At 36.6% G+C, this 144,179-nt stretch overlaps 6 protein-coding genes and 1 long non-coding RNA gene across 12 annotated transcripts; 6 read left to right on the top strand and 1 right to left on the bottom strand.

Annotated features, from left to right (window-relative positions):
• The first annotated feature begins 39,292 nt into the window (after positions 1–39,292).
• LOC121294449 (carbohydrate sulfotransferase 1-like) lies at positions 39,293–45,286 on the top strand. Its single transcript, XM_041218138.1, has 2 exons — positions 39,293–39,686; positions 42,501–45,286. The coding sequence occupies exon 2, from the start codon at positions 42,545–42,547 to the stop codon at positions 43,805–43,807; it is 1,263 nt and encodes a 420-aa protein (XP_041074072.1). The 5' UTR covers positions 39,293–39,686; positions 42,501–42,544; the 3' UTR covers positions 43,808–45,286.
• Positions 45,287–48,703: 3,417 nt separating this feature from the next.
• On the bottom strand, positions 48,704–97,380 carry LOC121295045 (transmembrane protein 263-like). 2 transcript variants are annotated; one of them, XM_041219338.1, is made up of 4 exons: positions 97,186–97,380; positions 95,564–95,635; positions 95,166–95,268; positions 48,704–50,778 (listed from the first exon to the last, which is right to left on the bottom strand). In XM_041219338.1, exons 2-4 carry the CDS (start codon positions 95,567–95,569, stop codon positions 50,492–50,494), a joined length of 396 nt encoding a protein of 131 aa, XP_041075272.1. In that variant the 5' UTR covers positions 95,570–95,635; positions 97,186–97,380; the 3' UTR covers positions 48,704–50,491. The 2 variants fall into 2 exon arrangements, with proteins under 2 accessions (XP_041075272.1, XP_041075271.1); XM_041219337.1 differs by lacking the exon at positions 95,564–95,635.
• LOC121295046 lies at positions 93,874–99,855 on the top strand. Its single transcript, XR_005946845.1, has 3 exons — positions 93,874–94,093; positions 99,240–99,371; positions 99,771–99,855. It is a non-coding gene; the product is annotated as an uncharacterized LOC121295046 (long non-coding RNA).
• A 2,138-nt stretch (positions 99,856–101,993) lies between these two features.
• LOC121295025 (guanylyl cyclase-activating protein 2-like) lies at positions 101,994–104,242 on the top strand. Its single transcript, XM_041219302.1, has 4 exons — positions 101,994–102,338; positions 102,659–102,808; positions 103,772–103,880; positions 103,960–104,242. The coding sequence occupies exons 1-4, from the start codon at positions 102,138–102,140 to the stop codon at positions 104,085–104,087; spliced, it is 588 nt and encodes a 195-aa protein (XP_041075236.1). The 5' UTR covers positions 101,994–102,137; the 3' UTR covers positions 104,088–104,242.
• Positions 104,243–107,928: 3,686 nt separating this feature from the next.
• On the top strand, positions 107,929–109,363 carry LOC121294988 (guanylyl cyclase-activating protein 2-like). Its single transcript, XM_041219252.1, has 4 exons — positions 107,929–108,161; positions 108,384–108,533; positions 108,986–109,076; positions 109,215–109,363. The coding sequence occupies exons 1-4, from the start codon at positions 107,967–107,969 to the stop codon at positions 109,361–109,363; spliced, it is 585 nt and encodes a 194-aa protein (XP_041075186.1). The 5' UTR covers positions 107,929–107,966.
• A 958-nt stretch (positions 109,364–110,321) lies between these two features.
• Positions 110,322–135,365, top strand: LOC121295040 (golgin subfamily B member 1-like). Of its 4 annotated transcripts, none has more exons than XM_041219329.1 (30): positions 110,322–110,476; positions 111,265–111,325; positions 111,550–111,696; positions 111,898–112,044; positions 112,441–112,563; positions 113,343–113,522; positions 113,782–113,967; positions 114,152–114,274; positions 114,577–114,690; positions 115,088–115,358; positions 115,639–115,754; positions 116,166–116,283; positions 116,390–116,481; positions 117,099–117,249; positions 121,188–121,300; positions 121,819–121,909; positions 122,774–122,904; positions 123,250–123,297; positions 123,899–124,008; positions 124,260–124,428; positions 124,604–124,708; positions 125,010–128,780; positions 131,346–131,503; positions 132,598–132,745; positions 132,870–133,019; positions 133,171–133,332; positions 133,658–133,755; positions 133,896–134,030; positions 134,177–134,276; positions 134,574–135,365. In XM_041219329.1, exons 2-30 carry the CDS (start codon positions 111,281–111,283, stop codon positions 134,730–134,732), a joined length of 7,461 nt encoding a protein of 2,486 aa, XP_041075263.1. In that variant the 5' UTR covers positions 110,322–110,476; positions 111,265–111,280; the 3' UTR covers positions 134,733–135,365. The 4 variants fall into 4 exon arrangements, 3 of the variants coding, with proteins under 3 accessions (XP_041075263.1, XP_041075262.1, XP_041075264.1); XM_041219328.1 differs by having other exon boundaries at positions 121,819–121,942; XM_041219330.1 differs by lacking the exon at positions 123,250–123,297 and having other exon boundaries at positions 121,819–121,942.
• An 823-nt stretch (positions 135,366–136,188) lies between these two features.
• LOC121295041 (actin, aortic smooth muscle-like) lies at positions 136,189–143,710 on the top strand. 2 transcript variants are annotated; one of them, XM_041219331.1, is made up of 9 exons: positions 136,189–136,287; positions 137,491–137,639; positions 138,137–138,265; positions 138,349–138,459; positions 138,564–138,648; positions 139,708–139,869; positions 141,938–142,129; positions 142,535–142,716; positions 143,339–143,710. In XM_041219331.1, the coding sequence occupies exons 2-9, from the start codon at positions 137,511–137,513 to the stop codon at positions 143,480–143,482; spliced, it is 1,134 nt and encodes a 377-aa protein (XP_041075265.1). In that variant the 5' UTR covers positions 136,189–136,287; positions 137,491–137,510; the 3' UTR covers positions 143,483–143,710. The 2 variants fall into 2 exon arrangements, with proteins under 2 accessions (XP_041075265.1, XP_041075266.1); XM_041219332.1 differs by lacking the exon at positions 136,189–136,287 and having other exon boundaries at positions 137,479–137,639.
• The last annotated feature ends 469 nt before the right edge of the window (positions 143,711–144,179 follow it).

Raw genomic sequence — 144,179 nt, 5'->3', positions numbered from 1 at the left:
TTCATTTGAACTAGAAATGCAGTTGAATCTCCCAGGGGTTATTGACTCATACATAAAATACTTGCATGTAGGTATTTTATTTATTTATTTTTTTTTTAATTAACTACAGAATCGAAACTTCATTTAAGCATGACACATACAATAAAAGGTCTGCAAGGAAAGTCATTTTATATTGTTGACATGTACTTCTTAAACTTTTAATAAAAAAAAAATAAACTTATCGCATTCTGTTTATCTATTTCAGTGAAAAATGCACTTTTTTAAGTGGGTATTAAAATCATTCTACTTTGGGTATTAAATTCATTCTATAGAACTATAGAACCAATTCAAAAGATTGTTTTTGGTGGAAAAAAACCCACTACCATCAAATAGTTTATTTGCAGTATATAGTTGCTAGGATAGCTTGCCACAAGCTAAATGTTTTCTGGTTTACTCCAAGATAAATTAAGAGAAGAAGTCAAATGCTGGAACAGAACTCACTAGGTGAGTAGTTATGGGTTGTACTCCTGACAAAGTGATTGACAGTGCTGACCAAAAATTGTCAAGGTCTCTACACAATTTCTGAAAAGGAAAAATGAAACTGTTAAACTATAAAATCAAGGGACTTTCTTTTTTTTTTTTTTTACCATACTATACAAACGGTTCAACAAAGCTACTTTCTAGCATTAAAAAAAAATCTATTATTAGAAGAACATTAGGTTCCATTGCAGATGCCATTATCAGATCATGACCATTTGTTCCCTTACCTTTAGCCCAGACATTTAGCTACATTATATAGCGTCTCATTAGAACAGATTATATATAGCCGAACTATATAAAACGTGCATGTCGTCCTACAGCTAAAGAGATATCGATTTCCTTTATATCTGTATTGTGCTTTCTTTACCATCCAAAAATAAGTGAATACTTTTTGTTTTGTCTTTTTTTCCCATTCATCGCACACTAATTAAAAGCACAATGAGCCTAATCATTAGAGAAAGCACACTGGTTTAGTTGGTTCTATCAATTAAGAATGATAGGGAGGTCTTGTAGGTTATCCTTTTATCCAGCTGCACTCCTTTAAAGCTGTTTGTGTGGTTTCAGGACGATATTTCCAAAGCCAACTTAATACCTAAACTGACACCCTGGGGTTGCTTTCTGTTTGTTCATGACTTCAGTTGCTAGACAGGTTAAACCTCCTGTGACCTTAGTTATGATTGACAACAGGCAATAAGGTAATCAATCAAATCATACTAACCGCTCTTTTTGGACAACTGTACTTATAACCAAATTCCCTGCAGCAACAATCCTCAAATGGTGTTTGATTACTTGATTAAACCATTTGAAAATAAGCTTTGGCCTAATGGAATTGAGAAATAAATCAAAAGCTTCTAAGAAGACCAAACAGAAACTGTGAAATTAACAAGAAGGAAAAAAAGTAGATACAATTAAAATATTACATTTCCTGAACTTTCGAATCAAAATGAAATACCAATAATGTAAAAGGAATCCAAGAAATGTATTGTTTCAGCCAGTCAGGGTCAGAGTTCAGCAGCCATTATCCCACAGGTCATCGGACATTAATGCTAAAATAAAGTACTAAAAGACATATTCATGAAACATTCGTTTTGAATCAGTGCAAAGGCACTGATTCATTTCAAAGAGAAATACACTTATTTTAACAGCATAAAACTAGCAAGAAACTACTGCAGCAAAGCTGTTATTTGCAATTTATATACCACAGTAATGGTTTTATTCCTCTTTGGACAAAGAAAAGCTCAAACCGATAGATTGAAATGATCACAAGATGGTAAAGGGACCATCAAAATGTAATTTTCTCATGATGTAATATACTTTTGTATCATGATGCTATTATTGTCACAGACTCCCCAGGAGTTAAGCCTTATCCTTTTATCATGGGTAATCATCATCACTGTCTTTTTTCCCTCAGTGCAGATTATTGTCTGGATTTTTCAACAGAGGGGCATCGCTATGCTTGACTTACAGCAGTCTTCCTGCAGCTTCTTCAGCTGATACAGAATAACAGTGGACCACTTGATACCAAATGGAAGCTGCATGTGTAATTGTCATTTTATTTGTATTTATTGAAGTCTTAGCCCTGTTCTCAGAAACTGGGTATCGACGCTTCTTCGAATAAATTATCTTCCCTTTTGTCCCCTAGTCAACTCTTTCTGTCTGCTCCTCCAACTCCCCTGTGCTACATGTGTAATAGTATGTTCCTCTGAGGGTAGGTGGCTCTAAAGGCGCCTCTCTGCTGGGACACGGGGGTGGGGGGTATTAAATATAAATTCTAATTAGCTAAATGTAATGATGTTAATGCTTCTGTCTGATGACTATAATACTGCAATGTATTACTTATCTTATATTAGTTAAAAGTGCCATTAGTCAATTTCATCCCCTAAAAATGTGTCATACATTATGCTAAAAATATATTGGCGTGTGCCTGGCTAAAGGGAATCCAATACCTTCTTCAGAGCCACAACTCTAATGAATTACTACTGCAATGCAAAGCAAAGACGTTATGAGGTACTGCTTTTGGGTAATGTTGTATGTGATGTCTAATAATTATGATGCATATGTCTCACAAGTGCCAGTGGCATTGAAGTAAAGGTCTATCCCATCAAATTGCCCCATGATCCCTAACCCTTTTAGGGACTCCAGATAAGTCTCCCTCAAAAAACATTTTGAAAATAAAAAAATAATAATGGTCAGAAAATTGTACTTTCAGTACAGCCTTTTACTGGATTCAGACCAGTGTTTACCATACAGGGATATATAATACAGAAATCTGAATAGGCGGGGGGGACAAGTATTTCACCTTTTATGAGAACACTGATTGAAAACACACTGAAACTAGTTGGCATATCTACCTAGATCTATACCCATCAGCTGACTGTAGGGCTGACAGGCAAAAAAATACATTTTATTCCAGAATGGGTTAACTGTAAGGCTAAGTACATTAATTTAGCTTTTGATGAATGGGAAAACGTTGATAGCATCAAGAATATAATTAAGCTACTGAGTTGCTGTCATAAGGAAGCAGTAGTTCTGTGACAGTAACTTTGTGAAGTACTTTTTTTTCAAGCGAAACATATATCACTGTATCACTAATGAATAATACAGTGGCCTCGGGGTCCTAGACACATAACAAATTATCACGTTGACCCTTGTTACTGGAAAATGCATAGAATGGGTTTGAATCTCATAAATAAAAGCAACATATTGTTGATACATAAAATATGTTTTCCCTTTTTTATGTACCATTTAAATTTATTGATTCAATTTAACTGGACGATAACTTCAAGGAATATTATTTACAGCATAGTTATACAGCAAATTGATACATTTTCAATTCACTGTGCGAGCTTTCTTTTTTCCCCCCATGTCATATCACATGCAGTTACTTTGAAAATTCCTAGCATTTGCCTTGATAATAGCAAGTTACTTTCTGTCAAGCAGATAGAGAAAACTGCCAGCATAAATATGTTTGAATAAGCAGGTTTAGAAAACAGTCTATGGGGGGCTCTCGAGTGGCACATCCAGCAAAGGCGCTCCGCATGGAGTGCAGGATTCACCCAACAGCCTGGAGATTGCAGGTTGCAGATAGCAGCGGTGAAACAGGATAAAAATAATAATTGGGCATTCCAAATTGGGGAGAAAACCAGGGGGGAAAAACCACTGGGCTAAACAGTCTATGGCAACAGAATTAATAATATTTCTGACAGTGAAAGTTAATTTAATCAATGCCATTGCTTTTGATGTTCATCAACTGCATTTCATAAGAGGCAGATGCAGGATACATTTAAACAGACCAACCTCCACGTGCAAAACTACAGAACAATGTAAATAACTATTCTTTGATTTTCTTTGAAGAAAATAAACATTTTAAAAGAAATTGAATATTAAATAATGTTCCCTAAGGAATCTATTTTTTTTTCCCCTAAGAAACATAACAAAGCAATTTCGAAACTTCCAGGAATAAAAATATACACTTTAATGATCTCATTGCAGAACTCTGGCAAATCTTGAACTATGAAAAAACAGCCCATAGCCACAGCATTTATTTTCATTTGTTCTGACATTATAAATATTCAAATTTAAATGCTTATGGCAGAATTGTTCTCACACAACCTATTAAAGTAACTTGCCACTGCAATGCTCAGCATATTAATAAAGTAAAATTGTATATTTCAGGCGAAATTTATAAGGTTGAACATTTTCATCAATGTTTTTCAAGACTGAGACCAGATATTTATATTTATTTATTAAAATTGAATTAGGAAATAATGACTGAGATCTCATTTTCAGAGTTCCCAAGACAAGAGACAGTACTGTACAAGAAAACATAGACACTGAAGAAATACAAAAACATCAACAGTAATCAATGCACACAATTTGACAATTTGATTAAAACATTGGACATTATATGCATGGTGGCCTCATATGGAGACATATAGAACATGCAAATGTATGATGGCCTTATATGAGGATGACATTTTTTCCCTGTGTAAAGCAATGGAATGTACATGTATGTATTTATTATGTATCCAAAACTATGTTTTCAGCTATTTTCAACATGTCATGCATGAAAGTGTTATTCTAATACCCTGAGTTAGCTTATTTTACTTAAGAAGTGGCAGAAAGTAATTGAATTCAACATTTCTCAAAGCAATTTATTGTATCATCAGCAGGTGGAGAATTGTTCAATAATTTTGCCTTTTTTTTAGACTAAACACCATGGTTAAATAATAATAAAAAAACAATACAACAAATGCAAATTCAAATAATAATAATAATAATAATAATAATAATAATAATAATAATAATAATAATAATAATAATAAAACAAAGACCTAGTGGAAATATAGTCAAACACCAAGTACTGTATGTTTGGTATAAAATAATAATAAGTCAGAAGGATAATACAACATTGTGACAGTGTGCCCAGCCCCTGTGCGGATTTTGTGTTGTGTGTTATGTTGCATGTGGTGGTTGATGTTGGTGTATAGGTATGGGTGCACGGGATATAAATGGGTCTGTGTAGCCCGAGTGATTTAAAGTGCATCGTTGTATTTAGGCATGGGAATTGCATAATCACTTCACATGCAGATAAAGTATGTGAGCAAGGGACTGCACACATTAGTAATTGAATCCAGCAACAACAGTATATATAGATGCACAGATCACTCACTCAGGGTTGGGAGTTCAGTGTGGAGAGAACGCCGGGAGTAAGCTTTGAGTAATAATTACAATTGCTAGACATGCTGAATTAAATACTTGGTTGTATAGTGTTCGTCCACCCTGTTTGTTAGTGTCTGATCGTTTTGTTTATCTGTCTTGTTTTGGCCAACGCGCCGTTTTCTTTTTCAAAGTGTTTTTGTCTGTTTAAACTTTTTATTTTACAATAAATGCACTGAGAGCCACAGCGTCTCAGTTTCACCTGCCAGTACTGCCCGTCTGCGTACTCCTTTCAGGCCTGACGTCCCCCCTACAGCCACAAACACCCATTAAAAAAAAAAAAGTGCTACTGGCTTTTCCTTGCTGAAAATTTCCAATTGATTTCTGGTGGCCAGATAACTGATTTCTGGTAACACATCACCTTTTTTTTGCTAATTCCAGTACCGGGGGCAGTGTGGTCCAGTGGTTAAAGTCCAGGTCACCAATTCAAATCCCACCCCTGCCACTGATGGTCACCAGTTCAAATTCCACCTCTGCCACTGACACACACACTCACTGTGTGACCCTGAGCAAGTCACTTAACTTCATTGTGCTCTATCCTGCAGATGAGATGTTAAATCAATGTCCTACTTTAAGTGACTCTGAATATAAATCACAGTTCACAGCCTACCTCTGTAAAGCAATTGGTGATGGAGTCATTATTATCATAAGATATTATACTGCTTTGGCACCCTAAGAGACAAAACAGGAGTGGTACTCATCAGTTGTTCAATAGCATTGTGCCTGCCTTTCATTAATTTTAATGATATTGTCACTCTTCCAATCTCACATAGGCTATTATCAAAAATGAGTGAATGGCATTTTCTAATGAACGTAAGACACATTTGTGCACAAAAAACAAAACCAGACAAGTAATGGATTCATACCCACAGATACAGATACCTGGAGGTTCTTTTTTAAACATAAACTGTTGTTCATGTGGGATTTGGTGCCTTTCAGCTTCTAAACTCTGGTAATATTAATGTTCTTTCCCTCGAGGGTGTTTCTTTCATAGTACTGAAACCGCATCACTGAAATAAGCATTTCCATTAAATCATTGTTGTATGCAATATTTAAAAAGATGAAAACCACATCACTGGCAGAGAATCTTCCAATGTGTATTACTCAAAGAGAGGGATACATTCTCTATTAAAGCCCCAAAGATCTCTCTCTTCCAGGTCGGCTTGGTGGTCCAGTGTTTAAAGAAAAGGGTTTGCTACCAGGGGCTTCCCAGTTCAGCCACTGATTTGCTGTGTGTGAGACCCTGAGCAAGTCACTTAAACTCCTTGTGCTCAAGCCTTTGGATGAGATGTAAAACCAAGGTCCATTTGTAAGTGAGCAGCAGCAGTTGCTGATGCATAGTTTGCTAAATGTCTGCTAAATGATTAATTAATGAATGAATAATAAATGGGAACCTGCCGTTATAATTTTGTAGCTGTTCCGTTTTGATAATGGTTGTATCTTTCCTCTTAAACCTGGGAATATTCCCATTGGAATTAAGAGATATCACTGCAGGGGCTTAATGTCTTTTCTAAAATGTAATTATTTGCATTAATTTATTGTATTATTTTTATTTTTTTATCATACTCTGCATTTAAACATTATCGCTCTATTGGCTAGATTCTCAAAGCCATTTTCTCCAACCTGTCATGAGTACGTTTTTTTCAGACAAAAACATTTGCTGCTAATTATTTGAGATAAATAGCTTTGAGAATGTAGCCTAATGTGTTCCAAAATCCACTGTTTATAACAAAGACTATTCCAATCACAGAAGTGTCCAATGATGGGTATAAGGGTATGTAACTTGTGATGTATTCTTTCAGATTTAATAAACCCAAACCACAGCACTGCTGTTAATGTCTACACGTTATGCGATGTTTATAACATTCTCATACCTTATTGTTGTAGTCATCTGTGCACAAGCACGTTTCTTATTTTACATAAACACAATGGTTTTGGTACAGATCTTTCCATTTCTTTTTTAGTGCATTATAAGCTCATAAAAAAAAAAAATGACAGATTCCAGTAATTAATATTTAAAATCAGAATGCCTTGATTACAAAATGGTTAGTTACACTGGAATTTCGAAGTGTGGTTATTTCATTGTGTGAGTGTCATTTGAAACCATTTGCAGTTTGCCTTAAAGAAATACAGCTATGGCTCAGCCATTAAGACCACCATGTCAACTTACAATCCTCACCAAGGATCCCAAGTGCAAGATCCAGATTTGAAAGAAAGCTGAGCATAAAGCTATGCATGAAAGAGATAAGCCCCCAGCTTAGACTGATTTACGTGTTAAAGCAATTCCATTTAAATGAGACGCTTAATGCATTTGTTGACAGTGTTTATTGTATGAAATTACCTGTGCTTGTAAACTACAGAAATGTATGTATTGTCATATATTTAAAACGCATGGTTAACCTGTATTGGCTATTTTCCACTTCATGCTTTTGCCAAGGTAATAAGCTAAGTGTTAATACAAGTAGTTTGTTTCATAGTCAAGGACAACAATAGTATGTGTCGTTGCAGCTATACATTTGTTATGGATGGCCAGGTGACGTCAGACCAGGAAATACAGGCAACACAAGGACTGCGGGGTGAGATGCAAATACGCTCTTTCTTTAAACAGAAACAAAATTCTAAACACAAAACAAAATGGCATGATGGCCAAACAAACAAAATAAAACACAGAAACTAAAACAAGTACCGTGCTGGGGCAAATCCAGCGCTCGTAGCAACCTTCCCTGGTCAGCAAAAGCTGCTGGTTTATATAGTAATTGAGGGATTGACTGGTTATCAATGACCTTGTTTATCCATCGACCACATTCTGCACCAGTTTTCTAAAACGCCTGTTCGGTGGCCAATAGCTGCCGACTACGCATTCTCACCGAGATGAGAAGCAAATATTATCCCTGACAACTACATTTAACTGTAATAATAACAATAATAATAATAATAATAATAATAATAATAATAATAATAATAATAATAATAATAATAATAATAATAATAATAATAACAATAATAATAATAATAATAATAATAATAATCTTCATTTTATAAAGCGCCTTTCATGACAAGTCATCACAGAGTGCTATACATAAGAACACAAAATAAAAACAAACAATAAGAAAAATAGATAAGCTTTAAGGCAAGATTTAAAAACACCCAATGATTCAGAGTCCCTAATTCATTAAACAATAACATAATAATACAAAAATACAAATATAAAATAGGGGCAGGGGTATTTTCAGTAATAAAAGGCTTGTAAGGACTGATGCCATGGGAATTGATGTTACAAATACTATTACTATTGAATACAAAACTCATTAAGCAAGTCTCTGAGTGGTTTTACATAGGCCTTTTTAGTCCCGTTAAGGTCTGATATCAATCCAATTGATAAATGCTACAGCTGTGCAACTTAATGAGGCATTAAATAAGTGAATCTCTCATGGATTAGGTCCAGGGTTAAGCTGCAATTTTTTGATGTTACACGCATGTTGGTTGCTGCAAAGACTGATGTTGCCATTATCCAGTTTGCAGGACTGATGAGTTCTCCTTTGTTCTTAGTTAGCATCAATTACAGGTAAGCAAGGTCAGCTGCTACTGGTATTTCTGCCATTTGTACCCATGTATGAAATAACTCTTAATAGTTCACTTTCTTCTCTCCTCTATCGTTCTTTCTTTGGGAGGGATAGGGCTGAAGATATGCATGTAATCAACCTGGTCCAAAACCACACGTGTATTTTCCTTCAAGGGTTCTGTTGTCCTTGCCTTCATTTCATCATCTTTTCTGCTCTTACAGTTTTAAGTGACGATAATTTAAAGATGGTTTTAAAGTCAGTTTTGAGGAATTGATGAAGTTTTCACCAGCAGCAACCTAGGTCATCAATTTAAAGAAAAAAGTTATAGAAAAGCACTTGTTTACTTTTAATAACTTTAAAAAAAAAAAAAGGTACAGTATTTGATTTTTCCCTTTAACCCTTTCAGTCCTATATTCTTCAAGCTGAAGAACAAACTCCTTTATTGAGTATACATGAGTATATTGAGTATACATGAGAACAGAATATGCATAAACAAAGATGTGACCAAATGGTTGTGATGTCAAAAAAGGGTAAACTGGAAAGTTTCAGCACATTTGTAGTACGCTACATATCAGTTCTTTTGATCTACAAAGATAGATAAATGGCAAGAAAACAGCTCAGTAATACTAATGTAAAAATTATCATCTATTTTCAAGATATTACAAATAGCAAAATTGTTCTAAAGATTTTTTCAGTCTTAAATGCTAGGATAAGGTTTAAAAATGATCAAAGGTCCTTCAAGGCACTTCAACCCCCCCCCCCCAAATAAAAAACTGCATTTATTTTCATACAACTTTTTTGAACATTTTACTGAGTATAGATCCAGCAGACTCTCTGACCTCAATTCCCCAAACTCATGTAGAGTACAAAAAAATAAATGCCAGATTGTCTGGTTTCGCATACAGAACATAAAGTAGAATTATATAAGGTGAGAGCAGAGTAACTCCTCTCAGTGAGAAGAATGTTTCTCTTCGAGAGACAGAAGGTCGGAATCTCAGTACAACCTCAGTACAGGAATAATTGTATCTTATGGGGTGGATAAAGTCTTAGCCAGCTTTGTCTGTTGTACCTTCATAGTCAGCTGTAGCCCCTAAACTAACAATGTAAGGCATAGGGTCAGATTGGAATTTCTAAGTGTGAGTAAAACAGATGAATCTGCTCTTTATCTTTGACTGAAAAACATTGCAAGTCTGAATGCTTTGACCCATTTGACTAGCAGGAAAGTTGTGTAGGCACAATCCCAGCACCTCTGCTGATAGGGGTCAGTAGATTTAGACCAGACCCCTCTGATTGTGTTGCAAATCATCACTGTCTGATACAGTGGGGGAATGCTATAACACAGCTTACGAGATTGTTTAGAAAGCACACAGGGCAATACTGGCTCCCCTTCCATTAACTGAAACTGAACATTACAGTGTCTAATTAACTGAAGTTTCAATGCACCAAGAGGACACGTTGGTTAGACTAAACAATGAAATCCTAGGCATAGTACTTTATCCATCATAACTCATATGACAGAAAAGCAGGCACGCCATCATTTCAGAAAAAAGAAAATGAAAAACAAAAACAAACATGTACAGTATTAGCTAAATATCGTAATAGTTAAATGTCATTGGTTGACTATTTTAGAAAATATTTAATTGTTGCATTTTATGTGCACTTTATATATCTGATATCTTTGTAATAAAGCCAAGACAGATGGAATTGCATCACTCTCAACTACATGCACTGAAATTGAAGCACCCAAGCAAGTAACAAAGGTAATGAATTGTTTTATAAAAAGGCTTTGTGTCACTTCAGATCTCTGTACAGCATATTGATAGGATCTAAATAGCAATCTGTTCCACCAAACGTTTTAGCCACAAACAAGCTTTCAGTTTCTCTGAGCTGCAGGTCTTCTTGTTATAATTTACTCTTTTTAACCTTGCCAGCGAGGGATTCAAATAGAATATAAAGTCTTACCCATGGGTCACAGGTCAGAGCATATTATCATGCAGATTTTTGGACAGCAATGCACGAGTGGTGTAGTCATTTTCAATACAGCATTCTGTTTCCATGGCAACATAGAATACATTGCATTGCAGCTACCCTCACCAGCTATAATATAAAATGTGTAGGTACAAAAAAAAGGGTTATTGTTCTGTATGCCAATTTGAAATTTGTAGTTCTGTTTCTGGACTGTTCGTTCATGCTTAAAAGGGATAAATCTTTGCATTATAATGATTGTATCCTATCATTCAAAAATTCTTCTGTGTTCTGACTTGCTTTGATACCTCACTGAAAATGAGGCTCCAAGTCCCAAAGAGATCTGCAAGGATTATTTTAAGGTGCACAACAACATTAACAACTAGTTTACTGATGGTTGATATTTAGCTGTATACTATTGTACCTTTTTATTGGTTTACGAATGTGTTGTTATATGCAAACTACTAACAAAAACATGAACAATGTTAGTTAACTGCTCAGCAAAGTAAAAATGTGACCCTTTAAATAAAGCATGGCCTGATTGGAATAATAATAATAATAATAATAATAATAAATAATAATAATAATAATAATAATAATAATAATAATAATAATAATAATGCATACAGTAGATAAAATTGATTTGTATAAACTTTCACACTGGTCTAACTCATAAAGGTTTTAAATTGGATACTCTTGTTTTAATCAGCTCATAAATCAGGAGTGATGCGTGGTGTTAAATCATTTTAAATTAGAGAAAGTGATAATAAGAAAGAGTTCCACAGGGAAGTTTAGTTTAATTGCTGTCTGCATGCAGCCTATAACATGGTTTATTTAAATCTGCATTGTCTCAGATAGTTTTAAATGAATTAGCTTCAGTTAACTTCTGCATCATTCTGGAATTTAGCCTCTATATCTAAACAGAAGACTTATTAACAGTCCAGTTTGTGTGCTTGTATTAATGGTACAGAAGTTTTAGCTGTTGGAACCCAAGACTACAAGGTGTTTAAATTGCCCTGGAGGGATACGTCACCATCCTCAATTATTATCATCTAATTCCTTAATGGAAAATGTGGCTGGAAATCTACAGCAAGAGTTTGAGTTTGATCACTTCAAAATATTCCTTTGGAGGCATCCCATGCAACAATGTACTTTTACTTCCGAGGTCTAGAAGATTCAAGAAAGGTGGTAAGTCCCTATTATGTAAAGTCCAGGTAATAGTCCACGCAGAGTATTTTATAACCCAATTATTTCCATTACTGGGTGCTACCTCCAGGATCGGTTTCCTAAATATCCCAACATTGATTACAATTGATGAAAATAGAAGTGCAACAATAGATCGTACACCAAATTTCCCTTATTTCTTATTTATTAAGTCATTAATATGTGAATTTTGTGTTATAGAAAATCCTCTTTACGGTCCCAGGGCGAACAACATACTGAAAAGTTTTTATAATGCTTATCTTTGAATGTTGCACTTATCTTTATAATAGACTACCCTGTTAAAAGGCTCATGAAGGCGATACCCCTCATAAACATGACCTCTTTACTGAATGATTCAAGAAGAAAATTGGAATTATTTCCCAGATTTTTTTTAATTTCATGGCCTTTTAACCTCATGAATTTTGAACACCTAAATTGCGCTCTGTTATTTTTAACGGGCACCTACAGGTGTAATTGTGGGCCTAAATTATTTTTTTTATGAATGCACAATCTGTATCAGGTTTCCAACTGAAGCGTCTCAGATTTACAGTCTGTAATATTTCGGTGTTGGGTTAAAGAAATAGAATAATACTGCTTGTGAATGCTGACGTGACAGATTTTATGAATCAGTTTTCTATAAATGTAAAAATGCCAATGACCCCTTATTAAAACTTGCCATGGTATACCATGGTAAAGCAAAGTGTAGTAAAAGCACGGTGAAATGGCAATAAATAGGTATGCAAGGTAAATTACAGACAGGTGACAAGATTCAGTAAAGCAATGCAGATATATTATAGATAAGCATGACACATACATGGTACTATAATGGGAAAATGCACAGTAAAAGGCTAAATTACCATACAGATGAACTGTGGTAAACTTTTGTGAGGGGAAGACACGGCATGAAAGTCAGAGATAAAGATGATAAAAAAATACAGGTGTCCTTCCTTGGGCATTCACTTGAAGCCATTTAACAGCAATACTGTGCTGAGACACTGGTCCACTAGTACCACACAATATGACCCTGACTCTGGAAACCTAAAAATAAATGTACATGTACAGGGAGATTTTTCTGCATTTGAAAACTTATGGGCTTGATGTTTGGAAGGATGCAATGTGCATAAATTATCATCTTAAAATAACATCAGCAATTTCTCATAGCACTAGCGTGCCGATGAAATTGTGGCACAAATTCCTCAGCAGCACTGTTATGCACTGCATAGAGGGCAATGGTAGTGTTGATTCCATAATAGCCACTGGGCCCATGGTAGAATGGTACAATACTGTGCAATATTTGTTTCCTATCCATTGTGCCATCAATGGTAAGTGTCTGCTAATGGTTCTAATAGTCTTTTGAGTATTATTATTCTTCTTATTATTATTATTATTATTATTATTATTATTATTATTATTATTATTATTATTATGTTATCTCAACATCAGATTAAAACAACACATAATCATTGTATTAAAGAGATACTGTCATATTGTTTGACAAGGTTATAAAAAACCACAAGTGTAAAATTGTAATCTAATTTTACTAAACCATTCCACTAGGATAACTAGTACACTATGAAAACTATGTACACTATGTCCATTATGTCCATTCCTGGTTATATAACCTGTGGCTAATAAAGCTTGCAAAACCTGGAAATGGTGGATGCGCTATGAAATAGGAGTCTTAAGTCCATCCCTGAAGCACAGTGAAAGCAAGGTAAAGCATAGGTAAGCACTGTAAAGCACAGAGAGGTGTAGTAAAGCATATAAAGAAACCTGGCAAGCCAGGTTAAACTATGGTAAATGCACAGTATAACCACGGGTGAAACATAATACTGTGGTAAAAGGAAAAAATAATCTTAACATAATCATTAATGACAGTCAGTGCAGTGTGATAGAGAGCATTTCAGGTAATTACCTCTGTAATTAATGACAGTTATTGCTAGGTCAATAACAAGCAACACCAACATATTTTTAAAAATAATCTAGACACAAAGACATTTACCATGCAAGTTAACAGTGAAGGATTTACATACAAGTAGTGAGAGGACAAATTTGGCAATATACTTCTGTATACAATGGACTTGTATAAAAATGATTCCAGCCATTTTTCATGCTTGCAATCTCCTGCTATGGTCTCCAACTCTTGTTGACAAAGTTGTGTCCGATAGCTTCCTTCATTAATTTAAATTGCAGGGATTGCATTTAAAGAGCATCTTGGATCCTATTTGAGTTTCTGCTTTTAATTAAAGCCTAGCCAGAGATGTTTTCCCAAACTGTTCTACTTCATGCTCTGACTGTGAGCTGAACAATTACGAGACAAGAACCACTCATTCAGAACATTTATTTGCAACTGCTTGACATCGGCAAAAAGAAACAAATGAACACTCCCCTAGGCTAGAGTGTTGTGTCAAATATGAAATTCTATGCATCAAATGCATATGTTTGATTTGACCAGGCTGCTCATGGATTGCTATCCTTTTATTGCAGAATCCAAAGACAATAGACCCTACCATGATGGACAGTACATTGAATAGACAATGGGGAGAAGAGGTGAGATTTTAGTTTTTCATGAACATTTTGTTCTACTACATTTATTTGACATTTCTTCTCCCACTTCAATTTAGCAAACTTTCCATGAGACCCATTGGTGGAGAAACAGCAGTGAAAGTTACACAGCTGATTACAAATACATGACTTAGTGCTGCTAAACAGCCTTACTATTTACAACACTCTTGTAAGTAGTTTACTTTTTCATTTTTACAAAGCTGTAAAGCAATGTTTAATTTGCCCTTAGAGCATATTGGAAAAAAAGAAGTATAATTACACTGAATCTTTATAATTTAACCTTAAACTAAAGTCTCACCAATAAACTTTTGGTAACGAAGGATGAAGAATCAGGCCAACTCCCTGTCTGCAGAGTAACAAGGATAGCACTTCTATTGCAAGTGTGCTTCTTAACCTTTTAGTTGTAGGGAAAGATAATTTATGGATTGTTTTTTTTTTTCCAGCTGGCAGTGATAAAAGAATATGTCTGAACTTTAAGATTGACAAGCCAGTATTTTTGTTATAGGTATCCCATGGGTCAGGCTTCTACCAGCTGGCAGGGAAAGTGGAACCATCAGAACGCAGTGGCTTTGAAGGCTTCACAGCTGTCATAAACACACTCTAGCCTAAATGTTCCTTCAGGCATTTGAACTTCTTGTCTATATAGCTGCAACATTTAGAGTACTTAGGGAGATCATGTGGCATGGACTCTTTGACTTTGTCCTTGAAAATGATATCTACAGCTATGGCCTAAACTTTTGCACCACCCTATAAAATTAACTAATTTTGCTTCATAAAGTCGAATGAAACCTGCTGACTAATGTTATGTTAACATAACACATTACATAACTTTTTGTAGTTTATATATAGTGTTACCTAGATTACTTAAAAGTTAATTTGTCAGCCAGCATTGCTGTATAAGCTAGATAAGGAGACAGGTATACAAATCCATTCATTTTGGTTACAGAGCAACACTACTAGTTACTCTATACACAAATCTGAATTCTACATGCATTTTAACAATCCTATTTACAGCTATCTTTTCACAATTGACAAACCGTGACACATTTCTTCATTAAGTGGGAGGAGCCCAGTCTCAGTTTTCTGTTGCACACTCAAGCCTGATAAGGACCTTGAATAATGAATCTTTTCTAAAAGTTTCGTCAAGACTGAAATTAGAACCAGACCTGCATGCCAGCATGGACTGTGACCGAAACCTTCTTCTTTGTGTATGTAAAGGGAATAGAGGTCATTTCTGCTACTATATTACACAAGCTGTTTTTGTATTATTGCATAAGGAAGCAGCTAATCTGTCTGAAATGAGGGCTTTCATTCTAAGCTATACTATATGTGTGGGTTTGCTGTAAAGAGCAGTCTTTTTTTTTTTTTAAACAAAAGCCTATTATGATGCTGATTATTGAGCACTAGCATTGTTTTTCCAATAGCTTCCAACCAACCATGACTTCAAATGCCTCCCAAGTAGCTTGGTGGCTGAAATGCTTGACTCCAGTGCGTACATCAGCAGAGTTCATATGCCAGGTCTGCATCTCTGCTGCTGTAGAAAAGCTGAAGGATGCAATATGTCAATAGTCCTGTCACTGCGGTACAGTAACGCTGTTCGTTCTTTTCTAATTTGACAAGCCTTCCCATAAGGATAATGGCAGTCAGTGCATAATATTCCTAAAAATCATTTTGCCAATAGTTCATTTTCATCCCCAATCCAATTACCAAACTCTACAGTTTCTTAACTACACTTATACAATTCCATTTATGAGTACATTAAGTATTTAGGGAAATCAGTCTGCCAATTTACATGTCACAGATGGTAATAGGATTTTTTTTTAAGTGCATAATTAAGGTGTACGAATGTGCAGTAAATTAACCTGCAAACATGTATATTAGTTTTACAAAGTTGAGCAATTTCCATGGTTCAAGGTTCAGGGCGTGACATTCCCAATAGAAATACAACACATAGGGCTTTTACAGAAGAAATCACAGGAAAAAAAGTGAAGGCGACAAAAGTCCTGGTAACAAACAAGGTGTTTAGAGTCAGGATATCACTGTGAGATATTTTTTCACATAACTACTTATGAATGTTAGATAAAACTTTGCTTTAAGTGTCTCTAATTACTGTACATTTGCATAGTAGTTACTTAATAAATACATTTATACTTACATAATTATTACGTTATTATCTATAGTTAAAATCTACTTAATCTGAACATATTTTTGCACAATATAACACTAATCCTATCCCTACTAACCCTAACTCTAAACCTAACCATTTTCTGATACAATTGTGTCTTTATATATGTATCAGGGAAAAAAGATTTATATATTAAATACACTATAATTGTGCATAATAACATTGTAATTATGTGTAAGGACACACATATTTACCATGTAACTACTATGTAAATACACAGTAATTACAGACACTTGATGTACAGGGTTACCAAGTTTTAATGTTTGTACAATCAATCAAGTAATTGCAAATCTCTGGAAGTAAAAATATGAAAATATGTATAAACACAGTGCATAAGCAAACTGTTACTTAAAAAAATATATATGTTTTTGTTTTTGTTTTGTTATGGAAATAGATTCAATTATTTTTCCTCTAAATTGATTGTAGTCCTAAAGGAAACAAGCTGTAATGCATTCCCATTTGCACTCCTGATGAAATACGGATTTCATTTTAAAAAAGCTTTAGTTGGCGATTGCATGAACCCGGTAACTAAAATCAGATTTCAAGCATCAAGTAAGAAGTGAGGTCAAGTCAGAGTCTTTCTTTAATATGTGTCATTTTTGGGTCAATCATTTCATCTTGTTTCAAAGGTTTTTGTGAAACCTGGACAATTTCATTTTACACTACACTGTGAATATTAGTGTTGTAAATCGTACCCTGACGTTGGCATCGATTATCAATCATTATCGAGTTAAAATGCTTTAAAAAAACAAAAACAAAAAAACTTCCCTCTTTAAACCTGTGTTTATGGCAACAGTCATAGCATGCACTTTTGCTATCTTCTTTGTCAGCATTTTTACTAAAAGTAGTACTGTAGTTTATAATAGAAGTCTGTAATGTTCTCTTCATTCTGTCACAAGGATGACTGACTGAAATCAGACACTGGAAATGTGTGTGACTTGACTCTACAAACATTTAAAATATGCACCGGTTATCAGAGACTCTGATTTGAAGTATACCATCCAAACTGGTACATAGGGAATCTGACACTGATTCTTTTTTTGTTCCTTGTGTCTATTCAATGGAAAGGCTGATTTCTCCATGGAAAATAGGCCATTTTTGCATGATCTCACTTTGTGATTTTATATAAAACAGCTTTTAATGAGGGCATGAGAATTTTGTTCAGGTAGGAATAAACTAACAGTTTTTTTTACTCAGACTCTTACTATAATTGGAGTTAAAACTCCCCTGTGTGTGTATGTGTGTGTGTGTGTGTGTAAGAAACCCAGTTCTTGGTTTGATCGATTCTAAGGTATGGTTGCAGGAAATTCACGAAACCTTGTACTCCAAATTACCATTAGCACTTTTTTTTTTTTCCCTGAAAATAGAACTGCATCCAATATTGTTTCAAAATTAGAACAGAACAACTGAGCACTACCTAATAGCCCTTGTACTGAATTACAATTTTCAATATATTTTAGGAGAAAATGCTTAGTAACTGAGTAGCAATCACGGCAGCCTTTCTGGGAGTCATATATCAGCTCAAAATTTCCTTCCTACAGTGAAATCTGAATTTGGATGCCTGGTAATCATTCAATTTGATCTTTCATGTATTAAAAGAAGAACTCAACCATATACAAGCTGACGTGTGTGGCAAGACCAACGTATTCATCTCGTAGAACAGCTGCAAGGCGAGTAGGGGTTCTGGAATCTGTCCCAAGTGGATTTGATACATTTTATTCTGACAGTTTCATTTTAATGTCACACTTTTCATTTATTTTTCTTTGTTCAAATTCACTTTTCAAAGGTGACCCTATGGGTTGAGTGTTTCACTGTTTATAAGTAGGTTACCACATGTTAAACTAAGGGAACACAAAGCCACTTTGTGGCTTGGAACATGGTTTCAGGAGAATATGTTTCAGGTCATTACATGGCACACCACGGGAGACTTGGGGTTAGACTTAGCAAAGTTGCCTCAAACTAGGTTTTTGGTCTCCTGAAACCAGGTTTCAAGCTATTGTTCCTGGAAAAGTAGCTTTGTGTTCCCTGAGCTTTAATAATTTAGTTGTTAACAGTTAAAAAAACATGCATTCAGTCTTAATTGTATGCCTCGAGCTTAGGTTATTATTTAGATTATTTTAGAACATACAGTGTTACTATAGGATCATATGCCAAAATACCATCTTATATAATAATCATATAAGAATCAGGATGTATGGATTTGTGTGGGGAAGCAACCTGACTTTGTTACAGTACCTTGCTATATTCTTCCCCAGTTGCCCCATCAGCACAGCAGGTTATCATAATTTCTTCCAGAATCCTTTACTTGCCAATTATAATTGGTTTCTTCTTTCGCCCACTGCCTCACTTGCTGCAGATGACCAAAACGAAAGGGCTTTTACATTTGAGATTTATTCTACCAGACCTTCCCCTGTGCACTAGCGATAGCAGGTATACAATGAAGAAGCTTTTTCCATGCAATTATTGAATACAGTCAGAGTGGTTTGTGCAGTCATCCTATATGCCTCTAGATCCATTATGTTCACATTGCAATAATGTTCTGATCTTTTTTCCCTTTATTCAAGGGACTTGGCAAGTCTTTCCCTGTAGCTCTTAACACTTACACAGAAAATATTTCTATATTTTGACATTCACAGTATTGAATATAACAAAAATGATGTATTACAGTAGGTATACAATCCTGCCATAATATTAACCATACATATGGTACAACTTTTGAGCCAAGGCATTTGATTGGAACAGCCAGGGCGATATTAAACAGGACCTGAACTGATAAACGGAGTCGTACTTGTTTGTGGGTTTTTTCCCCTCATTAGGAGAATGAAAATCAGTCTCTGTTTCAGCATGATTGTGTCTTTGCTTTCAGTGCTTTACTTCATTAGCAGGACAGGTCACGATCTACAACAATGAAAATGTAACGTTAAAAAAAGGGATTTTCAGTTCAGCAGCTCTTCTTTGCTTTGAAAAGCCCTTGAAAATTTACATTTCGGCAAAAGAAAAGGACTGAAAATGCAGAGAGCTGCCAACAGAAATGCTCATTAAGCTGAATGAATTGTTGAGAATCATACTTCATTATTCTATTGAGATTCTCTTGGGTTGCTTTCTCCTTGTGACAGGTACTGCATGTGATAGCATCATCTTGTTAAAACAGCTTTTAATTAGTAAGGCATTCATTTCTTGCACAGTAGCACAAAAAAACAAAAAAAATATGGGCTGTGAAAACTAGAACCACAGTGTTTTATGTGTAGTTGCAAATTGGAAATGGTACTATGGTGAATACCTGTGTGATTCCATTAGTATGCAAAAATATGAAATATTTTACCACTGTAGTGAGTGTCAGCCACCTAGCGCATACCATTTAAATGTCCTTGTACAACCTTTGCTTTCTGTGATGTTATTGTAGTGCCTCTACTACACTGCTGTAGATCTCCTAGTTCACAGCTTCAGCGTTTAGGCCACTGCATTGTCTTTTTATTTTGTACAGCTGATCAAGTACTCTCATAATATGTTCATAAAGGGCTTCCATCATTTACTTCTTGAGAAAGCCATCTAGAACAACTCTACTATTTTCTATTACTGAATTTAATGTGCATATTCCTTGGTGTAATGCAATATCTTTGTGAAAGTTTTATGAGGTCATTGCTCTGCCATTCCTGTCACCTTGTTTAGATGCAGAATTAATTTATGGTCAGCAATGTAGCTGAGCCTCTGTCTCAGACTGACGTGTTATGAGACACATGACCAGATCATTAGCTGCTGGCTGCACGTTTGTCATACTCTGTAAGTGATTAACATGTAAAATCTGTCTGTTGAGACCTTCGTCCACCTATGTATGGATGCTGAAAACAAGTCATTAGAATCGCCTGAGTAGGTAAATGTGTACATTTTAAATTGAAAATGCAATTCCAAATATGTTCTGTCATGGTTTTACATTGTGTTGTCAGGAAGAGAAAAAACACAATGTTCATGAACACAACCATCAATTCTGCTGTGATTTTACATAGATCTTCTTTGTATTCATGGTTCACCAAGTAGTCTAGAGATTTGGCACATATTTTAAACAGCTGTTTTCACACTACACATGTGCAGATTTCTACACAAACATGTACATGTACTAGTGCCTTAAACTGCACACACATTCATAGATACAAACCTGCAGTGCTTTTTAAATTCCACTCTAACCTGGTTTGGATTTTTTGCTACTGCTCAAATGCAGGGTAGGTATAAAGCTATTTCCTCAGACAGTACCGCTGTACCATGGCAATACAAACAAAATAGACAAGTGGCTTTGGCCCAACTTGGTATTATCAGTTGGAATTTTTGTCTAAACATGGCAATGTACTAAGACCCAGAGGCACAGTGGATCTGCAATGGCGAAGCTCTTTTTGAATCGTCAAAGGATATATGAGTTAGTAGAGTTTACAGTTTGTATCACAGACGGTTTTCAATTAATAATACAGTAACATTTGCTACAGTACCTGAGGTGCCTAAAAAACTGATTTATATTTAAAACTGCTGAAGTGAGAAATACCAAGCGAATTGACATATGGTGGAGATCAAATGAGTTTCACCTAGGGAGAAAAGGGAGATAATTAGAGAGTTCCTTATTAATTCAGTCAAGGTAATTAAAGTTGGATTCTTTCCACATTGTATCTGTCTGAAGAAAATGTTTGTATGCAAAAGACAAAAAGACTGGAATGACTGCATTGTAATTGGGTTTGATTGACAAATCTCCACTTGGAGACCCAAGTGTATTCGCAACAGCATTTCTAAGTCAAAAGAGAAAGAACAATAACACATATGTGAATCCTTCAAACGTATCTGTCAATACTGCCATTTCATTAACCTTGACTTTATGTCCCAGAACACATTGTTTATGGAGAGTGTCAGTCATAGATGTCAATACAATGTTAATTATATGCTTCTAATTGTTCAAATTATCATCTATCAGGAATAAAAATGGCATAATTCCCATGGAAATCTATTTGACATAAATTAAGTTTATAACTAAAGTTTACTCATTAGTTACTTAAGATTTTTAGCACTATAAATACCCTCTTCACTTACATCTCAGTTGTGTTTTGATTTCATCGTAACCCACCACCTCCCCTTCTTCTGCTTCCTTAAAAACAATTTCTAGGTTTTGTTAATGGCGGGTCTCCTCCTCGTCCAGTTAGGTTTGATGCCAAATGAATGTGTACATTCAATATACTTCTCTGTAAAATCACATACTCCTCATTCTCCACAATCAATGTTTGTACTACAGCATCTTGTGATTGGTGTTTGTCCTGAACTACTATAGAATGCTTAACTGACTCCTTTAGGTATTATGTATTCATATGATATTTACTATTGATGTTTTTTGTTTTTTTTTAATAAGATTTATTTAGATTTTTCTTCTTCTTTAAGGTGTTCACCTTGCTTTTGCAAAAGGTTAGTTATGAAGTAACTACCCTCCACCTAATAGTTCATCTCCTTGAAGACTGTAGCTTCTTTAATCATTGTGGACACCAACAATCTTCAAAAAAGGAAATGAAGGGGTTCAGAAAAAGTGTGACAGTTTCCTGTCTGGAAAGCATGCACATGATGTAACAATAGTAACCCACATAAAACATTTATGAACATTAATATTAATGATCTAAACAGTAGCTGATAGTAAGCCTGCTGCAGGCAAACCTCTTTTATATATATATATATTTTCTTATTGTGGTTAGTGATGTTAATAAGGAGGTTACCAGTGAGATTAATATAGAGCTTAATAGATCGGTCATTGCTTATTTCATTAAAATATTATCAGCTCAGTTTCTTTATTGGGGTTCCCTTTCTTCAAAACATTACAGTTGTCATTATTTGGAGCAGCAGTAGTCCTGTGGATTGATTATATGATTGAGTAATTCACTCAGGGTCATTAGTTACATTAAAGACTTTGCTTTGAAGATTATAATTCTTTAAATTGCAAATCTTTGAATGTTCGGTGTTAATTAAAGTACATTAATTGCACATGCTTTATTGTATGTCCTATAGCTGCAGATACTTCTTCAAATGTATTTTCCATGCATTTGGATTGAAGTTATTACTTTTGGAATACTTGTGCAAGTAAGTATCCATGTAGAAATGTAAATTGTAAAAAGTCGAGTGATGCTGGTACTTACGAATTTAATCAATTGTAGTAGTACAGTATAGTGACACAACAGTATAAAAAGAGATGAGGGTAGTAGCTGTTTAAATTAAGTTCAGTATTACCTGATTGTAAATGTATGTGTGGCATTGACAGCTCCAGTGGATTATGATCACAAAGGTATGTTCCCCCATTGACAATTCACTGAGCTGCCTAACCCTTTGCTTACTCTTATTTTAAATTGTAAAAGATCCTAGAAACAATCATTGCTGTTTCGACAGATCACCCTCATTTCTGTGAAACGCACTCTCTGCTGTCAAAGATGTGTCAAAACAGATGCAAATGAGACGCAACACTTTTTTTTTTTCTTTTTGCTTCATAAGAGCAAAGCAGCTACACTTTGCAAATACAATTATAACTTAGTCAAGAAACTTGAAGAAATCGCCAATCCTCAAATGTTACTTCTACCACTGAGATAACTGACGCAAAAATAATGTAACACTCTTCATTCATGTAATGTACAGTAAATAAGGTTTTGCCCTAGTAGCAATTGTTGTATAATAACAACTACGTGAAGTACAGTTGGAATTCCTTTCAGTTTGACAGCTCGCACTGGGGTCGTGCTCTGTTGTTGGTGTTAATGAGAGTGTGCTTCCTATAATAACCGGACAGTTATCACAGAAAATATCAACTGGATGAGCCCATTGACGTGGCTTCTTGACCACAGCGTTTACTGTAATAGTTTCCTTCCCTCACATGTGAAACAATCAATCTGGGAGTTAACAGACAGGAAATTAAAGGGGCTTCTCCATGGCTCATATCTGAAAACAATCACGAGACGTGCCTTCTGACCTTTAAGGGAACTTCTGTATCACCCACACAAAATGAAAAAATGCCTATAGATTCACAGGACTGTGGTGACACGAAACTGCTGCTTCCACGCATGCAATTAATACTTTGGGTAACACAATCTATTTTTGTAACTGTCCTTAAGTCCTCTTGTGTAGATTGAGTTTCTGGTGCATCATTTATTAGCATGAAGTACATGAAGCAACTAGTGGTAGATTAAGATTTTTTTGGAACTCAAAACTTGAATCTCACTAGTGAAGATTCATTGCTGAACTGTACAAGGCACAGGAAAACCAACTACTGAAGTTAGTTTTGGTTTTATCTAATGCTGAAGGGTGTATATACTACTCTGCAAAGTATGTTGCCCAGTACTTGTAGGAGGCTATTGTATATGTATTAAATTACCTTAAATGTGTTTTTCAGTCTAACCATACTGTAAGCATCATTTCCCTTAATTATACAACTTTCTAAATACCTAATATGGATCGAAAAGGGCTGAAACAGAAGCACAATGACATGTCAGTCCTAAGCCCTATCCATTCTTGAACATTAACCTATGAATCTACTTACCAGTACCCTGGGATTTGACACCAGAGTGTAATTAGGTTTTGCATTGGCTGAAAGAGAAAATGTGATGGGATGGAAAGCACTGATAAATTGCTAATGTAGTAGATCACTGGCGGTCGTACTTTGTATTGATGTGCCATTATGGTTGCACCAATTGTCATGTTGCTAATCTGATGAACATAATGAGGCTGAGCCTTGTGATTTATGTGAGCTAAACATAGTCTGCAAAATGAAGCCATCATGCAGTATGTCCCTGGATATAATTTAAATAAGGTTGGTCTGTTACTCATTTCTGCATCCTCTGCTTCCCCAGTGCTTCCAAACAGAATATTTAGATGGGTTTACAATAATTAAAAATGATATACCATTCCTAATGAACCTCTATTAATTAGAGAAAACACTACTGAACTAACTTGCAATGTCATTTGTTCCCACAAAACAGATTGGTTCTAAATATATCACCATTAGTAACCATAAAAGTCAAATACATCTCCATTATGCTGACATTTCGGAAGAAATAATATTTACGAATAAATAATGTGTGTGCATAAAATGCCTCTGTGCGTCCATGGGGTTAATTAGGAATTTAAATGGATCTAAATTGAATTCCCTAAAGGTTCTTAATTAAACTGTGTAACAAAATGCAATGTCAAATAAGCCCCCCCCCCCCCCCCCCATATAACCAGTTTTGCATAAACGTTCTGACATAAAACTTTGATTAAAAACAACATGAATGAATGCTAAGGTTAGTGTTATACAGAGTCATGTCCACCTGTCTGTATTTCAGTTTTGCATTTTTATATGTGCATACAGTGGATGGAATCCTGGGGATTTCCTTTTTCATGTTACTGATAGCTCTAATTTTATATTTACATTTCTGACTCTGTGGATAACTCAGTTCTTATAATGCAATGCAAAAATGAGAGTCAAGACCATGCAATCACTGTGGCCCCCAGAGTCCTGAGAAAGCGATCGCAACTATATCTAATAAGATATGGAGTTGTATATTGAAAGAGGCACGCTCAGCCTTCGGAGAAATAAACACTAAATTGATTCAGATACGTCTATTACACTAAAGGTATTGCAGTGCAATAAAAATCAAAGCTTAGGATTAGGTTTAGATAATAAGATTTGAAAATATGCATTATATTGCAACATAAAACATTTTACAGAATATGTGGTTATCTTTTACACAATATACTACAATAAACCCACTGGGTTAAAAATGTACAGTATTGTTTAAGCTATAAAAAAAATCTAGCAAAATACATGCAATATGAATATCAAAAATAAACAGAGGTAAGGAATTCTCTACTCAAAACATCTGTCTAATTTCAACAAATATCACACATGGACACATAGTGTATAATAAACACCCCTTAAAATATGACATTAGGGTTATTTTCTTAAGTAATAACTGAATCTACATAGTTATCAAGTGTTGGTATATTGTTGGAAAAAATGCATTTTTAAAGGAACAGCTTAACCTTTATTTAAGTTGAACCTCATGTATTTAATGACCCATTCTTGGGTGCCAAAATATGACAGAATAACTATTATGTTTGAAAGAAAAAAAGTATTCACAGCCATTCAGCAGTACACTGTAAACAGCAAAATTTACATTCCGATTTAAGATGAAAATTCAGTTTCTGGATTGAGCTGTCAATATACATCCCAGTCAGTGAATGAACACATACAAAAAATAAACTTGTTGCGAGAGCATTACTTCTGGACTATTTACATTCTACAGGACAAAAAATAAAACAGACTTGCTGAACAGATTGGATGAAAGAGATAACAAATGACCGCCTGTAAACTGTAAAATGTACAGAGGTCAGCATCTCAAAGACAATTGTCTGAACTAGTCTGAATTCATATTAATAAAGTAACACTCTCTGATTACAAACAGTTAACGTGTTTAAAGGAACTAGACATACAATTAAAGCCCAGATGTTGTCAGTAAATGTTTTATTACTATAACCAGGCACCTAAGTAATTGCCAAACAGATATGGGAATTATCTCCTGGTAAGTTTATTGAACACAGGCCTACTGCTTATTAAAAATATAAATCTGAGTAAAATAACAGTAGCCTCTGTAACCCAAGATGAACCATCAGATGCGAAAATGTCATTACTTCGTTTTTGTGTAGGTAAAGTCCTTGGTGTCTAGTTAAGTCAGTTTATAATTACAGTAATTCATTACATAAAAATACCTTTTGATATTTATTTCAATGCTATGGGTCATAATGTGAGCATAGTGGATGGATGTGTATTTAGAGGTTATAACCTTTCATTTACTTCCATTTTTTATTTTAAATGCCAACGTGTTTTAACCTCCTGTAGATATCAAAATGAATCACCCTGCTTAGAATGAAGAAAAGAAAGAACATATTAGCTTGTGCAGGTGTGCAGGTTTAATATTACTGACTTTGAGGCTTATATTGGAATTTAAATGACTATAGGTTGGCTATGCTGCTGTGGTGAGTTTCTACTGTACATACATGATGGAATCTGGTGTTAAACAAATACAGCAGGGTGTGAAGCAAACACTTAGGAGATGGCTTCAGGGTATATTGGGGGTTTGTTATAAAACTTACAGTAATCCGTCGTCTTACTTGCAAGGAAATATATGAACTACATACTAATTTATAATGCATGTCTGCTGCTATGAGCCTTCTCATAAGGCACAGAAACAGCAAAAGAACAAGACAAAAGAGCAAAAAACAATCATAAAACGACTGGATAAAAACTAGGCAACTGGGCCCATCGGCAAATATGTTATTATCCTGGTTTATCTGACACAAGTCTTTTATCTGGTCCATTGCTTTGTACAAAAGCAAGCGTATACCTGTGTGTTCTGTTATTTTTATGCAGGTGTTATTGCATTAAGTTATCCCTATATATCCAATCTTAAAGTAAAATAAATAAATAAATAAACAAACACTACAATAAAATAGCTGAGCTCCTAGCAAAAATGCATTTTATTTGGATTCAATAACATATCAAAAAATGATGTTTCATCGTTCGGGCAGATTATTCTGCCCATTTGACAATCCAAAGTGATTCCATTAAGAGATCTCGTTAGATGATATTTGTAATGATTGCACCTTTTGATATGCAAACCACAATCTCATTATAATATGGACTCTCATCTCTTTTATATCCACGGAAACTTCTTAATTAAGAAAATGAAGATTGAGCTGCAAGTCCTTTTCATTTGCGGAGCAGCAAGCAGACACGTCTCTTGGTATGACCTCTATTTGAAAGATAAGTCGGTTGGAAGTTATGGAGATGAAAAGATGCAATGGGGTACGTTAGGCTTGAGCAGGTATAAAAGATTTCTTATCAATTTTTCCAGGGATTAAAAAAAGCCCTTCCTCAATTAAAGTCTACTCTTATTTTGTTTGGATTACCTTTTAATTCCAGTCTGCATTTTTGTAATGCAGCCAAGCATATTCCTATTGCAAGCCCCATCAACAGACGAATTGTGGAGCTCCAGTTGTGCCACTAGCCTGCCATGGATCGCTTTCTCTAGGATGCATAATGCCACTTCAACTCAAGCTTAATGACTGATTAGAGCGGAACTCAACGTTTCAAATTTCATCTGCAGAAGGTCTCCGCTTGTTTGTAATCTGACAGGATTTGAAATATGACATGCGAGCTTGCTATAATAGAAGGAAAGATAATACAAAAATGCCAATGTGAAAACACCTGACAGGCATCTGGCATCCATTAAAGTATGTCTTGTCCTGTTATGTCTTACATTGATGAGCAGATAACATGCAATGCAAATTCCCCAGCTGTTTTTTTTTCAGGTAATTCTATTTAATAGGCAAACGCTACAAATTAAAAAATAAATCAAGACTTTACTGAAAGGAAAAAAGTCCCATTGGGCTCATTGGAATCAGATGTTGCTGACACTATAGTAGCTACTGCTGGTTTAGGTTACATTTAAATGAATGCTGTATGAATCTATTAGGTCATTAAACGTCCAGTCAGTCTTTTTTTCCCATGCCATTGAGACATTTTGCAACATAAGGTACCTAGATGCCATGTAAGGTAAGTACAATAGTAAGTACTTAATGAAGCATTTAAGTACTGCCAACAGGGAATAAAGGAGTGCTGAGGCACTCTGGAGAAATGAGTCCACTGGAAATTTGATATGTTCATTAAATCAGTTTGGAAGCAGTGGTCTCACATGCTGATATAAACCTTTAGGCCACAGGTTGTAGCGCACGGTTTAGTAGGAAATTAAGCATTGGCAATTTAATGGGGGGGGGGGGCAGAACAGAGTATCACAGTCCATTTAAGTTGACATTTTGTTTTCTTTCTTGGAGCACAGGAAAACAAAGTGAAAAAACTTACTTTGAGGAGTGGCCCATGCTTAATTCAGATACCTACACAGTTTGAGTAATCCGATTTTTCTGGGACTGGATGATGTGGGTTATTCTAGTAATAGTGCTCAGGGACAGGACATGGTCATGCAAAACAGGATGCAGTACATCACATACAAGCCAAATTGCTTTCACCACATTTCCTATTATAGCAGACTAGACAAAAAACTGGAGAAATTTCTTCCACAATGTGTATCCCACTGGGACCACATACAGTACATTTGTATTCATTGCAGACAAGCTTTACTTTCAAATCTCTGATTTTTTGTCCAGACAAAGTAGTTCACTGGCTGCTGACAGCAATGATATTTCCCTGCATAATTGCAGCTCTTGTCATTACCAGTGTGTGTTAAACCCAAAGGACATTGAACATTCAGTTTAGTAAAGGGCCACATTACAGATTGTACACTAGACATGAAGGCCGTTGACCTTATCTCCCTAGGTATCTAATATGAAGCAATACCAATCTTTCTGCTGTTTCAAAATGCTAATGCTGGCATTTTCTGTGAAGACCCGTCAAAAGTCTTTTCCGCTGACATTTTGGAGTGATAGTAAAACGGTCAATAGGAATTTTTCAATACTGTTTGTAATCAGATTTTTGCAAGATGAATAGTCCGCTGTAAAAATCTTTTCATTTTACCTTCCTTCCCAGGTAATTTTAAAGGGGATGAGTTTCTGCCTTTTAAACCTTGCTTTATCACCAAAAAAGGTATTATTAGTTTGGACACTAAAATAAGAAATGCAATGTATTTCAGACTGTTTCAAAAGAAGCTTAGTGATAAATGCGCACGTTTAGTGAAATGCTATTAGGGGGACTGAACAGATAACAGTTAATATGGGCTTCAAATCTGCCCCTAAAGGCCTCTGGTGCAGTCAAATGTTTGCAATTGTAACCTTTTTGTTCTTATGTTTTCATTTTTTTATTACCTTTTCTCTGAATCAAAAAAGAGCCCAAATTCCTTTTGTTAAATACTGTTTAAAATATATATCTTTGGAATTGTTTTAGGAAATACTGTTTGCCTTTATCACCATCTCAGCACACACAGAGGAAGAATAAAAGGCAACCATAATAACTATGTCAACAAATCAGCCTTTTTAATCTGCAGACAAAAGAAGTTTAACTGTTCTCAGAAAGAGTCTGTATCTCGGTTCTCTTCAAACAAGATGTTCCCGTGGTTTAGAGTGGATTATTTTATCAAACAGCCTTCAATGCAATCGTACTGTATGAGCATCCACGACAGTGTTATGAGCCATTGGTAGAATTAGATGCCATTTTCATGCCCACGAAAGCCCTGGCACCCACGCCTTCTACTACCGATGTCCCAGTGTTTCATTGATTTAGGTTTTGGCTTTACACGAAAACTTTCCCATCTGATATAAACAAGGTAATGCTTTAACATTTAAGACCAATAAGAAATTTAATTTGCAAATCAATTGCTGAATATTGTAAGGCTTAAACAGGTTGCATTTTCAGAGCCAGACTGTCATATGTGAACCAAAGCTTCAGAAATGGACTGAAGCTACATATAGCATGGCTATATATATATATATATATATATATATATATATAAGATATATAATATATAGATATATATATATATTATATATCTATGTTATATGTCCGTGTGGCTCTTTAGAAGAGATGAGAGGGCATACATAAAACGTCTGTTTTTCTGTGGTGGTAGAGGCTGTTACTGCCTCGTTGTGCTTTATTTCTGTTTCCTAAACAGTTTACTTTCAATATATATATATAGCATTAGCTGACATTTCTTCTGTATAATTGCTTCTTAATAAATTATATATACATTTTGGATGTATTAACAATTTATAATCTAATTTTAAATTGTCATCAATGTTTCTTTTTTTAGAGGGAATAGAACTTTTGCTGGCCTGATTAGTACTTTTCAACTAGAGGGGAAATTACTACCTGGCAATACTAACAGTGTGAAATTGTGTCTGGGTAATTAGAGCACTTATTTAGGATAGAATAAGTCATCTGCTTCAGTTCATGTACGGAAGCAATGGCCTCATAAAACATCTATTTCCTGGCCAGCTGTATTTGCTTTGTTTTGCTCTGTATGATGTGAGCATTGCATTACTTTTAAACTTGTTTTTTTAACCTGTTATAAACCCACACAGCATTTCTTTATACACTTTGTATAGCTAGGAAAACATCAGGACCAAAAATAAAAGCAAAAGTTCAATATTAAAATAAAAACTAAAGACACTTCAAAATATTACAATGTGTCATATAGGTTTTGTAGAGCCGGTAAATATTTAATGCCAGACACATAAACTTAACATTCCACAAATCTCTTTGCCCTGTATTTCCCTCTGCGTTATAGCAATGAAGTACTGGATATTATAACTTGTAACTTATCTTTTCTTATCGACAAATTTGAACTATTTTAATTAGAATCTCAATTAAATACAGCCTTTTTATATTGCTAATATTGACCATGCCTGCAACAATGGTTTATTGGCACTCTGTAGCTTCATTTAGCTGTTCTCCAGGGATCAAGAACTGCTTGGAATTTGTAATAGATAAAGCATCATGTTGGAAAGCATCAGGGCGATGTTACAAACACAATTTATAGTCTTCTTATTGCTTTAGTTTCTGTTCTTAAGGTTATTTCCGACCATGCCATATTGCACAATGTTGGCACTTATATATATATAGAATATATATATAGAATTTGATGTTACAAACACAATTATAGCTCTTCTTACTTAACCATATATCCTTATATTGGAAGTGATTCTAGAAAGATAAAGCAATCATTTCTCTAAGTACACTTGACCAGTCCCCGTTTTGTATGGGTAGTACAGTAGTACAGGTAGTACAGGATATACGGCAACAAAAAAGAATATTATATATTTATTAAAGTGACAATATAGTTTCTATTTCATTGACGCATAATCAATGTACCCCCCCCCCCAGGTAGCACACTTCCACACATGTGGAGAGTGTGGTAACATTTATTGAAGTGATTCTAGGACTATGGGCTAATTTGCTTTTGCTTCAGTTTATGGTTTGTGAACACTGTATCAGAAACTTTAATACTACTGTACATATTTCAACAGTTGACAGCTTTGTAACATACTTTTAATACTGATTGTAAACAATTTTTATAATTGCCTTCCATGTTTCTTTGGAGACATGAGTGCTATTAGCACCACCATATTATTTCCCATATGGCCCTGTGGCAGGCTGGCGAGTGGATAGAGGCCCAGAGACAGACTGCAGTTCAAAAATTTTTTACTATTTTATTATAAATAAACAAAAATAAAAGGGCACAAGTGCCAAAATAACAGATACTCAAACACAAATAAAGCAAAAAACAAAACTCACAAAAATAAAGGTTTCCAGGCTGGGCAATGCCTTCACTGGATTTAGAAAAAGATTCAAAAACCACAAAACAAACACCAACCTGTTTCCTCAGCTCCCTTCTCCCAAATGAGAAGCTGAGGCCTCCTTTTATATCAGGTGGCTGGGCGCTGATTGATCGTTAATCAACCTAATCAACTAATCAACCCCAGCCACCTGAACATAATAAACCCAGGCAGGCAGGGGAAGTTAACCCCATCCCTGCCAATTTCTAAAGGGCAGAGCTTTGCTCTGCCACACACCCCCCCCCATGTACATTTACACCGTCCGCAATCGGCCAACTCCCCCCCCCCCCCCCCCCCCGCAGTTTCCCGGAATTCCAATTGACCACGGCTGTTATGTTCCCTCTGGTGGGGGGGGTTGATGGCGGAGGTCCCAAGGCTGGGTGGTGGTGGGCGGGGTTGATGTTGATGTGTAGCCCCCAAGGGAGCTTTGGTTGATAATCCCAATGTACCAGAGGCGGGGGCGGCAGCCCGGCTCCCTCTGCTATGGTGGCACAACTTTGAGGGACGACACGGAGGCGGCCCACCGGCTCTGGTGGCGGGACGGCGACCGCGACCGTAGGCGATGAGGCAGGCACGGCTCCTATGGCCGACGGGTAGCACCACCGTGGAGGATCTTGGGCATCTTGGCAAAGCGGCCCGGCACCTATGGCCGCATGGCCGAGGGAGACGGTCGGCCCTCTGCTCCCTATGGATGCCGCATTGGCCCGGTGGCATGCCGGATCGGAGGCCGGACGCACCGTCGAGATCCGTCTAGCGGCACCCGGATCGAAGTGGAGGGAATCCCTCTGGTGGCGGGGGCGGCGGCGGCGGCGGCCGGCTCCCTCTGGTGCCGGAGGCGGCGGCGGCGGCCCGGCTCCCTCTGGTGGCCGGGGCGGCGGCGGCGGCCCGGCTCCCTCTGGTGGCGGAGGCGGCGGCGGCGGCCCGGCTCCCTCTGGTGGCGGAGGCGGCGGCGGCGGCCTCTCCCTCTGGTGGCGGAGGCGGAGATGGCGGCCCGGCTCCCTCTAGTGGCGGAGGCGGCGGCGGCGGCCCGGCTCCCTCTGGTGGCGGAGGCGGCGCTCCGCCGGGCGTGACAGGGAGACCACGGCCTCCGCCGCGGGCGGAGGTGAGACCACGCTCCGCCGGCGGCGGCGTCCCGTCTCCCTCTGGTGAGCGACGAGGCGGCTCCTCTCCCTCTGGCTCTGGGAGCGACGGCGGCTCCTCACCCCTCTCTGGCTCTGGGAGCGACGGCGGCTCCTCCTCCCTCTCTGGCTCTGGGAGCGACGGCAGAACCTCCCCCCTCTCTGGCTCCGGGAGCGGACCCCCGGCGGCCATCACGCTCTTGGCTATGGGAGTGCGGAGGCTAATCCTCCCTCTCTGGCTCTTGGGAGCGACAGCAGCTCCTCACCCCTCTCTGGCTCTGGGAGCGACTTCAGATCCTCCTCCCTCTCTGGCTCTGAGAGCGACGGCAGCGGCTCCTCCCTCTCTGGCTCTGGGAGCGACAGCAGATCCTCCTCCCTCTCTGGCTCTGGGAGCGACAGCAGCTCCTCACTCCTCTCTGGCTCTGGGAGTGACGGCTCCTCCTCCCTCTCTGGCTCTGGGAGCGACAGCAGCTCCTCACCCCTCTCTGGCTCTGGGAGCGACGGCAGCTCCTCACTCCCTCTCTGGCTTCTGGGAGTGACGGAGGCTCCTCCTCCCTCTCTGGCTCTGGGATCCTCACCCCTCTCTGGCTCTGGGAGCGACGGCAGATCCTCCTCCCTCTCTGGCTCTGGGAGAGACGGCAGCTCCTCACCCCTCTCTGGCTCTGGGAGTGACAGCAGATCCTCCTCCCTCTCTGGCTCTGGGAGCGACAGCAGATCCTCCTCCCTCTCTGGCTCTGGGAGCGACGGCAGATCCTCCTCCCTCTCTGGCTCTGGGAGCGACGGCAGATCCTCCTCCCCCTCTGGCTCTGGGAGCGACGGCAGCTCCTCACTCCCTCTCTGGCTCTGGGAGCGACGGCAGCTCCTCACCCCTCTCTGGCTCTGGGAGCGACGGCAGCTCCTCACTCCCTCTCTGGCTCTGGGAGTGACGGCAGATCCTCACTCCTCTCTGGCTCTGGGAGCGACAGCAGATCCTCACTCCCTCTCTGGCTCTGGGAGCGACGGCAGCTCCTCACCCCTCTCTGGCTCTGGGAGCGACGGCAGCTCCTCCTCCCTCTCTGGCTCTGGGAGCGACAGCAGATCCTCCTCCCTCTCTGGCTCTGGGAGCGACAGCAGATCCTCCTCCCTCTCTGGCTCTGGGAGCGACGGCAGATCCTCCTCCCTCTCTGGCTCTGGGAGCGACGGCAGATCCTCCTCCCTCTCTGGCTCTGGGAGCGACAGCAGATCCTCCTCCCTCTCTGGCTCTGGGAGCGACGACAGATCCTCCTCCCTCTCTGGCTCTGGGAGTGACGGCGGCTCCTCCTCCCTCTCTGGCTCTGGGAGCGACGGCAGGCTCCTCCTCCTCCCTCTCTGGCTCTGGGAGCGACGGCAGCTCCTCACCCCTCTCTGGCTCTGGGAGCGACGGAGGCTCCTCACTCCCTCTCTGGCTCTGGGAGCGACGGCAGCTCCTCACCCCTCTCTGGCTCTGGGGACGACGGCGGCTCCTCACCCCTCTCTGGCTCTGGGGGCGACGGCAGATCCTCCTCCCCTCTCTGGCTCTGGGAGCGACGGCAGCTCCTCCCCCTCTCTGGCTCTCGGGAAGGCGGCTCACCCCTCTCTGGCTCTCGGGAAGGCGGCTCACCTCTCTTTATTGGAGTGACCGGTGGATCTCCCATGTCTACCGCCAGGTAATTAACCACCATGAGGGCAATCTCTGGGAAGGAGGCCGGGTGGTGCTGTTCCTCCCACTGTTCCCACCTCTCCCCATCTCGACGCCACAGCGTGTTGATAACTATGGGGAGATCGTGGACGAGGTCTGCCTCAGGGTGCATCAACCAGTCCCAGATCTCCTGGGACGGTGGTGAAGGTGGTGGTGCTAGAGGTAGTGGGGTGGCCCCTGATGCCCGGGGTGAACACGGCACCTCTTCCTGGGCCTGGTTGTAGGGGCATCCTGCCCAGTTGTGGCCGTCCTCCTCACACCGGCCACACCAGTTTGCCGGTGGCACGTCTGGGCAGGACCGCCAACGATGGTCCTCCTTACCGCACCAGGAACACCAGGGGAAGAGGCTGGCCGGGTCCTCCAGCGGTGGCTGCAGCAGCTTACATTTCTTCAGCTGCTGCTTTTCCTGCCTTTGCCGCTGTCTGCTCTTCTTTCCCATTTTTTTTTTTCCAAAAAAAAAAAATAAATAAATAAATACTGCTCTGAGCCTCTAGGTGGCGCTATCCCACTTCTGACAGGCCCGCTAACAGGACAGAAGTAATTATACAGGGAAGTCTTGCAGCTTGTTTAAAGGCCCTGTATTTGCATTTTGAATGAAGTAAACTAGGCATAAACACTGTAATTGTTACCATGAGTTTACAACTAACAAAATAGTTATGTGTTCCATTTTAATATGCCTTGCTGGTTTCAATTTATTTAATTGAGTTGCTGGAGTGGATCCAATATTACAGAAATGAAACACAGTCAGTCTACAGCAGATGGCATGTATGAACATGGGAAACCTTCTACAACGACTTGCATGTATTTTTAAAAATGTGCTTGAAATGGTTACTTATGTGTTGTAATGTTTGTAGTTTATGCTACAATATACAATATGCTAATATATTAATGTGTCATGTCTTATCCACCAAGGTCTCTTGCCATTGCTCTTGCACTACCATTTTGCATTTGCATTGTAGTGTATCACTGCATTGCTGATGGGATGGTTTGAATTGCATAAAAGTAAGTCCATGCATCCCAAGGCAAAGTTGAAGATGATATCTAGGCTGCACTACCTTGGATCAGAAACATAAATCTAATCCCAAAACTTATACAGAAACAATTACTGTACCATTGACCATTTGGTTGAGTTTAAAATAAATCGTCATTAATACTGTAAAACTGTAAGCTCCGAGATGAAGTATGTGAACTCGTTTCGCTGAAAATGACCATTTTATCAGGCAGAAGAATGGGATACTGCTGGACTACTATAAGCTAACAGGAACCCCATGAAATCCGTTATGAATGGCTACAGAAAGCCTTTAAATGACCCTGTGAGACAACCCACATCCTGTCACTAATTGGTCCAGTTGGCCTGTAACAAGAGCTGTGTTTCTCCTCATCTCTGTTGCTTTCCCAATTAAATACAGATGAGCCTAGGACTGAGTTGCATTATTCCTGGATGTTTCTTCTATTGGTATTCTGGCTGTCAGCCCAGGATTCCCAGAGTGATGTCATAAAGCAGTGACGGCTTACAGAACTTTTTAAAAGAAAAGGGCTTCAAAAACACAGCTTAGGGTTTCATTATAAATAAAGGGTCACACCCTGTTTAGTAGTTCTTTAAAAAATTACATCTCTATGCTATAATTTATTTCACGTCCAATGGACTGAACTGCTCACAGTGTTGGCATTTTAAAATATATCTTTGCGTGATATCCAAAAATATTATTCAAAGGATCCTTTGTGAGGTTTCAAATCCCAACAAGAGCCAGTACCGTGCATATGAAAAGAATACCTTCATTCCTCCCACTCCCCATCTCAGAGACAAGACTTCACTACTTTTGAGCTGAAGCACCAGACTATGTAAAGGGAGAGACACTTTAACTACTCTCTGCTCCTTGCTAACCCAGACCTGACAGGGAGATGAGTCAATTGAAAATGATGCCCATCTTACCTTTGAGGAACTTTTAAAATCTGACATTCTGGTCTTTCACTTCAGTAATTTGCATGGATTTGTTTTGCAGCTTGTCTGTGGTTGAGCTGATGAAAACAAATCGAGAAGTATTCTTTTATATTGTTTTAGAAATTCAAGTACGTTAATACATAGACTGTTAATATTGTGTCTACCATTAAATTTCAATAAAGTAGTTCACTTAAACAATCAAGTTGTGGCCATTTACTGTTGAACAATGTTGATAAAAGAAGAAAAAGGAACAGGAGCATATTTTTTTGCACAGTATATTTAATAAAATTACCTGACATTTTTATATCACACGGAGGCTGTCATTAACTTTTGCTTTTACAACAGGTCCAGGTTACCTTCAGAAGAAACCATGTCTTTCAATGTTTGAATATCAGTTCCCAGGTGATCTGAAATCTCCACACGTTCATTTTTATACTAAATGGGTGTGCAAAGTTATAGTGCAGACAGGAGATAGAAAAATCAAGGGCTGTGGTCCAGGCTACAACTCCTGCTTTCCTGGACTGGATACAAACACAGTTTTATGTTTCTGAATGGTCAGTATGCCCACCATATCGACAGCTATGGACATAGATCACTTGGACAGCTTAAAAACGCATGACAAATAATCACACTTTAAAATAATGTAGAGGAGGTAGGGAGGCTTTACATAGCCTGTTAAGAATTGGTTAAATAAAGACTTACTCAGAAGTAAAATGCTTATTAGAACTAGATTTTTAAGTAGTTCGTTATAGTTGTCAAATATTTTCAATTTTTTTTTTAGACTTTTTATATTTGAGGGCATACTTTTCAAAACATGCTTGCCCGTGTACAGACAGTGGCCCGTTTTTAACTATCCAACAGGGAGGTGTTCCATTTCAATGTAGCCTTCAGCAGCCAATATTCCACGTGGGCTATAATAATAAATATTCATGGCAGGGTTTACAAACCTCGTTTCTCCTCTTGCTTTCTACATATTTTGGAAGATTTTACCTTTAATTTCCAAAATGTATGTATTTTTATTTTTTTTAATATGACCCATATACTTGAAAGATAACCATTTTTTTTTTACTTTTCACTCTGTTTTGCGGTTTAAGGAATCCTGCTTTCTTTTTTCATTATTAGCCCACCTACATGCACATAAATAAATAGGTTGTTTTCCCTCAAGGGGACTGCTTTCAAACCCACTGTGAATTATATCACATTATGTTTTCCTTAATGTAAAATGCATTAATGAACCTCACAATGAAGATGCATACTTGTGTTCTGTATTAAAGTTCCAACTTATTGCAACCTTTTGCATTGTATAATCAAACCTATAAATTAATAATACTGTTGCTGCTATATTCATTTTTGTGACCTGCTTTTGTTTAGAAAAAAAAGGTGACTATTTACTATTTGTATACAGAATCATAATAAGAGTTTTACAAATCTAATAGATTTGTAGCTGGATGCTGCATGTGTTATTAGCTACTGTAGCTAAGGAACTTGTTTTGTTATGAATTAGTTGAGTGTTCGCTGTCGGTTCCTATCTATACAGTTTATTCACTATGAAAAACGCTTGTTCTAGTAAAAATGACAACACGACATGCAATGAAATTGTTTGTGTGTGCTCCAGACAAACGACAATGGTCCTGGAGCTCCTGTTTAGAAAGACAAATTAAGGTTATCCATGACAACTTCACAAACTTGTTCATAGAAGGATGTAGGAAATTGACTAAGACCTTATTAAAAAAACAAAAAGAAAACATGAGCAAGTCATAAATCTGTAGGGCAGCCTATGAGTTACTGCTACAGATGTGGTGCATTCCCCCAAAAAGCACATGGAACCTGCAAGAAAGTTGCTATGAAAGCTGTTTTAGTTCTTTTGTATTGTAAAAGTTAGCCACCATAGGATAGGGCCTTGCCAAAAAAACAGACAATGATCTGTATCTTTGTTTTGGCTGTGTCTTCCTCAGGTGAAACTGGAGGAAGCGCTGTGTAACTGCACAATAAAGATTATATATATATATATATATATAAATAACAATACAATTTTTACAAACGTATCTGCTAAAGTAGGACTTTAAAAATAAATAAATAAATAAATAAATTGGCACTAGGACGCTTCCCTGCTAACCCAATCCCCAGTAGAGATTTAACTAACTCAGTCTGGCGAACAATACACCTCAATGTATGTCCAGATTTAAATCAAACAGGGACAAACTGTCATAAAGTAATCAAAAAGGGTTTATTTGCACAGACATTAAAACAATAAAAAAAACACACCAAAGCTGTCAACTGCTGAAATATGTACAGTAGTATTAAACGCCATGGATATGTAAAAAGGCCATGGATATGTAAAAAGGCCATGGATATGTAAAAAGGCCAAAGTGTTACACATGGTGAATCTTTAGCACCACGCAGAGGCAGATGATGGGGAGAGATGGGAGAGAGAGACAGAGAGAGAGAGAGAGAGAGAGAGAGAGAGAGAGAGAGAGAGAGAGAGAGAGAGAGAGAGAGATGATCCTTAAATACTGACACAGCAACTCCTACGCAATAGTTTAGAAGAGGTTAGAAGGGGATGTTTAGATTCAAAATCAGCTGTTTTCCCTTATCTTTCTAATGCTACACTAATAATCGCGTCTTTTTTTTTTTTTTTTTTTTTTGATAACTACACATGACCCCCCTCATCCGAGAGTAGCAGCACCACCCAGGGCTAGCGTGTAGGAATTTCACTTATTTTCCTCCTCGGATGGAAGAAGTGGGTACGCAAGACAGATGCTTTCCAGTGATGCCCATAATACAAGAAATGGGACCGAATCTCTGCCAGTCTCTACTACACCCAACTGGACGGCTGCAGTCTTCTTGCGCAGATCACTAGATCCCTTTTCTGCTACAGAACTAAAATAAGGCAAGTATATAACAAAAGACGAATGTATGTATGTATGTATGTGTTTGTTTATTTATTTATGTATGTAGGTATGTATTTATATATGTATATATTTAATAAAAACGATCAGATATGATTTAGATAGTTAATGGAATGTTAGTACCAGGTTGTGTGAGCGTGTTTGATATGGTTCTGTATTTGTGCTAAATATAGGAATGTATAAATAATTCCATACCAGTTGATGACATATTTTATGTAACAAAGCTTAGTTGATCTTTAAGTGCAGCGGGTTCAAGTAACCAATAGACACCTCACCTCACTCATGTGATGATCGAGTTTACCGTTTTGCCAGCATACCTTACAATGATACAGGTGTGAAAGTAGCGAACCACCAGTGATATTCCAGCATCTCAAAAGCAGGTTTTCGAATAAGAAGGCAAAAATGATATCGATTAAAAAAATAATAAACAAAATACATAAAGTGAGACTTTTTCTTGATTCGTTCATGAATGTTCGACCCCCAACAATGTCATACAGTCAAAACTAAAAAATGTAAATGTATGTCAAAGTGGAACAGTGCTATTTAATAATTTGCACAAAAAGCGTGGACATTGCAGGCATTAATAACATTAGGTAGATAGACCACGTATGCAATTCTGACTGCTACCCACCAGACGCGGTGCAGCATGCGTGACTGTGCAGGGCTGTATCAAATGTATAGAACCTATACATTTGATTAGACCTTTCACACCAGAGGCGAATACAATACGTCCGTCAACTTGAGCAATCAGAGAACAGCTTCAATGCACGTGGTCCAGCGCGGTGAAGCAGTATCCAAAATGACGGAGGAAGAATTAATACTTTGTCAATAAGAAATTGGAGTGTCCAGCGTGAAAACACAACACGAAGTAATAAATCAACGTAGCATCCAAAGTAACACTATAGCATTAAAATGTGCAATACAAACGATTGCAGTGTCTAAAAATAAATACATCATCAAAAATATGGATTGTAGCGTTATAGGAAAGCGTAATCAAATCAGACTGCGAAGTCTGTCATCTGATGTGAAACCACCGAACTCCACGTCTTTGTCATCTGAACCTTCATCACTCATGATGCTGTCAGTTTTGAGCGCAATTCTGTGCAGAGATCGTTCAAATCGGGGTGTTGACGCTGCAGAATCCTATAATACTGTACTAACAGCGGGTTTAATAGTTGGTTGACAGTATTAATCACAGTTTTACTGCTGTCTGTTGATCATCTACATTATTTACAGAATCTGACCAAACCAAATGAGAAGCGATAGTTTCATAATAGTAATACATGTTACTGTAATTAGTTATCCCTGTTTATCCAGCAGGACAGGGTTTGGTAGAGACGACAGCGGCAATGTGAAGTGTTAGTGCATTAACCTAGTGAACCCTGGCGCTCCTCAGCAGTTTATTTTAAAAGCATTACCCATTGAAGAACCCGAACTGCATTATCCACAGCGATGTGATTAATGCAGATCAATGCACAAACCATTCACACTAACTGTACTGGACTTTAGGTTCCCAGAAAACACTAAATGTTGTCAAAAAGCCAAGAACAAGAGTTTAATTTGGACTGCTGTTTCGTTCCTTATTTAAAATGCTATTAATAAGTCTTTGTATAGAGCATTTTGTATTAAAAGTTTACCAGCTGATCTAAATAGCCATTCATTTTCCATAGTATTTTCAATATTGTCTTTGTCTGATTAGGTTCTGTCACCGATCTGAGCTAAATCATACAAATTAATTCATACGTTATGCTAAGAGATAAGCAACAGTAGTACTTGTTTATTATCATGGTAATTAGCGCCCAGTGATACCCACTTGCTAGAGAATCCCCTGAAGGCTTATCCAAAAATACTCAATCAATAATATACCAGATTATGTTCCTAGCAAGCAGGATACCCTTCATGACTTTGGAGGGTTATTGATGCCAGTATTAATGAGTATTCTGTTTCATATAATTGCAGGAAAGCAAGCACCTTACATTACTATTTGCTTTTAATTATCAAAGTATTTTATAATTCAGTCATGTGGTTCTTATTAATATTACATTTACAACTATGGCCAAAAGTTTAGCATCAGCCTATTAAATCAACAAATTTAGCTACATAAACTTGAATGAAACCGGCTGAATAACGTTCTGTTAACAGCTTGAATTACTTACTGATTTGTAGTTTCCCATATACTTAACGAAAAATTGGCAAAAATTGAAAAATGTGACATTTCAAAATCTAACGTGAAACACTGTACTACTATTATGGCTTCCAGTAGATTTTTGCAATATTTTGTAATAATTTTCTTTGATTAAATGCTGTTAAATAAAACGTCTAAATTATGTTCATATAGTTTTATTTTTAAGTAACACCTCAATGCTAAAATCCTAGTTGGTGCAAAACTTTTGACCACAGCTGTATAAGGTTGCATCTTTGGTAACAGCTTACATTTAATACAAACTTTATGACAATTCCTTTCTGTTATTCATCTGTGAAGTGGCGTCTGTGCTTGACACTTTATAAAGGCTATAGAACGATGCAAAACCTTTTGCAGACAAAACGCAGACGAACAGAAACAGCTGAGCGGTGTACATCAATTCTTGTTCATTAAGTCATCACAGAAGTTACCACAGGTTAAACATTTCTGACAGAGAACCAATTCTGCCTTGCTTTTGGGGGAATTAAATGTGTTTTGGAGAGTCTTTTTTTCCTGTTACGCCTGTTTACTGCAAAACATGAATAGACTTTCTGTGCTGTGTTTATTTGTCTTTTTCCACAATCCCTTTTTTTCCCTCCTGTTTGCATCACAGATTTAAAAAAACAGGTCTCAGAGTCTAAATGAAGGCGTTCAGCCATGCAATGTTCCTGGAAGGCTGTTCTCCTGCTTGCCTTGGCTTCCATAGCGATTCAGTACACAGCAATCAGGACATTTACAGCTAAGCCCTTCCAGATCTGCCCGGTGCCTAATCCACAGAACTGTGGTTTAGGACAAGAAACTGATTCCTTTGACAGACTTTGTGATGAGTATCCTTCCTTTACTTACAATATCACCAGGAAGACGCATATTCTAATCCTGGCTACCACCAGAAGTGGTTCTTCTTTTATTGGGCAACTATTTAATCAACATTCCGATGTGTTTTACTTGTTTGAGCCTCTTTACCACGTGCAGACAACTCTAATTCCCCGGCTGTCCCACAGCAAAAACACTGCGGATAGGAGGGTCATGCTGGGTGCCAGTCGTGACCTCCTGAGAAGTCTGTATGACTGCGACTTGTACTTTCTGGAAAGCTACATCAAACCTCAACCGGTGAACCACACGACGGACAAACTCTTCAGAAGAGGAGCGAGCAAAGCGTTGTGCTCGCCGCCAGTGTGCGACGCTTTCCATCCCAGCGAGGTCAACATCGAAGAAGGGGATTGTGTGAAAAAATGTGCTGCTCTAAACATTACCTTGGCCACGGATTCCTGCAAAGACCGGAGACATGTTGCCATAAAAATAGTGAGGGTTCCAGAAATCAACGATATCAGGGCTTTGGTGGAAGACCCTCGGCTAAACCTAAAAATTATACAGCTGGTTCGAGATCCCAGGGGGATCCTGGCCTCAAGGATCGAAACCTTCCGAGATACCTACAGACTGTGGAGGATCTGGAGGGCTAGCGGCAGGAAACCGTACAACTTGGACTTGTCCCAGCTGACGATGGTCTGTGAGGATTTCCTGAATTCCGTCTCCACTGGGCTTAGCAGACCACCTTGGCTGAAAGGGAAGTACATGGTGGTGAGGTACGAGGATCTAGCAAGGAACCCTCTCAAGAAAACCAAGGAGATCTATGAATACCTGGGAATGTCCCTGGACAGTAATGTGGTAAAGTGGATACAAACCAACACCCGAGGAAACAATGAGTTATCAGCCAAGCATAAATACGGGACAGTAAGGGACTCGGCAGCAAATGCTGAAAGCTGGAGGTTAAAACTCTCTTACGACATGGTAGACTATACCCAGACCGTTTGTCACCAGATTCTAAACCAACTGGGTTACAGGATGGTAGAATCCCCAGAGGAACTTAAAAACACCTCCCTGACGTTGGTTGAGGAAAGGAATTTTTCACCATTTTTGTAATACTGTACTGTAGTTGTGGGACAACTATTTTTGATATATTTATTACTTGCCTTATTTTTCAATTTTTTGCACTATGATTCCAAAACCTTGAAGGCATCTTTTTGGATACCCTTATTTCTTACAAACAGCACAAAAATAGATTCTGAACTGCGTAAAGCTAAAAATTGCTGTTTACATTGCGAGAATAAACAAAACAGTAACACACTGACAAGCAGGCATCCACACCTTGTCTGATGTTTTTTAAAAAGGACCATAATGTTTACTCAACAATGAAGCAAAACTCAAGCACCATTATCCTCTAAATGATAATTGTTTGCTGGCTGTTGCATTAACAAAAGTGAATGTCGTTGCTTGTCCATTTTGAGTAATTGGACCAGTATGATTCTGTGACAAATCTATTAAATACCTGTTCAACAAACTTTAAAACATGTGCAATAAAAACCAGAATGTCGCAGTTAAACCTTATTTTTGTTCTATAAATTTTGAGAAAGACAAATAACCATAAATGTCCATGGTAAGCTGCAGCTACATTCCATTACAATTCTCTGGAAGTCTGATTCTGTGAACTTGAAGTATTCATACATTTCTCTTAAGAGTATTATTTAAAAAAAAAAAGTTGTAAGTGAAAACATGGACACAGTAACAAAGTCAGCAAGAAAGTGCATTTCTGTGAGAATTCTCTAGTACTTCAGGTGGGGGCTAAAAGGTTAACCCTACTCTGTAGTTCATGAATTATGAAAATGTTATGTATTTTTTTTTATTTTATTTTCACTCAACCCCCTTTAATAAGACGCGAAGGCCATATTCCAACTTCCATTTAAACAGGTGGATTTTTCTCCTGTGTGTGACATATATGTATGTCATATCCCATGCAATAACAAGTTAAGAACATAGGTCAGCCACAAGACAAAAAAAACCCCATTCCAATATAAAAATGACTATAAAAGATTATAGTAATAATGAACACAAACTAATAAAGCACTCCAGTTATGTTCTTTCCTGGTTTCACCTGTCATGGATATTATAGCTATTATGAAGTAAATGTTTTAGCCCTGTCTACTTTTTCTAAATATAAAGTACATTAATAGTCTGTGGTTAAATGAGTTCATTTTCAGAAAAAAATAAAAATAAAAAAAAATAAGCCTTAGTCTACCACTGTGCGTGTTAATCTTGGCACACAGGTATTGGATTTCATAACAAGGTTGTAAAGATCTTGCTGAGGTTTTGGAAGACATTTTGGGCAGTGACTAGAAAGGGAAAAAAATAACCTAAAAACCCAGAAAGCACATATTGCTTGATATGATTTTATTTTAGGCTGTAATGTTTGTACCCTTGCCTCTGTTTTGAAATGCCAGCTGCTATACCTGTTAAATAGGCTCTTGTTAAACAGGGTTCGTTTAAGTCTTGTTTTATGTCTTTATTGGTCTGTAATGGTACAGCAGCAAAACTGTTTAATTTATTAAAGAGTACATGGTTCTGCTTTGTGTCTTGTCTTTTTTACTCCAGTAGAATGCCAAATGAAAAGCATTATTAACCTTCAATGTCAATTACTTCTGTGTGATATGTTTTAGGGTCTGTGTACACAAACACATACACACATAAATGTGCTGTAACTGTATCATAATTATACCAAAACAACCTTGTAAATAATTTTTCCCATAAAAAAAAGCAGTGTTGTAACCTGCACACAATCTTTCATATTGTATTTCCTGGTGGGCTTTAGTGTTTGTGTAAAAAAAACAACAACCAAAAAAAAAAAAATACATTCCAAATGTCCATGTTTTCCAATATATTGTACAGCGTGTAAAGTATAACAAGTTCTTAGCCCAAGTACATGGAACACAATTGATTTAATTCTCATTAAATACTGTGCTCCTTTTTAGGTAAGGATCATCATCAATAACCTTTAGGTGACAATAATACAAATAATAATAATAATAATAATAATAATAATAATAATAATAATAATAATAATAAATTTCTGGGGGGATGTTTTGGTTTTGGGAATTTGACTGGCAGCCTTGTAATATTGGGTCAATTGCAACAAACTGAAAGCAGCGTACTAACTGGGGATGATCCCGTGGTGTACGCAGCTCCGTACTAAACTAGTACGCAAGTTAAATACCAATTGCAGCGAACTTGGCGGCTGAAGTTAGTCACCAGCTGCGTACTAAAAAAGGTCTCAATTGCAACAAACCTCAAAATAACTGCTGCTGCCCTCTAGAGGATACTAATTGCGAGACTACGTTAGTCTAACCCTTTCTATAGATTAATGATTTATAGTACCGTACTAAGTGAAACAAAAGTGAAATATCCCAAATGTATTGACAACTTTTGTGACTGAACAATTCAGAATCACAAATCCATGTACCTAATATAAGAGACATAATTACTTGTGTGTGTGTGTGTATATATATATATATATATATATATATATATATATATATATATATATATATATATATAAGTATATATATTATATACATCGCAACCTATTAAGGGGGTCAATTTGCAATTATATATTTGTGTAGCGTTGGAATAAGTTTCGTGACATTATAACACAGAAAACTATACCCCCACACTAATCAAATCCCTTCCACAAGTGGTTAAAAAGAAAGATCTACCGCCAAAAATGAATTTATTTTTGAACAGGCCTATTACAAATTATAAACTATATTGGAGAATCAATAATAAATTGAGAAAACCGCACATATTATGTAAAAATTATTACTCACCATGGGACTAGAATTGCAATTGTTTAATGTCCGAGAAGTAACATATTTAAAGTTTTAAGTTTTAATTCGTCCGTATATGTATACTTGTGTCAAAGTATGCTTTTAGTAGCCAATGCTACATATTAGTAGGCTGTAGTATGCATGGGGTAAGGGTCAAAACTGGTAGGTGATGCAACATAACAATATTAATACACTCGTAAGGTGTCGCGGCTCTCTTGTATAGCGGATCGTCGCTGGAGGTGCCGGGTTCAGTCTCTGCCTGTGCAATGCATATTCTTTTTTTAAATATTTAAAATAAATAAATTAATACTGTATTCAATGTTTAGACTACATACAACACCAATCAAGCTTGTCGGTGCTTGTGGGGGTGTCTCATTTTGATTAAGAAAAAGGGGCAATTCAGTAGGCCTATTTGTTGTGTGTAAATATACCCTTTTCAGTTTAAAACTTAAGCATGAATAAATCAAAATAAATAAAATAATTAAGATGTTTAGGTTTTGTTAAAACAAAACAAAACAAAAAAAACAACATTACGAAAAACATCACTTTTAAAATATAATTTGTACCAAATCGCTCAGATTTTGAGCCCCGGCCCTCTTCAGTTCCTGTTTGGAAGCACACCAAAACAAACCACAATCCTTAGTACCGTACTAAAGCTGGAGATCAGCTAGTCCCCAACTTTGTTCTGCTTCTTTCTTCGTTGTAATTGGTATTAAGTTAGTAAGCAGCTGTAAACATAATGGTAAAGCTTCAGGAGGATAAAAATATCCGACTCAAGGTGTGCCTATAATTATTTTCACACATGCAAATTATGTGCACATCCTGTTTCAAGCTTGAAGCACTAATTCATATGTTCAAATTCTAATTCACATAGCTAAGGCAGCTCCAGCTGCCCTTTGGCAAGTTACTTGAGCACACCGCAGTGTTGTTGTGTTCCATTCTTTTCTTTGCGGCTTAAGTCTGGGAAAACCGTTTAGGTGGTGCAGTTACACAGCAAGACAAACGCTCAGAAGTGTTCACATAAACAAGTTTCTTATTTTAAATCTCAAGGAGGTCCTGAAAAGATGCAGGCAATCTTCTCCAAATATGGAATACCGTGGATGTTTCACTGTAAATAGTCATCTAAATAATGATTTGTGTATCCTTAATGCTAACAGCGGGCACTGCTTATTGTCTCAGTAAGATGCCACAAAAACTGAATAGATCCAAGGCAGACAGACAGACAGAGATGCAATGGAGATCAGAGTTGGAGGGAATTCCTAGCAGTGGCCATAGCATTTACATTGTGAACAGACTGCAATCTGGCTGATTTGCTTGTTCAAGGGATAAGCAAATCAGACAAAGTTATAACAATATAAACCCGGACAGGGAACGCTAATACACAGAGATGGGAAATAAAACTAAAAATAAAATACCTGAGGGAAATGAAAAGCACACAGGAAGGGAATGGAGCAATCTGAAATCTGATGCAAGAACAGAAAAACAAGAGGAAATATAGGAAGGAAAGGTCATGGGGAGGAGAGGAATATATATATATATATATATATCTATATATATATATATATATATATATATATATATATATATATTTTTTTTTTTTTTTCTTTAGAGCGGCAGGCAGGGAAATAAAAAGAAAGCTAAGAAATAGATCAGCGGCTTGGAAAATACGTCCTCAAGTTAAACAAGAGTAAAATCAGCTACAGTGGGAAGCAACTCAGGTTTGTCAAATTGTGAACCGTTAGATGGGGCAAAAGAAAGAAGCAAGACTATTATTTTTTAGAAGCCCCTTTTGAAAAGGTCAAGCCGTGGACACAGCCTTGTGTGTGTGATCAGAATACAAAGCATTCTCCCTTCTTGTTTCAGTCCTGTAACACAGCACTCAGATTCCTCTGTATTGCACAAGGGCACAATTCCATGCCAACTGCATCTCCATTCCCACATGAAAGCAAAAAACAACTTTTAAATCACTTATAATTTTATATATCATTTCAGAAAAACCTGACATAAATCAGATGGCCAGCTATCCCATATGATGCATTTCGGGTCTTCGTTTGTTATAAACAAACCCAGTCTTTGGATCACTGGAACATGTATATTCAATAATGTATAAACAAATACCTATGTCATAATTGGAAATGTAATTAAAGACAATCCATTAAAATACAGATTAAAGTTTATTTAATAGAATACAGCATCAGGTTTGCAAAAATAGTTCTATAATTGACAAAATCTAAATGCTCTTTTAGTTTGATTTACAGTACTAGAGTCGACATTACAATATTCCCTACGTTGCCTTTATGTGTAGAACAGGAAAAGACACAAAATCTTGGAAGAAAAACATATATAGAATATATATATGTGTATATACATAGCTACAGCCTCATAAGCATGCAATGTACATTACTAACATGCTGAACCAGAGAGTTCCATTGCAAATATTACTACCTAATGAACAAAAATCACAGTGACTTATAAGTAGATAAAGTAATTGGATCAGGAATGAAAATAAAACAATAAAAATACACCAAACATCACATTGTCCTTTTTGTCGTATTTTAACAGGACTGAGAAAAGACCATGTTGTAGAGGAAAGCTCTCCTAACAATGGAGCTAACATAGTAGATTCCTCAGCTTCAGTAAATCCCTCTTTTAAAAGAACACACTGTATTTCTTTGTATCACTAACACTCGTGAATACCCACTTCTCCGACTGGAATTGTATTAATTCCTCGAATGTCAAACCATTTGATGTAATTAACCCCAAGGGAAAAGTAGCACATTTCACCATTTCGCTAAACGACATAGGCACATTAAAATGCATATATGCAAAAACAGTGTACACAAGGTTACGGAATAACATTAATATTTTCCCATACCCTCAAATCTTACCCACACACTGGGTATGTTCACCCTTGCGATGCTTAAACAATTGAAAACAAAACAAAACAAAAAAACAGATCTCTGGTACCATGAAAACATTTGAATGTTCTAACTAACTAAACGAATATGCTGCTCAATATTTCAAAGTAAGTTTACTAAGATTGTATACAGTATGTTGAATTCTGTGCCTGGTCCACTTCTACTGGAAGGAGGCACAGCGTTAAAAATACATTAGTAGGTACATGAAGATGCATTACACGACAAAGCAAGGTGTCTAGGGCTATGTATAATATATATGTTTCAGGATGTTCGGTCATAAAAGGGATGCATTCTAAGATCAGAAGGCACTTCTAAACTGACAGACATAAGGGTGTTCATTATAAAGCCTTGTGAACATGGAAGGTTTATTTTCAAAATGTAAGTCTCAGGGACTGTAGCTCATTCCCTAGAACAAGGATATTGTGCATAGCATTTCCACGAGTCTCACTTCACTAGCAAGCCTGGCTGTACTGTAGATCGGAGAGCCTCGTCTAGCCCAAGAGTTTTATTTTTCAATTTGGTCCGAGGCAAAAGATCAGTCGGTGGATATTAACGTGCATGAGAACGAGTTGGCAGTGTCCTACTTTAAAACCCATCAAAAATTGAAAATATGATGAGGCATCCTGGGGACAGATTAAAATCTGTAAGCTCGCTCCCTCCCTCCCCCGCCACCCATCAGAATCCAGATTTAGCAAAATAATTATCTGTAAACAGTAATTTAGCAAACCGTGTGCACTGTGTTGGTTCATTTGTATGTCTCTTAGGTTCATATAGAAAGTTTCAAACACATTTTTATTGTATTTTTCTTTCTGTCTAGAAACTTGTACAAGTACTAAGCAAGAAAGGAGATCTTATTTTTTATAGTGAAATGACAATAGCACTGCAGGGATAGACTACCTTAAAAGAAAGCTAATACATCCTGCTGGTCACTTTCTCAGTCAGTACCTACCCTGGTACAGTCACTTATCTATACTCAGGTGTATCCCAGATGTATCCAAAAATAAAGAAACACAGATTACAGCACACATGATTTAATCACACTTGTCCTTCTTCTTTGGTGTGAAGGGAACTTTGCTGGCGACAGCGGAGCCCACAGCCCCAACTCCTCCAGTTACCATGGAGACGCTTCCTTTCACCAAACCGACACCCGCTGCAGGCACGCTCGTCACTGCTGTCTTGGTGAGCTCATAGCTTTTGATGCCAACCCAGGCAACCCCACCTAGAGTGGCTCCCACAGCTCCCCGGGTCATATTGAAGAGGCCTCCCGTTACTCTCCAGATCACTCCAGACTCTGCTTTTGGGTGGTCTTTGTCAGAATCTGAAAGACAAAAAAAAAAACAACAACAACAGTGTAAGCACACATTTATTATTTTACACGAAGATATTGTTCCCTCTAAAACAGCTTAACTTTAATCACAAGTTGACTCTAAGCAATCCGGTTGAAGGTTTGCTAATTAAATATTAATATTTGCCAATGAGGTGAACCCAGGGGTGACTGTGATTACCTGAGGTAAGCACATTTTTCTGAAAGATATTTGGTAAATACTGCTGAATATCAATAAAGTTTTGAGTGCCTGGAAATAGTAATCTTAGCCCAACTGAATGAAAACAAAAATACACATGTAGTGGTTTAAAGTCCCAGGTGAATTAAATCAAGAAACACTTTCTGAATATCCCCTTAATGTGTTAAATAATACCCTGCAAAGTTTACAAGAAGTGCCATTACATTGTGTCCCGTGTTGTTTGTATTTGTTGGGACATGGGACAACACCAGATACAGCAAAACGTAGTAGTGTGTTTCTTGTAAACACTGCAGGGGGTCCTGAAGAATATATTTAGATACACACTTTCTTACAGCCTATAGAAAGATCCCTTTTAACCCTAATGTTCTTGGGATACTGTTAAGGAAATGTCTGAAAGGCATGCTTTACCTTGGCTGATGCAGAAAGTACAGTGAAGAGCCTAGCATTCAATTGCAAGCCTCTGGGGTATGAGGCATTATTGGTTTGTGTGTGCCACTGCATTTTATTAAACAGTAATTCTGTGTTATACCGGCATTCCTACTCACAAAAAAAAAAAAAAAAAAAAAAAATCAACTACTACAGCAACTGAAAACAATGTTAAACCAGCAGTTACTAGAATTAGATTATCTCCTAATCATCATGCTTGAAAAAATAAAGACAAAGTATGCACAGCACACTATTTTTTAACTACTGTAACTTATTTCTGAAAATATGTTTGCATTCATTAATGAGCGAGTAGAATTTAAACCAGGACGTGACGTTAGTCTTTTTCTAGATGTTTTTTTTTTTTTGTAATATATCTTCGCAAGCAACAATAATGAATGACTATTTAAGATGCTGACAACCCCGCCCTCCCCCTGCAAAAAAATAAATAAAAACACCTCACAGCTGGATCCACAGGACTGCTTTACAAATAAAATCATTGATTTCAGATTGTGAAGTTAGTAATTCATTATACACACAGACACCCTCCCCAATTTCCCCATCTGTAAAACTGTAATAGTAATGATAAATGGGTTCCCTGGGACAACTGCATAATGTGACATAATGATGCATTTACTGTGCCATGCCTTGCTATCATGATGTGGTGACCACATCACACATTTATCAGCTACTCTGCCTAGCCAGACAAAGCCTATTGAAAGGTCCCTTTACACGACCTGAATTAAAAAAATACACCCCCACCCTCAAGCATGTTCTCAGTTCCTTCTGAAGGTTTCTATTTGACTGCTTCCAAACACCTAATAATCCTGACGTCACCTTGTTCACATGGCTTAAACAATCTTATTTTTATGTATGTTTATTTATTTATTTTGGTATGCTGTTAAAACTGCAAAGAAAAACACTGCAACAGTCTGTGTATTACAAATAAATGAACACACACACACACACAGCGACTTTAAACATCATCTCTCACCAGGGCTTGTCTAAGAATAAACATCCAGGGCAAATGTAACAGTTTCAGTTCTAATGAGCATGCAAGTGATTATGCAGAGGGTTTAACTTCATCCAGTCGTGGGCTCTAGGTTTGTTTGTTTTATGGTTAATGACACTGGCAAGCTTGTAAGTTGCTTAGAATTTGAAAGTGTAAAAAATTGTATTTTCACTGTAATATTCCAATGCCTGTTATTGTGATTATTATTGTTAATGTTATTCTACTGGTCATACTAGTGTATTATGTATCATGCATGTTGTTGAGCAAAGTGTATTTGATATATGATGGTGTACTGCTGTATTTAGATTACAGCACTTCCCTTAATGACGTTGCCATAGCTACATGTGGAACAATAGTTTTGTTATAGCCATATATTCCGTAATCTTCCAAGAGAAGGGGTAATGCTGATGATCAGTCTTTACTTGTAATGGTTAGGGATTAGAGAATATTAATGACAGTGATAATAATAATGAGTAAACAATAGAATAGTTTAATGATCGTGTTTGTAAACAAAGACAGTATCCATGCAGGTTAAACAAATATGCAAACTGAGAAGAAACATGAGTAATGTAAATTAGATGAATGTTTACTGTAAATGGAATAAATGTTAAATAATAGAGTATTTTTGTAAAAAATGATTCAAAGTGTACCCGGATATTGAATAATTAATTAATTATTATTCAATGCCGTGTCTTTCCTTAGGAGGGAGCGGTAGTATTTGGTGGTCAGTCGTGCGAATGTCTTGTGAATGTCAGTCCTTGTATGTACAACCTGTTAGTCATTTGCAATCTGAGTGAAGCATCCATTACGAAAGTAAATATTTATACCTGTGGACACTAGCAAGTTGCTGTTTCCCACATTCTAAATACCTCAGTGTTCTTGAGAGAATAATGTGATTGTGGTCGGTGGTCACACACCATAACATTAATTCAAAATAGTCAATAATATGTGTTTTTTTTAAATATATGCCATAAAATTGAAACTGTGCGGCATTGAAAAAATATATATTAATTAAAAACATCTGCTACAAATCAAGGATCACTGTATATCCCGATAGCTCTTCCATTCTGAGTGCAAGCTATCGTTCCATTAAAAAAATGTGAATGGGGCTGCAGACCTAAATATGCATTGGCCCGAGGCAACCCTGGGCCAGCACAGTAAAGTGAACAGGGTTAGTTTAACTGACCTATAAAAGAACAGGGCAGATAAACACACTTTAGGGGAAAAGCATTTGGTTCTACTGCAGTGTGGAAAGTACTGCACTGTAACTAAAATTTAACCCACAGGACAGGCCAATGAAATATTACAATTGAAGTTTCACTGCTTAACAAGCTTGGGAGTTCTTCTTTGGATAGCTAACACAGCTGTACAGAACTGGAAAAGATCTTCCACAGCTTCGGTAAACAACATGTTTTCATTCAAATCAGTTCATTTAAATGTCATGGTTTGTCTTGCATCAGCTTAGGGTGAGTAGCTATCGCAGTTGTCTTTTCTGTAACCGCATGATGCGTGGTTGTTAATACTTAAAATCACTGAATAATTATAATAATTCTAATATGAATACAGTAATATGAAAATTGAGAACCTGGGGTTTGAATGAAGGTTTATTCAGAGACTGTGAAACATAGATTCAAACATATTAACATTCTCACTCAGTTCTGTGCTCCAATTTAATCAAGGGTCTGCGCTTGGACAAACAGCCTTCCTACCACGGCTTTTGCAGGTCAATTTTATGAAAAGCTTTCACCACTTCTCTCCTGTATCAAGTCTAGAAGACAGAGACAAAAGGAACCATGGTACATTTGATTTATTCTGGAGAAACTGAAAAGGGGGGGAGAATCAATATTACAGGGTGCTTCAGAAGAACGGGTGAGCGAATGAACATGTTGCCGTTGTCCGGGGGCTTTCATTTAAAAAGTAATAACGTGCTATTCATACACAAAAGAAAAAAAAAAAAGAGAAAAACGCTTATATCGCCAGCAGTACCGCAGCACTCACTTTGAAGCTGTAGTCAAGTTTTATTTTCTGCTGTTTCATATGATCAGATGTTGTTAGCAGTACCGTCACAAAAGTTCTCGGGCTACAAAGAAAACAAAACAAAAAGTCTGTCCTGAATCAATTAGTCTTGCCCCTCCTAAGTAAATGGGAACAGGAAGTTACTTCATTGGAAATATCATAATGTCACAAACACCTTCTTAGATGCCAAGTCAAGCAATCAGCAAGCTACGATACATGCTTCAGTAACTACAGTTAAAGATAACAAGGTATTTTTTGCTTTATTAATTATTTAGGAGTAGACACTCATAAGAGAGGGGGGCTGAGTTAACCCACAGTGACAGAGATATCTGTGATACTGCCAACACTGGTAATGTCACAAATATTTAGACTCACTGTCAGCAATTATTCGTCTTTAGTGTCAATCTATGCCACTATTAAGGTATTCATCTATATTCATAACAGTCTATATTTTTCACGATATACTCACAGATGCCAACAGTCCCGATTTCCTAGCAAATGTCCCGCGTCTCAATGCATAGGAAGAAAGTCCCGATATTTACCCATAGAAAAATTGTACATTCTGCACTGTAGTTAGTGAAAATGACACACTGTGCTGTTCATGCAGCTGACACATCTGCCTATCACTAACTAATACAAAGATGACATTTTTTAACTGGATGCTTTTTTTATGCTGCTTTTACATGCGCTTTAATAAAAAGAAAGCACAGAATGACTGTTTGTCAGAGCGCTGTGCTTTGGGGACAGCCATGTTTATTGCAGAGAGGTGTGTATTGGTGACTTTGTGCGAGTCGCGACAGTACTGTCTGTCCATCAGCTAAAACACTGCCCAACACAGACAATCTTAAATTGTAAATATCTAACAGAAAATAGTGCTGCTTCAGTTGGTAAACTTATATGGAACACACTGATGTAAATGTCCAGTGTGATTTCTGAAGCATCTCCCGATAGCTTGCACCACCCAGTTCTGTCAATTTATTTTCTTTTTATGATTTCAAGGCAAATAAACCTGGCTTGTTTTGTGCTGTTGTCATGTTCATACCTTCTGTAGATACTATTTCCGTCAGCACAGCGATTGCCCAAATGCTCGCAAAATACCAACTAACTTGGGAAAACATGGCTTCGACTTGCACAGATTCTGCTTCATCACGCATGCCAGAGACATTATTAATCAGAAACCAGAACTGCTACGCATCATATTCCACATGCAAAGTGTGTATATTGAGATATCCTCCCCCCCATCCATTTTTACAGATGTTTCAATTAAAAACAATTTTTTACTGATTTTATCCCAATTTTAATATATGTAACATAAACTTTTTTAAAGATTAAAACCGGAAACGCAGAACACTAGGTAAATCTTATCATTAGACGATGGATTGTTCCTTATAATAGCTGAGCTTGTGTGTTACACATTAAGTATTCACATTTTTTTAATCTCATGAAGTAATATGCAGGGAGGAAAAAAAGTATTTTGCCTTTTTTTTGTGATCATCTGGTTCAAAAGTCTTTGTCTAACAAGTCTAACAAAATAGCACCGCAAATGCGGCTTAATCTATAGAGAAGTAAATCCTTGATTTGAAGGTGAATGCATTAATTATATCCAAATCTGGTTAATTGAAAAACATCCTAGCATTGTTCCAAGTAACAGTATATTGGGTGGTCATTTTAATCAGCTGCACCAACCACTCTGCCTAATATAAGAAATCAGCTCTTCAAAAACGCATCCAGAACTGCATATCGTATGACTTTTTAAATGAAAAATAAAATTGAAGAAAGACACTTAACACAAGATTGTTCTGTCATTGTGTATCATTAAGACGAAACAATCCCTGCTGAAATGCAATCCAAACCATAGGACTGACTAATACTGTAGCTGTTGGTGAGGGCCAGGTCTCTAGATAGAGAGCCAATCCGTGGACAGAATGTCATCACAGCCACAAGCAAAGTCACTTCTTAATTTGGACTTCTTAATCCAAATTGATGACATTTCAGCAGAAACTGTTTGAGACATGGATGGTGATGGATCTTGAGCACCGAGTTGAACCATAGGTGTCAATCTGGAAAATACAGATTATCAGACACAATTTATACTTCAAAATTACCAAAAGAACTGAGCTTAAAAAGACCCTACTTAACAAAAATACTCAGTAAGTGAAACAGCTGCAATGCCTTTATTATTATTGTTATTATTATTATTATTATTATTATTATTATTATTATTATTATTATTATTGAATTATAGCTCTCTGCTGTAACATTTTTAAACAATGAGTTTGCCATTTATATTGAAAAAAAGCAGAAGGAACAGTGACCGTGATCGTGTTCTAAACTGCCAGTTTCACAATTATAGCTTGTTTCCAGTTCTAAAGCATTACCCAAAACACACACACACACACACACACACATCTACTGTAATTTTACAAATATACTGTGCAGGACTGAGCTGCCTTGGTTCACACCCCTTGTATGCTACTCTACTGTTACTTTTCTGTCCTATTTCGTGAACAAGACACATTTAGGGATCAGATATGTCACAGTGGCTCCAAGGGCCAGGGTAGCACAACTATGCAAACTGTTGCAAACACCCTGGGGCAAGTCAAATTATTAGAGAAATTATTAGCAAAATTATTAGCACTACACACTAGTAGTTTAAACAATATGAACTTTATTGTGCCGCTTTCAATATGCACACAGTAGAGAATTAACATGCAGGTTTATTACCTGCAGATCATGTAACGCATACCTAAACCACTGCACATTATCAACTCTACCCCTTTGCTCTTACTGTCTGATTTTCCTCACAATTTTGCCCTTTTGTTAACCTGAAAATATTTTATTACACATTAGGATTTAATTCAACATTTAAAAACCCAAACAGACTGAATTTCATTCAACCACAAAGGATGTTTGTTCCAAAAATATGATGCAAAATGATTTAATTTGGGAAAGTTTTAAGAATAGTGACAAACTTTTCTAATGTCATTAAACTGATAGTCTGCCATACAACACCTCTTTTTAGTGACAAGCACAGCGATGTGTTGTGAGGACTGTTTTCTAAAATACGTTAATCCACAGCCATTTGCTGTAGCAGATTTTTATGAAACTGAACCACAGCTTCCAGCAGGTGAATGTCAAAAAGCCAGTTTACCCAAGCAGGATCCCAACATCAAATGACACTTGAGTGTTCATAGCTTTTTCCATTTCAGGGCTCTACCTCAGTTTCCCCATTTTAATATCAAACATGCTGGAGATCCACAGAATTATTCAATAGGAAACATCCTGCTTTTCCACCGAAAGTTATGACGGCCTTTATCTGAGGCTTTTTTAATGTGATAGTGTGTTTGCTGGCCAGTCTGAAATCAACATATCACTGTATGCTTCAAAATTCTGCTGTCCAAATTCTAACAGCAAGACTAGCCTTTACTTGCTGACCCATGCATTGAAGCTCTTAGTTAGAATGCTGTACCAAGAATTATGGAGCACAAAATTGAATATCTAACGGAGTCACCATCAGAGCACCCTTTGATTGCTCTGATTGGCTGCCAAGTGCCCATTCTTCAAACCAGCAAGATTTCTCAGCAGTCAAAAACAACAAGAGATGGCACCCGCAATCATGAACAAACTGGTACATGGTAGTAATTTTTCTTTTAAAGAGAAAAACGTCAAACTGACATATTAAAAAAAAAAAATATTATATATATATATATATATATATATATATATATATATATATATATATATATATATATATATACACACACACCACACACCCTTATCAGGGCTACTTACAATTGTTACAAAATATCACAGTACTTATCTGGTTATTAATTAGACCTTCAAATACAGAGTTCTGTATAAGTTCACAATCTAGATTTCGTATGTTCTCATTCAAAACATTAAGCTCTCAGTACAGACTTATAGCCTCCTATAGATTTTTCAGACTGCATTTGGGTATGATCAGATACAATGCTGATATTTAATTTGTTTTTAAAATACATTTTACAAATATTTACAATATGCAAGGGCCCTCTCTACAGTGCACAGGTCACAATGAAATGAACAGAAGAACTTAAGATTTGCATCACGGTTACTGTTATGTGAATGCCTGCAGTTAATATACCCACATCAAAGCATCAACAGACTTGCATGTTCTGGAATATTCAACCCTCACCTCTGCAATATCAGGATCAGTTTCAGGGCACCTCCTTGTCAGGTTATTAAGGAATTATTTTGCAAGAAAATTTTGCAACTGAATAAAATACCCACAGACAAAGCTGTCACTGTGCCAGCATTAGACATTTATTATTTAAAACATTTTTAAAAAAGGGATTCCAATTTTTTTAATGCTTTTGTGATTGGCAATTCTGAAAGGAATTAATTTAAACATATGCCCTTTGTCCACATAGCTTGTTCTGCTATCTTTTTTTTCTGCAAACTGTGGTCCAAGCAAAAATTACATTGTTACATAACTCTATATTCAAATTCAAAGTAACAGTAAATTGGAATCATCAGAGATGATTTATTCAGGAATATTGTATTTTAAGGTTTTATAATTTGTCATTCTACAGTTACTCAATGTTTTTTATAATGGATTAATTAATTTGTATTACAGCTAAAAAAAATACTTTTGTTTTATATACTTACAACTAGAAAATGGGTTGCACGTTACAATGAAAATGTGAAATGAATGTGAATTATTACATCTTCACACCTACATCGATAATAACTCATTTATTACAATGTGATTTCACACTAGGCCAGGCTTCGAATGAACATCTACCTCCTATCAATAGCCAGGTCCTCCATGAATGCTCTGTGATTTTATGGTACGAATAAAAATATGAGGTATAGAAAACAAAAACAGGTTACATCCAGCATTTCAGCCTGATTTGTACAGCCTATTGAACATATTATTCTTCGGCAATTTAATGTTGCTAAAGGAGGATTAACACACCTGTCAAAGTCCAGTTTAAGTGAGAAGGTATTTGTTATTGGAAAAAAAAGCAGAATAAAGTTGTATTTGCAAATTCCCACAATTCTTTTGAAACTGTTCGATCCAAATGTTGGTGGATCTTTGAAAGTAAGTAAAATGCCGGGTTTGGCACCATTTTAATATGTATGTAATGGTGGCATTTAGATCAGCCGCTGTTTAGAGCAACTGAACAGACCCCAAAAACAAGAATGTAAATGAAAAGTTAATTGAAATTAATAAGCACTGCAATAACATCTTGATATCGTTCTTTAAAACTAGTATATGCTTATGTATGCCTTGATACTCACTATGGCTACAGCTGTTGGTTTATGCAAATGTCACCTGCAAGAGTACACATGTTGTCGAGCTTTTCTCCCTGAGGACCTCACTCAGAAGCTATTGTATTACTTACGGACTGTCCACTGAATGTACAATGAAACCTGGACTAATACACTGCCACTCAATACTCGCTATAGCCCCCTGTTCTGTTAAGTCTGCATTAAGCTTATTTAAAAATAAAATGATTATTACAAGGTCAAGTGTATCATACTGTATATGCGATCTGTGTTTAAACCAAAGGAGAAGCAGCCTATTTTAGCGGGGTTTAATTAAACATTACATAACTGCTGATAAGATTGAGCCATTACTTTTGACTTGGGTTTGTTTTTTTAATATTCTCTCAGGCAAATGGGCACTGCACTGGATATATACAGCAACAGAACTACACTCCTCTCGTTCGCTCAGCCCTTTAAAAACTTCAACCCGACACAGGAATTGAAGCTTTAGCATGGACGTTAATTTTTTATTATTGTATTTAATACAAAAATAAACAAAAAATAAATAAACACCTAGCTCCTTTGGAGCATTAACTACACACTTCTTTGTCCTTAACTGATACATTGGACGCCTAAGCCATTTGCCAGTCAGAAACACTTTTACACACAGTTTTACACCACCCCCCCACCTTGCCACATCATATCTTTCACACACATTATATATATATATATATATATATATATATATATATATATATATATATATATATATATATATATATATATATATATATATATATATATGTGAAAGAAAAGGTTTTTTAAAAATGTACACATAAAGTTTAAAAGATTAAAAAAAAAAAAAAATCTTTTAATGTTTTTGTGTACACGTGTTAAAAACCTTTTCTTTCATATGTCTTCAATTTTGTACACCGCAGTTCTATACATATAAAGGTAAGGCAATTATAGTAATTAAAGCAAACAGATTCCTGCCTGTTTTATGTTTAAATCATACAGGGAGTTTTCTTTACAGTATTTATTTTTTTCATGTGTTTTTTTCTTTCATAATTTCCATTCACCTTTCAATAACCTTTTTTAGATATGCATGCAGTTAATATTATTGATTAACAAATATATTCCAGGGAAGGTTACATGCAATGATTGATTTTTTTTTATAGTAACACTGATAAATATTTGACCACTACTTAAATTAGTAAATCTTAACCAAAACAAAAGGATTTATTTTGTATCAAATGTGTGTATGAGCCACCTGTAGTACTGCAGTAAACAAACAGCAATGGGGAATACCTCATTTTATGTCCCTGAAGCTTGCTGTAGAAAAGTTTCTTGGCAAAATTAAACACCTGAATAGTAGAAAATGATATATTCTGTGTTGAGGATGTGTGTGAGGAGCTCAATTAATTTAAACAAGGGCTGGAAAATGTCAAGAAATAAGCAAAAACTGGCACTGAGGAACCGTAAGGAATTGTTTTATTATTATAAAAATAATTATTTTTATTATTTGCAACTGTTGAATTGCTGGTGATGCTACTGTGATTTCCGTTCTCTTCTCTTGTATGTATAGTTTATATCTGTCCATGCACATCATTAAGTTCCTGCCTTTATCTGTACAGTACATCACAAGCACAGCCCTGGCGCAGTTGTATGACAGTCACATTTGTTATCTCCGCTGCTGTGCAATGCATCTTCCTGACAGCAGACAAATACAGCAAGACATGGAAGACAATGTCGGGGTCCTGTTTAACAATTCAAATCCAACAAGGTCTCGCGCCTCTTATTAATTATTATGGGCATCATTAAGAAAGGTAAATGCTAAGGTGATGACTCTTGTTCTTTCAAGCTTCACTCCGCTGTAGTGTATCTGCTTGGTTCCATTTATACAAAAATACTAGCAGTTGTTAGTCCTGCTGGGGTGGTTCTAATTACTGATTCTTATACAATAACCTCAGGCAATTGCAGCATTCTTTTCAACACTCTTTTCAAACCTTTTAAGGACCACTACTTGGATATGCAGAAACTCCCAAAACTCCCACTTGGTCACTGAAGGGTTAAGGGTTTTTTCAGAAAAACTTACCAAAGGAGAGTTCTGGTCTTTTTATAGTTTTACAAACTTTTTATTGTGCCCTGTATTTATTTTTTTAAGCACCTTTCCTGAGCTGCGGCCTTCAGGAATAAAACAACAATAAAAATATTGTGAAGCACTATATACAATTTTGCCATGGCTGACACCGAAAGCCATTCTCAAAATACATCAAAATAAAAACATAAAGCAGATGATTTTCTACTTTGCAGCTGCAACATTTATCACTGGATTTGCGCTGCCTCTACTGGAAAGCCCGTACAGAGGAAGACTGGCGCTGAGCCTCCCCACGGAGCTCGTGAAAGTGTAATTGCAACGAGCACAAACAAATGTTTGTGGTGTAGGCCTGGCTCATAAGTCAACTGTAATAGCTTCTGACTTCAGCTATGTGACCAAGGAGACTGACAGAGCATCTCCGTGCCTGTACTGCTAACAGGTGAAATGAGTCCTTGATGAATACTGGCTTGCCTTCTGGAGTACAAAAGGTGATTGAGATATGTGCTAACGGGATGTCATCAATTAACTCCCACTGTCTTACTCGATGCCATTCACCCCATCTGAAGTGCTCTCTCCAACCAGGCGAGGGTAATATGAAGACCATGGCCATAATTACATTCATTAAGTAAATGCATCAAGTCTGCTATTAATTATCTTTTCTGCAAATACAACTGGCAGGCCCCCCATACTGAGAGAAGGCATGTCTGAGAACGTTACTTGGGTTATGGAAGCCTGCTTCCCGCAAAACATGAATTAAATGTGGAACTAAAAGACAGACACACTAGCCAATCCGACATTGTTTGATTGTCGAACGCTGATTTTTCATTTTCTCCGGTAAAGTTTTACAACATTAATGGTGTTGCAACATACTGTTAAACCAAAGACCTTAGTTTTCAACTTCAGATTCACAAACACTACCCCTATTCTCTGCTCCTGTCATACCCCACTGCTATCCCATATAGGATTACCAGTAGATAATAGGCATTCATGCTTCTGTAAGCCTCTTATCCAAATGTAAAACTTGTTGTAGCCTAAACTTGTTGTGATTGTACAGAAACGACAGAATAGGACAAGATATATAACTAACATATATTATAGCCTGCCAAGCATGTAAAGATGTTATGTTCTGGAGACGTAGAATAGCTAAAAATCTAAGTGTTACAATACTTCCCTTACAATTTGTAAATGAATAACCAATTGTAATTTATGTTCCACTAAAAAAAATACAGCACTATACATTGAACTTCACTGAACTTCAGCAGTAACAAGATGCATGGAAATAGGAAAGAACTTAAGCTCTGAAATGCTTTTTTCTTTGAAGTATGAATATAAATGTCCACAATCTTACTGGTGGCATACTGAAACAAATGAGATCTTTGGTCTCTATTGTTTTTCATTAAGATGCCTGCCGCGATTATATATATATATATATATATATATATATATTATATATATATATATATATATATATATATATATATATATATACACACACACACACACACACAGTACATAAAAAAATCATTAATGCAATTAGTGCCTCCTGGGCGTTTGAGAGGGTCATTGAGTCACTCTTGAGCTGCAATACCCTGAAGCGTGGAGCAAAATGAAAATTTCAATAACACTGGTGTCAGCTCCCAGTATGATTCAGCCCCAAGCTCCCTTCATGTTCCCAGTGATCATCAGTCAAGGCTGGTTAGCGAAGAGCAGGGAGTTATACAGAGGGAATAAAGTTCTTTGGGAGCTGCTTGTTGGCTTATGAAAAAAAAAAGCATGTTCATCATTCATTTTGACAAGTTACCACCTACTCTACATGCAAGACCACAACTTTACTGCAGATATCTAGGGACCACTGGATCTAGTTGAGGGGGGGGGGGAATATGACGTCAAATTATAAATGCTGCAATGCAGGAATACGTTTACAAAGAAAAAGGCAAGATGAATCTAAAAGAAGCAACAGACTTTCTTGTTGTATTACTTTATTACAGCCAATTCTTAAACAATATTTAATAAAAAGATAAATTTTATATATATATATTATCCACTAAAAGTAAAGATGAACTTCAATACAATAACTTAACTACGGACCACAAAAGTTTCACATTTTATAAAAGGAGAAAACACAATGATGTAAAACAATTGTAAAGGCTGCACAACATTATCTAGTATTCCAACTTCATTGCATACTATGAAGTTGGAATACTAGAAAAGAAGTTGGTTCCAACATATTGCTGAATAGAGTAAGGAGTAGTAATAGCACTAATAGCACTGCAGATGAACCAGCTGAAATCAGGAAACTCACTGGAGTCACCTAGTTAGCAAGAAGGTGATTGTGACTGATTGCAAGAAGAAACTGTAAAAGTGGAGAAAAATGCCAACGTTTGCTTGTCAACTGTACAAATACTGATTCATAGCAAGAACTCCTTGACTATACATTTCTGTAGATACATTTATGAATTAAACAGAACCAGAAAGAAATCTGCATATACTAAAAAAAACTTTTTTGTAATACATTTCTCTCTCTTTTTTTTTTTTTTTTTAGTAAATCGGCAATTATTTTATTATTTTCTCCCAATTTGGCATATCCAATTATTTTTTTAGGCTCAGCTCACTGCTACCACCACCATGCTGACTCGGGAGCGGCGAAGACAAACACATGCTGTCTTCTGATGCGTGTGTCGTTACCTGACTGTTTTTTTTTTTCACACTGCACACTCACTGTTTAGCCACCTCAGAGCCACAGCCTCAGAGGACAACACAGCTCTGGGCAGTTTACAGGCAAGCCAGCATGTGCCCGGCCAGACTACAGGAGTTGCTGGGGTGCGGTGAGCCGAGTCTAAGCACCCCCCCCATCCCCTGGGCCATGCTCGGCCAATTGTGCGTCATTCCCTGGGAGCGCCTGTCTACGGTTGGCAATATAATAGCCTGGACTTGAACCGGCGGCCTCCAGGCTATAGGGAGCATCCTGCACTCCACTCGGAGTGTCTTTACCAGATGCCCCACTCAGGAGCCCTTTGTAATATACATTTTAATGCAAATCCACATGCATGTATGTACTGTACATACTGATGGATACACTGTCGTTAGATCGTCTGATGTAAATATATTCCTGACATGCACTGTATAATATCTGTGAACTCAAATCGTGTTCCACAGTATGATCCCAGATAGAAAATGAAGTATTTAAAAGCAGGTAAGAATTAAGTGCTTGGGTATGTGCTAACAAATGCCCTGAGGATACCTGGGCAGCTTCAAATTTGTGTGTTATAGATACTCCTCTATTAAAGGTTTGTTGCCCTTAATTATTAATATGTTCCATACAAGAATAAATTATTTCCAGTTTGACTAATTTTAGCCAAGCAACCACAGAGACTCTTTGGGTGTACTTTATCTACCAAGCATCTTCAAAAGGTCAATTCCATTTCACATCAACAAGTAAATGTCACTTTTTTTGCAAATGCAAGCTGCAGAACGATAACATTTCAAGAATCAAGAAAAAGGTTAAAATATTCACATAAATCTATTCATATTTCCCAGACTGTCGAAATGTCATACTTCTGCAGTAGTTGTAAGTTGCTGCTAATGGGTTTTCAACTCTTTATATCGGAGAACTCACCCCCCCAAACCTTCTGCTGTGTAGGCACTAGGCTGGAATAATACATGTAATTGCATTCATTTATTCACGTGAAACTGCAACATCAAAGTACCAGAATACTAATAGATAAAAAAAAAATTGATGTACCTTGATGTACAATGTGAAAAACAAATGTGGGGTAAATAGGTCAGAGCCACTTAGCAATGGACTTAGATACTCATTCATGAATAGAAACAGCTGGGTTTTCAATTTTAAACAATACAACAAATATTTTGGGGGCGAGCTGAATATGTATATAAAAGCTTTCAAGACCATGAGAGCAGTAATATACTCATATACAGGTTTGGTTGAGCCTATATGTGGAGCAGCTGGGCTTCTTCTAAACTCATTTAAACTAATTAACTCTCTGAGAGAAGTATGTAAAGTATTGATTGATATTTTTTCTCTCAATCATAACCAAAAGGCAACTACTGTGAGCAGAAAATGTTTTCAATAGCCCTGCTAACCCTGAAAGCCTACCCCTACTGTTTATTGAGCTATCCTTATAGGTACAAACAGATACTAAAATTAATTATTATTTCACTAACAAAGAGAGCGAGGGCTACAAAAACAGACATTGTGAATCAACACAGCTGTAAAATATATTAACTAGATGTCTAGAGATGCTAATAATAATAATAATAATAATAATAATAATAATAATAATAATAATAATAATAATACTGACAGGTGCCAATTATAGTTGAAAGCTAATGTATTCTGCTGGACAAAAAAAGATGTGACTCATTTAAACTCCTGCACATAGACCTGTAAAAAGTAATGATTTTTTTGTCTTTAATCTGACCTGTTCTAAACATCATCTATTAATGTCTCATATGGTTATTTGCCGGTTGGATTACATATGAGACATTAATAGAAGATGAGCTCTAAAGCACACAATATACCCAGCATGTTCTTACACTTACTAAACATTCTTATGACGTGCACAGTATGAACAAAAGGCGAATAAACTCCAGCAGAATTCTGTATGCAATGGTGGCATTTTGACAGTGAAAATAACAGTGTTGAAAACTCAAACTGCTAATGTTATAAATTAGCCAGGTCTCAACTGGATGGAATCCAACACTCAAGCTAACTGAATGCTATTCTACAAAAAAATTACATTTACTGGTGCTTTACAGTCAAAGATTGCATATTTATGGAACAACATTTTTTAAAATTCCAAATCCATGAGCCGAATGTGGCCAGGTGTTGACTGATTGATTGATTGATTGTCAATCAGCCATGGCCACCTGGTATATTAGAGGAGCCAGATGCTTTTTTTTTTCTGGGTGGTTGGTTGGTTTGTTTAGGGAAAGGACTTGGAGCAGCAGGTTGTGCTCCCTGTCTCAGCATCATGATAGCACAGCTTGGGTGCTTTCATTTATTCTGTGTTGTTTAACTGTTTATTCTGCCTTCCTACTGCTAGCCATCCTTGACTGCAACACTACGCTCTCTCTACATACCATACTCCAGCACATAACTCTCTTATCTAAGCTCCAACAAATATAACTCATTGTAAGTTTACAATGCCAATTAATTGGAAATGCATTTGTAAATGCAGCCAGTCAAAAGCGTGCAGTAATGTTCATGCTGAGGTCCTATGCTTGCCTTGTTGCAGATTAATTTTTTGCATCCAGCACACGAGGTGGTCATGTGCTACTATGGAGAAACCCACAGTACTAACTACGACATTTGAGTAAATATTTCTCCCATTATTTCTGGAATCAATACAGCACATGTATTCTGATGCAATATCACTTTCTTGAACATTTTTGCCCTTGATGCACAAAATCAATAATGTGGTTTATGGTATTCCAGCAGATAGTATGATAAATATTGTTACATGTCCAGGTGGGAGTGTTGGGGGTTTGTCCCGTTATTAGTCATTGAGGAACTTTGTTAAATTAAGTACCTGCTTTTGTTAGTTCATTGGGTGTTTTATCGGTGAAATTAGGGTGAGCTCAGAGAATGGCAGTGGAATCAAAACACAGCTGGGTTTCTTTAAGCAGCATGTCCCCTCTGTAAATGTTTCATGTATAAACTGACACATTTCAGCAAGGTAGATACAATAAACAGGTGTCACTGGTCCACAGATACAATCTACACAGTTTCAAATACTTCAAGAGTGGGTAGATAGAATTGAAATTCCAGTTTAAAAATCTGCATATATTTTTATATTTTAAATGCAATCCCAAAAAGAAGATTATCAAGCTTCAAAAGCCTCCTAATATCCCCTGGTTTTCAGCTAGTGATTGACTTGCCCAAATTAAAATTAGGTCTGAAAACAGCTGGAAACAGAAACTAGAATATTTACTTTTTTTCTCTGTGGCCACAAGACCTACAGTCATAAAATACAGCTCCTGGGGACATTGAGGTCCTGTAGGCCAATAATAGCTTTAAGCCAATTTATTTCTCTCCAGCAGAACACATTAGGTGATAACCCAAGGAGCAGAGCTTGCTTTTTCATAACCATTTTGGTGTGTGCTGGGGAGATTATCAGTCAGGGTAGTTGTCACTGGTCACAGCAATAAGCTGCAGGGGCAAAAAAAAATTGACTAAAATCGAAAGTTATCTTATGATATCCCGGGCAGCTGCAGCAAGAAAGCAATGAAGTAATGCACAGCAAGAGCTAATCGCAAAAACGGCCCTCTGAAGTCCCGGAGCTCTGTCTACATTGAGGCTCAGGGACGATACAAATTCAACATGCAAAAACTGGCAAAGCTGCATCATCTGCAAACCAGACTGATGTGAAACAGGTTTTTTAATATCAATTTCAAGAAGATGCTTTTGTTGAATTTTGTTATTATTATTATTATTATTATTATTATTATTATTATTATTATTATTTATTATTATTATTATTATTAATTATTAGCCATAAAATGTAATCAACCATGAATACTGTGTATTTTTTTTGTTTAAAAATAACACTATTAATATATTTTTTTAAATGGAAAATGAAACAGTAATGTATACCAAGAACTAATTCCTGCACTGTTTCAGTGAATGAACATTATTTGTCAGCTACTGTGTCAATTTCTATTTTCAATTTGTAACCACATCTTACTTTTTGTTTGTTTGTCAATGTGAATAGACTTCCTTGCCTATAAATTTTGGTGACCTGAAAAAACAAGTTTTGCTTTTGTCAAGTAATCTTTATGAATCTGTATCTTTAGCGATATGTGTTTGTCCAAGTGTACTAAAAGCTTCCCTAAACTTCTTTGATTTCAAACTTTTTAACAGTTCAATGGTTAGGTAATCACAATGCTACAATAGTAGAATTCTGTTTCCTAACTACAGCAGCAGCTAAAAGCTATAACAAAACATTAAATGGTTGTCCCCTTCTTATGGCCATCATGATAGATCAATTTCCACTACCTAGCCTTGGGACGTGAACTGTACTTTACATTCTATAAGTGATCAAGTAACAGCAAGAGTTTCAGACTCCATAAACAATACACCTTTTATCAGTACTTCCAGTAAGCAACCCCCTCTTTCAGTGCTACTGCTGGCCTCAGACGGCATAGTTCCTCACTAAATTAAGATTTTGCACATGAGATTTGCTTCTTTTTTCTAGAAATTTAAAGCAAACATGCTCCTAGTTTGTGAAATACCGTGGTGTGCTATCTGATTCTTTGCTCAGTTATGAAGAATTTGCCTGATCTTTTCCCTGGTTTATTCAAATATGGGTCAATAAATACTCTTGAAATTAAATACCATTATTTTACTATACTGAATAATAAATGGGTATCAATCCCCCCCCCCCCATAAGGATTTTATTCAGCACTACCTTAGAATTGCTTCTGCAGTGCTTGGGTAACTGTTTAAGTACTGTCAATAGTCCATCCTTCAATGATTACCTCTTTCAATTCCTTCAGGAAAGCCAGCTTTTGGATATAAAAGCACCTACTGCAAGCCCTGTTAAAGTCTAGAGCATACATGTAACAAATTAAATCAGGCATGTTAGGGACAGCCGTGTGATAGATGTCACATGTTTCTTTAATATCGATATTTTGAAAATGTCTGCGTCATTTATAAGTGAAATGTATTATTTTTTTAAAGCAACATGTTAAGCCCTGAATGAAAACTACAGAAAAAAAGTAATTTGAAAATATGCACAAAAGTTGAGCTAACATTACTACCTTGCAAAGGGTGAAAAGCAAGACTATATTCATTACCCTCAAAGAGGAGAACATTTATCTCAAACTGCCGCCCAGGGATATTTACATCTGCCAACCCAGACATGTTTACTGCATTGTCCTTCAGGAAATCTGCAGAATTATGCTGTTTTAAATCTAATTTAAGATTTGCTGTGCACAGAGTAATTGCAATAAGAGGTAAAAGAAGCACCCTGCAGGCCCAGCGATTCTAGGCAATTTAATACTGTCAGAGATTTAGTTAAAAGAAAAATGTTTTTTGGCTGCTTTTAGCTGCATTATAGAACACCTTCTGTAAATGCAGCATTTCTTGTGCAGTTGTCCATAATGAGTTTGAGAAATAGCCCACCTTTAGGGATATGACCAGACAGATAAGCAGTGGAAGTCTGAAGTCTTGCCATTTAGAAGTAGCTAATTAGAGGACTTCTTTATCACATCAATACAAGTATCCAATGAGGCAACAAATGCATTTTCAACATAATGGAGTAATGTCTGGATCTGCAGCAATACTTCCTCAGCTTTGGAGCCTATTCAGAAAGGAAATAAGATTGCAAAGCTATTTGAACCAATTAGGTTTCACAATGAAGATATTTAGTCAGAACTGAGCTTCTTCCTTATACAAAGAGGCAACATAATCTCAAAGTAAAGCTTGGAGTCGATCAAACTGCTATGCAGCTCAATCCCTGTAATTTTTTTTAAATGTACATAACTGTGGACACAATAATGCGTAAAATGACATTGATGAAAAAAGTCTCCTCTGCATATTAATGGGGCACTATATATAGCAGGCATGAGTCAGCAAGAGCTGCTAACAACGGAGTCGTGGACATGGGAAAACGTATAGCATTAGAAAATAGCTCCAACAAGGCTCCTGCGGCATGCACACGTTTGTACTGATGAGGAATGGCCTTGGTAAACAACAAGCAGTTGTTCTCAAAAGGCTCAAACACATGATCATAGGCCTTTGGAGATACAATGACCAATTTCCTAATCGAACAGGTAACGACTGACAATAAAATAAATAATGAGCCATTTGCTCATTCCAAAGTCGTTGTGTGGTTGGTGGTAGTTCTGCAAAACCAAAACCCTTCATTTTCAAAGAGCTTTTTAATTTTCCTTAAAGGATGAATCACTGTCTACTCTTGAGCCACCCAGCACCACCCTTGCAGGAATGTTTTGTTCATGACTGTTTTTGCAAAGTCTACTTTAAATCAATGAAATCCAGTGTGTTGTTCATTAAACCTTTTTTCAAATTGTTTTACATAGGAGTTGAAGAACATTCTAAACAATCCTTAGATCATATAGATTAGGAGATTCATTAGTGGACAGCAATGTATGCTCTGCAATATGGTTACTATGCATACCTAGTTATGTCCTCCTTTTTAGATACATTTTAATTTAAACCAATGATTGCCCTACTTAGTAAGATTGTAATCAGTATAATAAATGTAAGTTATACAACATCAAAAAGCTGTTTATCATGTCAAAGTAACAAAAGTTCAGCATATCATATTTGTATGTAAAGACAGCGGAAATGGATTTGTGCTAATATGACTAAAAGGATGTAAAAATGCATGCAATCTTGTGTTACAGAGTGATCACATGATACACGCTTTTCCAGAAAAGGACACAACACTGTATGTAACTGTAATACACAGAAAGCACAGAAGAGAAGAGAAGCAGCATGTGACGAGTCCAGTGCATCACATTTTAAATTGGGAATTTGTAAATATATAAAACTGGGCATGTAAAGGCTGTTTTTAAATGAGATTCAAGTACGTTTCCTATGGTTTTGTATAGTGCTCCAGCCACTCTGGTGAAGCTAATTTATCCTGCTTCAACCACACTATCTATAGTACTAAAGTATGAAAAAATAACCAGAAAGACCAGAAGGAACTTGCTATACTAATAAAAGGATAATAATAACATTAAATAAATATTGATGAATGATGAAAGCCGTTGTTTCTTTGTGCAGTTTTACGGTCAAAGCTTGCAGGGGTCTGGGTTCTTCTGCCAGTAACTTAAAATAATTAGGGGATATTAAGTCTTATTATACATATTTCTTTTTCACTGATGTGTTGCTTTTATGGATAAAACAGCAAAAACTGTAGTCCCACTAACAATCCTCTCCACAGATTGTCTTCAGTGCTGGTTTAATATTCAGTATTAAACATGTATTGCCCAAACTGTATTTTTTTGTTTTCAGGTGTTGAAATAATGAGTTCTGTCTGTTCTGTCACCTCAGTGCAAGATTACTTTTGATTGCAATTCGCTACCTAACGCAACAGCCTTTTAAACTTTGCGTCTCAAGTCTGCAAATTCTTCAAGGAACAAAAGGTACATTTACAGATGGGAGTAGAAACCACCCGAGTAGCAACAGCAATGCATTTGGACTCTAGCACTAATCACACAGATTGAACACCTCTTGTATTGTGCTTGCACATACAACATGCAAAAATAAAATTAGCTGGATAAGAAGTTTCAGGAATTTACATACCTGGGGTCTACTCAATTTTTTGTATAAATAAAATATTGGCCTCCTTTTTAAAAGACAGAAATAAGCTAGAGAAATTCAGAATATTGCTTTAAATGTATCACGTAGTAGCAATCCGCAGTATAAGCTACATTTACAGAACTGTACTACTTTGTCAAAAACAAACTCTTGTTGATTTCTTTAGATTAAACTGTTTTATAGAGAAACAGAGAACTCAATATCAACATTAACACAACAGATTTTTGCTCACTTACCAATACTATATCAGTACGTGGTTGTGTCACCACCTAGACATGAGTTTTAATTTGTAATATTTTTCCCACAGCAACCTCATGTACTGTATTACATTAATGCAGCCTCCATTTGCAGAACATTTTTACAAAATGCGTTATTAGTTACTGGATAAACACTGAAACCAATATTTAGAAACGTTCATAATATTCGAAACACTTTGCATTGTTTGCAGCGTGTATCAGATAATGGTAGCATTGTAAAACCCGATAACTGGTTCAATATAACAAGGGAAGAAAAAAAACAAAAGAACCCCTAATGTAACTGTTCTTTGGAAAATAGGGTGTGAATAAATGGCCTGATGTCATCCCAAAGGCACTGAATACAAAGGGCTTTTATATTTGCAAGGCATCCTATTGTATTCACAAAAAAGGTTTTCTTAAAATGAATCCAGTCGTTTTTTTTTTTTGGTTTTTTTTTTGTTGGTTTGGACAGTCATTCGTTTGTTTTACTTTTTTCTTCTTCTGCTTTTAATGTTCCCATGTATGACTTGCCCTTACAGAAGGAGAAGGGAGAGGTGGTTATCTTTTTATCTTTACCATGATTTTTAGGAAGATTATTTGTGAAAAAGTCACAAAACAGCACATGAATCAATCCATGCTTGTATATTTCCTTTCTTTCACTTTACAAAGTACTCTTTCATTGGCATCTTATTTGGAGGTGGGGGGGAGAAAAAAAAACAAAAAAAAACACCTGATCTCTTAAACACAATAAAGTTTATCTTTGATCAATCAAATCACAAAGAGCTAATATAAATTCTTGTAGTGGTCTTCATGACAGACCACAATTGCTCTTGGTCTCTAAACACATCCAAAGAAATCAAAGCCAAGTTGGATATGCTCCTCAACGGAGGCAGACTGATTGCTATCTGCTGTTTGCATAATGCACTGGAGTGGATGACTCTCAACAGTACTGAAAGCGAGACATGTTCCTAGGGCAAACAGAATGTGCTTTCCTGATTTCACTCTTATCTTTCTGAATATGTGCTAGTGTTAGAGGACAGCCTTGAATTCACTTGGAGTTGTCTCAACAACGTCAAGGCATGTATTGCTGAAATGAGATTCCATTAGCATTGGGAACCTTTACCACACTTATGTCTGTCCAAGACTGGCTTGTTTCCTGTCAACATTTCATGATGCCACAATGCCTTTCACCACATTGCTTGGAAGGTTCCAACATACTATAAATCACTATGTGGTTTTAAAGAGTGGACCTTCAATGGAAATACTACAGTTTTGAAAAAAAAAAAAAAAAAAAACAAACACTACAAGTTATCTCAGTCCAAGCATGGTTTAACCATCGAGAGCACTTCCTGAATGTCTATGTTTCGAAAAAACAGCAACAATGAATTCCAGGCCCACCATTTAATGAAAAATGAATGAAGGACAATAAAAGTGCAGCCTGGTGCCTTTACTGTAACTACAGTAACAGTCTACACCCAATCTATACCCAACCACAAGCTCAGTCTGCAAACTTGTAACTGAGCAATGCTAGCTTTTCAGCTTCCTGCACTGGTCAATAACTGACATGCCATCTACATATTTCCAGTACATTGACCAGTTATCCTTAATTCTATGAACCCGCACTGGATTACTTATCAATACCTGTCAAATGTGTTTTTTTTCTCTCTTTTCCTTGGGATTTATTAGTTTACAAAAGTGCATCTAGCTTTTTGGAATTAATCACTTTTTTGTTTTAATCCCCCCGTCACTAAAATACAACTTCCCTTGTCACACTGAATGACACTTAAGATGACAGGGGCGACAGGAGTCTGCTAAATTGCTTGTGGGTCATGACAGGAAACAATTCCCATCCTCATCTATGGGGATTTTCAACCATCAGGTTTTCTTGCTCTTCAGAACAACCTGTCATTTCATGTAAGGTTTATGCCCAGGGATTTTTAAGTAGGATATCCATGCCTATCTCTTTTTCTGTGACTGACACAATCAGTTTTACTGGAATGTTTATGGAATAAATAACAAGTTCAGAGATTTAGTGAGATGAAGACATTCAAGAGCACTATATTAGACTTCTGAAGACAATGTTACAATGTTTCTGAATACTAAATGTTTCTACTTTCGTATAACATTTTTCTCCAAATACTGTATAATGGGTTTCTCTTTAAAATACCTCTTTACTTTTGTCACATCATAAAGACCTTAAAAATAACAGTAGCTTGCATAATTTTTTTGTTGCAAGTTTAGCATCCTCTTATTGTAAATAGTAAGTCTAATCACCTCAGACAAGGCTAGAACACAAGTTACAGTGCAACTACTGTACTTTATTCAGACTTTTGCCATACCACCTAATTCACTGGACCTTGGGCTGACCTGGTGACCAAACATTTGCACAAGACCTCAATATCTTGGGAGTATGTTTCAAAGATTATAAAATAGAACAGTACAGTAACCGTTTTAACAGTTTTAGATGTACAGGTTAATTTAAGGTACACAAGGAACTGAGCGGTTGTTCAAACGGTTTGGATGCTAAGATCAGAACTGTCAGTACATTTTAAAACCCTGTTTTTGCACCTCAAGGCAGTTCTCATTGTATTTGGGTTATACATTTGTCCCTTGTACCTTAAATGGTTAACCATTCAGATAAAAAAAAAAAAAAAAGTATTTTGCAAGCAACATCAAGCACAATACTCTACACGATAAATGTAATTGTTTTGATTCTAGGCTAGTGTATTACAGAACTACGTATTGGGTTACTATAATGCAGATTAAGCTAGGTACAATACAGTACGTAAAGCCCCAAATGGCTTCATTTAACTGCAAGTAATTGATGTCTTATTTCAGCAATGGATACTGAAGGGAAAAGGGCAGATAGCCGGGACAGGAAGGCAACTGACTGACCGAAGCATGCTGCTGAAACAATGTTCAATGTTCAGGGACCAAACTGAAGTCCAGCTGGTAGATGACAAGCACCTACATACTCTGTCACTTAAAAGGGACACTTGGAATACGGTGATGAGGTTTTGGTCTCTTTAACAAGTAAAGGTAAATTGTCTCCAGCTGTCAGTTTGGATGAGTTTTGCTTGATTGGGTTTAACACTTTCAATGCTCAAGACATGAGTAGAGGTCTAAGATAACTCCACTTAAAAACACCATTTGTTGGTCTTCTGCACATTGATTTTTATTTGAATTATCTTATAATTGTGATTAGAAATAATTAAGTATCTTCACAATCAATTTAAAAGTATACACACACATCCAGGATTTTACAATTACACACACATATTCAGGCAGTACATATATTTTGTAATAATTTAAATTTCCCATGTTTATTTGATGAATAAAGGCCTAGCAAGACAATGTGAAAAACAATTGTGTACCTAAAGTGAGGATGACAGCCAATGGCATACCCAGAGACCACTGGGTATGCCGCAGGTCCAGATATGACAAGTGAAATCTATATCTTTCTTGCTGTATCAAACTACTGATACATACTGAAAAATATTTGAATGATTACAGGTTTCTGTTTACTGTATATAAGATGTTTCTGTGGTACTGTATTGTTTCTGTTAAACCACATTATTGGAATTTAGTCAGATATATCCTGGTGTACTAGAACACTAAAAACAACAAACACTTCTGTCTGGAAATGTTAGGCTGCAGCAGGTATTCTCTTCTTTGTTTACAGTATAATTAAGCAAAGGTTACAGAAACAATGACAGAAAATGCTGGAGGCCTCAATTTGGTGTTTCAGTTTCAGACTTCCACGTGGCGGGGGGGTGGGTGGGGGGCTTGTCTTTTGTGCTGTTTTCTGCTACATGAACAGCACTGAGAGACATGACATTTATCATCCTTCATCAGTAACAAATCTACAGTCAGCTCCAATAAAGGTTTCTCAAATTTCAAGCTGGGACTGTTTTGTGGGGTTAGTAGAGCCGTCTTCGTCTGCTTCTCTAGTCCAACTAACGGCAATGACATTATCTGTGGTCGTGCTGCTCGGTTGCCTTGGACACAGTGAGAGATGTCAAGTGAGAAGTGCATGCAGTACGGCCTGTCATTGATACAACATGCCACTTGCTGAGGGGGCCACTTGTTTCTTCCTGGGGGGGGGTTCAAAGACTTAACTGAAATAAGAAACCCACAATTAATCTTACCGTTCAAACCTGAAAAGCACAAGGTTTGTAGCGTTGCCATCTGAAGTACTCTCTTTATGGACAAAAATAGGCTTCCTAAGACATCTTTGCCAATGTATCTTAACCCTGTCACCATATTTGGGATTCAACCCGAGCACTCCAAGGTCAGCAATCTTCACGGCAACGCTGCCAGCTGTGCCAAGCTAAACTGTTCCAGTTGATGAGTAATTTCACATTGAACTACACTATCACATGATCATGCAAAACACTTTCCTGATGTGTTACTGTCATGAATAAGTCCCAAATAATTTCTCAAACCTGGCCACAGCTGACTACTATGAAGGTCCTTTATGACTATACTGCTCAGAGAAGCACCTTGCTGCAAGAAACACTGCACACAGAGCAATCTTGTTTCACTGTGTACATCGTTTTTTCCTACTGCACTGATATTGCAGGGGTCAAATCACAATAGCGGTTCTTAGTAGTCACATCTTGACAGCATTAGTTCTGTAAAAGGTTGGTTAGAAGGGTGAGAATTTACCAATTACTAAATACACCTGACAGCTAGCAATACATGCACTCAATGTACACATTTACAGTATGAAGCTTATGCTAGCTTTCCCTTTGCAACAAAAATAGAAAGATAATTTGACAGCGTATTATTACAGTGTACAGCTAGGGAATAACTGTTCTGAAAAATAGCTATTACATTTTAATAAAACAGTCTTATTACTAGCTAAGATTATATAAAAACATAAAAAGGTGAATGCCATTCAGCATGTCATGACAAAGTTTGTTTCATATTTCCACTATAAAACAATGTATATACTCTAGACAAGAACAACCTTTCCCCCCCATTATAATAAATGCTCATTTTGCTTTATTTTTTCAATAAAAATACATTTTCAGAAAACAACCCTTTAGAAAATTAAAAACAAAAAGCTTAACATTGCTGTAACGTACAAATTGAAATTGAAATGGACCCCAACCTCTCTTCCGCAAAAAGGCTGCCATAAATACAAATACTGGACTCTTTGAAGGCACTAGGCACTGATTTGAGAACAGAAAATTAATCAATCTTTCAACCAGCAGAACTAGACTTACAATCAACAAAGTCAGAGAAAAATACAGGGCAATATATATGTGTGTGTGTGTGTGTGTGTGTGTGTGTGTGTGTGTGTGTGTGTGTGTGTGTGTGTGTGTGTGTGTATAAAAACAACACATCAGAGTCATTAACCTAATGTTCTGGTAATCTCTGACTCACTGCTCTCAGCAGTTAAATGAGAACACAGGCTTCTTTTAAATGCTGTATCCCACTAATACTAATACTGTGGCTTAAAACTGTTAATACAATGCTATATATTTCCCCTTTTTTAATACTCTTGAACAAACAGGCCATAAATGTTTTACTTTAATAATCATTGAGGCCATGTGTGTAGTTTAATATGGGTTCTTTCATTAAAGGATGTCAAACAGAAAAATTCAGACAGAATACAAGCAAGCCAGTACTTCTGATAATCTTTGTGCTATTAAAAGGTACTGCATACTCTCCTTTCAAATAAAAACTCTGAAAATAAACAGTATCAAAAGGACTGTTCTGAGCTCATAGACTGCTTCCAAGCCGTACTGCACTTTAACATAACTCAGGGGTTCATTTGATTGACAAGTAATTTTCTGGGATAAACCATATCTGGATTTTAGAGCATTTTCTAACAATGAAAAGCATCTTCTTAAAACGCTATTTAGTTTGGATCCAGCAAAACTATCCCGTGTTAATGGACCTGATCCTTTCTTTTTTAAACTTCATCGCCAAATATTTCACGTGTCTTCCTTATTTCACAATCTGTCTTTTGAGACCTCTGAAGTTCCATCTGCATGGAAATAAGTATTTGTTACAGCATTATTATGAAGAAGTTCTGCTCTAAACTGCAATCGATAGTTCTGACTATACTGCAATATCCATATATATATATAGATATATATAATTTCACATATTAAATATAGCACAGACACATTGTTAAATAATCAACCAAGCCATGATACACCAACAGTATGCTTCTGAGAATAAACTTGACTTGGAGTATGCCATTCATTTTTAGCAACCTTAGGATAGCCCTTCTCATCTCTACCCTTCCCTAATTGTGTGCACTGCATTCACCTGAGAGGATGTTGTTGCATATACAGGTAAACCAATGACAGAGTATGAATTCAAACACATAAGGCACAATGCTGAAGGGTTAATAACTGACAGCCAGGAATAAAGTAACAATCAGGGAATCAGGTACAATGGATGGGTAAAACCGTAAAACTTTGTGTATTCCTAGTTCATGGGAGTTCAGACATGTGATGTTAGGGTTAGGGTTTCTCAGTAAACTTTACGGCTCAATTTCTCTATTAACAGCAGGGGCGGATGAGTAATGACAGAATCGTAGAATTGTATTCATGACTCTCTTTAGGAAAACGACATATCGCAAATCAATTGTCAGGGATCCTACTAAGCCAAAGCTGCTAATTAGTATATCGTTAGAAAGTGAATTTATCACTATAGCTTTGAGCTCACATTAACCCAAGCCCTGTGACTTTCACAACAGCAGGCAAAATTCCAAATGCAATTACGATATATCGATTTGTTCTCAATATTTCTTTCATTCCCTTTGCTGAATAATTATTTCAGACCTGTCCTTATTCAAAGTACATAGAGCACCCTTTAAATGCTGCCTTTCATCTCACTGAACCACTTGAGATTTGATTATCCAGCCCTGCTCTATAACACCAGAAACCAATTGAAAGGGGTCATATTTACAGTAAAATGAAGCCAGCAAATACTAACATTTTCACTGCAAAAAAGCTTTAGTAGCAAGAAAGAACATTTACAGATTCCACAAGACCATCAACTGACTGTCTCTGTTTGAAACAAGTACTTGTTCAGAAGTATCCTTCTCTAAAGTTGTCACTATCTCTCTCTCTCTCTCTCTCTCTCTCTCTCTCTCTCTCTCTCTCTATATATATATTTTTTTTTTTTTATGTGCCTGCTATATATTATTCATCTACCTGGGATTCTTCTCGATGTCTCCATATTTTCACAACTTCCATCACGTTAACACATCTTTTTTTCTCAAGTTTCTTAGCATTTTGCATGCAGTAATTATACGTCAGAAAAATGAAACTCCCTGTAAGCTATATCATTAATCTTAGAAATATGTCTGTTGTTTTAAAACTGGCTTCAGGACGTAATACACATATTTACGTGAAACGTTTTAGCCATTTTCATTTGCCTCAGGATAAGTGACTGGGATCAACCTAGAAAATCATGTTAAAATTAAATAGATTTCTCCTAATGGCAGTTCGGCTGGGATTTGATGCCTATTTTCAATGGTATTGTCACCATAGTAACATTAACAGGTATCATAATAGTGTGCACAGCATTACACTTCATTGTAATTTAAATGTGAAGTGAACAGACCTATTACACAATATTCTGCCTCACTGATTTCTGGCTTTCTATGCCTGACAACTAGAATGAAAACATACTTTAAAATTGAACTGCAGCATTTTAAAAGGAAGACGGTTTTAATTAGGCTTCATTTTTGATTACCTTAAAAGTTAAATGGGTAAAAAAAAAAAAAAAAAACTTTCCTAATAATACTCTCAAATCATTTCTCAAGTTGCCTTTTAATATAGATAAGAGATATTTGCCCTTTTCATTCCTCTTCCTGTTTTGTTTTCAAAAAGATTGATGGTTACTAAATTGATGCAGAGTTAAGCTCACTTGTGCAAATGCCTTGTCAGGCTCAAAGACCGAAATATTTTCCGTTTCATGGCTTCCAGTGTCAATCTCCAACACAGTCAGCAGGATTAAGAACACTCAGCTTTCACGTCAGTGGAAGTAGTATTCGGATTATCTGTCTTTCAATTAAAGGTTTCACTGGGTGTACACAATTCTGCTGGTGATGTTATAGCATTAAAAAAAAAAAAGAAGAAAAAAATAAATTAAAACACTTACTATAACTTCTCTGAAGGTTACAGTTTTTGTCCATACTGATGGAAATTGTTTAGCTCAAAAGATGCCAAAACTTAGTATCTGTTGTCCAATAAAGTACAAGTTCTACGTTCAGAAAACAGGCACGACAGCATGACAGCCTTAAAGGAATCAATTAAAATCAAGTAGTAGTTCTCTCATTAGGCCCATGTACTACAGAGTGCATTTCAAACAATCTAGAAGCGCCTTGTCTCAAAGGATCAAGCCTTTTTTCATGACCCCTACTTTTGCTTTAGTGCTTTCATTCTCCTTGTGGATCGATGAATCTCTGAACCTTCCCGCCATATACCTCATTCAGGACTTTAACCTCTAGATAATTAAGCCTTGCTGAAAGTTTCTGAGTTTTCTCTTTTGAAAAACATGTTTTTTTTATAGTTCTGATTGTCATGGTGTCCACGGGCCTCTACTGCTTGCCCTCACATCATAATGCAGTGGAGAGGAAATCTGAACTACTGAACTGGCCTAATTTACCGATTCATCTAGATGGCACAGTCTCTAAACTGATCTGTCATTGTTTGTGTGGAAAACATCTAGAGATAGATTGTCTCTCCTTTACAAACAGCAACAGTGAAGAAAGAAGGTTATTCAAATCCATTCCTGGTTTTAATATGAGCTCAATAAGACACACATGAGCTTGTTGTAGCTACTCAAGCTTGTATTAACACATAGAATGGGTAAAACAGCTATGTAACAGCTGTTTCAATGTAACGTTATGCACACTCTACAATCCAATATGATACTAATTAAAAGATAGACAAATCACATTTTACTGTACATAAGAAAGTTTACAAATGAGAGCCATTCGGCCCATCTTGCTCGTTTGGTTGTTAGTAGCTTATTGATCCCAGAATCTCATCTAGCAGCTTCTTGAAGGATCTCAGGGTGTCGGCCTCAACAACATTACTGGGGAGTTGATTCCAGACCCTCACGATTCCCTGTGTAAAAAAGTGCCTCCTATTTTCTGTTCTGAATGCCCCTTTGTCTAATCTCCATTTGTGACCCCTGGTCCTTGTTTCTTTTTTCAGGTCGAAAAAGTCCCTTGGGTCGACACTGTCAATACCTTTTAGAATTCTGAATGCTTGAATTAGGTCGCCACGTAGTCTTCTTTGTTCAAGACTGAACATATTCAATTTTTTTAGCCTGTCTGCATATGACATGCCTTTTAAACCTGGAATAATTCTGGTCGCTCTTCTTTGCACTCTTTCTAGAGCAGCAATATCTTTTTTATAGCGAGGTGACCAGAACTGAACACAATATTCAAGATGAGGTCTTACTAATGCATTGTACAGTTTTAACATTACTTCCCTTGATTTAAATTCAACATGTTTCACAATGTATCCGAGCATCTTGTTGGCCTTTTTTATAGCTTCCCCACATTGTCTAGATGAAGACATTTCTGAGTCAACAAAAACTCCTAGGTCTTTTTCATAGATTCCTTCTCCAATTTCAGTATCTCCGATATGATATTTACAATGCACATTTTTATTTCCTGCGTGCAGTACCTTACACTTTTCTCTATTAAATGTCATTTGCCATGTGTCTGTCCAGTTCTGAATCTTGTCTAGATAATTTTGAATGACCTTTGCTGCTGCAACAGTGTTTGCCACTCCTCCTATTTTTGTGTCGTCTGCAAATTTAACAAGTTTGCTTACTATACCAGAATCTAAAGCATTAATGTAGATTAGAAATAGCAGAGGACCTAATACTGATCCCTGTGGTATTCCTTACTAGATTTAGTGAAGATTAATAACGTATAACAGAATGTATTCCACATAAGATATTCATGAACATTGGGCCTGATGTTTTTTGTATAAATATTTTATAAATAAAACATCTGGTAACAAAGATACTTTGGGAAGATTTTCTGCACACTGCATGACGAATCAAACCTGTATAGTAATGACAGTATGATTACAGTTACACTTCTTTGATAAATATAAGAACACTGATATTTATTCAACACTAAGTTCTAAACTCTAGCAGCATAGGTCAATACAAAGCAAGGAAAGAGCAAACTTATTTATTATTAATTACTATTCTATAATTTAAATATTATTGTACACAAGCCCCACGATAAAGAAAAAAAATTATTCAACTTAAAAGATCCCGTATCATTAGATAACGTTTGTTTTCCTTAAAACTCAAATTCTCCTAAGTGACGCATCCAGTAAAGGCGCTCCACATGGAGTGCAGGATGCGCCCTACAGTCAGGACGTCGTCGGTTCGAGTCCAGGATGGGACTTTCCAGGGGGCGGCGCTCAATTGGCTGAGCGCTGCCCGGAGGGAGGGAGGGCGGGCTAGGTCAGCCAGGTTGTCCTTGCCTCACTGCGCACCAGCGACCCATGTGGTCTGGCCAGGCACCTGTGGTCTTGCCTGTAAGCTGCGTTGTCCTCTGATGCTGTAGCTGTAGATGGCTGCATTGTGCGTCACAGTGTGCAAAGAAACGGGTGTTGGCAACAAAGCAAAAAGGAAACTTGATCCAAAGTAGCTGAACACTAGATGGCGCTGGATCTTTATAAAATCTGAAATATAAGCAATGGTGGAAAACCCTTGGTAAATTGATTTTGATAACTATAATAAGCTAGGCATCTTTATTCAAACTAAAAGACTATTACAAGTCTCAATGGACAGGTATTAATTATTAAATTATTAAAGCTCTTTACCAGCTACTGCATTTCTAATTAAACTCTAGGGTAACCTTTATAATTACTTATTTCAATGCAGACGATGCCTGACTGAATAATATTATTCAAAGTCTCAGCAATTATTCAAGTAAACTAGTAAGAATGAATACCACATTAACGTATTGAGCCAATAAAAATAAAAAATAAATCCACAAATGTCAGACACTGTATATACTGAATACTGATAAGTACTTAATTTGAGTCCTTATACAGTATACTAAAAACCTGACAGTCAAGGTCATAGCAAAGTAAATTGTAAATGGCTTAGTTCCACATTCATCAGCTAGTTTAATATACCAAGATTAGCATTAATCTTGGACAGTATAATGTTACATCACTTTAAGGTAGTCCAAAATAATCGGGGCCTATGAAACCAGCATATATATATATATATATATATATATATATATATATATATATATATATATATATATATATATATATATATAGTGTTAAATACAGTTTGACCAACAGTTGCTTTTTTTTTTTTTTTTCACTCTTCTTAACGTAATGGGAATTAAGCTGACTACAGCTACACAGTGTTAAGAAGGGGGCTTTTATCAGGTGTTGAAGTAAGCTTCAGGTGGTGTAATCTTCAAAGCCAGCTACTGTAATAAAGGTGTTTTGGGACCATTATAGCTGCAAGAAGAAAAGGTTAGGGATGTCTTTCGATTAATCTGGAATGACCTTTATTCATTTATATTTCTCCATCCTTTAAAAATGAGGTACAAACTGAACCAGTTCTTATTTAAATTGTTTTCAGGAGCACCAAATCACCATTAAAAAGGGGAAAATAAAGTGAATTGAAGTTTGTTCTGTGTGTCGGCATAGATTCAGCTGAGGGGATACAGCGTAGGCAAAGAATATTCACCCTTTTACAGGAATGACTCAATGTCCAGTTTTAAATCCTGTACATACAAATTATTCGGAAATGTTGTGAAGCAGCTATGCAAAAGGACAGCTGTATTCAAGTTTCATGTTAAAAAAAAATATATAGGAAGCAATGCAATCCAGCAAATTGCAAACATTTCTGAATGCAGTCACTCCCTTACCTTGATAATTACACAATATAATATAGTAATGCAACTTCAATATGAAAAACAATTAAGCATAAAACCAAGTTTGAAAAAAATTGAATTATTTTTTAACAGATTAAAAAAATGAATAAATAAATAAAATACATAAATAAATGCCTGTACTGTGGCATTTGTAACTTTTCCATCAAAGGTTATAAATCACACCTGTACCAACGTAACATTAGCTACACCTCTTACTGAAATGCTTGCCAAATGGAAGAGCCATTATTTGTACTCTAGTCCCATCAAGGTGCACTTACTGAAGAATTCAGTGAAAAGTACTTTTCCATTCCCTTCTCCACAAGGTTTTTTTTCCTCTCTGGCTTATGACTAAATTTAAAAATTGCCTTGCAGGGAAACACACACATTTCTTACCTAAAGCCAGAAGGAGCTTTGCAATCTGGCAAAAAGAAAATACAGAAATAACTAAAAGCAAACAAATGTTATGTCCTGAAACTATCCCATGCTTTATATGAATAGTATTAGTAAGTTTTGGTTAATCTTTTACAGCATCCTTGCGGGAAAAAAGAGTGGTAAGTAATTGTATTAAATAACATATTCTATCCCAGTAGATTATTATGCAGTACTGAAGAAAGCATGTTGAAAATGGAAATATGCAGCCATGGGGAGAATAGGCTATTATGCATGCTGTATTGTTACTTCATACATTTTCAGTCGTCCAACTAATTTTATTTATTTATTTATTTTTAATTACTCCTATTATGCATCCTTTAAGAAGACCTTGGGGTTTATAATCAAGACGACTGATTATAAAAGTTGCCAAAGAATTCTCCTTATAGTGAGTGGCGATAATTTGGTGAAGCTGTAGCTGGATTTTATATACCTCTATTCCAAGTCAAGGAATCAGCTGAGCACAGCTGTTCCTTTTGTGCTTGTCATATTGTGAAATAAACCAAGCACCAAAATTGTAGCAACAAAAAATGTTTAAAAAAAAAAAAAAAAAAAAGTTGTTTGCAATGGACCTCAGACCTAAAAACGTAGTTTTGTTTTCAATGGTGCATCGTGGGAGTGAAACTGAGAGAGTGCTTTAAAAGCACAATGCTAACTGGACCAGTTAAAATATTTTTTAAATAATAAATGAGAAAATGCTGAAAAAATGCAACATTAACCATTCATCAGTGCCAAGATGTGCAACATATCTCATAAGTTTTTGAAGAATCCAGGATATCCTTACTTATAAATGTTAATCGATTACTTCTATTTTGACAACAAGCACTGTCCTTCCTGCCTCCAGGAAAGGGAAGTAATCCTTCTTCAAACTGCACTTGGTACATATGTGGGGTGCATTTATTTTAAACTGAGTTTAGCCCTATTATTGCTGCTAATGAAGGGTAAAAAAAAATAAAGAATTGTTGGCAGCCTAACTAGGTTTCTACAGTAGATGTGTTGGTTAATAGTGCTCAATTTTGACAAATGCACTTCTGCCAAGGATTTAGCTAAATATTGAATTCTAAACCAAAGCTAAATTAAGCCTAGAATCAAGCTGTTGGCTCTATAGCTGGGGGTCATCTCTTCTTTACAATCACAGAAAAACATATTCCGTGCCTGCCAGGCAGAAATGGTTAATCTATGCAAAAATTAGTAAAATGAAAACTGCTTTCAATTCCCAAATGTTTTTGGAAGCAAAAACAAAACAAAACAAAACAAAACAAAAAAACACAACAACAACATGATAAGGTACAAATGGCCATGTATTCTAAGGGAAGGCATTAACTAACTTCATACCTTATCTGAAAGACTAAATCTGTGCTTGTACATCCCCTAGACATTTTAATGTTGCAGTGTGTGGCAGGTTCAACAGGCATGGCAAATTAAATACCAGATCAGTGCAACAATATGCACTAAATTGCTACTGCACCACAAGCTCCTGTATAAGTAAAAAAAAAATGACTGTACTGTGCAAAGTAAGATACAGATACAGATTGGCTATGTTGGTCTGAGGATAGAATAAGACCCAAATAATAAGACAATAAGAAAAAGATGACTCTACTTATAGAGCAGAAACAAAATGGCACGAGACAAAACTATTGTAAGTTTTAAGATAGCAAAATTATATATATATATATATATATATATATATATATATATATATATATATATATATATATATATAACAGTCACCTGTTGATCAAGGAATCACACTTTTTTTTGACAATCAGAAAGTTGGTGATTGCAATTACCTTTAATTAAGTACTCTGTTGACTCATGGAACTACCCATTGTAGGAACTACCCATTGTAAGTTTTTAATAGTCATCCTTTTGGATTTGGTCCATATGCCACACTCTTTCACAAACCTTTGTGTCCACCAAATGGTATTTTGTATCCTACAAGAAATGTTCCTCCCAGATACAATACTGTGATATAAAGCATTCCGTAGAGATAAAAGATTTTCTATGTTCTTAAAAAATGTACCCATTGGCAGGAAGATGCATCAGAAAAAAGCGCACACTGACAGCTATGGAAACCTGAGGAAGCCTAACAGCTTCTGGAAGGCCATCAAGGAATTGAACAGCCCGTATTTCTCTAACTCTTCCCAGAAATTATTTATCGAGGACAGAGTTATAAAGATCATTCTATCTATGCTGACTTCTTTAAAAACCTAAGGCCTTTGTTTCTGCTGTAAGTAATTTTCCATGCCCTTGTGGATCAGCTGATGTATGTTTCTCTATGGAGGGAAGGGATACATAAAAGGCCTTGAGCCACTTAAAATAGATGAAACAAAACAAATATAATCGGCTGCTGGCACTAGCGCTCTGCAGAGCCACAATTTGTGCTAACTAAAATGGAGCGTAAACATGTGAAAAAGACAAGACTGGAACTCTAATAAACATTAAGAGACTGAAAGGGCAAATTAAGATATTTCCCAGTTTGTTCTCCCGTATTGCAGAATTGTCCTCTTTGCATAGACTTATAATTATGAGAACATTTAAAACCAGTTCGATTACTCGCTTTAAAATAAAAAATTGGCAATAAAACACAGATAAATAAAAATGCATATGGCTCCATAACTACAATGTTGTGTACTTCCTGAAGCTGAAGTGACATGTACAATACTAACAACTAACAAACAAACCTAGAATTTACAGCCATTAATACAGACTGCATTGAATAAAGCACAGAATGTAATTCTGGAATATACTGCGTAGTTGCTAGCTAACCAATGCATTTTTGATTTGGTACATAACTGTAGTTGGAAAACTTTGGGCCATTGAGATCCAGCAATATTTAAATCCCACTAACATTTAGTCAGACAGGGTAGTTAATTAAACCATTGAGTAAGGAGCAATCAGATTCAAATGAGCCTTTGCCACAAATGGACACATAATGCTTCTAACTGCCAATGAAAATGTTCAAATGCAATTATTTAAATATAATTACAACATGTAGTACTACTGTACAGGGCTATTATACATGCAAAGCTTTGGCAATTGCAACTGTTTTATACTTTCAGAATGCCGTATTTTAAACAATTTTTGTTAAGAGAGGATAATTAGATGTAACTTGAAAAAACCACACACATCTATAAAGTGTGGTACTTCATTCAAATTTCTACTGTACATTGCAAATGTCGTATGATGTTACTGAAAAAAGACTCACTTAAGCAAGAACTTTTCAGTTTTGTTAGATACGTCCCTTCTACTTGAACAATTTTACATTTCATCTGATCAAATATTTAAAACCTTTGTGTCTTTGGAAAGGCAGTCCACATGTTTAGCTCTACAAATGAAAAACAAAACATTATATTGCCCCTTTCCTTATGGAATTCTCTGCCCAGATACATTTGAAATTCTACTTCAGTTTCTCAGTTTAACACTTCTCTCAAAATGTACCTCTTTTCAGCATCTTCTCTTCTTAGACTTAAGTGCTAAGTTTACAATATTTATACATTTGTGGACATTTTATTGTGCGGCACCTTGGGACACTTCGGTGTGAAAGGTGCTATATTTAAAGTTATTTGCATTGTTATTATTATTATAAATATAATACACATGCATTAACAGTACATGCAGATTTAAAAAACCAGTCAACATTGTATACTGCACAAAATACATGAATATCAATAGCTTGGTTTGCTTAGAAAATAGCATTGTCTTGAACCCATTGAAACGAATGGGAGGATGACTGAAATGACAAGGAATACAAAAGTGGTAATAAGAAAACGGATCTGAATGAAGAAAACTGATTATGTTGAATCAGGAGGAAATAAAATGATCTTTTTTTTTTTTTAAAACATCAAGGTGTGCAAGTCAGCAGTGAAATAAAAATGCACCTTCCCAGTGGACTGTGCTCTGACAACACATTCATCTCAGTTATTTCACCACATCAAACTTTTCCACTGACATGGACTAGATCTGTCAAAATGATTGACCATTTTGTGTATCTATAAACAAAGAGGATAAAAAAAGTCAATAAAGCCTAATTTCTGACATTAATAACTTATAAAACCTTACTTTCACTGCAATGCCCTTCAAGACTACTTTCCAAAGTGTAAAAGAAAAGTAACTGTGTGGCTCATGTACTATAGCTTAAATAGTTTCCAATATTTACCAAAAATAACATCATGCATTTCTTGTAACCCCTTAGTGGCGCTTATGTGAATATGCATGTTTTTGTTTTTTTGCAGCAACTAGCAACTGCAGATGTGCTTGAAACCTAGTTTTAATTAGATGAACCTAAACATCACAAAGCTTTGGTTGCAGACAACTAAAATAGCCAACGGTACTAGGGAGGACACTATACATATTGTATTGACATTGACACAGGTATTGACAATAAGGGTATGGCAAGATACCATCACCACTGACAAACAGCAACAACTAACAGAAACACATAGCTCATCTTAAATTTCAACCGTTTAGTTACTAAAGACAGTGGCAATACAAGTACTGTGTAGATGTAAAATCTGAAGCTGAATTGTGGATAATCTTTTTACACTAGTCATAGGGTGATCTACCATTTGGTGGAGGGAGGTGTATTTTGAAACATGACACTCGTCTATTGTTTAGAAATTAGAATGGATAAGTGACTGATAATACCAAAACTGGAGTGAGAGACTATAAATAATGCACTGCCTTGATAACTTATTTTCACCTGACATTATTTTCATCATTCTAAACTCACCTACCAGGTTCTACTTATTATTGTCAAAACAGAGATTGCAATACAATATGTATGTCTCATCTTATGGTCTTTCTTCAGACCAGATGTTAGAACATTAATCTTGAAAAGGTCAAGCGATTACAATCCAAACCTCCTCATAATGATTTTGACTGCTTTAGGCTCCAGTTAGCCAAGAGGTGCTTTCATTCTAAGGCTATTTATCCTGTCTGCACTGAACAGCTCGGTTTCCTATGGCTTCGAGAGCTTGCACTGCCTAGCAATATATATCCAGTAGAAGTGTGACTTTGTCCTGTGTTATCCAAGTGCTTTATTTTTGTTGTTGTTGTTTTGTTTGTTTTTCATTTGATATCCAGCACACTAAACTGCAGAAATGCAATCTTTTACCTTGTGGTTACTAAGACAACTGAAATTACACTTAAAGCCTGCTAAGATTAATTTTTCACGGGTCACAAAATGCGAAATAAACCCTGGTGGGAGAAGGATAAATTTAAAAAAAAAAAATTGTTCCATGAACAAATAAGAAAAAAACAATATAAAATGGATTAGCTACCAAAAGAAATCTGGAACAAGTACTAGAGTTTAGACTGCTAGATAACAAAGAAAAACAAACAAGTTTGTCTAGATGACTGGTGTACCACTCCCTGTTAAAATAAATAAATAAATACTGTATGCTTAAAATAACTGCATCTGAATTTTTCAAACCTTTTAATGTTCCTGGGTTTGAAGTGGAACTTAAAACAACCAACTCTGTTTACTGTAGATTACAAATGATTAACCTTATTAAATACAGTCTGAATGGCCATGCAACCCCTTCAAACCATCTCCCCTTATTGACAACCTAATGCTGTCATGAAGCATCAAATGCAGTAATAAGAGACAAGTTCTGACAACCTCCACAATCACTTTCTGGGCTCCCTGTTGCCTATGGAACTGAAGCGTTCCAATTTCAATTCTGATTTACTTGCTCCACAGGGATGTCAGATGCAGAGTTTCCATTACCATTCCAAAAAACACAATAATCTTGTAGAAACCAAGGCTGGATTTAATTTATTGATTTTTTTTTTTTTTAATAAGAAGAACAGCAACTTGAAATTAATGACTATGACATTTTGGAGGTCCCTCAAAAGAGGCTTCTTGAATTAAATTGCATGAAGATGTAGATGACTAAATAGCATTTTTTAAAAATGTATTTTAAATAACACTGGAGTCTAGGTAAAGCAAACCTGTACTTTTAAACCTCTTTACAAGTAAAAGAAGAGTGACTTAGGGTGTGTTCACACTGGGTCCATTTCGAGGGTTTTGTCCGGTGGTCTCAGTCTGTTTGACACCGAGTCTGGTTAGCTTGCTAAACGTCAATGTGAACAGCTGCTGAACTCTGTCTCTTTGCACAAAAGAACTATACAAGGTAACCAAACTAGGTAACAAGGTAACCATATTTCTGAGGAAACAAATAGAGCAAAATATGTCTTTGTGAACTACATTAGGGTTATCAGACATTTCAACCTTAATTTGTTGTCCTGGTCGGAAACAGTCAAATTGTTAATCGTCCCGGTCTTGCTATATTTTTTAAATTATCAAATACAAAACTGCATCAGTGTGCTCTACAAGTTAACAGCAGAGTAATGCCTTAGGGTGTGTGTTAGCACCACTCAAAAATAAAATAAACAATTATATGGATTATTTGTTTAATCATTCTGATTATGTGTATACCATGTCTAAGATTTTAAGAGCTCCGCCCACTCTCGTCATTGTGAAGAAAAAAGGTCACTTTCAATTAATAAGGCCATCGACCGAGGAAAAACTAATCTATACAGCTAACCATTATTGTGTTCCTTATCTCCACTGAGGATTTGAGCCTGCGTGCCCCCACCACCCCACCCAAAGAGCATGACACTCCAATGAATGTGTAATATAGCAAAGCTGCAATGAATGGTTCCACTACATCGATTTTAAGGACAAGTCAATTGCAACCATACAGTAACAACACCACTGGGACTTACAGAAGAATGAAATTGCATCCAAGGAAATACAACAGTATCAGCAAACATGCTTTAATTGCTACAGCCAGGAAAGAAACAAAACATGCAGAAGATGCCTACAGTGCTGAAAGCAGTATGTTCACAGCCTAACTATGGCACACCCGCTTTGCTTCTTACATGTTTATTTGCAATAATATCAGAAAGGCTACTGGCAGCTACGGTGTCGAGATGCTGTAGTTCTTCAAGTTAACGTCCAAGTAAAAACAGATGGTTGGATTGCATGATTCGTATCTAAGTAGTCCCAGGTACAATTAGTATTGTTATGTATTTCCATACAGTACCTGCAGCCTATGAACACAAAAACCTTGACACCGTTTCTTAGATTAATTTTCCTTAGGAACTGCAGACGAGGAAGGGGTTAAGCTATCTGTGGCTCAGGATGCTAACTGTACATTTTTATGGCACAGAGGAATTACAGTAGGCTCTGATTTATACCTTCAGGCAGATTTAAAATTTTGACCAGACACACGTGGGGCAATGTGCTCTCCTTTGGCTCCACTGTCACTTTGACAGCCCTATTAAAGCTGAAGATGTTTCTCTGTAACCAATGCTCTGAGCTCATTCCAGCTCATGATATGGAGTTTATACATAGCTTAGAAGGTGAGGGTTTGAATATCGCTACAGAGAATACATTCTGACTAAACTCTACCTGCTAAAATGGCACACACAGTTCATATACAAAAGAATGTGCCAAAATAAACAACACTGAGTTGAAAATATGGTTTACAAAGGACAAGACTCACAAAATAGCCCACATCAGGAAAAGCGGTGAAGTTTAATTTATACACTGTTTTGTAGATGCAAATGGTATGCTACGAGGTGTCTTCATTCATCACAAATGTCTTGATGTCCTATCATGCCACAATAAACTAAAGTTTGATGTGCATCTATAACTATCTTAGCTGTCAAGCATATCACCTCTGAAGCAGTATTATGGAAATGCTGTTTATGCACTTCATATTACATATTAGACAAAGGTGATGCCGTACATTATCAGTCCTCAGTTACTTGGTGAGAATCCATGTGTAACTCCCAGCAGATACTGCCATAGCAGTCATAATACCTTATGATGTGGAACGTCTTTTTAATTCCTAATGACGTGGCCACCCCCTGAACAGTATATTTAGAACCCATGCACAGACTATTATCTAGTCAATGTTATACTGCCAACACTAGTGCTTCAGCAGCAAATGTAGTTATGTTTATTGGGTCATAACAGGAAAGAAAAAAAAAAATGGTGAGAATCAGGCTTTTTTTTTTTTTTTTTTTACACCGATTTCCTTGGAATTATCACTGCGTAACATATTTCGACTTGTTTAATTGCTTTTCAAATCTAAAAATGAATGAATGAATGAATGAATGAATGAATGTCGCTTTATATAACCCATCACTTTCAATCATCTCCTGAGAGCATCGGTTGGTTGTTACTGTACACAAAATAAGTGCTGTTCAGAGTGAAGACCTACAATCACAGTCGATGGAACCTTGAGGTGAAACTGGCTTTACAATTAAGAGGAAGCTTTTGATTTTCATTCTTTTTTTTTTTCTAAGCAATACTGACAGGCTTTACTATTACGCCATCATTCATTGGTAGCAACTACAGGTACAGTGCCGCGCAGTAATAATCCAGGTGCTGGCACGCTGTGTCATGTACCCTCAGTTCTAGGCATAAATGTTAGTTCTGCACATCCCTCTGCAATTCTTCAGTCTAGATCGCCTGATCAAAATGCTTACAAAAGTTCCTTTAAAAAAATGCTAGGCCGCTTTCACATGGTAATATACTGTAATAAAACATGATCACTTGAAAAGGCACAGATGCATACCCTTGTTTTTCTGTTTAACTGAACAGGCATTTTTAGTCTCAATTACAACGTTTAAGCTTTCAAGCCACCTAGTGGTTGCTGTTTGTAAAAACCGCTCCAGGGTTGTGGAAAAGGTCTGCAAGATAAAGAGGGAACATGCACACTAGTACTGATAAATGTTGAGGGGAAACTCCTCGAATAAGCGAGCAGTTTAGATTAGACAAAGTTAATCTGAACAGAAAAAAAATAAGATATACATTTAAGCATTATAAGTTGAAATATATACAGCTCCTGATGAGCACAAATCTTGTACTACCTCATCTAAAGTAACATTCGGCATGCCCAGATCAGTGCTTTGAGGTATGGGAAACCAGCAAACAGAGTTTCTAATTTTACTTTAAATACAACCATTAACTGTTTCACTCAAACTCTCCTTTAGTTTGACAATGAGGCCCCCTGCTGGAAATGAGGTGTCATGTATACGAGTACATGAAATTGTCTTACCTGTTAACTGTACTCCCACTAGTTATCTTATAATTAGCTGAAGTTTTCAGACTTTTTGTAGGGCCCTGTTGAGACACTCACAGTCTAAATTCAGGAGAGCTAAAATGTGTGTTGTTGTAATGATTAAAGTGGAAACAAAGTCTGTGAAAACTATGCAGAGCGAAATGACAGGTGACTTGTGGTGAGAAAATTATTTTGAAAATTACGACTGCTTTAATTGAGCTATTTGGGATCAGCTGAGTGATCAGTTTATCCATTTTTCATTTGTTCTACCCGCAGCAGCCTGCTTACCAATCAGGAGGACTAAAGATCAATGGGCAGTCTCCTTGCTGCTGCCCATTTTCACTCACTGCAGGTAAGTAACAGATGTTACCAAGCTAATGAACCGTGAGGGACCCTTCTGAGGGATCTGTGAAGCTCCAGTGCACAAAAATGTATGCTGCGTGTCATCTGTGAGACTGCAATGGCAGAAGCATGTGGATAGTCCTCTCTGACTAGTTAAATAAAAATGAATCCTAAGATTATTTTTAAGACTATTTTATAAATATGTACTACATCTGATAAACGCTGTATTCACCTGTCTGAAGGTTTAAACCTGCTGTTTTGATTAGTAATGAAACGATGCAGGACTGACTGACATGTAATCTCCCATGCACTTTAATGCAATGCTTTAGTTGTGCGTTTCCTATTGATCATTGTTGTCTGTCTGCTTTTATCTGGCATCAGGGCAGACTGTAGCTTTGAAAGCAGTTCACAGCAACAGAACAGATTTTTTTTTTTTTAAACAGCTAATGTGATCAACTTGTGAAGTGATAAGGTTGAGTTACAAACTTTAGCTTTTATGCAGAAAGCGCTGTCATGATCTTGTTATATAACCCAGAGGTGCGCTTGGTTTGACAGAGGGATACAGACTATATAGTTTTATGGGTTTTATAGTGCATGACGACTTTGTGGCAACATTATCCACATTAAAAAAAAAAAAAAAAAAGACCTAATCTCAGTACATACAGTACACATTAACTTAAGCAGGTAAGTTAAGGTTTTATAGTCCTAAGCAATAAAATTAAGCAAGAAATTAAAACTATTTTTAAAATTTTTTTTTTTTTTTTTATAATATTTGTGCTTTATTTTTCAATCTACTTCACTTCAAAATGTAAAAATGTGTATGTTTTACACAACAGTTATTAGAGTAATTGAAAACTGAAGAAGTAGTGCATACATAATGACATCACAAGTGGTCATTTTATCATTATCAGAGCCTTTCGCATCTGGGGCACCTCTGTATAATACACATCTATAACATTGTTTAGTTAGATCAGGTTAAACTGCTTGTATATAGGATGTACAAGATCTGGTCAAAGTGGAATTCTCAGCATATACCAGAAGTTAAAAACAGATTCAAGACCAGTCAAGAGCAAAACCAGTACCTTCTGGTGGCTCCTCCCTCAGATAAGGTGGCATCTCTTCGTTGTTTGTGTTGTCTATTTCTGAAGTTACGTTTTCTAGTGTGTCCGATTCTGTGTTGGATCCCTACAGAGAAACAAAAAGGAGGTAAACTATAAAAAGGGTCATGCTTCCGTACAGATAAGAGATAAACAAATACAAGCTCCCACAAACCACTGCTTGGTTACATCTCTTTTTTAATGAGCTATTTTTTTTTTTTTTTAAAGTCAGCAATTGAAGCAAGTAAATGTGGGATTTTCAAATTATTTCCCCCCGAGTTCCTAAATTCTGTTCTGTATTATATAAACTGGGCTTCTGGTACAAACGAAATGAACTTAGTTCCTGTAAAGCAAAATTGCAATAGGATTTCCATCAGAGATACCAGCATTGTGCCTTGATTTCACCAGAGTGCTTGAGCTTGGGCAGCATTTCAAGAAACTGCAGGGACATCTTCCTGTGTGAATACAGTAAAATAATTCCAATGATGAGCTTGTTTACCAGGATCAAGCAGCTATATGCAAGCTAGATATTATTGTGACCAATGGCTGTGGACACCTGTTGTGGTCAGGAATGTCATCACTGGAGAGTAGGATAGGTGTCATATGAAGTTATGATGAATCAAGGCATACACTTTTTAAATCCCATGGAAGTTTTTTTTTTTTTTGCCGTGGACTTTGGTCAACACTTACAATCATGACTGAAGAACACTGTTGTGATACTCTGCATAACTACCAACATAGATGGGGTATTATAGCATTACATGATAATGCTACTGCTCATACACACTTATCACAATATCTGTATGAAATCTCAGCTTGTTGCAGGTTTGGAATGAGACAGGAGGATCCAAAACCATTCTCATGCTGTTTCAGAATGGATAGAGTGAGTGGTAAAGTGAAATGACCCCAGCAGTGAACTAATCCACCACATGTGAAGTTCATTTGTGACAAACTGGATGGAGAATGAAACCTTAACCAATAATTATCAAAAGATATCGTGATGGGACGTTTGATGAAGATGGTGCATAAATAAATGAAATCTGATGATCTTCGGATTTGCGAATGTCCATTTCTGCTTTGAGACCAAACTTGATGTCTTAACAATGATTAATGTGTATGGATTTGGTGGGTTTATCACCTTGGAAACCATTTTGAAAGTTTACGCGATGAATATAACTTTATATTAGCTAATTATAGTTCTGTAATATCATGTGTGTTTATTTTATCAAATGTTTACTCGTCTATCTTGAATAAAGTTTCACAAGGAAGCAGGTCTATATTTTGGGGGTATTTTACACATTTTTATCTTCACTCATCACAGAACTAGCTTAAGGCCAGGGCGTGCACTCTCTGGTCTGCAATGGTTGTGAAAAAAGTCATTGATACCAAACACTGCTTAACTTCATACAACAACTCTGAAGCACAGAAGCCATGCTTAAGGGCCCGTTTGGATTCCTGAAACAGAAACGTTGCAACATTAAATCAGGATACTAAAATAAATAGAGAGTTTGTAGGCTACAGTAATGTGTTGTTAAGTTAGTATGTGGACACATACATCCTTTTCCCAACAAAAACAATGCTAATTAACTTTCTATGGTCATGTATTCTCAAATTAGGCTATTTACGACTAACATTATCTACTGTTAAGTAATCATACTTTATGTAACTATAAAGATTAACTAAATGTTTATGTCAATTTATGGCCTAGAGGTACAAAATGGAAACTACAAATCACGCACAACACATAAAAGCAATAATGTGGTCTGACATCTTTAACAATGATGCACGTTCTTTTCATTATTTCCAGAAATAACAACACACTCGCTCACTGTTAACAGCATCAGCAACTAACAAATACGGATTACAGCCATGAAATTTGGAAATATGTATTGGAAAATAACACACAATTCTAAATCAATGACATGTCAATTACGGGGGCACCTAAGAATTATGACATATTGACATCCTTATTTCAACAACAACAACAAACCAACCCTCAACTCACCTTCATCGCTGCAGCTATTATTGCAACAACGCACGGGTATCGGCGATGACTTGATTTTTTAAAAGTACAGACTGACAGCGAATGCCAAATATGTTTAATATCTAAATTTCTTGAATTCTTATTAGAGATTTAAAAATAAAATAAAATTGAGCACTAAGCTCTGCAGTGTTGTTGTTCTGCCTAAATGTAAGCGGAAGTGACGCTTGAAAGTTTATATTAAAAGTGACTTCAGGCTGTGTTTACAAATTATATCCGCAAGAGGGCATTTGCTCTTTATTTTCGTTATATGGTTGCACTTGCAAACACAGTTTAGTTTTAAATGAGCCTTTCCACATTCGTAAAGATTGCAGTTTCTGATTGCTAACACATTTCGATTAACCTTATCGTAGCCTTATGCATTTTACACCTGAAAAGGAAGGCATATTAACTATAATACTAAACCCCCTCCACTCTCCAGTAATACATATGACACCGTATTAAACCAGTGAGGGTCTGTATAAAAGTTTAAATAAATAAATACATAAATAAGTAAAGAGGTTTGAACTGTACATTTGCACAGTCATGTTGGACATTACCAAGCTTTTCCCTTCTTTATAATAGGCAGAGTAAACACTACTGCAAATGTCTGTTATTCTCTATGGCAATGTGACTATCGGGAAGCCAGTATTAATATCAATAGTACATCGATTTACTGGAGGCGTTTTAATATCTAGATTGTATGTATTTTTATTTTTTTTATTTTATTTATTTATTTATTTTTTTTGAGGTGTTAGCATTTATTGTTTATGTTGTTCTGGCCCTAGACCCACCAATAACAGCTATTTGTTGCTAGGCGTTTAGCTCTCTCAGTTTGATTTACTGAATTGTAAACGGCAATTGCTGTAACCTGATATCTTGTGGGTCAGATTTTCATGGATTAAGTGACTTGGTTACAAGTAAACACACCGGCTTTCGAAATAACCTATTCCACATTGCCTGACAGTAAAACCTGGATGTTTGTGTTACGCAGGATCAGTGCTGGGCATAACAAACACTCTCTGGCAATGAATTGTTTGTAAAAAATAAAAAAAAAAAAGAAAGAAGAAAAAAGTAAGTCATTTTTTATGTCATTATAAAGGTGGGTACGTAATGATGTTTAATAGTTTTATGGTCATAAACATTATTGTGGCCAGTATCACTTAACCACAAACACCAGTACATTTCCCCATCGAATTATGCTGTTCCCTTTCCTTGTAAGAAACATTTCTCAATTAATGCAGCCTTATCATAAAAGGACATTATTGTATCGTAGAAGCCTCATTGTATCTGCTTCTAGATCACACAGTTTAATTTCTATGCTGATTTATTAGTTAAGCAAATTAATGACTGAATAATTGCAGCTAGGAAGGATTAACATAATGTACACAGATATGTTTTAATGAAGTGGAAATTGCTTCTTAAATATTATGTTTTGTATGAGGTCTTGTTGATTAAAGTGCAGTATAATTGAATTATAATAAAACACATTTAATAACCCTGTTGTTCTCCAGTGCTTGTTTCTCTCTTTTTTTTTTTTTAAATAAACTGTTGTAAGACATTTCTACAAATGACACAACATAAACCATATCCATGGTAGCCAAAATCAACATTACATAAATGAATGAATGAAGCTTGTCCACTGTTGTCTATTAAGGAAGACTCTGCAAAGTATTCAAAGTTGACATAAGTCCATCTATCTCTAGAACAAAGCATGGGATACAAAATTAAATTTGCTTTCTTTAGCAATGCATATACACTTCTGTGCAATATAGCCTATCTGTATACATAGTTTTATTTTATGTTTCTTTTGGACCATAAAAAAAGCAAAGCGCTTCCATCTGTACATCTGCAGTTTTAAAAATGTTTCTAGAATGGTTCAAAGACCAATGTTCTTTACTAATACAGGATTTGCAACCAGTCTATTGACTTTAATTATATACACCAGTAAATGTTACATGCAGCACAAACAGCTTGTGATGTGTAATTGTGTTATATCTCACAAACACTCTGACTCAATGATGTTTTGTGTTTTCCAGCCATGCTAATTTGGTTAACATGGAAGCACATGACCGGGTTGCCCCCAGTTGTTATTCCTTTGGCTTGCCTGAGCTCCAAGCGGTAACTGGACAGATAATCTTGAACCACAAGAGAGTAAAGCATCATAACTTGTAAGTAAAAGAAACATGTTAGCTATTTGTTTGCTAAGGGTTGTTGTAGGCAGATGGGGGCACTAAGCTACAGTACATGGATGTTATATGATCAAATGAAATCCTGCATTGCTGATTCTACTGTTAGGAGCATTTTACACCTTTTTCTGCAATTCTATTCTAGGAAAGAACAAAACATTATTGTTGAAGGCTGTGGATATATTGGGTTGGGGTTTAATATTAGCATGCATTGTACCTACTATAAATGTTGTTGTTTTGTACTTAAATTGGAAATAACATTAATGTATAATATGTACCAGTTATTGACATTTGAATTACCAGAAATGTACTCGGATATAGCATCCGGAAATGCTATATCTGGTATTCAACCTGCAGTCATTTTATTTTTGTAAATTACAGGTCCTTGAACCCAACACCCTATCATCACTCTTCAACCTACGTTCAAACTACACCACACACGCCACAAATACATTATTTAAAGGTAAGTGTGATGCAGTCAGATCAGGACAACTGTAACTACAATCTGGAGATGCTAATCTTACCTCAGACTGTGGTTTATAGGCAGCATTTAATCTATATATAACCCCTTACCTCAAGGTAATTCGGTTTAAAGGGGAGAGGCTTTTCTACTATGTCTAAGTGTGGCGTTTAAGAATTTGCATTAGAGATTCCAAGCTAGAAAGATAATTTAAGAGGTATGACTGCAGCTTTGCGAAGGCAATCCTCTTCTATCAGTCTCTGTATTAAAGCATACACAACAGGCTGGGACAATAACATTAATTACATTCTATTGTTTTAACTCTGTGTTTGAGCTCCCAGAACAAGCGACTTGATTTAATCCAGTGCATTGTAAAGCCCTAAAGATAGTACTTGTGACTACTTACATTGATTACTTACCAAACATACCATTTCAATGTAATAATAATAATAATAATAATAATAACAACCTGGATTCTTGTTTCACAGGTATGGCAGGGGTATGGAGGGAATATTTATTTTGAGCCTCTAAGGATTTTTAAAGTGGGGATCCACCTCCCTCCAGAGAGACTTGCTAAATCAACTGTGAAAAAAAGTGTTGAAAAGTCAGCCAGAAGAACTGGATTTCAGGTGCAGAAATTTCAGCTATTTACAGACTGTAATTCTTCTGTATCTGTGTGTGTGTGTGTGCATGTGCGCGCGTGTGTGTGTGCGCGTGTTCATGTGCGTGTGCGTGTGTGTGTGCGTGTGTGTGTGTGTGTGTGTGCGTGTGTGTGTGTGTGTGTGTGTGTGTGTAAAGGATTTGTTGAGAATAACAAAATAAGATTCAATACTTCTGTAGTGACATTAAGGGGGGATTGTGTTATAAGAGTGGATAAAATAACTGGAATTTAATCCAAGGACCATTCTAAAGCTGTTTATATCTGGTTTTGTAACCGAAATGGGTGTTTTTTTTTCTTTCAGAAATGGTGCTAATGACAGTTTGAAGTAAATGGCTCTGCAGTTCCCCCCACCCATAATATAATTTTAAAATAATAACATAAAACATATTTTACCTTACTTTACACATGTTCACAATACAGAGTGTAAACTGACATTTGTTGGCCTGCAATCTGCAAATAACCATGAATTAAAACTATACCTTATTAATATGGACACAATAAAGAAAATCATTGCTTACATTTTAACATAGATGATTTGAAAGCGATCTATTCTAAAAATAAAGGTTTACAGGCAAAAACATATTTGTGTTTTGTTAAATTTCCTCAGACAACATATTTTAGGGTGTTTTATAACTAGCACTCATTTATTTTAATACAACCCCTATGTACTTTCCCATGTTATGTTAAAATTACCAGGGCATACCATCTTCAAGTTCTTCAAGCAAATTTCCTCGTCTTCTTGGTTCTGTAAGACAGCTTTCCATCATCTCAGATGGAAAACCATTTCTTTCAGCAGGCAAGCCCAAACTGTCCGATGACTTCACCTGGATCACCAGCAACTCCTATAGTAGTGGAAGAGCGAACTTCTGAAGATGTCTCAGAATTTATTATAATCAGCTGCTCCCTGATCACACCCTATTCCTGTGCCAGTATTTAAATAACATGCTCACAGCATTAGTTTCCTGTTAAAAAAAAAAAAAAAAAAAAAAAAAAAAAAAAACGTTTAGGGATGCAATCTTCTCAACAGCAGTTTTTTTTTATGTTAATTAATTCACAATGACGTTTTATTACACACTTTGTTATAAGTGTTCTTAACATTGTTTCTATGCAAGTGCATCTGAAAACTGATTGAAATGTATTTTCATATTTTAAAAAAAGAACAATACTATAATAACAGCAAAAAATAAAAAAAAATAGTTTCAATAAATGTTTCATTAATGTTTACCTGCATCACTGTTTTAATGTTTCACATTATTATTATTATTATTATTATTATTATTATTATTATTATTATTATTATTATTATTATTATTATAATAATAATAATAATAATAATAATAATAATAATAATAATAATAATAATAAATAATAATAATAATAATAATAATAAATAGCTCATCAAGGGACAGATCATAATATTGTGAATTCGTGCTGGCAAGGGATTCTGCGTAATCCCTTAATGGGTCTATAAATACACGTCTTCAACCTAATTATCTATATAAGCTTGTTTTACGTGTGTTGGTAAGCAGCCTTTGAGACTCGATACACAATCTCAACATATCACTTACTGCATCTCTGCGTCTGTTCGCTCCGTGAAGTTCAGCACCAAGGACAGAGAGAAAGCGCGATGGGACAGTCGCAGTACCGCACTTCACACATGGAAGAGGTTGATGTAGCTGACCTACAGGAAATGTACAAAAAGTTTGTGGTAGAATGTCCAAGCGGGGCGTTGTTTTTGCACGAGTTTAAACATTTTTTTGGAATCGATGCGAGCGGGGAAGCGGCCGACTATGCAGAAAGCATGTTCAGAGCATTTGATAAAAACGGGGTGAGAAATAGTTGTTGTTTGTTTTTTTTTGTTTTTTTGTTTGTTTGTTTTTTTTAGATATTTGTACTGTAAATGTGGTTGAATAGTTTTAGAATCTTTTTGTTAACAATTAAATTCAACATATATATTGTGGCCTATTAAATGTACTCTTTATCGTATACATTATTGTTTTATTTTTAAATCAGGGTTAGGTTGAGTTGAGCACTGTAAAATTGCTCTTTGTAGATTTTGTTGATGTCTGTCGAACTTTTTGTGGCAGAATAGGCTACACATTGATTTTTTTTAGCGATTTATTTAATATTGCCTTTTTTTCAATGCAGGATAACACCATCGATTTTTTGGAATATGTAGCCGCATTAAATCTCGTATTGAGAGGGAAACTTGAACATAAACTGAGATGGTCCTTCAAAGTCTATGATAAAGATGGCAACGGATGCGTGGACAAGGCTGAACTACTGGAGATTATCGAGGTAAAGATATAGCTATAAATAAGAGCATGATTCAATGGGCACTAGGGGCACAGTTTTGCTTAGGGGAAGGTGGTTAACCAGTTGTCCTTAGAGAATCAACATTGGCGGGCTTTAAGCTTTTTAAGAAAAACAATACAACGTGAATCTACATAATGAAAGAACATATTGTTTATGATAACTGGTGTATCAATTCGCACAACACGTTGTTGTTTTAGGACACACACGTGACCCTATATTTCATGGGTTATGTTCACAGTGTTTATACTTTTAACAATAAATTATGCCATGTTTTTAATATCCATACCATGCGTTTTATTATGGTTTTAACAATGCTTTGCCATACTTATATGTAATATACCATACCTACCTAGGCCCTGTTCACAACGTTTATGAGATTTCAAAACAGTTTGTTCCAAAATCCACCACAAGCTTAGGGCAGTTTCATGAAAATCAAACCCATATTTTCATCATCAAATCAGACTCAAACAAGCTAAATATATCATATTTGTATTTTGTGGCAAATTCAATATATATATATATAGTATATATTATATATATATATATATATATATATATATATATATATATATATATATATATATATATATATATATATATATATATATATATATATATATATATATATCTATATATAATATAGTATCTTTTATAGGCTGCGATGTTACTATGGAGTCAGTTAAGGTTTTCAACTCCAAAACACATGCAGGGTCCTTTTTATTTTCACTATCTTGATAGAAGTGTACTACGACATGGTGTATTCCACTTCTGCCGTTGAGAACGGCAATACTTTTGAATATGAGGGTTTTATATCCCAAAGTGTCTCTACTCTCTCTCTCTCTCTCTCTCTCTCTCTCTCTCTCTCTCTCTCTCTCTCTCTCTCTCTCTATATATATATATATATATATATATATATATATATTATTTATTGTTGGTTTCTTTCAGGCTATTTATAACCTGAAAAAGGATACCACCTGCTATTCGGGTGCCCAGCTCCTTACACCAGAAGAAGTCTGTGAAAGAATTTTCCAGCTGGTGGATGAAAATAAAGATGGTGAATATGCCTTATTTTACACAATTAGATTGTTACACTGCAATAAGAACTTTGCTAAATAGCATTTAATGAATTTTAGGAACACTTTCACTTGATGAATTCATCAAAGGGGCACAGAAAGACAAGTGGGTGATGAAGATGCTACAGTTGGACATGCATCCCTGCAGCTGGGTTATTGAACAAAGAAGAAAGAGTGCAATGTTCTGATGCCTAAATCAAGGAGACATGCAGTTAGATTTCTTGTTTTCAAAAGACTTACTAAAGCATGTGGATATTTTCTTACATAATAAAGGACTGGAGAAACTTTAGATAACAAACAGTTTGATATCTGTTCAATGACTTCTTTATAATGCTATCTGAGGGAAAAATGCTTTACAAGGAGATACATCATTTAACATACAAATAATCAGTAACTTAGACATCTTGCATGATACTATATCACTCAAAGATGAATACCCCTTACCGATCTATAGTGGTAAAGCCACATCTCTAGATCAATAATAGGTTAATAAAGGAGAATACTTGTTTGGGCTAATAGTGGGTATATCTCTTTTAAATTTGATGAAACTCACATATGGTGACTTTACATTTCACAGTAAATGCAGAAGATTTATTCAAAGGTATACAGGGGCTCAGGACTCATTTTAAAATTCTATTCCACACACTGAAGATACATCACGCAGATCACTTTTTCTAATGCACTAATTCAGAGTTTGGTTAGGGATATCTATTTTACCCTGAATAGTTATCTGAATAGTTCCATTTAAAAGTTTGTTTTTTGCTTATTAACTTTTTTTGGCAAAATATTTTATATAAAAATAAAATCTGTCTGCTTTTCTTTTTGTGTACTGTGTGTATAAATGCAATAGAAAGCCTATAATGAGTATGCAATAATAAGTCTTTTACAAAGAGTAATACTTGAGAACTGTATTCATTAGCTAGCTGCATTGATAACAGTAGCAGCTGAAACCCAGTTGGTTTGCAGCAGTTAGACCCTTACACTTTCTCAAGCTGCATCCTTACCTATGCTACTAGTGTTTGATGGAAACCCCTTTCTGCAAAGCATACAATAGATGATGACTATGGCTTCTGATTTTTGGTTTTAACCGATAAAACACAATAAAACACCCCATACAAAAAAAAAAAAAGAAAGAAATCGATGGATAGCCTATAAACAGGGGAAAACACAGGAAAAACTGTGGAAATGGTTAATCAATTCATGTAGACTTTACCCTTTTCCCATTAAAAATAAAATAAAACCTACCACAAAAATAATAATAAATACATTTCTCAGTGCTGCAGGGCAATGTCCCGCCTTCCTGGCTTGTATCTATCATTGATTCGTTCTGAATACATTAAACCTGCCCCAACTACTGAGTGACAGCACATTCCTACTTTTCTATTGGAGACTCCACTTGCGAGATTTACAACGAGCATACAATCAGGATGGAGGCTTGTTAGCAGGATTTAAAGTTGTATTACTGTTAAGATACAGAGGATTTAAAACAAAATTGTGGTAAAATGTACAAAATGCCTCCACACAAAAACCCCAGAAGAATGAGCCTGTGCCATAAATAACCAAAACAAACCTCAAAAATTCATACAGTATATGAAAAATGAAAGCCCCTATGGCTCTATCTATAACTATAGCATTTACGTGTGGGTGTCCTGCAAGATAAGTGCTCTGAAATTCATTGAGGTGAATAATCATATGCATTAAGTATGATAAGTAGATTAGATAGTAATCTTTAATCCTGTAACCCTTTTAACTAATAATAGGTGTTAATATGTGACATCTAAGATTTCTATTTCAAAGAATCCTGGGAACAGCAGAAATCTTTTCACTATTTCTGTTTTTTTGTTTACTGTAAGCAGTTGAAGTGGACAGTTGGTGTTTTATGTTGATTTTGTTTAGTTTTGTTTTCTCAAGACATGCGTTTTACAACATGTATTAATATTTTCTGTTCACTGTCCTGCATTTTAAAAATACACTTCTTCAAAGAAACTAAGTCAAGTAGACAAACATTTCGCTAGTTCCTTTATCTCACTTACACACTTGCTACTTTATTAGTATTAGTTTAAGCTAATGGATGAATATCATGCCTTTTTATGAGAGCCACGGTTTTATTTAGCATTACAGTGTTTTCTTTACTCTCACACAACTCTCTTGTATGGTAAACATACTCGGGACTAGCCTGTCAAAAAACTCTTAACATACATATAGAGTAGTCCTATCATGGATATGTGTAAAGTATTATATAGTATTTGCTATACTAAATACGTATACTGTATATGCCTACTGTACAGATTTATATTTTTACATAATGTAATGTGTAGCCTACCCAAAACAAATTAGTGTTATTTCAGTGCAAGGATCTATATTTAAAATAGATCGAGAACTATAAACTTATGTGTGTGTGATTTTATTGTATTGTTTTTAAACATGACACCTCTTATGTCAGACAAACATATCCGGTTTAGTGAGGGGCTACTGTATGATTCTTAAAAGTTTTTTGGGGGTGAATGTTGGGGCCCCACTATAGAATCTGATGTGATTAAATTGCTTTTCATTTATATTTTTATGAGAGGAAGAAACTGCGGTATACTCAACTAGCCGCTTAAGCAGAACAGTGAGGATGTAGAGTTCAGGTTTACCCAGTGGAGGTGAGTTATTCAGGATTTGTGGCACACTCTACAACGTGGTTTCTCAGAGACATCGGATTCAGTGGTCAAGAGTTGCATCGCACAGTGAAGAACTCATCTGAAGCAGCAGAGAGGAGCAGCAACTGGCTGTGGTTGTGACAGAAAGATTCTGGATTGGGATCTCAAGCACAGTAGAAAGAAAGAAATGATGATGTACGGGTAAGTAAGCTGGGTTGAGTTGATTGGTGAATGGAGGGGGTGATGCTGGGATGCCAGAATCACCGACGATCCCTCTTGAGGTGTCATGGGCTAGTCGACGAAACACAGAAGATGGAAAGTGCCCACTTGAAGACCCCAGAGATGTACCCCACTTAGTTCAATCCAAACGGTTGTCATGCTGATGTGCTGAGGAGACAACTGTGGTTGGTCCCTGGTGCCAGCATCACAGCTGTTGTGTGTGCTGATGTGCTGGGGAGACAAAAAAATATAAGCTGATCCCTGGAGCCAGTATTACACTTTAGCCATAAACGCCAGGCAGAAGGATATCTACATCATCAGAAGGAAGGAAACGCAAATGGATGGAGACACAGATGGATTGAATTAGTTTACTGCTCACCTTGGCGAGAGCTAAGTTCAAATCAGCATGAAGTTTTAACATCTACTCTCATGTAATGGAAATGATGAAGATCTGGATACGTCCAGTGACTGCTGTGAATAGTGCAGCTGGCAACAAGGGAAAGACTTTGTGACAGCCTGGAGTGACACCTAACAGGAGGAAAGAGACCCCATTGGGACCTTATCCTTCGGGCACCCTCTGGTGCCGCAAACCACAACTCAACTCCTGCTATTTATTTGAACAATGTTGCATGACTATCGCAATGCTAGAGATCTCGCTAAGAAGACACAACAAATATTTAAATTAGTATATTACGGCTCTTTGCGTTAACATATTTTCTGTTAGTACACACGACAAACTGAATACTTTGTGAATCGTCAAAACGAAAATGAAAATTGCGGTATGTTTGCGCTGTGACTGTCCCATCTTAGTACATCTATCCCTAAGTGTTTTGTGCATAACAGAGGAAGCAATCAATAGGTTATGCAACTAATATCTTTGGATTTAGGGCAGATGGTAAACCTTTGTGATAAATCCCTTACTGCAACACTACTGCTGGGGATATTCTGGGGGTCATTGACAAAAAGGGTATAGCTTTTGGATTAGGATCAGTCTAAGTAAAATTAGATCTAAAAATACACTCCTGATCAATGGAAGTGGCAATTTAAAGCTGTTGCAGAAGGAGACATCAAGGGATTTCAAGACTGGAACTACCTCAGTGCCAGAATCCAATATAAAATACATAGCACTTTTTCTTCCAAGTCTCAGGAAAATATATACAGTATAGTTGTCATTTATCTACTAAAGAGGAAATCCACAGTAAGAGGATGGGACAATTTCAAAGCTCCGGGAAGCAAGAAATTGATGTTGCGGACCTCCAGGAAATGTACAAAAAATTTGTTGTGGAATGTCCCAGTGGAGCTTTATATCTGCATGAGTTTAAAGGATTCTTCAGCGTTCTGGACACCTCTGAAGAGTCCTTATATATGGACAACATCTTCAAAACTTTTGATAAGAATGGGGTAAGAGTATTTTTTCTGTTTTTATTGCAGATAACATGTCCATTAGATTAAGTCTGCAAATGCAATTCTTTTTAATAGAGAGCATGCTAAATCAACCTGTAATAATAACACTACACTGCATAGATTGTTGAAAATGGGGCTACAATAAAAGGAAAACGTATTGAGATTGGTCAAATTTACCTTTAAGTACATTAACACGTTTTCTTTTGTTTCGTCCTTTAGGACAATATCATAGACTTTCTGGAGTACATAGCAGCTTTAAATCTTGTACTAAGAGGAAAACTTGAACATAAACTGAAATGGTCTTTCAAGGTGTACGATAAGGATGGCAACGGATGTCTTGACAAAGAAGAACTGAGGGAAATTATAGAGGTAATTAGATCATTTCATTAAAACTAGAATTGTTATAACGCAGAATTATGCAATTAAATGTGTTACATTGCAATAAGCAAACATAGTGGCATAGTCACAGGGAGCTAACCTGTTTAATACACTTCTAGGTTTTTACTTGTTTAGGACTACAGTATAATTGTATACTGATATGGCAGCAATAATATTGCACAAACATTCAATCAACAGATTTTGTATTAGGATTGTACCTCTAACATGGAGATAATATATATTTTATATATATATATATATATATATATATATATATATATATATATATATATATATATATATATATATATACACACACATACGGTCAGTGACGACACTGTATGATATATATATATATATATATATATATATATATATATCTATATATATATATATATATAACACTTCATTCTGGTTAATTGCAGGCTATTTATAACATCAAGACAAGCAGCAAAATGGATCATGAAACCCAATTACTTACACCCGATGAAGTCTGTGACCGAATTTTCGGGATAGTTGATGTGAATGGAGATGGTATGGCTGACTATTGCTTAGATTAAATCAACATTTTATTTATAGTTTGCATTAAAAAAAAAAAAAGAAAGAAATCATACTATGTTTTTTTCATTTTATTTTATTTTAATTTGTATTTATTTGTTTGCATTGCTTCAGGACAACTTTCCCTGGAAGAATTCATTGAGGGTGCTCAGAAGGATGGATGGGTTATGAAGATGCTAACCTTAGACATCAATCCCACTGGATGGGTTACTGAACAAAGACAAGTTCACCAATCTAAAAAGCAAACATTATATATACAGTAGCACAGCATTATGCAATTCAACAACTGAAAATGTATTCCCTGTTGCTGTGTGAAGTTGACAGATGTGAACAAACTACATATGTCTTGTATAGCAAGTGTGATTCTATGTATTTAAAAAAAAACATTTTTTTTTTATTAAAAATGTATCTTTTAAAAGTTTAATAAATATTTTCTTTTCTTTTTTTAAGTTTAATTATTTAATACATTGTATCGGACTGCTATTGTCAAGAACCTAGCCCATATCTTAAAAAGGACACAAAAGTAGGAACAAAACAAGCATTTGGACATAACGGTATTTGTTCCCAGGGTGAAATCTGTAGTGAAATGTTCCTCCCCCCACAGCACTACTAGGTAATACAGGGTTTGGTTTGGGATTAAGATTAAACAAGTGCAATTTATTTTATTCTCGTGTTGTATTTCCTGCTCTTGCGATATTTATCTGGTGTTTACTGCCACTGTTGTCCTTCAACTGCAGGAACACTATTTAATTTACAGATTCACAATGCACTCACCATTGTGCGATTATGTGTTTGGAATGATGTTACTATAGATACACGGCTGGTTAAAGGCATATTCTGGGATAAAAGTATCCTGGAGAGTGTTAAACCTTTAATCTGGATAACAGTGATCCGGATTTTGCAATCCTGTATTTTTGTGATCGAGATAACTTTTTACCTGGATCGTTTTTTTTTGTTTGTTTTTTTTTTCAGAAAATGTCGCTGCTGGATTACATTTACCCAGATTACAAGTAATTACAATTACGAAATCCGTTTAAAAAAAAAAAAATAATAATTCGATTACAAAATTTGGATCACTGTTAATCAGATTAAAAAAATTGAAAAACAGTCTCTGCCAATTCTGGCTACAGGTATTTCATAAACACGTCGAGCCACTCCCCTGACGTCTTGACGTTCAACCTTGCCCATGCGTGGCTCGTCAGAGCGTCCCTCTTATGTTTGTCCACCTGACCAAATAGCTATACGCTGAAGGACCATGGTTCTGTAAATATCCAGGAATTATAAATATGAAAAGAAAATATGAATTAAATCGCATTTGCGGATTGATGTTCTTGTGAAGTTCATATATAACATCGTAGTGGTCGAGATATAATCAGGTAGGACAACTGGTTTAGATGTTTGCAATACTTTGTTTACGAGGCTGAGCACGCCACTCAGTTAAAACGACGTAAAGCTACATAAGTAAACAATGCTTAGTATTTACTTTTAAAAATATCAGTACAATTAGTTTATTGACTAGTTTTAAATGTTGCATTAGTTATCATCTTTTGAGATTGTATGTATTTATGTATTTGTTGTTGACAAGTATGGTAAATATAGACGATGTTTGCACATAAATATATTACGTGTCCGTACAAGTTTACATGTCAGGTACTTCTAGTGTATTTCTTTGACACAGATGAAAATATTAGGCCCACGGTGTGTTTTAGTAAATACGGCAGCATAGATGCTGTAACTCTTCACATACAGCACGTTTATCCCCAAGGCCTAGCGCAAGCAGTTTGGGAGAGTTCTGGAATATGTAAACATTTGAAATTCATATCCTAGGCCTTTGGAGGAAATATTCCACAGTATAATTTAAGGGGTAACCATTCGCTGTTTTAATTGGATGACTTTCGTGCAAATTCAAACCTGTTGGTTTAAATCTTTATGCAAAAAGAAAAGTAAAACCACTGTAGATGGATGGTGACCTGCTAGCTTTGCTGTGAGATTTACACATGTTTGAATGGTTCAAGTCATTCACCCACTGTGCGTGTTTGATGTGACGTGTGTCCTTGGTTCTGTACAGGCTAGGCTAGAGGTTTTCTTGTCAGGGCGATATTGGTCACAGTTCACATGGATAGAATTAGTTGTCTTAATGTGTGACTTAATGTGTGGATTTTAGGAGCCCTGTTAATACCATGTGGAAGTGGTACTCGGGAGACGAGTCAGCCCCTGCCCAAGGAGTAAGTACTTATATTTCTGATGAAAATCAGTGGTCATTTGTGACAGATTTGGAAGATATAGATGACAGCATTGATCTAGTGTTGTTAACATTGCTATTTGTTAAATCTTGGTATACGTGTATTGTGTTGCTATACTCATTGTTCGTAAATTGTGTATTAGCTACACTGGTTCTTGGCTGCAGTTGTTTTCTGTTGGTCAGTGCCCTACTTGTGCTAATCCTCAGGCTCCAGACTCCCAGGAAGGGATGAACCACAAGTCAATGGCTGATGTATGTGAACAGCTGGCACAGACAGAACAACTAGTTGTGCAGCTGAAAGAACTGATCCGGGAAAAAGATAATGTCCTCCGTACCAAAGATGAACAGATTAAGGTACTAAATACAAAGTGGTTTACAGTTTTTCTGTTCATTACATTTTCTGTGCAACAACTAAAATTAAGGATACGAAAAAATGAATACAAGTATACCTTAAATTGAAATGCTGTGATGCAATCAGGATTCATCTAATGGAAATTGTAGTGATTTTGTTTTATGTTGAGATGGTAAAGTTTTTTTTTATTTATGTTTTTGTAGATGGAAAAAGAAGCATGTGAAGCCAAACTTTCCAAAATAAAACTCCAAAATAAAGCCAAAGTTACCTCATTAAATTCTCAACTGGAAGAACTAAAGAAACAGCTGACACCATCAGGAACAAAAGAAGCAACGGCAGGTCTCAAGAAGGTGGTCTTCTAATTACTTTTCTAACTTGTTACAAAAATATCTATTCAAGCTGGAAGGAGACTTTCATATTACATTGACCACTAGAGTGATCCCTTATTCAGTTTTTAAAATGAATAAATAAATGGACACACAAGTATGCAAGAGCTACAATACTCAAACAGCAAGTTTTGTAGGAGACGTTACATTATAGTATCTATGCCAAACAAACAGAGTATTATTTTAGAAATTCTTATGGCAATACCTTTGATAACCTCCAAGCTTGCCCATGTGTAAGGTGCTGTAGGATTGAATGTTTGCATAATTTGAAGATATTACTGTTTTGTTTATTGAATTAGAAATGCAAAATGTGTTCAAAAGATTTTTGTGAGGAAAACAATTTGAACAATTTTGCTTTAGGCAACTGGAGATGGGAATCGGGATCATGCAGCAGCAAGCCGTGGAAAAATCCTAGTGCTTAAGAAGAAAGTGGAAGAACTGGAAACCCAACTTTCTCAATATAAAGCAGAGTTGAAAAACAAGGTAAATCTCAAGTACATTGTGGGCTACCTTAAACCTTGTATGCCAGGGGTTTTCAACCTTTTTTTGAAACTGTACCCCTTCTGTCTGGAGTTTTTAGCTCAAGTACCCCTTCACAGTTTTCACTCGACTGAATGGTACCACAGTTGCAATAAAAAGAATATTCTGATTAACACACTGATTTTAACTCATTGAATGTTTATCATGTTAAATGTCTGCCATTTAAAATGCTTACAATACCAAAAACATTAACCTCAAGATAAAACTATTATAATTAACATTGATAAACTTTTTTTTATTCAAACCAACATAAAAGTTATCCAAAGGAATTCGGTACAACTCTGTCGTCTTGCACTTTCTGTACTCTTGTATTTTGCTTTTCTTTTGCAAGTAAGAAATGTATCCATTGCAACCAGCCGCTTGCTGTTACAGTAAATGCATCCGCACCTAATATATAAAACAGAAAACGTTGAAGTATGATTATTGTGATTATTATGTTTATTGGAGCATTTATACTTCTAAAATTTTTAAAAAAAATGCAGAAATATTGTGCTTCATTGATTAGTGTTCAGTTAGAACAACAAGTTGAAAACAGCAAAAGTTAATGAGCAGCACAAAGAGCTCTCCATAAGCAGAATCACCAGACACTGCTTCACCCACATCAGAGTGGAAATCCCACATGCATGCAGGTAGAAAGTTCGGACTTGGTAATTACAGTAATAATAAAGGTTCCAATTTAACCCTTGACATGTAGGTGATACATAGTTTTTATTTTCCTACAGAATGCAGAGATTGAGACTCGGAGACAGCGTGGGTTTGAGATAGATGCCATGCTTGCAGAGAAAGATAAGAAACTTTCTGAAAAAGAGGCTTACATCCTTGACCTCCAACTGATAGCTTCAGGAGAGAACCCTGCTAGAGCATTGTCTACACCAGCAGAAGAGCCAAAGCTGATTGCCCATGTAAAATAAGTTAAAAAGATTTAGTAGACTATTTCTTTTGACCTGTACATGTGGCATACAGCTTTGTTCATGCTTGCAGTAATATTATAACATGCCCATATGTACCGGTTTATAAAGACAGAACTAACTTTCCCTCCTTCCTCTATTGGGAATTTGTATTTGAAAGCATTAACCAAAACGTTTTTTTTTTTACCTACTTGAGTTATTTCGTAGTCTTAGATTTCTTGATCAAATGTTGACTTTCTTTTTTGTTCTACAGGTTCAGCTGACAGAGAAGGAAATTCCATTGCAAGACCTTCAAACGCTTGTCAAGAATCTTACGAAGAAAGTGGAGGAAAGTGAGGAGAAATACAGCCTTCTAAAGGAACAGTCAGAAAGTCTGAAGGAACTTCTTGTTACGGAAAAGAAACAGTTTGAGGGGAAAGAAAATATGTACAAGGAAAATGTATGTTTTTTTATTTTATTTTTAATGCTTATGTCTGAGTTTTGTGTTTATTAAGATTTGAGTTCTCTTGTATGCTTTATTTCCTATGAATGTTGTCTGTATGTCATAAAACATCCCACATCTCACTGCTATTTTGCAACAAGTGAAATGTAATACATTGCTTTAACATTTCTGTCTGTTTTAGATCCAGACATTCAAAGATATTATTATGGAAAAAGAAAATAATCTTGTTGAACAATACCAGAAGCATGAACATGAGCTTTTTAAGCTGGCAGCAAAATCTGATGCTAGTGCCGAACTGGAACAGGTATAAATCGTAATTGCTATATTCCAATCCAATCGAATGAATACAGGAAATGTAGCCGCATGGCCATTAGCAGCAAATTACTGTAATTGTGTTTTTCTGTAGCTCTTTAGGTTATTTATTAAAAACCTTAGTATTGGATACATCTACACTATAGAGTACTGCCACACAGTAGTCTGCTTGATGCACGTGGAAATGTCTTTGAAATAAAGTAAGGGGGGTGTGAATGGTGCCACCAGTGGTTTATCCTAACATTTCTTTACAAGAGGGGGAATAGTTAATTGGTTTTGATTGGTCCTTGCTAGTTGCTGAAGACCCTCAAACAGAAACTACATGAGAAGGAGGAAGTGCTGCTTGGAAGAACCCAGGTTGTAGATGTGCTGCAGACGGAGTTGGACACCAGGGATCAGCAAATTAAGGTAATGTTTTCAAAAGCACAGTTAAGGCATACTATTTAGCTAAATGTGAGGTTTAGTAGTATGAGGACTGTTGAGCTAGGGGTGAAATATTTGTTTATATTAAAATTAGAATAGCCGCATTCTCTTTTGGCATTCTCAGTTCATAACGTGTAGTTTGGCCAGAGCTGAGCTGTGGGCAGTAAGAAAGAGGCTGGATATTGTGATAAATGCATGTATACATTAACTGCAAGTTAGTATTTTCTTATCAGTAGGTGGTACGATCAGTTAGATAATGTCTCTTACTGGTTCATTAACTGTCCACTGAGAAGTGTTATAGCTTATTAGAGTAATACTTTATACTGTTAAGGTGCTGTATAATTTTATTTTTTTATTTTCGGAACTTAATGAAAAAATGAAGCGTCTTCAAGTGGAAAAAGACAACATGCAATCCAAGCTAGATGCTGAAAAGCATATAATGAGAGCCCAGCTGAGAGACCTAATGCAGAAACACGAGACAGAGCTGAAACATGTCAGGGAAAAGCACGAAACTGAACTGTCTGAGAAAGAGCAGGCTTACCAGCAGCTCCAGAAACAACTTGTAGAGGTTAGAAATCACACGGAAGCTGGGGCACTGGCCATGGACAGCACTGTGGATGCTGGTAGCAGTCCGAGGATTGCAGAGTTGGAAGGTATGTTGTGGTTCATTGTAATATCATAATGCTTTATTAAACCTTTACCAATTTACTGCAATAACATAGTATGGTGGATAATTTGCTATTAATGCTAAAAAGCCAGAAATAGATTTGAATAGGATTGCTTGTTGTTACCCTACCTGGTGAATTGGCAATTTTAACTTTTTTTTTTTTTTTTTTTTTTTTTTTTTTTGCACTCCAATGTTATTGCTTTGTTTCAGTTTTATTTGTCTTAGAAAGTCTCCCATTTCACTTATGTTTCCAATGATTTCAACAGTACAAGCAAAGTTGAAAACTGAGGAGGCCAGCAAATCTGAAACCAAGTTCCTCAAAATGAAAGCATGGTCCAAATCCAGGATCAAACAGCTGGAGGATGAACTCAAAAAAGCTAAGGTGAGTAAAGGCAATTTATTCTTTTTGGTTTGTTTGTCTATTTAGAATAGTCAAAACTGCAAACTGCGTTCCTTTATTTGCCAGCATTTGCTTTACTGTAGCCTTGAGACATGTCTGTTTATCAAGCTGCCTTCAATGATCTTATTCTTTTTTTATTAATATAGCAAATGCAATCTTTTAAATAATTAATTCTTGTCAATTATGTTCCTGCCTAAAATTGGAAAGAAAACAATATTATTGTATTGAACGTAGCAAACTGAACACAGGCCTTGTTAAGGTATTCATTAACACAGCAAGTTATTTGATTGCATCCCAGACCTATTTTGTACATGGGATTTCTAGGTGTCAGTTTTCCAAAAGTCTCATGACTAATATGAACAGCTAAGTAACATTCAGTGTCTTTTTTTGTAGTCTGGACCCACAAGCTCAGATATTAATACCTTAAGAAATAAACTTGTTGAGCTTGAAGAAGAAAGAGAAGAGATTCTGCAGAAACTGGAGGAGTATGAAGAACTTAAGACACTAAATGGTATTTATTTTAAAGAGCTGCTTTTGAAAGATATCCACTAGTAGCACACAGAAATATTGTTTTATCTCAACTTCATTTTTTATTTTGTTTTTTGTTGCTGCTGTAGCTGAGCTACTGGCTAAACTTGAGATCTATGAAGAACAGCAAAGAAAGATGCAAGCTGACCTGGAACAAGTTACTAAAAGAGCAGCTTCTCAGGTCTGAATACAAATAAATATAATCATTTTTGATAAAGATCCCTTTCAGAGATCCTAGTGATAATTTAAAGAATGTTGTATCCCAAATATTAGTGCAACAGCCCCGGAAGGCTATGTGTGTGGAAATGATTACCTAGATTTAATTAAACTTGGCATGGGCATTTGTTACAAGTTAATTCACAGGTTTTGACCTAACTATTTAATGCTATATATTGGGCAAACACTTTGGTAAAGACAGGGACATTTGTTGTGAGAAGTAGATCTTATTTTCACCACCTCCTCAAGATCCAGCTGTTTAAACTGCACTTGTAGTACTGTTCCTCTTATGCACTGGACTTAACTGATCTGTGCACCACATTACTGGATCCTCCGCTGATAACTATCCTAGCACTATTGCACTATTATATCATTACAGATATAACTTCTCGTATCCTAGTTCATATTGTATTTTAGTTGTATTATTTGCACTTACTGTAAACTACACTGTATTGAAGTATTAAGCTTGCATAGTATCCCTTTATGTCCTGTACAGACACACGGTAGTATGCTTTTTGTTCTCCTTACCTGGTGATATAGATGTTACTAATGTACCTTTCTGCCTGTGGGTTTTGGTTGTAGACCAGTGAATCCGGCAGTGCAGACGAGCTGCAGAGCCATGTTCTGAAGTGGCAGGATATGGTGTCTGATGCCGAGGATGTTCGTGACCAGGTCAGGGAGGAGAAAGCTGCAATGGCTTTAAGAATGACACATCTAGAAGAGGAAAGGGAAGGTAAATTAGCTTGGAATTTAACTAATTAGTTTTGTGAATGTGAATGGTCTATAATTCTCTAATAATTAGAAAATCCAGGTATTTACTTAATGATTGATTGATTGTATTTGTATAGCGCCTTTCATACCATGGTATCTCAGAATGCTTTACAGAAAGTATGCATCATCATTAAAAAAAAAAAAAAAAAAGCTAATCTGTAAAAGTGAGCCTAATCTTGATTTAAAAAGACAGACCGAAGTAACACCTCTAATAGAGAGTGGAAAGAGTTCCAAAGTCTGGGTGCATTAAAGCTAAGCACACTTTCTCTTCTCCTTTTCAGTTTATTATTTATTTCTTAGCAGATGCCCTTACCCAGGATGACCTTACAGTTGTATAAAAAAATACATATGAAGAATTACAATACAGTTAAGAGCAAGATACAAAACAGTGACCTCAGACCTAATAAGAGCAAATACAAAACACAGTACGATTTGATATCGGGTCAGTTCAAGAGCAGATAAGTGTTGATAGTTACATCAGGGTTAGAGACAAGTGCACGTGAAATACAAGATACAACAGATTGGGTTAATTGCAGGATTAAATACAGTAAAATAGGGAGCAGATAAGTGCATTAAAGGCAGAGTGCTGTATTGTCCAGAAGGGGAGAACTGAGTTTTACAGGTGTTAAGAGGTATCTCTTGAGGAGGCACCGGATGGTGGTCATGGACTGGGCAGTCCTGATGAGGAGAAGAAGAAAAGGAGGTCAGATTTAGAGAGGCGGAGTTTGAGGTGATGCAAGTGCATCCAGGAGGAGATGGCAGACAGACCGATAGAGACATCGGAGGGGGTGGTGGGGTCAGAGTGGGGAAGGAGAGGAAGATCTGAGTATCATCAGCATAGAAATGGTATGGGGGAGGTTGGGACGTGAGTCAATGAGAGAGAGAAATCCAGCACAGTAGGTGGGGCTGGAGAGGTGGATATTGAAATCACCTAACAGGACATTTCGGGTAGACATAGAGGGGAGGGAGGAGAGGAGATAGTCGAGTTCATTGAGAAAGTGAGTGAGAGGTGCAGGGGGACGGTACAGTACGATTAGCAGGAGTTGACAGGGAGCGCATAATTGGACAGCATGAAATTCAAAGGTGTTAACAGAGTGAGTGATGAGAGGTCAGTGGGGAAAGAAAAGAGGGAGAGAGAAATCAGTCCCACCTCCCCATCCAGTGGGACGTCGAGTATTGGACAGGACGTAGAGACAGGACAGGACAGCAGGAGTTAGTGTTAGCAGGAGAGAGCGCGCCTGGTTTCAGTGAGAGCAAGGAAATCGAGAGAGGTGGGAGGCAAAAGCAGAGATTAAATCAGATTTGTTAGCAGAGGAGTGACAGTTCCAGAGGGCACCAGAGAGAGTGTGGGAGGGGAGAGAGTGGGAGGAGAGGGAGAGGCAGAGGTGTGAGGTTAGGGGAGCAGCAGCAGAGAGAGGACAGAATAACAGGGATGTGAGTGACAGTCAGCAGGACACGTGAGACAGATAGGTAATAGTGGGGGCAGGAGCGATAGGGGGAGGTTACAGACCTGTCTAGTAGTTGGCGTCTTCTACAGCGCTGCTTCGTGCTGGCACACAAATAGGCCAGCTGTCTGTTAAACTAACTAGATGATTAAAAGCTGCATGTATAACAATCAAATTGCAGATCAGCCTCTATTCAATTTAACCACACTTACCTGGTACTAATCACAAACAGTGAATTGCCTAATTAAAACAATGCCACCTTTTTATAATGTTACTTTAATGCAGCTAATGTTAATTTCTTGAAGCAGGATCACTTATCATGAAGAACATGATCCACAGTATCAAATGCAGCACTGAGGTCTAAAATAACTAAAGGGGATGGATATGAAAGGGCCATAAATACGTATTTAGTAGCGTTTTTCTTCATTGGTTTTGAACAATTTGTGCATTGTTTGTTAGGTTGAGCATGCTGTGTTTCTGTGTATTATTTATTTATTTATTTATTTTTTTGTATCTTTCTGCCATAACTCCTGCTGAGCACTCAGTGCCCCTGCCCCCTCCACTCCACACTGTGATTTGGCCAGCCACTGAGAACAGTTTCCCATCAGTTTTGTGCATGCAGGTCTCTGTAACTGACAGCACTGTACTGCTTATGATTTCCCAGGTCACAGTTCACCAGAGGGTAAATCACCAGCAGTACAGCAATATCAGCTGCTGTAGTTTTGTCTGTTTATGTTTCTATATACTGCATGTCAACACTAATGTTTGATTTCGTAGCTATTTCTAACCTCACTCTCATTAACAATACCTCTACTTAACCCTTCTAGACTTGGGGTAGCTCTACAGCTTCTGATAGATAGATTTTAATTGAATACTGCTTCTGGCATTAGCTTTTAAAGGCCATAATGCATGCTGATATGTTTTATGATATGTTATTATGTTAGATTTAACAAAATAACTAGTAGTGTTGAGAAATAAGGATACTGTGAGCCCATGAAAAGCCATTTTGTCCTGAACTGTAAAATGGTAACTGGTAAGACTCCCCTTGCATAGCAGTTTGAGCCATTACAGGCTTCACTGCAAGTTTTTTATTGGCTAGTTTAAGTAGGATTTTGTTAGTTAAGGCAAGAGAATGATTCATTGGCATATTCAAAAATGTGCTCAGTGCATGAACTTCTGATTACTTTGTCAGAAGACCATGCATTATAAAGTAGGGCAGACTTTTTAATGTGTGCAAGTTTAAGACTACTTAATATTATGAAGCTTGGAAAATTGTTAGGGAATGGATAGTTGCAAATTTAATTTAAACAGAAAAGTAGGACTGCCTCTTGTCTAAATGTAAAATAATTGTAAATCATATGTTTTCTTTGCTGTGCATAGAGCCTTTTTTGTTTTATATGCCAACAGCAAGTTTCTTAATGTGTGTTCTTTAAATCACAAAACAGATGGGAATGTACTTTGTTTTATCACTATTGCATCTGTAACACAATTAACTAAAATGTATTAAGTTACAGATTTGACTTTAATTACTATTCATTTCTATGTTTTCCTAAAATGTTTTGTACAAATTCATAAATATTTAACTGTCTCTGCAAAGAAATTGAATTCAAGATTACAAGTGTGATGCCATTTTGCAGTGTCAGATTTTCTTTGTGCCTTCTCCATGGAAGTAATATTTAAGAAGAAAACTAACTACAATAAGCGAAGTCATGTTTTTCTTAATGGCAGTTCTGTTTTTTGATGTATTAGACTGATTGTAGTTGGTAATATTGGCAAGTAGATATTTATAATTGGGGATGTTATCATCCAGGGACCGGTTTTTCAAAACTTTTAATCTGGATACAGTGATCTGGATTTTGTATTCCAAAATTTGGCATTCCAAATTTATTTTATCTGGATTGTTTTGATCTGTTTTTTCAAAATGTCACGGCTGGATTACCTGTATCCACATTACAAATAGTTATGCTTACAAAATTAGTTTTGTTTTTAAAGTAATCTCGATCACAAAGTCTAGGATTACAAAATCTGGATCACTTTTTACGTTATGAAAAACCGGCCCTAGATTATTGAATACATTAATTATTATTAAGATTAGAAAAAAACATATATTTGCAGTTGGAAACGTTCAAAGAAGATTTTCAGTTATTAAAAATGTTCGTTCCTATACATTTACTAACTGGTGTAGTACTTAAGTAGTCCAATTTTGATGTAACAGACAGCAATCTTTTTATTTGTATTTTGTTTTGGGGAAGTCACAAAGTCAGTGGTGCTGAGTGTTTCCAGATCTGTCTCTGAGTTTTGTCTGTCCATGTTTTCTCATTGCGAGTCTGTCCGTGTTTCCGCGTTGTGTTCTGTTCTTACTTACGCTCTGTGCTCTAAGTCTGAATTAAATTGCTTTCCTGTGGCACAAAACTGATTGAGGATGACTGGTTCTTTCCTGGCTGCTCCGATCCAGTGCTGGTCACTCGGCAGCAGGAGTTGGAGGAGGAGCTGGCGCAAACTCGAGGGCTCAGACCTAAAAAAGGAAAGCAGAAGCAGGCTGCTAACAGCTCTCACAATCATCTGCAGGTAGGAGAAGTTCAAATGTATCATTAGTAAAGTGTTGCTTTCTGATACTAAAAAACATATTATAATGGTAATGATAGATTTTGAAATATACTCAAATTTCCCCACAGATACCCTTTAAAGCCTGCTTTGGTTATGGAAAGTATTATACTCAAAGGCCACAATTGTATCAACCCCTAATCAACAACAAATGAGTATTTCAATCAATACAGTTAATTGTATTTTCACATCTATTACTTATGCTTAGACCAAATGTATCTTTCTGTTATTTTGTGGCATATTGAGGGATAGTAACACTGTGCACTGGTAAAGACCCAGCTAAAAGACACAGATGAAGAATTACGCTCCTACTTTTTTGATGTCTAAGAAAGACCTCGGGCCGTTATTCTCCATGAAGATTTTGCAGAGTAATGTTGGGAAGGAATTTAATATTACTGAGTGTGTATGTTTCAGGTCTGCTGAAGGTGTTTTATTGTTGTATTATTTATATCGCTTGCATACCCCTGTTGATTTGCTCCCAGGAGGATTTTGAATTTGATGGAAAGCAATCTTATCAGGATCCCAACAACACTTTAGACAGCAGTGATTTTGCTGATGGAGAGAACATGGGAGGTTGGTGGCCAGAGTACACTTCTGACAGTACAGGTGTGATACCTACTAGACAGTTTATTAAAGCATGCACATTGTTTTGTTCTATGTGGATTTTAATTTTGCAATTTTATTATTATTTATATAACCCATTTTTGTGGAGTTTCTAACCCTTATTGGCCTTGTCTGTACTTAATTTTTTAAAATTTTTGGTTGACCATTTCCTTTTGTTTTTTTAGAAATTACTTTCAAGCGTGTGCGTGCTGGATGAACTGCCTAGTTTAGGTTCATTATTACTTGGTCCCTGTTTACGAATGGGTCTGTGCCAATACTGGTGTTTTATTATTATATGGTACTCCGTGGTCCATAATTGGTAAGATGCATGTTTTTGATCTTCTCTTAGAATTAAGAACATGTGGTTAAGGGCATCTAACATGATTCCACTTGCCAGAGTAAGACAGGTTTAGTCTAACGTGTACTTCAGTCCCAGGCACAGTTCATTTAATCTGTGGTGTTTGTCAGTGTTGGTCCGGTTTTGTCACTCAGTGTATGTATAAGTCGATAAAAGAAGTAGAACTTATCAGGAACAGTACTTGATTTTTATTTAAAAAAAAAAAAAAAGTTACCTGCTTCCTTCATTATTAGTGAACAGGCAAGGCTCATGGGTAGAGACAGGCAAAGACAGGCATTTGCAGTTTGTATTTCTTGCATAATATTAGTTAGTAAATGTGTATAAAATGTCCCTGCTACGCATTTGGAGTATTGTTGTTGTTTAAATACATAAACATGATGTATCACTTACATTTGTTACGTATCATGTAATGCCGAGCAATATATTATTTATATTCATGTCCCTGACTCTGTTGTGGTGCTTCTTTGATTATGCAGGACTGAGGTCTGTGGTTGAAGAGCTGGAATTGGAGAGGAACCAGCTCCAAGAGCAGATCTTGACACTTGAAGAACGATGTCAACATCTTGAGGACAGGTTACAGCTTCAAGCAAGAATAGAGTCACTACAGGTATGCACTTTGTTCAAATTTGAATGAATGCAGAAACAAGTATGATTTTGCACAATTTTTTTTTTTAAGTCCAATCAGATTTTTTGAAAGGCAAAACAATGTGTTGCATGGTTTGAATGATTAAATAATTTGCATAAAATTTGTGTTATTTACTTTTATATAATAAATCAGTAAAAAGAAACCACCATGAGGATGCAGTGTTGCAGTGTTATATATGGTGTTGGTGTCGTTCATTTCTACCACTGTAAACCTTCTAAGATTTGAATAGAAAAAAACAGCTGAAGAAAATGTGGGTTTTTTGTCTTTGTGCAAATTAGGATCTTGTAACAAACCCTTTTAACACAGGTGGCGTTTGATGTAGATGAAGAGGGGCAGCCATTGAGGGTTACCCAGGTGTGTGTTACCCCTGTGTGCTAGCAAACACACCCTCTAGAGGTGACAGCTTTGCATTTTGTTTGTCACCCATATCGTCTGGTTTGGTTTCCACGTACGTGGGTGTGTGTATCGGTCATGGCTGGCAGTGAATTATGTGGTTCTGTTGTGTTTACACCGTGGAAGGGATCTTAATCTAAGAACACTTCTTTGTAAAACTCAGTTCAATGAGGTAAAAGGAGCTTATATAATATATGTGACAATTCACCAGTGCGGTTACATGGGGGGTGGGGGGCGACAGTAAACTTAACACCTATGATCTTCATAAGAATTGGCTTTTTTCTAAAAGCAATTGACAAAAAATCAATACATTAAAAAAAAAAAATCAAAAGTAGGTTCCTTTTATGCTGTGTGGGTATGTTTTGATAAACTGGATTTTGCACGTAAAGTACTGCTAACTAAATTGTAGATACCGTTTTGCTTCATATATCTAACAACTGGGATACGTACGTATGTGTGTTTTGCAGTTATTAGGGGCCCCAAGGTGTGTTAGTTAATAAATGGGTTTGAACATCTATCAATGTGGTGGTGTTTTTTTCTGTGATTTGTTTTTTGAATGCAGAATGAAAACGAACGTCTACAGGGCCAGCTAACTAATCTGCGCAGTCAGCATAACAGAGACACTGAAAAACATCAGGTGCTGATTTCTAGTCTACATGAACAGCTAAAAGGGTAAGAAATGAAACCAAAGTAATAAAAAAAGATTTATTTAGCAATTAAAAAATTAATGCAATGTTTTGGGGAAAAGTAGCATTTTCAAACAATTCTCTTTTTATTGTTGTACAGATAAAAAGCATTCTATTTACATATAATTATTTGGAAAGGCTTGTTTGCTGTTTATTATCTGGTTTACACATACATTTAAACAAACAAAAAAAGACAAATTAGATTGCTGATCTTTTATTTCTTTTTTTATAATTTAGATTTAGAGACAGGGAAGAAGTTCTTCAGTCTTCCCTGATTGAGAAAGAGCAGACACTAATGGAAACCTCTGAAAAGCTGGAACAAATCAAAAACATCAGAGACTCTTTGAAGGAGAAGGAAGTGCAAAACAAAGAACTCAATGACAAGCTTCTGCAAGCTGAGCAAAATGTAAGGATGTGCAATGCAACCACAGGCCTATTTATTTATTTATTGAGGGGCAGGGTGTATGACCTTATTTTTAAAGATTTATTTTGAAAATAAAACTTAACATTATCAGTATCTTAAAGTTTATAAAAGTATTATTGTTGGAGCAACAGTTTGTTTTGCAATATATTCTTTTCAGGTGTCTGAAGTTACAGGGAAGTGTTGTACTTACGAAAAACTGTGTTCTGAACTGAAGACTTCTGTTGGAGACCTTACACACAGACTGAACTCTGCCAAGGAAAAGGTAACTTTTTACAAATATGTTATTGTGTTTTTCTGGTTGTTTCTAGTACGACTTTGATAAACGTATAAGTGTGTATGTATATGTGATTTTATTAATGGTATTGTCAGAATTAGTTATGTTAATGTCAATAACAATGTTGTTGTTACTGTTTCAGCTGGACCAGCGTTGAACTGACGCAACGTAAAAATAAAAGCTTTCAAAACTGACGCATCAAGTCAATTTATATAACATTTTGAGGTGGCCTTATATCTTCATGTCGTGTGTTATTTATTTATTTTTTTTATTTTTTTTATTTTTTTAGACTCAAAAGCAAGATGTTGCCATTGAAATGCTTCAGTGTGACCTGGATCAGACTAATGATGAACTTGACAAATTAAATTCCACCCATTTGGAAGAACGTGCTCAGCTGATTCACGACCTTCAAAGCTGCGAGAGAGAGATTGATAGTCTTAAAGATGTTCTCTTGCAGAAAGACAAAGAAATCGCTGCCCTTTCCAACAGTATGACTGAGTACCTTGATCAGGTTTTGCAGCTGAAACAACAAATGAAATACAAAGAGGAGGAGATGGGTGGAATGGAGACTGCTTTGGGGAAGGCAGAGAGGCAGGCTCAAATAATAAGAGAGTCCCAGTCTTCAGATGAGCAGGCCATGAGCACCAAGCTTGCCTCTCTTATGGAACAACTGAAAGATATGGAGATGGAACTGAGCAACATTAGAGAGCAAAATAAAGCTAAATGCAGTGAGGTTGAAGAACTTGTAAAACAAGTTCATGATGATAATGGAATTATTCAGAACCTACGAACCGATATTCAAAAGCTGAATGTTACTCATCGCACTCATCTTGCAGAATGTGAGACTCAGTTATCTTCTCTGAAAGAGCAGGTTACTGTATCATCTCGGAGATTGCAGGAGGTAGATACCAAAAACCTTGGGGAGACAAATAAGCTGGCTGCTCAGCTTGAAGAAACAAATACTGCTTACAAGAATCTCGAGAACATGCTTCAGAAAAAAGAGCAGAGTTTTGAAACAGAACTGAAATCTTTTAAGGATGAATGCAACAAGCTGCTTGCTGAGGTAGCAAGAAAAGATGAAGAGCTTCTCATATTATCCAAACAACTTGCAGAACAAATGGAACACCAAGAAATGGTTAATTGGGCAGTGCATGAAAACCTGGAGACTATATCCTGTCTAGAGTTAAAACTTAAGGTTGCTCAGCAGGAGGCAGAAGAAACTAAATTGAAACTAAATCTAAAGTTGCAGGTCAAAGAGACAGAATGTGTACAACACAAGGAACAGCTCGAGGTAAAATCTGAATCTATTTTGAAACTGGAAACAGAAGTGAAGACTCTCGAGAATAAAAATGAGCAACTCCAGACCACTCTTGAGAAAAAGGACAATGAAATTCTGGTTCAAACAAACCTTGCTGCTGATTTAAATGAAAAGGCTGCTGATGTGCTGGGAATAAATCAGAATCTGCAATGTCAAGTGAAACAGCTTACTGATGAGAGTGAAAAGCTCAAGAGAGAGCTAACTGACCAGGAGAGTTTGCAATCAAAGCAACACAATCTTGTTAGTGAGTTGCAGGATAAGATATCTGCAAATGAGCTCCACATTTCAGAGTATGAAAAGACTGTAGCAGTGATGCAGAAAGAAAAAGAAGAACTTGTTAAGCTCTTAGAGCAGAATCAAAATGTGGTAGCTGAAAAGTTGGTGGATAAAACAAGTGAATGTAATAATCTTACTAAACTGCTTGCTAAGACCCAAGAATCGGTTGCACATTTGCAAGACCAGGTACAGCTTCTCACTTCGCAGATAGCTCAGTTAAAATGTAACATTGCTGAAAAGGAACAATCAGTTATTGACGGAGTTACTAAATGTGAAAATCTACAAAGCCAGCTTGGGCAACTACAAGAAACTCTGCCTATGCTTAAAGAACAGAATCATGCATTACAATCAGGGCTGGTTGAAAAGAACTTGTTACTACAAGAGAAAGTTACTGAATGTCATTCCTTGCAGAAACAAATAAACCAGCAAAACAAGTCTATTGTGAATTTACAAAATGAAGTAGAGTCCGTAAAAGATGAAGGCAGGAAACTTACCCAGAGTTTGGAAGAAAAAGAAGTAGCGTTTCAAAATAGAATATGTGAATGTAATGACCTGTTTGATGAATTAAAAAGGAATAATGAAGCTATTGCTGTACTAAGTAGTCAAATTGATGTCATGAATGAAGAATCTGTGAAACTGAAATCTGAGAATGAGGATCTTAAAGCCACTCTGAATAATCGTAATGTTGATTACAGCAAACTTCATGAACAAGCAACCCTGAGCAAAACTGAAGCTGCAGAGTTGCAGAGCCAGGTCCAAATATTAAATGCAGAAATTCAGGACACAAAAACAGATATATTAGGAAAGTTGAATGAAATTGCTGTCTTCCAATCAGAGTTATCCAAAAAAGATGATTCTATAGTTTTATTAAACAAACAGTTGGATGACATGCATACTAACGCAGAGAGCTTAAATATAAGTTTACAAGAGAAAACTGAATTTTTGAATCGGCAAGACTTGTTGATAAAGCAGTTGCAGATAAAGTATGTGGAACAGGAATGTCAACTGTCTGAGAATAAAGCAGTAATTGCTGAGCTACAGCCACAAGGTCAGGATATGCAGAAAGCATTGCAGGAAAAAGAAAAGACCCTGAACATGCAGCAAAAAGAAATTAAACAGTTTAAGGATAAGGCAGAAGAATCTGAGCTGTTAAAATCACAACTTAATGAATACCTGCAGATGATCTCTGATCTCCAGAGTCAACTTAAAATTGTGACTGAGAGGTCTGATCAATTAAAATGCCGCATGACCGAAAAAGAGGCAGTGCTGAAAAAAAAAGTTATTGATTATGTTAGCTTAAAGGCCCTGTTTTCTGATCTGGAAGATACTGCATCTCAGCTCAGAGTTCAGTTGGAGCAAGTAACTACCGAGTCAGATGCATTGAAAGATACTGTTAAAGAAAAGGAGTCAAATCTGAAAGTGATTGAAGAGAGTTCACTGGTTCAAAAGGAGGATTTCATTTTAAAATATAAAAATAAACAGGATGAATGTGAGAGTCTTAAAGACCAGCTCTCAACCTTGCAAGAGACCACTTCAGGGCTGAATGAACACATCACCACTCAGAGCTCTGAAATAAACCAACTGAAGGAAACTATCTTGAAAACAGAGACTTGTATTTTGGAGCAAACCAAGGCAATGCAGGAACTGCAAGACCAAGTGGAGGAAGCAAAACTTTTCAAATCTCAGTTAATGGAAAGCACAGAATTAATATATCAACTACAAAGGCAAGTGCAAAAGTTAACCTCGGAATCTAAAATGTTAGATAAATCAGCTGGGGAAAAACAGACAGCTTTCTTTCATCTACAAGAGCAATACACAGCACAGACTGAGCAGCTACGGGAAATCAATTCAGCTGTTTCACAAAAAAATGAAGAGATATCTAGTCTTCACAGATTGATAAGTGAAAAGGGTAACATTATAAAGGTTGCAGAAAACACTTCAAGCACACTTAAAAATGAAGTGGAGCAGCTCAAAGTTGAACTGGAGAAGAACAAGGTTTCATATGTTGATCTGCAGCAAAAGAAGAATGCTCTGGCTGCTGAGATAGAGGTACAAAAAGCACAAAACATTGAAGTTGTGGAACAGTTGAACATAGCAAACCAGGCTGTGGAAGAAAGAGAACTTATTGTACAGTCCCTCAGTAGCAAATATGCTAAACAATTACAAAACATAGAAACCCTAAATTCAGAAATTCTGTCTTTGAATGAAAAAAATTCAAACTTAAATAAAGAAATGGAGTTAATGACTCAAAACCTACAACAGCAGCTGGATTCAGCGGTCAGAGAAAAATTGGTTCTGAAACGAGACATTGACAGAACCATTGCAGAGAAAGAGGAACTTACCAAGAACTACAACAACCAACTGCAGAAAAAGAAAGATGAATTGCAGAAGCTTGAGCAACTGGTGGCTAATCTGAATGAAGCAGGGGAACGACTGAAGAATGAGAGAAAACAACTTCAAATGCAGGTTAGTGCCAAAGGTGAAGAAATCACCGGATTGAAATTAGAAATTCAGAAAATAGAACAAACCCTAATGGATTCAGAAAAGGAATGTTTAGCTGATCTTGATAGGGATAATCAGAAAGGCAGTCTTCTAACTGAGCAGTTGAGGAGTTTAGAAAATGAGATGAAGTCAAAAGATGTTAAAATCCAAGCACTGCAACAGGACCTAGACAACATGCAGGGAAAGTTTACTGAATTGTCTTCTGCACTTAAAGTGAGCTCTGATGAACTAACAGAAAATAACATATTGGTAGCAGACCTGAGTCAACACATTGCAGAAAATCTAAATAAATTAGAAGAAATGTGTTTAGTGGTTCAGAAAAAAGATTTGTTAGCGAGACAGATTCTGTCAGAGAGGGAAAAAGAAATTAAAAACTTGCAGACCGAAAAACTGTCCAATCAGCATGATCTTTCAGTCTCTCAGTCAATGTCAGAAAAACTGTTGGCTTTTGAAGAAGAAAAGTTAACTTTACAGACAGCAATGAAACAATTAAAATTAAAACATCAGTCTGAAGTGGAACCTCTGAAGCAAGAATTAGATAAAAACACTGAGGTATTGCAACAAAAAATGTCTGAAATGTCAGAAAAAGACAATTACATTCAGGATGAAAAGAAGCAAGTGTGTTTATTACAGCAACAAGTAATGAATCTACAGGAAGAATTGGCTATTTCTATATTTAAACTAAGTTCTATAACGGCGTGTAACAATTTTTTTTTTTTGTTCTTGGGTAGTAAGTGTTATTTCCTAATTGCTTATGCCTCAATAGAAAATGGCTATTATTCCACACAAACTTTGCTTTTGTGACCAGGACAGTGATATTTCGAAATATCACTATTTCCAATGGGAAAACAGACAAATGTGTGTCTTTTCGTTCACATAAAGTCAGAAAAAAACAACATATGAATCGAAATTGACATGTATTTATACTAAAGTAATACAAAAATGACAACAAAAGATTTAGAAGTGAGTAGTTTTTCGAGATTTACGATTATATTAGAAACAAGAGAAAGAGCTTTTACAAAAGAAACTGCATGCAGCCCTTTTAGCCAGAAGGGAAGCTATGAAGGAGACTCAAGAAAAAGAGAGAAACCCAAGAACAGAATCCATACAACAAAAGGAAGAGTAGAATAGAATTTTCTCAACAGGCTGAAGAACTGAAAACTACCAAGGAACGACTAACCACTATTCAGCAAGACTATTGTGGCAAATTAAAAGAGTTTGAAAACAACCAGAAGATCATAGGTGCACTGCAGAGTCAGCTGAATTCCATTAATGCGCATCTTGAAAAAAAAGAGAAATCTTTGCAGGAAGTAAAGATGTAATTGGAAGAACAAGAAAACAAAATGCATACTGCCTTTCATGATCAAGAAATCAAAATGTCAGATATGACTTGAGTTAGAAAATAAAGCCAATTCCCAAAAAGCACTTGAAGATGATTCAAAAGAGTTTGCATAGAAATTGAACAAGTGAGATCAGAACTAGAAAGGGCAAACATAAAGATCACTGAAAAGACTGAAGAACTATTAAGTCTGCAACGGACTGTTAACATTGCACAGCAACAACACCAGCAGGAAAAGCAGATGCTAATAGACGAGTGCACTGAATTGCAGAACCAACGATTTGTAGAAATTTCAAGAGACCTGATGCAGGTAGAACAGACCATTTTGGAAACCAAGACTCTAAACAAGGAGCTGAAATCTCAAAATGAGTCTTTTGGAAAAACAATGGCTGCTTTGCAGAATGATAGGGACAAACTCATTGAAGACTTTAAGCACATGCAAATGAAGTATGGCGATGAACTGAAAACTTCATCAGACAAAGTTAACAAACTTGAAATACAGCTCAGTGATGCTACATCTGAATTGAACGAGCGTTGGTAAACGAAAGAGCGGTTTTGATTCGGACACTATCTGCCTTTTGAAAGTGACAATACTTATAATCAGCTGATGGTTCAAATAGAAGATCTGCGCAAAGCAGTGTCTGGTAGAGATATAGAAATTAGGAGATTTTCCTCTGAAAAGGAGTCTTGCAGATGACTGCCTTTTCCAAATCAATGGCCAGTCTACAGGATGACAGAGATAGGCTGTTGCAAGAACTGGGTGGGTCAAATGAGTATATGAGTCCAGAGAGGGGGCAGTTTCTGCAGCTTCATATGTGAACAGTGCCATTGATCTGAATAACTGTGCTGTACTCCAGGCTGAAAATTACAGGCTGGTAAGTGTGTTGGTAGCACTACAAAACTAAATTATTATTGTTCATTTTATTTTATTTTTTTATATGATGGATGATAATTTTCCTATAAACATTAGGGTTTTACAGTATTATTATTATACATGGTGGTGGTGTGAGACCCATGTATAATTTAAATTAGATGGCGCAAAAGCTGTATATATTCCTGATTTTTTTTTTTTTTTTTTTTTTTTATAACAAACTGTACCGCACATGTACATGAACGCAACAAAACACTGTCAATACCAAAAACAAATAGCAATGTCTTGCAGATTTGTGAAAGACGTTTTTTGTTTTCAGTTACAAGAGATCACTAGCCTGAGGGCTGAATGTATGGAGTTGCCCCAGGTGAGAAGTAAAGCGGCTGAACTTCAAAAGGCCCTGCAGCAAGCTGATGCCTTCAGACTGCAAACCGAGCAAGACGTTGGGGCGTACCAGACAGAGCTTGCAGAGCTAAGGTTAGTTACCAATGAAACTAATCTAGCTTCGTTTTCAAATAGTTGTAGCAAGTCCAAATAGAGCGTCTATAGAGACATGTTTTTTTTTCCCAGTATTGTAGCTAAACAGAGACTGCTTTGTTAATATGCAGCTGCTTTCCTTAAACACTGGAGATTTTAATGCAGCCTAATATTTCAGTCTGGCACCTTGAAATATAATTTCTTTGATTAATAAGTCTAATGATATTGGAATTAGATGTGTGACTCGTAATAAGGTCTGCTTATTTTAAGTTGATTTGTTCCATCATAAAATACTATTATTTTAACTACTATCCTAACTACGATTATTTCAGACCGGCTGCATGGCACATCATATGGAGTTTATGTCTCAAGTCTCATTGCGTGGGAACAAGATGTTATCTAACTTTCAGATCATGGCAATACCTGTGACCTGAACTTGATGTAGGCAGGTGATTTACAGATGAATGTTGCTTGAAGTTAGCTTATATGGTGGGTGCCCTTATTTTACCACACAGGTTTTGGTTAAGTAGCACTTTTTTTTTATTATAGCATAGTTTTTAGAATCAGTAGTTTTTTATAGGGTATTTTTAAATTGAATCTTGAAGACAAAAGTTTTTTTATTTTTTTTTTTGCTTATTTGAATCAATGTCACTTTGTACTGTATGTGCAAAAGCAATTGTTATTTTAATGAATTGACCTTTACTTTGATTAGCACTGGTCACAATCAACCGTCAGTCCTTGTATTCCCATTTATAAGCATGCTAATTTAAATTAATTCTCTTTAAACTTTTAAGTGTTACGTTGTATGAGAGGAGTACAAAAATGTATCGCTATTGCTTTTCAAGGCTGTCTTTCAGAATTTGGAATAATTTAATTGTTTCATTCTATAACTGTGCTAAGCACATTGCCATTGCTATGCTTAGCGCAAGTAATTTAAGTTGCTGGCATTTCTGGTATGTAGTACTGGCAGTTTATCCAATAGTGTAGCCAGAGACTTATGTGGTACTGTTGCTAGGAAGCATAGCACAGTCTCCATAAACAATTTGTTGTAGCATGTCAATTGTTATTTGTGTCTGGCACCTTTTGTCTTTTAGGACTGAGAAGAACCTGCTTCTCACAGAATCCCGGCCCCTCAAGGAACAGTACTTGATAATGGTTGCAGAGAAAGACAGAGAGATTTCTGAACTGAAGAAACTCTACCCTGAAGAATCCAGGAAATCCAGTGGTATTTATCCCATCAAGGTAAAGGAAATCCTTTAACAGTGTTTTTAAGCTATTGTTTTGTAACTTGGTTAAAACTTCTAATTGTGGTCTTCTTCTTTCGCAATTAAAAATAAAATGTTAAATTTTTCCACACCCCCCCCAGACCGAAAGTGATACTTTGGTGGCAAACGAGGATTCCTCAGATCAGGTGAAGCTTCTATTAACAGAACGCATCCAGCTTCAGAGTGACTTGCAGCGTTGCCTACAAGAGATTCACCAGAGAGACCTGCGCTTTCAGCAGCTGAACGGCAAGGTATGAAAGGGATTTTAAAATCATTTTTGGTCCTCATTGTTTTCATGTTTTCAGAGCAATATGGATGTCAACAAAGCCGCATTGCATTTATAGCACGACTTCAGCCGAACAGATGTCTTAACTGTCCTCACGTTTATTTTTAACTTTCCAGATGATGCAGACCATAGAAGAGAAAACTAACCTGACAACCCAGCTGAAAGCTGTTACTCAGACTCTGCGTGATACTCAGTTGCATCACAATGAGCTGCAGAACCGATGTTATTGGCTGGAGAGGCAACTGCAGATACAGGCTGCCTTCCAGGGCCATGTACAAGTGAGTAAAAAGCATGCTTAAATATTTCCTTTTTAAAAGTTTCCTTACTGTTTACACAGTTCCATTTTTTTTGCAACAGACCTAATCAAAATCTGGATCCTCAGCTAATACACAAATGCACTACTGTGTCATTTGTAGATATACGTTATTGTAATCCTAACCTGTATTTTGTATTCTACTAGTATTGCACTTACTGTAAACTATACTATATTTAAATATTAATCTTGCATTATAACCCTGTACTGCCCTGTAACACCTGTAGGTCACCTTGGATAAAGGAGTCTGCCAAATAAATTAATCGTAGTAACCATTTCTTTTTGTCCAGGGAGAAGTGGCTGCAGAGGTTCCTCCAGGAGCACCACAGGAAAGAGCCAGTGCTGTAGTAGATATAGAAAGCTTGGAAGTTAGTGAGCTGAGGAAAAGGTGAGATTTGTGCCCATTTCGTTTAAAGAGGGGGGCTCTTGCAGCAGACCCAAAACTGTTTCATTTAAAGCAGCCGTTCTAAAGGCAAAACACCTGTGCATTGTTGCAAGTCCAACTAGTGTGCTCCTCTTTTTGGACAGGCTCACAGATACAGAGCAGCTGTACAATTCCACCCAACAAGAGCTTTCCCAGCTTGGAGAGTCTCTCTCTGAGGAGCAGGCGAGGCGAAAAGCAGCAGAGGAGGCTTTAGGGCTGGCTGAAGAGAGAGTTCAAAGGCAAGTCTGCAGGATAATAATTGATCACAAGGCCTCGCCAAGTAACATGCTTTCAGATTAATTGATTAATTAATCATTTTGGTAATACAACAACTTCTGATTAGTTTTGTTGCATGTTTTTCCTTTTTTTGTTTTGATGCAAGCAGTTCCAGATCTGCTGCAAGAGAGTACAGTATTCAATTGGAATCGGGTGACGAATGTGATGCACTAATAGTAGACCCCACTGAACATGTTGTAGTACGCAAGGTGAGCAAAATACCTATGCCTCTTAATATTTTAATTTTGAAGCTTCTTTACAGTAAATGCATTTATAAGGTATTTGGAAGGTGGGTAACCTTAGAAATTTATGACAATGCAGGAGATTCAAATCAAGAGCTCTTCAATTGTTGGCACATGAGTTTTTCACCTTTTTTGAGCAGTAGGTGTTTTTGTTTTTTTGCTGTCAAACAAATACAGTGAATGCAATAGGCTCAAACCAGGTGTGTGTTTCTCTGCTGTATTGACTAATGTGTCTTTTTAATTTGATTTTGTTTGGTCACCCAGATGAAAGGAGGAGCACTTTCTGTCAAGAGGTGGCTGCGTGGACGTAGTCTGTATTGCTCCAAGCTGCTGACGTCCAGAGCAAAATCTCGCTACCTTTTCCTCACTTACCTGTTGGCATTACATGTTGCTGTCTTCATGTGCCTGACCGGAATTCTGTAAACACTCTCAAACCAGCAAAAACACTGAAATTAAGGAAACTGTATGATTGGATTGTTGTGCCATAATGTATTTACATGTTTAAGCTATGCACTGATAACTGCTGTTATATTTATTCATAAAGCAGTTCGATAGGGCAGCCAAAAAGAGTATATCGTTTAAGGGTTTATGTATATTAGGTTGTATCCCCATGGTCTAGTTTCACAGAGCCTGATTAGCTTTAATCTTGCACTACCTAATATTGCCTCAAGATTGGTGGTAACCAAGGGCTGTAAAGCCAGCCGCTTATGTTACAAAGTTCATTATATATTTCAAATCAAAATTGTTTACATCATAAATCACTTTTAAGAGCACATATATGCTGTAAGCTTATTGCAGCTTGTGCTGTTATATTTTAATGATCTGTATATATTGTGTGATTGTGGAAAATCAAAGGTAACACTAAGTACTGCTGAGTGGATATTTTCAATTTGGGTTTTATTTTTTAAACAAGTAAATGGTAGTTGCACTGTTCATGTTGGAAACAATGTTCCACTGCCTTTTTGCAAGAGGATTTCAGCGTGCAGTGTAGTTTGGCAATGTATTTGCTTTCATGTGAATGATAAGATTAATTTTAATAAAGTTATTTGAAAACAGCATGTGTTCTCATTCATTTGTCCATTCTTTCAAAAATACATTTATAGCTGATAGACGTCTGCTTCCTGGATCAGGTTTCTGTTGAACTTTTTCATCTTGGCACCGTTTGTTTTAATAGCACTTGCATCATAAATATCTCTGACAATAGAGTAAAGAGCTATGTGTTGCTGTCTAAATGATAATACAGAGGCTTTTTGCCCTTTTCAGATATGAAAAAAACATATTCACCACTATTGTAACATTTCTTAATCTGTCCTACTGACTATGACAGCAGCTGTTGAAGTGTTTCTTCTGTAATATCCAAATATCTGTGGTATGAAGTGACTGTTTAATAAGTGAAGATTATACCCTCCTGAGTATTTGCAATTACATATGAAAAAAAAGCCTGTATAGTTTTTATATACAACCTGCTACCTTTTACAAATATTAGAAGTTGTTGTATATATGGGTTACATAGGTGTTTGGATAAACCTGGATACCTAAAATGCAAAACTATTTCCACTAAACTGCGTTTTACAGGCAGGTGGCACTGTTTGTTGAGTGTGTGGTACATTGCCAGTTATTTTTAGCCCGCTGCAAGACACCAAAATGCCTCTCTGTGACAATGCAAGCAAACCTGTTTTTCCTCAATAGGCCACAGACACCCATGCAATAAATTATCTTGTAATATTAAACGTGTGAAAGGCTGTGGGCAACCTGTTTAGTGGGAAAGATGCCAAGTTAGCAAGAAATCCTGTCCTAATTTATCAAAGGTGACTTGTCACTTTTACTACACGTTAGCAAAGGAAATGTCTCCTAAAAAGGGCGGACGTGTACAAGGTATTCCAGAGATGCAATCCCACAAACACTATAAATATGGAAAGCAGGTGAGATCAGTCTACTCTGTCAAAGGGAGCTTGAGAAAACGAACTGCATCTCCTGGGTAAGTGTAACCCTTATAATAGTCACTTGTATTTTACAGATAGGGAGCCTGTGCATTGGAGTGGACAGAATTCCCTCAACTTCTGCAGTTTTTACTCAATTACATTGGTTTGACTACAGTTATATTAATATTACAGGTGCAAAACTATGCAGATTATTGATAACCTTTTTATTGTAGATTTTTTGATACAATATTTAGCCTATTACAAATGCTGTTGCAGATATCCTTTTCCTTCCTAGGATAGAGGTGGGTATAGAAACACATTGTTTAGTTTGAGAGGACATATTTATATAGACTGGAGTAATAAAAAAATAAAAATAAACCCTCTTTTATGACAATCGTAATGTTCTTACTATTTAAAACTTATGCACAAAATACATGGACTGAATCGGAGAGGTTTTAGAAAAAATAAATGGGACAGTTGTTTGCGTTCCTAGCACACTATTTATTTATTTATTTTTAGTAAACACATTACCATTAATATATTAAGCTAGTTGCAATTATTTGGAATGTACATAACATTTTTGTCAAAATCTAGTCAAATTTTCAAAATCAAACATTGAGCTGTTGAAAGAGTTGGTATATTTAGCTAATGATTATACAGTTGTAGTCAAAAGTTTACATATCCCAATGTAAATTTATAATTTCTCAAAAACAAATAATTCTAATCTTGTAGCAAACGTTTTGTATTTGTGGATGAGGAAAAACCTCCAAAAATGCTAATTAAAAGTATTCATACTCTGACAAGGAAAATTAAATTAATAGCTAGTTGAGGCACCTTTAGCAATAAGAATCTCTTGCATTGTTTGTCAGTGAGCTTTTGGAGATTTAGTGATTTTTGACTTCAACGCAAAATTGTTCCACTTCATTGAAGTCCCAAGGATGGTAATGATAGCAATCATCCTATGCCTAACCCTTTTATACTTTCTAAGAATGTTCACCTACAATCCAACATTTTCTAGACTTCTAGAATTAGGTTCTGCACTATCATATTGAAATTTCTAGCACCTTGTACACAATACTATAATAGCATCAAAGAGTGTGAATATTTTTTAATTAGCATTTTTGGAGTTTTGTAAAAAAAAAAAAGGGAAATAAATTATTGCAGACATATATTTCTTGGAACTATATATATAACAAAGCAAATGTGATTTATCATCAGCTAACTGGCCTATCTTTAATCTGTGTGAGTTGTGCTGGCAGGCCCTGCAGTGTGAAAGGCAATGTGTGACGAAGAAGAGACACAAGCCCTGGTGTGTGACAATGGGTCGGGACTCTGCAAGGCAGGATTCGCTGGGGATGATGCTCCCAGAGCCGTCTTCCCATCCATAGTGGGCCGTCCTCGTCACCAGGTCTGCATCTGCATGCATGATTTACACAGTAATCAGGCTTTGACTGGCACGGGCCAAAATGCCCACACAGAATATGTGTGTTAGGGGTCTTCCCTGCCAGTTTACTGTTTAGTATTTAAGCAGCAACATCATCCATCAGAGTTGTGTTTCTTTGCACATTTGGGACATGTGGTTATAATGAGATAAATCGATGTCTGATATCTGAAGAAAAAATGAACTTGGCAGTTCTCAGCCAACAATGAATATAGATTAATAGTTTCTGCACTGTTTCAGTGGAAGAGTTCATAAGTGATAGCAGGTCGTTAATCCTACTATGTTTTTCACCCTGAGACATGCAGTGGTATCCCTTAAATATGAAACTACTTTAGTTACTTTGGTTTTGATGTGAAAGCCATGCTGAAAACTAATTTAAAAATAGTAAAAATGGTAATAATGCAACTCACAAAGATGCAGCTTAAACGTCTTTAAACTTTCTTTATTTTTTCACATTTGTTCAGGGTGTCATGGTTGGTATGGGACAAAAAGACAGCTATGTAGGAGATGAAGCACAGAGCAAAAGAGGTATTCTAACTCTGAAATACCCCATTGAACACGGCATCATCACCAATTGGGACGACATGGAAAAGGTAACCCACAGGATTCCAAATGCTTTATTCTGTATACTTATATATTGCATGCAGACTTTGATAATGCTGTTTCTTTCAAAAAGATCTGGCACCATTCCTTCTACAACGAGCTACGTGTGGCCCCAGAAGAGCACCCTGTGTTACTCACTGAGGCACCCTTAAACCCCAAAGCCAACAGAGAAAAAATGACACAGGTAAAAAGCCATTACCAGAAGGATGAACCATTTATTGACAATTAACTTTCCATCTTCAGTATCTTCCTATGTACTGTATTGTCACTGTAAACCTGTCTTCACAGATCATGTTTGAGACGTTCAATGTTCCTGCAATGTATGTAGCAATCCAGGCCGTGCTTTCTCTCTATGCTTCTGGCCGTACCACTGGTAAGTGATGACTGGGCAGTGGAGGCGTCTCACAAAGACAACAATTATCTTTTCACTCTGAAAATGTCGACGGAAAGGTTTCAGTGCTGTTCCCTAACAAGTACGAAATGTAACCATTACCTCATTGGTATTTATACTTTAATACTGTCTGTCTAACCTGATAGATCAATTGCGGGGCAATTTTTAAAGGGAGATTGGTAACTTCAGCCACCTATGAAGTACTTTGTCCCTCATTGGAGGCTTAACGTGATGCTTGAAGCACTTATGAAGCCCACCTTTGAACCCTTGCATTAGCAGAGCTTAAGCACTTATCTATGAAAGCAGCTTTCTTCCTTACGATTATATCTCTGGGTGAGATGCTAGTTTTTTCAATTGCAAAAGCCCGCTTAATTTTTGCAGAAGCCAGGGTGAAAGTTACACTTCACAACAATCCTGTTTTTGCCAAAAACCATCTCTGCATTCCTCATTAACCAGACTGTGGAACTAGAGGCTTTTCATCTACCTCCTTTTCAGTCTGACAGGGAGTGGCAGCTTCGTATGCTTTGCCTAGTGCGGGCACTAGCTTATGTGGACAGAACTCAGAGCTGGAGGCAGTCTGAGCAGTTTTTTATCTGTTATGGGCGTCTAAACAGAGGCTGCCAAGATGGATTACAGACACAGTTAAGACTGTGTTTAAGTGAGCCAACTTGCCCCCTCCAGAAAACATCACTGCCAATTCTACAGGGGACATGGCAACTTCGCAGGGTTTGTTCCAGGGCGCATCTGTCAGGGACATGGTTCCCTCAAATAGAAATGTAACCATGAACCTTAAAGATTGCTGCGTTCATGATTTCAGCAAGCCTTGAAGGAAAAAATGATGACGATGCTTGTGTCAGCAGTCTTTTATGCCCTTTGGGGCAGGCGTGACACAGGCACTGTGTGCAGCTTTGATATATCTGTTCAGGTTAGATGGTATTGAAGTATAAATACCCATGAGGTAATGGTTACATTTCTATTTCAGGGAACCAGGATTATGATAATAACCTAACATTTTCTGTGCTGCTTTGTCTTTCCATGCAGGTATCGTGCTGGACTCTGGGGATGGCGTTACTCACAACGTCCCCGTCTATGAGGGTTATGCTCTTCCCCATGCTATCATGAGGCTGGACCTGGCTGGCAGAGACCTGACAGATTACCTCATGAAAATTCTCACCGAGAGAGGCTATTCTTTTGTTACCACTGGTAAGCTTCCTCTGTAACATTCAACAAAGCCACAGGAGCGACTACTGGCTACATGATGCTGGACATGTGATGTAAACATCCAACAACGATGGTTCATTACCTCTTCAAACCAAGTCTGGTTTCAGACCTTTTTTTATATTTATTTATTTTTTTTTAAATTCCCTCTGAATTTGGAATAACAAAACAAAAATAACTGGTCAATCAAATTTTTACCTCATTTTTTAATTTTTTTTTTTAATGAATTTCAGACTATGTGTCAATGAAGGTATTCCTGAACAGTAGCTAAAGCCACTTTTCCGTAAATTGGGGTGGGCGAGCGGGCCAGCCAGGGCACAAAGCCGTGGGGGGGCAGAAAAATAACTTAAACGCATTGCCACTGGAGTAATAACTGTTCTGTGGTTCTCAATGTTTTCACTTGTCTGACATAGTCTGAAGAGCGCATGCGCCTCTGCACCAGCAAAGGGAACATGTAGTTCTACACAAACCAACACATTATTATGGCATTTCTGTGTCGTGGCCTTCCCCTGCAGTGTGTGTTGCTTATTTATTCGTTCCTGCAGCCTTCAGTAACAGAACTACTATAAACGTAATGAAATGTAAAGGCACGTTTCATAACACATATTAAGCACCTATTTAATAAAGGTAAACCAAAACATTACGATAGGATAGAAAACAAGTAAGAAATTCATTTAGAAGAAAATGCAAATAGATAAGCAACCCTTAAAACCCATCATCCTGAACTACAAGTTGCTAAATGTGGTACCAGTATTTATGCTTTAAGCCATTAATTAAGTCATTAAATCCGCATTTGTGTTACAATTATGTTCAATGCATGTTTTTTTTACAGTACCAGTGATTATGAGAAAACGCCACACATGAACATAATTAAGTTAAATTAATATATATATATATATATATATATATATATATATATATATATATATATATATATATATATATATATATATATATATATATATATAAAACCAGGATATTAAAGGATTTTGTAAGGGTTAATGTGGCTGCTAAAATAATCATACAGTAGTTTTTGACGGTGCTAACATTCCACCAATGCGTGCACTTACTGATCAAGTTTCAATATGAACAGAAAAAAATATTTTCCTCACACACTCCCCCTTGCTGTCCACTGCCCTCATGGCTCTCGCACCCTTTCCCTTAATAACTCCCCTGGCGTGGTCCCCTTCCCTTACAACACATTCACCTATCATGGACCAACTCATGACAGACAACAATTAAGCAGTCTCTAGTGATGGTGCTCCCTACAGGTCCCAGGTCGCTACAATACTACCCCAACTTTTAACACCCAAAAAAGAAAAAAAAAAAAAAAAAAAAAAAACGGTGGCACAGCAAATATGATTGCCATCCCCAGGCTCTAAAATGGCTAGTTAAGGCTCTGTGCATGTCCACCAGTGACTATATTGAGGTGCTTTATATAACACCTTTATAATTTGCAAATGAAAGTGCAGAATGATTAATAACAGCTTAATAAGTGGCCCTAGTAAAAGAAAACATGAATTATATTTTTAAATGATTACTCGCCAATATAGGCCTTTGTTTCTGTACATCAATTTGAGCTGTCCACAACAGCTGTTCTCTATAATAGTGACATTAATGTAGCATGCTTTCCCTGGCACTAAGGGTATGTGTGTGCCAAGGGGATTTAGACAGCTGGAGCACAACCTCTGGTAAATGACCAAATGTCGCACAAACACGTCTGATGTTATTAGCTTAATGCAGTGCTAGATGTTTATGGATTATAGAGAAATTTAGCAGACAGCAAGATTCATGTAGTGTCATCTCTTATCTCATTGACCTCGTAATGCTTTTCAGATGATCCTGATTTAGGAAAGAATGTGAATCTAAAAATAAAAAGCGCTCCCCCTATTGGTGGGAGAGGGAATATCTGCATTAGATTGACTTTATTTGTTAGATAGTACTTTGTTTTGTTGGCTGTTCATATGTGGCAATACAACGGCTGTTTCAGAGGTCAGTGCATTTAGGTAAATGGATTATTACTTACGTGTCAGCATATTTCTTCGTCCTGCAGCTGAGCGTGAGATTGTGCGGGACATCAAGGAGAAGCTCTGCTATGTGGCCTTGGACTTTGAAAACGAAATGGCAACGGCAGCATCCTCCTCCTCTCTGGAAAAAAGCTATGAACTACCCGATGGTCAGGTCATCACCATAGGAAATGAGAGGTTCAGGTGCCCAGAGACCCTCTTCCAGCCTTCTTTCATTGGTCAGTCCACTAACAATATTATTTTGTTCTTGCAAAAGCGACAGTGGTGTGTTTAAAATCTTACAATGTCAGGGTGATTGAAAATGGGTGTACTGCCATCTTGAGGTGCCTGTGCAGAATACACCCTTTATCAAGGCTCAGTAAAATGCAATATAACATAATACGATGCATGACAAGGAAATATTATGCTTTCAGGCTGCTGTTGTCTTTTTTGTCATTTTACCACACCGTTGTGCCACTACCTACAATTATACTTATTTCAAAGTACTTTTTTTCTGTTTAAATTCTATATTCAGGACCAGATTGTACAGTCATTCTAAAAGAAATACTGTGCCGACTGCTTTGTATAGAACAACCAAGTAATAATATTAATAATAAGTAATAATTATTACTTTTGTCAAACAGGTATGGAATCTGCAGGCATTCATGAAACCACTTACAACGGCATAATGAAATGTGATATTGATATTCGCAAGGATCTCTACGCCAACAACGTGCTGTCTGGCGGAACCACCATGTACCCTGGTATAGGGGACCGAATGCAAAAAGAGCTCACAGCTTTGGCACCAAGCACTATGAAGATCAAGGTATGAACTTAGCAAAATAATAATGTTGAACCTACTCCATTTAAATGTGAGCTGTATTTAGTTAATGCAGTTTACATGACATATTCTAGTTCTATATGGTGAGTGCATGTGGTGTATGTTTAGAAAAGAAGCAGCTGTTCCTGGTATGGGGAACCGGAAATTAAATTTGGTCTTCAAAAGTCCATGGGGATGTGCCAAATGAATCACATGTTTCTGGTGTGAAACAATAACCTTTATCGATTGAAAAGAGTTGGTTCTTACCTATTATTCTAGAATGATGCTTTGGCTGTTCTAACCTTAGCTATAAATGTCATGACTACAGTTGCAGTATTCTTGCCCTGGAACAAAATGTATAATGTTTCAGTGAAGAAGGATTCAATAGGGGGTTGGCGTCTGTCCCACTAGCCATATGTGGTACCCCATGATAATTAACATACCATAGTTGATTTGGTCCCTATTACCTTTGAACAAACCTTTCATTTGTTTTAAAATACTGCAAAAACCTTTATAATAATACCCTAGGCTGACACTACACTGAACAAAATGAAATGGATTCTTCAAGCTCCTGGGTTGCAAGAGACGATCTTTTTGAATCCTAACCAAAGCCTATTCTGCATTGTAGATGATAGCTCCCCCAGAGAGGAAGTACTCAGTGTGGATTGGCGGCTCCATTTTGGCCTCACTGTCTACCTTCCAGCAGATGTGGATCAGCAAAGGCGAATATGAAGAAGCCGGCCCCTCCATTGTCCATCGTAAATGTTTCTAAACTGACTGGTCTGCAAGACTAAACATTTTAATACCTTAGTCTTGCCCCTGTGGAAGCTGCTGCTGTAAAAATGGGTTTACGCACTCAGGATAGCATTGTCATTGACGACCGTTTTTCTGGCTATACGTGGTTATCTGGTATTGTCAATGTAGGAGATGTAAAACCCATTGTTTTCCAGTCAGCATAACGCTATTGTATTGCATCAATAAAATACAGTTTTGATGATAAGTGTTGTTGACTTTTTCATGATGATCTTTTGACTAAAAAAGATACAGCCCACACTGGTGTAAGTTCTGTTTGCACGGTTTAAATATAATGGATCTTTGTACAATCAGAGGAACCTGATAAATAATGAGATACAATACTTCTTACTGCTACTATAATACCACTATAAAAGAGGTTTCAGTGCAGGAGGGAAAATCATTTATGAATTGTTTTGTGTGGAGAAAAAAATCCTTGTTTCTTTCTAAAAGGAGTTACTGCTGAAAAGTATGAAATGGAATTATGGTGATAAATGAAGGAATTTCACATGCCTCACAGCTTCTGTTATTAAAATATGGTATTTCTGAGCTATGCTCAAGGGGTCTTTATAAATATGTTGCTCTGAACAAAAGCATGGTTCAAACTTCCCTGCTGGTTTTCTATGAATAATGCAGCTTTATCATTCAATTTTGCACCATGGCTGCCAGCTTTAAGC

This window comes from Polyodon spathula, chromosome 19 (assembly GCF_017654505.1).
Source record: "Polyodon spathula isolate WHYD16114869_AA chromosome 19, ASM1765450v1, whole genome shotgun sequence".
Classification (NCBI taxonomy): Eukaryota; Metazoa; Chordata; class Actinopteri; order Acipenseriformes; family Polyodontidae; genus Polyodon; species Polyodon spathula.
Note: the sequence above shows the minus strand (reverse complement) of the source record. Positions and strands in the feature narration are given on the sequence as shown.

Excerpts from the sequence above, each read along its gene's own strand:
- LOC121294449 (XM_041218138.1), top strand. The coding sequence starts at position 42,545 with ATGCAATGTTCCTGGAAGGCTGTTCTCCTGCTTGCCTTGGCTTCCATA.
- LOC121295045 (XM_041219338.1), bottom strand. Across the intron at positions 50,779-95,165 it reads GAGGGAGGAGCCACCAGAAG|ATTCTGACAAAGACCACCCA; the intron begins GTACTGGTTTTG and ends TTTGTCTTTCAG.
- LOC121295025 (XM_041219302.1), top strand. The coding sequence starts at position 102,138 with ATGGGACAGTCGCAGTACCGCACTTCACACATGGAAGAGGTTGATGTA. Across the intron at positions 102,339-102,658 it reads GAGCATTTGATAAAAACGGG|GATAACACCATCGATTTTTT; the intron begins GTGAGAAATAGT and ends TTTTCAATGCAG. Across the intron at positions 102,809-103,771 it reads AACTACTGGAGATTATCGAG|GCTATTTATAACCTGAAAAA; the intron begins GTAAAGATATAG and ends GGTTTCTTTCAG.
- LOC121294988 (XM_041219252.1), top strand. The coding sequence starts at position 107,967 with ATGGGACAATTTCAAAGCTCCGGGAAGCAAGAAATTGATGTTGCGGAC. Across the intron at positions 108,162-108,383 it reads AAACTTTTGATAAGAATGGG|GACAATATCATAGACTTTCT; the intron begins GTAAGAGTATTT and ends TTCGTCCTTTAG. Across the intron at positions 109,077-109,214 it reads AGTTGATGTGAATGGAGATG|GACAACTTTCCCTGGAAGAA; the intron begins GTATGGCTGACT and ends GCATTGCTTCAG.
- LOC121295040 (XM_041219328.1), top strand. The coding sequence starts at position 111,281 with ATGTGGAAGTGGTACTCGGGAGACGAGTCAGCCCCTGCCCAAGGA. Across the intron at positions 117,250-121,187 it reads TCTAGAAGAGGAAAGGGAAG|TGCTGGTCACTCGGCAGCAG; the intron begins GTAAATTAGCTT and ends GCTCCGATCCAG. Across the intron at positions 124,429-124,603 it reads TTCTGCAAGCTGAGCAAAAT|GTGTCTGAAGTTACAGGGAA; the intron begins GTAAGGATGTGC and ends TATTCTTTTCAG.
- LOC121295041 (XM_041219331.1), top strand. The coding sequence starts at position 137,511 with ATGTGTGACGAAGAAGAGACACAAGCCCTGGTGTGTGACAATGGGTCG. Across the intron at positions 138,460-138,563 it reads ACAGAGAAAAAATGACACAG|ATCATGTTTGAGACGTTCAA; the intron begins GTAAAAAGCCAT and ends CTGTCTTCACAG. Across the intron at positions 138,649-139,707 it reads TGCTTCTGGCCGTACCACTG|GTATCGTGCTGGACTCTGGG; the intron begins GTAAGTGATGAC and ends CTTTCCATGCAG.